We start from the raw sequence: 140290 nt of genomic DNA, 5'->3' as shown, positions 1-140290 counted from the left end.
AGAGGTCAGTCCTGGGAGTTTTAAGAAGGCCCAGTGGGAGGACCCCACATTAGCGGTAGCAAGGGGAAATATACGGGACCAGAATAGTACTCATGGCCAACCAGATAGGTCACTTGCTTACCCCTACTTCGAGGTAGAGAACGACCTAGTATATCGGGTTGATAAAAGAAAATCAGTTACAACTAAACAATTGTTGGTACCACGGACATTCCGTAACGTAGTATTACACCTCGCACATAGTCATCCATTGGGGGGACACCTAGGGGTGGAAAAGACAAAAGAAAAGGTTCTCCGAAGCTTTTATTGGCCTGGGGTTCTGGCAGAAATTACAAACTATTGTTCCTCATGCCCAGAATGTCAGATCACCGCCCCGTTCAAAGCATACCGCAGCCCATTGGTACCCCTTCCCATAATAGAGGTACCATTTGACCGGATTGCTATGGATCTAGTAGGACCCCTAATAAAGTCTGCTAGGGGACATCAGCATATATTGGTAATATTAGATTATGCTACCCGATATCCGGAGGCAGTTCCCCTACGTAGCACCTCTGCTAAAAACATAGCAAAAGAGTTAGTACTTCTGTTTTCCCGGGTCGGAATTCCTAAAGAGATCTTATCTGACCAGGGAACACCATTTATGTCCCAAGTAACAAAAGAGCTATGTAAACTCCTAAAAATCAAGCATCTCAGAACCTCAGTCTATCATCCACAAACAGATGGTTTAGTGGAAAGGTTCAATAAAACCTTAAAGAGCATGTTACGCCGGGCGGTCGATAAGGATGGGAAAAACTGGGACTGTTTGTTACCATACCTGTTATTTGCCATTAGGGAAGTTCCCCAGTCATCCACAGGCTTCTCCCCGTTTGAACTATTGTATGGCCGACATCCAAGGGGCTTACTGGATATAGCCAAAGAAACTTGGGAACACGAGGTTACCCCTTACAGAAGTGTAATAGAGCATGTTGCCCAAATGCAGGACCGCATTGCTGCAGTCCTACCCATAGTGAGGGAACACATGGAGAAAGCTCAAGAAGCACAAAGGAATACGTATAATAAGGGTGCTAGGGTCAGAATTTTTTTTCCAGGTGATAGGGTACTAGTTCTGGTTCCCACCGTGGAGAGTAAATTCCTTGCTAAATGGCATGGGCCATATGAGGTCTTGGAAAGAGTGGGAGAAGTAAATTATAGGGTAAGGCAGCCAGGTAGGAGGAAACCTGAGCAAATTTACCATATAAACCTACTCAAGCCCTGGAAAGATAGAGAGGTCTTGTTAACCCTAGTACCCCCAGGTCCGTCAGAGAATCAAGAAACTGACCCAGAGGTTAGCATAGCTGAAACACTGTCCGTGCATCAGAAACGAGAGGTCCAGAGTTTAGTGAGAAGGAACAAAGAAATCTTCTCTACACAGCCAGGTAAAACTAACGTAATTAAACATGACATAGTCTCTGAACCGGGGGTCCGAGTTAACCTTAAACCGTACCGAATCCCAGAGGCCAAGAGAGAGGCTATAAGTTTAGAGGTTAAAAAAATGCTAAAACTAGGCGTAATTGAGGAATCCCAAAGTGGGTGGAACAGCCCTATAGTTTTAGTCCCAAAGCCAGACGGTACAACAAGGTTTTGTAATGACTACCGGAAACTAAACGCGGTGTCAAAATTTGATACTTATCCTATGCCCAGGGTGGATGAACTTGTAGAGAGACTGGGCAAAGCCCGATATCTCACAACCCTAGACCTAACAAAAGGGTACTGGCAGGTTCCCCTCACAGAAAGGGCAAAAGAAAAAACAGCCTTCTCAACCCCAGACGGCCTCTTTCAATATAAGGTGCTGCCTTTTGGCTTACATGGAGCTCCCGCCACATTCCAAAGAATGATGGATAAAATTTTAAAACCACATGTTCGGTACGCTGCCGCCTACCTGGATGATGTGGTAATCCATAGTGAAGATTGGCAGTCCCACCTTCCAAAGGTCCAAGCTGTGCTCGACGCAGTTCGGTCTGCTGGACTAACTGCTAACCCCGCTAAATGCACTATTGGTCTGGAGGAGGCCAAGTATCTGGGGTATTCTATTGGTAGAGGGTTACTCAAACCACAAACACTCAAAGTAGAGGCGATACAAAATTGGCCAAGGCCAGTCACAAAAAAACAAGTAAGGACCTTTTTGGGGTTAATTGGCTACTATAGGAGGTTTATTCCCAATTTTGCAACTAAGGCAACCCCACTAACCGACCTCACAAAAGCAAGAGGACCGCTAATGGTAAAGTGGTCCCCCGAAGCCGAACAGGCCTTTAGAAGCCTGAAAGAAGCTCTCTGTGCCCAACCAGTGTTGGTCACACCTGACTTCTCCAAAGAGTTCGTAGTCCAAACCGACGCATCTGAGGTAGGGCTGGGGGCGGTACTCTCCCAGGAGTCTCAAGGGGAGGAGCACCCCATCCTTTATTTAAGTAGGAAACTAAATCCCCAGGAGAAAAATTACTCCATAGTCGAGAAAGAGTGTCTCGCAATAAAATGGGCTGTAGAGACACTCAAGTATTATCTGTTGGGGAGAAAGTTCCGATTGGTCACAGATCATGCACCCCTTACCTGGATGTGTCAAAATAGGGAGAAGAACGCTAGGGTGACCAGGTGGTTCCTAAGCCTACAGCCCTTTAAATTTTCTGTGGAACACAGGTCGGGGCACAAACATGGCAATGCCGACGGGTTGTCAAGGATGCACTCCCTAATATCCATGGTCGCTCACCCCTCGAGGTCTGAGCTGGGGGGGAGGATATGTGACAGAAACCAGGGGTTGGTAATAAACTCCATATACAGGGCTCCCAGGATACTGAACAGTTTCTGTCCTGTCTAAGCTGAACAGGGCAGCCTCGTGGTACAGGCACTCCATTCCACAGTTTGTCTGCTGCCTGTTTTCTGTCACCTGTCATGCTGATTAGAGTTCAGGTATATAAGACCTGTTTCCTGTTTCCTCTGGGCCCCGCCCAAGAGCCTGGAAGGCTGCTGAACTGCAGAGGGGTGAGAAAGCCTCTTTCCCAAATCGCTTCATTCATTCTGTTAGTTTGTCTAAAGACTGCAAAGGTACTTATTTTGTTGGTGGAAGTGGACAAGCCACTTCCAACTCTGAGTCAGGGACATCTAAGTTTAAGTTATCGCTCAGACGAGCAGCTTTTTGTTTGGCTTTGTTTTCTGTTTAAACTGTGGCAGTCTCAGTGCCTGGGACTGAATAAACCAGGCATAGCCTGTTTAAAGGAACAGTACGTGACGTCTCATCATTTAACCTACCCTAAAAGACCGTGTTCTAACAGTCCCGGACAGACGGCGGACAGTAAGCCGTTTGTCACAGTATATATAATGTGTGTATATATAATGTGTATGTGTGTGTTTGCGTGCGTGCGCGCGTGAATATATTTATCAAAGTTGCACAATGTTAATAAATTATTTATTCTCACATGTCTTTTTTTTTTTAATTTTTGAAATATTATATAATATACATACACACACACACACACACACACACACACACACACACACACACACACACACACACACACACACACACACACACACACACACACACACACACACACACACACACACACACGTTCCCCAGTGACACAAACACACAGACCACTTCAAAGTGACACACACACACACACACACAGTGATACCCGCCTCCCAAGTGCGCTTGCTGTCTCCTCTGTCAGGGCAGCAAAAAGCTCCTGGTAGCGCAAGCGTCAGCAAGCGAGAGCGAGCAGCAGCACCTAAGCGCTTACTATATCCGAGGCCTTAGGCCGCGCTTATAGTGCCGGCGATGCGACGTCGGCTGAAAACAAATACAGTGCACGCGACGGCAACAAGCGACGGAGCGACGTCGCCGTTGCGAAAATCTGAAGCCGGCAAAATTTGATTTTTCAAGGGCTGTCGCGTCATGTGACGGCCCTTGAACAAATCAAATTGCCGAAATCCCGCAACCCCGCCGCCCGGCGAAACATAACTTTCGGTGACGGGTGACGTCACCCGCCGTGTCGCCGTAGCCAACGACCTGACTATAGGCACGACCATAGCTGTTTATTAAATCCTTGCATTAGAAAGCAGTTAGAGAAGGTAGCAGGCACAATAAAAAGGACAGGCTGAAAATAGGTATGTTTATTGCAGATATATTTTATCTAACAAGCATTGGGGAGATAGAAGCATCAACAGATACCCGGCATTATTGCATATTGTCACGATAAATGAGTGTTAGGACAGGGGGGCTCATCTCCGGTCCTGAAGACACCCCAGCAGATCAGGTCTTAAGGATATCCCAGCTTCAGCACAGACTGAGACACTGATTGAGCCATCTGTGCTGAAGCAGGGACTGATTGAGCCACCTGTGCTGATGTAGGGACTGATTGAGCCACCTGTGCTGAAGCATGAGCCACCTGTGCTGAATCAGGGATATTTTTAACACCTGACCTCTTGGGGGGGCCTTGGGGACCCCTGTGTTAGGGGGTTGTCCATGGTCTATTGATTTATAGTGAATACTGTATATAGCCTGCTGGGACACTAGCCCTGTAAATGTACACAAGAGGATATGTATTTATAATCATTGACATCATACTACCCATCTTACTTGGAATATAAACAACAAAACAAACAGCGATTGCGTAACAAACATCAGCAAAGTCCTTACATTATTCTGTGCAGTTTCAATCAGCATTACACAGGGCAGTGTTTATGGAACAAAAGAAATTCCTTATCACTCTTCCTAGTAATGTAAGCAATGGCTTCTATTCAAACTGGTGGCATTGCCCATTACTGGTAACCTGCAATGAACCCTTATTTGCATTAATAGATGCTCAGGGTTGCTGCATGCTGTTCACAGATTCTGCATTTTTCTTACCCAAACAAAAATTATTGTTTTTTTTTTTCTTTTACAAATATTTGAGGCTTTGTCCTGATGCAAAACCTATGTTGCACCACAGATATTAAAGATGAATCCCAGCCTTATTACACATGGAGGTGTTTTCAGTGTCGGATAACTTCTATTATGGAACCCACCAGTTGAGACCAGAGACAGGCATTGGTCGCTAGCTTGTCAAAGCTATGTTGCCATTTATTGTGATACTGTACTTTTAAATGGATCAACACGAGAGATCTTCATAGATTACATTTTAGTGTACTAAAACCTCACAGGTCTCTTCTTCATGTGTACACATGTACCAATATGGATAATAGAATGTTAGTATTTACAGTAATTCATCCATTCTAGAAACCTGGTGTCTCCCTGACTGTTCCAATGCAACTTCTGGTCCAAGACGAAACCCCAATAAAGTATTACTGGTGTGTTCAAAGAACATCTGGCAGTCAATCCCCCCTGCTCTCTTTTTGAATGTTACTCTCTGTTAGCGAAATGCGTTGGCTGAGTGGCCATAACGTTGGTCTTTGCTATGTAAAATAACTGTTCTTTTGGATCAAATATACAACTTGGAGTGTCTGGAGATTCAGTAACATCTTCTTGTGGCCGGTCGGTGTCTTTGTTGCCTTCTCTGGAGCACCCGGTAGCCTCTTTTTATGACTTTTGGTATTGATGTTTTGTGGTATGCAGTACCTTTGTATTAGAGGGCAGCAGTAATAGAAGACATCCCAGAAGAGCCCAGACATAGACACACATGCTCTCACCCAAACCTCTCTGCTCTCACCCACGCTTCCCTGCCCTCACCCACGCCTCCCTGCTCTCACACCTCCCTGCCATCTCCTCCCATGCACATGGTGTTAACCTTCTGATTTAATCCTGACCAACTTTAAAACTTGCCCCACAAATCAAGTATCCCAATAGCCTCTGGCTATTGTTCCACACCCTCCGTCACTCCTACCACCCATTGTGACCAAGCTCTGCCATCTACAGCACTGATTCCCTCAACTGCTGTATCTGTAAGTTCCCCATCAAACCTCTTAGATTGTAAGCTCTTCGGGGAAGGGATTTCCTTTCCTATTGTCTGATTTTGCTGCGCTTAATGTATTATTATAATGCCCTGTACTGTATTCTTTGTGAAGCGCTGAGTACACTTTGGGCGCCATATAAATAAAGACATACAATACAATACATCGCACACGCATGAGCTTCCATGTCTGTGTGTGCAGAGCCTTCAGAAAATGATTATGAACATATTAGCTGCGAGCATTTGGGGTTTCAATGTTTCTAGCGAAACGAAGCATTAGCACTAAACGTGGTCATTTGTAATGTAGGGTAACATCTTTCCCCCAAAAACATGCACTGCTGTTTTAAGATAACAACTAGATAAGACGTTGTTCTTTCATGAGTTGCATTACTTTTTCCTAACATGTAAAAACAGGCGTGACCCACCTAGTTCCCCCAGTAGATATAACCTGGGTGACACACGGCCCCTTTCTCTCTACGATTCCTCCTGTGGCTACATATGAGAGTGTCCAGATTTCCTCCGAGTTTGGCCTATCAGTAGAATGCTCCTCCACCGGTTTCCTGTACATTCATGGCAAATAATAATAAAAGAAAAAAACGCTATCAATTTTTCAGCTGAAAGCTTCTTGCAACAACAATGGCTCCATTGTATCACGGGCAAAGCTGATAAAACTGCCTTCTGATCTTCATCCCACACTAGATGCATGAACGCTGCACAGCTCATTTTCCTTGCAAGGCACCCCGAGAGATTTGTAGTGGCTATTACTTCTTAGTCAATATTATTAAGGTGGTCGGCAAAGCCGTGTTGGTCCCATAAATCAGGGGGTCTCAACTCCAGTGTCCAAACTTCTCTGAGCCACCTGTGCTGAAGCTGGGATATCCTCAAAACCTGACCTGTGGGAGGGTCTTGAGGACTGCAGTTGAGAACCCCTGCCATAAAGGGTACCAGTTTCAAACCTCAGGGTCTGCAATATCTCCCCGTACCTCGGGCATCAGACTTAGATTGTAAGCTCAAACAGCCCTGGGACAAATTGTGCCTGCAACATTCTATATACAGCTGCGTACGTACATTGTCGGTGCTTTTTTCAGTGAAAAATATTGGTCGAATTTTTATTCTTATCTAAGCAGGAACAGGTTTTAAACATCATCCCCTCCGCAGGACACATCGAAGATCAAACTAAAGAGAAAGAAGTTAGGTGCAATTTTTTTTTTTGTAACAGCAGCCCCCCTTTTCAGCACCCGGGACCCCTCCCATCTTCATATAAGATTCAAAATAAGTTCCCAGGCGGGATTGCTGCTTCAGCTATTCCTCATGCTCACTAGACCCTTCCTTGCTTTGTGTGCCCATCACAGGGATACTATTGTCATGAAAGTATCAGGATGCCCACACCTGGGTAACATCTGAAGCATGATGGGATGTACCTACCGATGCTGGCGCGTTATATATAGTGAGATGTTCTGGGATAGTGTTAAATCTACTTTAGGAACTACCCTGGTGTTGACTTATCTAGTAGTTAATGTGTTGACCCTACTAGACCTCAGTCAATTTGCAATGCAAACAAGCACACACAACTAATCAAAAGGATAACAGAGCTGAATAATGGGAGCTGGGAAAACACAGCGAAATGCTCTGCCATTTCCGTATTTGATACTATAATAAAAGTGATGCAATTTAATCAAAGAGCCGTTTATAAAATGTTGAATGAAGTTCACATATTCTAACACACACTGGGAAACAAATTCAGCAAGAATCAGGGACTGCTAATCGTGTATTATCCTTTTTAGTTCCATATAGCACTGCCCGTTACATAGCAGGGCATCAGGGGACACGTTGATGTTCCCCGATATAGCAACTTGGGCTGTACCACCACCGCCCCTCTGGCTCATCCCGATCACGTGGCCTGATGGAGTCCTCCTCTTTGGTTCCTCGGCCGGCCAGATTGCGTGGCACTGTTCACTGTCTCCTAGTGAAATAATACAGAGGGTTTGGTACAGTTATCGAAGTATATTGATAACGGGTACTAGGGGCAGGGCTGTGGACAGCTTTCCCGGGGCTAAAGTCTCCACCTGGCCTCCCCTGCAAGTCCCCCCTCTTTCTCTTATACTCCCCATCTCTCTCACTCTCACGCCTCAATCCCCCCCTCCCCCCTATTTCTCACTCCACTTCTCTCACCCGCCCCCATTTTCACTCTTCCCCCTCTCTATTTTTCTCTCCCGCCTCTCAATCACCCGCTTCTCTCCCTCTATTTCCCTCTCCCTTCCCTCTCTCTGACCCGCACACCTGGAGGGGGGAGGAGTTAGCAAGTGAGGGCCCCCCAGCTCACGGAGGCCCCAGCGTCCCCAATGCAGAAGTTGGGCCCACCTTCCAGGAAGGCCGAACTTCCAGCCCCGGCTAGCCGGCCCGGCTTACTGGAGCCGCCGGGCCCAGGACCCTTGCACCCGCTCCTCCCCCCCCCCCCCCCCCCTTTGGCAACCCTGGCTACTAGGGGTATCTTTAGAATTGCTTATTTCCAAATGTAGTCTTGTATAAACAAATAGCATCAATCTTTGCTTTCAGGACAAGCCTATTGGAAACTATATTTCCACCGAAGGGACAGGAGAGTACCACTACTTGGATGTATTGTATGTCTTTATTTATATAGCGCCAAAAGTGTACTCAGCGCTTCACAAAGAATACAGTACAGGGAATTATAATAATACAATAAGTGCAGCAAAATCAGACAATAGGAAAGGAAATCCCTGCCCAGAAGAGCTTACAATCTAAGAGGTTTGATGGGGAACTTACAGAGACGGAAGGTGAGGGAATAAGTTCTGTAGGTGGCAGTGCTTGGCCACAATGGGTGGTAGGAGTGACTGAGTGTTGGACAGTAACCATGAGTGCAGGCTGTTGGGATGGTTGGATACAAGAGAAGTTTCGGCGCAACTGCGCATGCCTGAGTCAGTGAAGCTCCCGGATGTTCTTCAAACAACTTTATTGAAACAATGACACACAAGAGCTACACCGCAATCTCCCCCTCTACGCGTTTCACCCTTACAGATAGGACTTCGGCGGGTGTTGGGATGGGTGATTTGTGGGGTGAGCTTTAAGGTTAGTCACTATTAAAATGAGAGGGTTAACACTACTACTACCTTGCGAATGCACTAGAAAGCATGTTCTCATAGCGATCCAATTCGTCAGGCACGCATTTGAACGTATTTTGGGGGCTACAACACCTTGCAATGCATGCAAGCTGGAGGTCCCAGTAACACAACATCCTGCCACATCATTCCTAAAGAGCAGTGTAGAATGATCTGACCTAGCGTCCTCACATCCAAATCATCAATACAGCCGCTCTACATTCAGAGAGGCTATTCACAGCCCACTTGGAAGCCGGAGGGAGCTGCCTTAGAGTTTTAGCCTTCATTGTAGAGTGGCCATGGAAACCCGCGGCAAACATTAGATCACACATCCGGAGAGCACCGTTCAGCCAGCTTGCAAGGTTTGAATCTGGTCTTGAGCTCGCATCGTGGCAGAGTAGATTGGAGAGGTACTGGACCAAGCAAATCGTTAAAAAACAACGAATACGTTAATTGAGGGAGCATACTGTTTGTGGTTGCTTGGGTGCAGTCTGAACAAAATATACTAGAGCAGTGATATTGAGAAAGCACTTACCCATGTAACATGTTCATTATCATTTGTTTAGCATTTTTTTTTCCAGAATGTAAGATTTGTCATAATAAGAACCTAGCCGCGAATGGCATGCAACATCATGCAATCAATGTGTGTTTTAGTATAACGGATAAAAGAAGATTGATTTCTTGGCGAGACAGGCAGGTCACGTGAGCGGTTGGCCCAATGAGGGCAAACCAGCTCCGTGACGCACCTAAGCATGCCCCCCATGGCGCGTCCAACATGGACACTAAACGCACTTAACGCGGGTGACGTCACAGCCTTCGTGCGCCTCTGCGCGGGCGAAGGCTGTATGGCCTTAGCCTTTTTTGTGATGCTGTGTGCTGATCGCAGGGCCAGCCTTAGCTTTGGGCCTCCGTCACCTCCCGTCTCCTCCAGCTCCCCCCTCCAGTTGATCGGAAGTTGGATCCCGGTGCAGACAGGAGGTGGGACGAGAGGAAGCACGGGAGCCCCCCTGACCGGCAGAGAGAGGTGCGTCTGTGTGAGAGGGGTCTTACGTTTTCTGGAGCGGGATGTTTTGTGTAGCGTCATGTTGCCATGGTGACCGACATCAAATGACACTGCAACGCTGCCGGTGGAGAGCCACTCGTCAAGGTAAGTCCCTTAACTTTTTTTACTGGTGAGGGGGCCCGCTGCCAGCATGCCGCCTTGAGCCCTGCGAAGCTTAAGGCTTTGCTTTAAGGTGCTCCCGTTAGAGATCTGTAAAAATCATGAGTGTGCCTAACGAAATGGCCGCCTTCTAACTTTGTGCTGCAGTCTGTGAAATGCTGCAGCTGATATGTAACATTATATTACTATGTGCAACACATTATTGTTCTAGCTTTTAGAGTAAAATACAGTCTTCTGTTTGGAACCCAGCAACAGATCTGTTTGTGATACTTTGTTGCCAAAGGGCAGAGCTAAAAAAAAAAAAAAAAGGGTGTGTGTTAAAGCTTGTTTCAAAAGAGGTATTGGATATGACCTTCTGAAAGGATTTTTCATGTTTTGCTGCTTTAATGTTTACGGATTGTGTCCAAGCATTAAGTAGCCACAATGCTCTGTTGGTGGTTTGTGGTAACGGCTGTAATGCAGGAGGCATGAAGCCAGAACCAACATCACAGCCAGAGTATCTGTCAGCACTTTTACTGCGTCATTGTTCAGGGCCAGTGCTACTCATCGACAGTCATTTCACTGATATACACCATCGATTGTGGTGCAGAATTCTTACTATTCAACACCTGAAAACGTATGAACTCGGAAATGTGGTCAAACAAAATTTGGGCTGAGCACTCCACCATTACTGTATTACTTAGATTGTAAGCTCTCTGGGGCAGAGACCCTCCCTTTCTATTGTTACTGTCATGTCCGAAGCTCTTATTTCCATTACGTATTGTATTATTATGCCGCGTGTATTACTGCTGTGAAGCCCTATGTACATAAATGGCGCTATAAAGATAGACATACATACATTGCAGTATTAACATTGGTTTCTACCGCACTGAAGAGGTTAATGCAGGGGTTCTCAACTCCAGTCCCAACAGGTCAGGTTTTCAGCATATCCCAGCTTCCTTCAGCACAGGTGGCTCAATCAGTCCCTGGTTCAGCACAGGTGGTTCAATCAGTCCCAGCTTCAGCACAGATGGGTCAATTAGTCTTTGACTGAGCCACTGATTGAGCCACCTATGCTGAAGCAGGGATATCCTTAAAACCTCACCTGTTGGGGGGAGGGGGGGTCTTGCGAATGGTTTTGCTTCACGTAGGGACCCGAGGCATTGATGGACTCACTTCAAACCAGTAAATCAGCAAGGACTACTTCCACAAAGCTCCATAAAATTCTGGTATAACGTGAAGTAAAACACCGCAGAACGTTGGGTCCCCTGAGGTTAACGCATATCCACAAAGCTAATTATATGCAAAATCAACGTCCAAGCTACGTCTCATTAGCATAGGGTTAACGTCACACTATTGTAGCATGACGCTGTGTTATCTTCCATAACGCGACGTGATGTGAGCGAGAGAGAGAAGCGCCGGCATCTCCTGCTACCGCAAGAAGTCACGTGACGATGCGTCGCCTTGATGACATGACATCACATGGCGTTGTCACGTTAACGCAAGAGGCCATGCACGTGATGTCAACGTGGCTTCGTTGGCGGTTAGAGGCACAGTGCACCGCCATGCTCCCAGCCGACCCTGTATCACTGTACAGGTCAGAACAACACAAGCATTGGGAACAAAAGCCGTGTAGAGCTTACAGTCTAATGAGTTTAACATTCTTCGGCTGAACCTGTTTCCCTCTCCTCTATTTACTTTAACCACCTTGCTTCCAGAGGGGCAGCCAACGCATTCTGCTGCAATGCCTTTCAAGTTCACCAGGCAGCCAAGGGGATAATGGAACCAAGATCGGTAGAGAGCCCAACATTGACTATACAATGCTATTCATTAAAAAGTAAGCTATAGACCAAGAAGAGGTTTCTCCTCTTCTGACCACTCATTTGTAATGATTATAGCGTTTCATTTAATGGTGTGCGTCAGCCAGGAACCAGTTGCCTATGTGGCTCTCAGCGCTGATGGAGAAACCAATAGAGAGCCAAATTGCTTCAGACAATTGCCCCTTTCTTTCCTCGTGGGGCCTGCCAGCCAGGGTTAGTGGAGATGAATAAGATTTACATGAGCTGCAGCTCACACAAACTATCAAGGACCTTCTTTCGGGAGAATTGCAGGGGGGGATTGGCAGGGAGACAATGGCATCAATTAGCATATGCCTGTGCGCACGCAAGCCTCTTAAACGTGTGATTGAGACATGGTCGGCATGAGGAAGACAGGCCCCTAACTGTGTTCTATCCTAGCTGCCCGTCGCTGGTTTTAGCTTCCAGATGGATGGGTTTCAATGCAAGGGCCATTGGTCACTGGCTGACCGCAGACAATCCTCAGCCAGTGAGCCAATGATAGGCAGCTGCTGCAAAACCCATGAAAAGCCATCTGTACTGTTGTGCTCTGTGCCATGCGAGTGTGTCGAGTTGCGTGGGAGGAAGAGGGAGCTCTCTCTACAAAGTTTGGTTTGTGCTGAGATAATCAGCAGTCTTTTGGAGTTTAGGCAACTGAATCCTGCCTCATGGTCCACACTTCCGTGAGCTTCTTTTAAAAAGGTGCAATCCCACGTAGTCGGCCGGTTGAATTCCTTGGGGGCCTCGGAATGGGGAAGTGTTTGTCAATCAAGTGTTTTCTTTACCCTTACCTCCCCCCTGCCCCCCTGTCCTTATCAGAGAACGCAGAAGATGTGGGGAAGTGGGTACTCGGGCTGAACAACACACAGCGACATCGCACAAAAGGGCCAGAGGACACTCAAACCCTCCCAAAGTCTAGTTTTAAAAAAGATTATAGTTGGGTAAAAAATGTGACAATTACCCAGATGAGTTTCCTTAAACATGTTTCTGGGACTGGTAACTTTGGTCCTAAGAAGGATTGCCCAATTACAGGAGCAATCCAAGCAATATCCTACATGTGTTTAAAAAAAAAAAAAAGAATTAGTTCTGTAATATTAGATAATACTAATCTATATATATACACACAATCACATTCACATACTGTACACATACACACACACACACACACACACCCTGATGCAGCCGTTCCATAGTTTTACATTCCTGCCCATCACTGCTCTACTCCTCTCTCCTTGTCCTGTATCAGAAAGAGGTGAGAAACACATTGGGACTTAGCCATGGATTCTAGATTGCAAACAAAGATTCTACAGACAATGCACAATTACTAAAGCTGCCCTTTAGTACCCTAGTTTACCCGATTTCACAGGTCTGTACACTTTATAGCAGCCCTGTACTCTAGCTCCAATGCATATTTTATATTTATTTGGATACGGATTTGGATGGATTCGCGCATTAATGGCCGACATTTTATAAGAGGCCGGGGATAGATTCAAATGTATCATTCATGCACATAAATGAATCAATGGGCTGAGAGCCACATAGAATAACTTGTGTCACTGACCCATCATTGGAAAAGCTTATTGTATTGGCAGAAAGGTATCCACTGAGTGGTGGGTAGAAGTAGAATTCTCTTCTTGAAGACATGAGTTACTTTCACCTGCTCTGCCACAGGGGCAGTGCAGTGCAAGAGCTGCAGATTGCTTCCAGCTGTATGCAAAACAGCTGGTGCCTGCAAAAAAGACCTCAGCAATTAGCCCAATGAATTACTGCTGTGTTTTCTTATTCCTGAGACACATATTTCACCTGCTCTACACAAAACACTGTGAGTATGACAGACACACAATACCTGAAGTAACCATTTTTCCATTGAGTGATATTTAGGGTGACCATTCGTCCCGGTTTTGCCGGGACAGTCCCGTTTTTTTGTGTCCTGTCCCGGTTTTAAGTCCGTCCCGGTTTTGTCCCAGTTTTTGTCCCTGGTCCCGGTAGTGCGGGGCAGCGGCGGTGAGGAGAATGCGGCGGCCGGTAAGTATTTTGTATGTTTGCGTGTGAATGCTGCCGGGGGGACTGAATGAAGGAGAATTCCGTGGGCGGGACTTAGAATGCCGGCCGGCCCGCATGGGATTGGATGAATGATGATGCCGGGGGCGGGACTTAGAATGCCGGCCGGCCCACAGGGGATTGGTCCCAGGCATGTCAGAGGAAGCTGGGGGCGGGGCTTCCGCTTTGTGCAGCGCACACGTGACTGACTGCTTTCCCGCTCCTGGCTCCTCTGTGCGCAGTGAGTGTCCCCCTTCTGTCCCGGGTCCCAGCCAAGGGGGGGTAATAGGAGGTGGTAGCGGGGGTGCACCTGCCTTTGCCCCCGGCGCTCCCACCTTTTCCCCCCGGCACTCCCACCTTTGCACCCCGGCGCTCGCATCTTTGCCCCCCGGCGCTCGTACCTTTGCCCCCCGGCACTCGTACCTTTGCCCCCCGGCGCTCCCACCTTTGCCCCCCGGCGCTCCCACCTTTGCCCACCGGGAGTCGGGGGCGGGCAGTGGTGGCTGCGCGGTCGTGGGCGGTGCAGGGGCTGGCAGGGTGTATCTGTGTGTGTGTATCAGTGGGTATGTGTGTGTATCAGTGGGTGTGTGTGTATCAGTGGGTGTGTGTGTATCAGTGTGTGTGTGTGTGTGTATGTGTCAGTGTGTGTGTGTGTGTGTGTGTGTGTGTGTGTGTGTGTGTGTGTGTGTGTGTGTGTGTGTGTGTGTGTGTGTGTGTGTGTGTGTGTGTGTGTGTGTGTGTGTGTGTGTGTGTATCAGTGGGTGTGTGTGTGTGTATCAGTGGGTGTGGGTGTGTATCAGTGGGGGTGTGTGTGCATCAGTGTGTGTGAGTGTGTGTGTATCAGTGAGTGTGTGTGTATCAGTGTGTGTGTGTGTGTGTATATATCAGTGTGTGTGTGTGTGTGTGTGTGTGTGTGTGTGTGTGTGTGTGTGTGTGTGTGTGTGTATCAGTGTGTGTGTGTGTGTGTGTGTGTGTATAGAGATGTGTGTGTGTGAGTGTGTGTGTATCAGTGAGTGTGTGTGTGTGTGTGTGTGTGTGTGTGTGTGTGTGTGTGTGTGTGTGTGTGTGTGTGTGTGTGTGTGTGTGTGTGTGTGTGTGTGTGTGTGTGTGTGTGTGTGTGTGTGTGTGTGTCAGTGGGTGTGTGTGTGTATCAGTGGGTGTGTGTGTGTATCAGTGGGTGTGTGTGTGTATTATTGCATGGGCTGCAGCATGTTGGAATTCGAACCAAACCTTGGCGTTCCACACATTCTTAGTGTTGAAGTGAGAAGAGAACATGCTATATTGTAGAGAACACACAGTCACAGTCCAACAATATTTCTCTTTAGGTTAAACCATTTTAGTCATCACAACGTATGATTGCTTTCAATCATCCAGCACACGTGGGAGGAGACCTATAAGGCTTTGTACAACTCTGATGTCGGTCCTTTAAAAGGTATCACCATCTTCAACAAACCTATGCTTCTCCAGAAGAACGTATCCCTTTATGCGCAAAGAAGTGGCATCTTCAGGACACATGAATCGGTAGATTTGCCATTGCTCTGAAGTCCTGGATTTGAGTGGGAAGTTAAGGGCTACGGGAGAAACAAAAAAGTCTTTCTCCGGCTCAATCCTAGAGCACTGGCAAAGTTAATTTTAAAGCATTGGGTGTGCGGAGCGGAAGACAAAATAGACGGAGGTCTGCCTCTTCCACAAGGCCTCTTAAGCACCAACCCTGTGGTACAGGACCACATGCCATAACACACACCGTGCCCCACACATACTAGATGTCTCAAGTTAAAGAAGACTTACAAGTTGGCAACCCTATGGCATTTACCGCTCCATCCCTGGATGTGTCCAAGTGTTTAGTGTAAAAGTGTGTAAGGCGTGGTCAAGAGGTGAAGCGCGCATGCGCTCTCCACGGACCCCTATTCAATATGCTGTGAAGCAGTCTTCAGCTTGCTTGGAAACATTGAAATGCCATTCATTTAAAATGGGGCTGAAATCTTCCTGGACAATGGGAAGACAGCTTCACAGCACATTCAATAAGGACCCTTGCATGAGAGCCAAGGAGACAATGATAAGGAAAACACAGTTATTACATGAACACTACAATATTTCCAGAATAAACCTTTTAAAATATTAGTTACATTAATAGTTAAACGGGTCTGAATGTATTAAAACTACATTTGTTGCTGGTCCCAGCGACGGGTTAAACATATCACTGTTGATTGTACAGATGGTGCTGTGCCTTTAAGTGACATTACACCAACCCTTATTAAAAATAGCTTTAACTCTTAGATTTTTTTTTTTTTTAAAGGTTCACTCTTAAGTGTTTACTTCTAAGTTTTCCCACGGAGCCTTATGGCTGGAATCCAGCTTTTTTAACGTTTAATCCAGGGAAGGTGGGGCCCCCTGAGGAAATAACCCAGCAGAGTCTGATGGGGGTGAGGGGAAGGAGTCTTAGCGTGGATAAGATTAGTTTGTTCTATTTTCTGTTGTTTTATGTGATTCTATAGTATGTTAGTAAACAGTCCAATCTGAAAGGGGAAAGGAAGGTTCCGCGTCCAGAAAAATCCACAGGCAGAAACTGGAAAAATCCCCACATCTGCATAACATATTTATACCGATTTTATACATTCAAATGAGTTGTCCTAAGTTGGCACCCAGAGCTGAGGACCGGCCTTTTGAGGCTTCGTTGAACATGGAAAGAGGTCTCGCCTAGGTACCAAGAATGAGATATTTGCAGATATATGTGAGGCTGTGTTCTCCTCTATTTCACAGCCCAGAATTAAGAGCAGATGCTCAACGATTTGATTGTTTTATTTTTATTTTATAACCTTTAGAGAGCCCTGTTAAAGCTCACGTGGCTTGTGTGCTAGTGGCGTGCTAGTGGCGTACTAGTGGCCCTTATGACGTTCAGTGAATCTCACGATTGTTATTGTTTTGCTGATGTCCCAGGGAGATTGTGAGTGCCTTTTTTCAGAGAGACAAGACGCCATCCGAATGGGAGAAGAGGACCGCTTCCATTACTGACATTGGGGGACAGGTTGTAACCTCAACAAGCGATCACATGGTTTACGATGCCAGAATATCCGTGGCACTATTGCAGGTGTGGCCAACTCCAGTCCTCAAGGGCCACCAACAGGTCACGTTTTAAGGATATCCCTGCTTCAGCACTGATGGCTCAATCAGAAGCTCAGTCTTTCACTGAGTCACCTATGCTGAAGCTGGGATATCCTTGAAACCTGGTGGCTCTTGAGGACTGAGTTGGCCACCCACGTACTACAGTGACACCTCCGTCACAGTACAGGAAAGATTAAATATGGCTTCCTAATGATTTAGCCCACAAGTTGTGCCCTGCAGCTCAATGGAAGATAATGGACAACAGTTAGCAGTTAGCACATGCGGATCGAAAGCTTCTAGTAGGCGGCGCTTTCAAGGAAGAAGAGGAAGTGGAAACACTGGGGTGAGAATCACACATTTGGTGTCTAGACGCACTTGAAAAATAAACTTATTTGATGTTTGAAGTATATTCTCAGTCAGAGGAGCGAATCCCACACAAGAGGTTTTTTTTTTTTTGTTCATAATTTCTATTTTGGTACAGCTTTATAAAAGAGGTTATATAGGAACAATAAAGTAAAACAGGGGGTTCCCGGCGGTGTGTGGGAGAAATCCTACAAAGTGTTAATCCACATTGCTGCCACTTGTAATGTGGGAGAGAGTCACAGCAGCCACGATTAAAGATACAGATTATTCACTCAATAAATATATATTCTAGGGCTAAATAATCTAAACTAGAATGGAGGGGACAAGGTAGGTGTAGTAATCGGTATATTACATTCGGTAGAGATACACTGGGACACCTGTAAGTAGTTGGTGCTACAGAAAGATCAGTTAATTTTTTTTAAGGAGTAAAGAGCAAAGTAAGGCTGTAAGAACGGTGATACGCCATCAATGTGTCTATCAGACAATGGAAAACAAATCAAAGATACATATTATAGTTAATACATCTAGAAAATATTATTTTAACAGAGAAAAGAATGTGTCTAAAGCAGTGGGGGGGGGGGGGTTAAACTTTTTTGGGGTTAAGGAACCCTATCAATATTTAGTGAATTTCTGAGGAACTCCAACCCTCTCTACCAGCGTGTCAGAGATCAGATGCATTGTAAGGAACTCCAACCCTCTCTAATAGCACGTCTGAGATCAGATGCATTGTAAGGAACCCCAACCCTCTCTAATAGCGCGTCTGAGATCAGATGCATTTTAAGGAACCCCGACCCTCTCTAATAGCGTGTCTGAGATTAGATGCATTGTAAGGAACCCCAACCCTCTCTAATAGCATGTCTGAGATCAGATGCATTGTAAGGAACCCCAACCCTCTCTAATAGCGCGTCTGTGATCAGATGCATTGTAAGGAACCCCAACCCTCTCTAATAGCGCGTCTGTGATCAGATGCATTGTAAGAAACCCCAACCCTCTCTAATAGCACGTCTGAGATCAGATGCATTGTAAAGAACCCCAACCATCTCTAATAGCGCGTCTGAGATCAGATGCATTGTAAGGAACCCCAACCCTCTCTAATAGCACGTCTGAGATCAGATGCATTGTAAATTCTTCTGTATTTGGTACAATTTCAAATGACCTGACAATTGCAGAGAGCGCTTTAGGGATGCCCGGGGAGCCCAAGGATTCATAGGAACCTCTATTCAAAAACACGTCTAGAGAGCCTTCAAAAAAACGATTAGATAAGAAATAGGCATAGATTACATTTTTAAAAGCTGGTTTAGCAATTGTTAATTATTATTTACAGAATTTGAGCAACCTTTAAGTTTATCATTTAGAATCAAGGTAACCAGACCATGGTTTTTGTTTTCTTTTACGCTATATTATTTGTTTTGAACTTCTAACAAGTCTATTATATATCCGATTATCGCATAAAAGGAAGGTTTCCACATCCTGTAATTTTCTTATGCTCCTCAAGAAACCAAAGAGACAAAGTGAACAATATACAGTATTGTATACTTGTTACATAGATATTTCTTATTGTACATGTGGGACTGTTTTTACTTTGCAAGCTTTCTCCCACTCACTTGTTTAGTAAGGGAGAGTCCCATGACCTCAGATTGCTATGTTGCAGGTTGTAATAGGTGTTAAAGTGTGTCAGGGGAGCCGGGGGAGGGAACAGAGTTCATTCTGTTTGGTGGGAATGCAGCTGGAGCTCAGTTTAGCAGTTAAGGAGCCTGAGGGAACCAAAGAATGTCAATTACACACAACGGAGTAGCAGAGTGCTGGGCTATTCTGGGGTCTACTCCACCGGCCCAGTTTGTGACCACCTCTAACATTCTGCAATGTATTTCCGCTCAAGAGAAATCCAATTTCCCTTTCCCAGAAAGTGTAGCCACCTATCTGGCTCCCCCCCCCAATCCCCCCCCCCCCCAACATGAGCCATGGAACTCCAACAAGAAGCCACGTTTCAGAGAAGGGCTGGAATGCTAGAGTGGTCCTGGTTTCCCAACACTGCTTTCAGTGATTTAACAAAGTATCCGGCTGCTCCTCCTTCTCTTACCGTGTACCCCACAACAGGAGCAATCTCCCCGAGTCTCTCACAGCCGCCACCAGTCTAAGTTCTTTAAAAACTTGTATATAATGTATAACCCTGTTCACTTAATGTAACCATGTATTTGTCATCCTAACTCTATGCCCAGGACATGCTTGAGGTAACTCTCAATGTATTACTCCCTGGTAAAACGTTTTATACGTAAATAAATAATTAGCGTTCAACCGTGGAAGGACGAAGATGTTCAACCTATTAAAATGAACCACTGGATAATCGAACTGATTATTTACACTAAAAAATTCCTTTTTTTATCATAACTAATGAAGTTAGAACTATTATATTACAACCACAGCTAGTAGTATTAAAAACCAAAAGAAGGGGGGTGTGGTGAAGACACCCAACAGGCAGGACATGCCGCTCCCTCCCAAAAGCGAATAAACAGAGGGAATCCAAAGCTTAGCAACCCCTAAAGCATACCTAATAAATCGGTGGGAAGTCCATCTCGAATTACTGCGGATCCCTGCGGCGGAGGAATTCGAATTCAGCCCACGGGCCAGAGCCGGGTCCTCCGAGCTGCCTCTAGAAACGCTGCGGCGGATCAAAGATGGCCGGCGGCGCAGAGTGAGACTGATCCGGGTCAGAGTCAACGGCGGATAGCTCGGGACGTCAGCCTGTGGAGGAGTTCAAGTTCAAATAATGTTACCAATGGCTTACTAGCGATGTTTACGCCCACGATATGAATATAGTTTAGCCTCATCTTTACAATAAGCCCAAGGCCCAAAGAAGCTCTGGGGTTGGTGCTGGGGTAGACAGACCATCTGAGTCTTGGCCACTACCCCCAACCATGTCTGTGTCCTTGAAGACAAAGTTGCCCTTGTTTTTTTTTTTGTTCCCACTCACCCCAGATTTTGTCCCCAGGGGCAGGTGAGCATCAGGTCTGTCTCTCTGGAGGCGCGTCCATGCTCACTCTTTTTTCTTTCCGTTTTTTTCCGGTCCCCCCTTTTCTATTCTTTCCCTCCACCCCACCGCTGTGCCCCGTCCCTGAACAGCCTCCAGGTGATGAGTAAAATAGAGGGTCAGCAATGCAGTTGAAGATGGGCTCCCTGAGTCTGTAGCCCCTTGAGACTGGCCAGGAGTTTCCCTCATTTGTTACATTATAATACATTAAAAATGTCATTCAAGGTTGGGGTTTTTTTTTTTTGTTTCTCATAGTACAGAACTGATTTATTTAAAAAAAACACATGTAGGATATTGCTTTGTCTGCAGCTTTAAGAGCCGAGCAAAGCAGGTTATACATACATAAGATGACATCACATAGAAGGGTGGAAATAACGGAAGTGAAAACGTCCCAAGCATTAGACAAAGTAACAGTGAAAAATGATTTGAAAATAGCTAGAGGTTTCACATCTTTGGCCTCTATAAGACAAATATCACCAAGATTTAATCTCTGAAACACACGACTGTGTGCTTCACTTGCTTGCTAAGGGGCTGTGCTTTGCGATAGACCACAGTCTACAACAAATCTACACTTATTCATGAGAAGGGGCATATCTTGCAATGTTACGAAGACCAAAAGTGCAAGATTTAGTCAGTGTGCTTGCAAGACTGGGTGGATAGTAGTGTCCAAGTGAAATCCCTTTTCAACCTCATTCATTTCTGCTGCGGAGATTCCTGGGTTCCCAAGAGAGCTCTCTAGGCACTGCTCATACTTCCTGGTTCTGAAATCTCCTGCAGCACGGAGGCCAATAGGAAGCTGCGACGGTTGACGTGCCGGCTTCCTATTGGCCAGCGTGCTGTAGGAGATTTCGAACTATTTTGGTTCCCCAACACGGGATGGTACCGGAGGAACCTTTACAGATAATTATCTCAGGAACTCAGGGGTCGCGGGAGCTGAAATTAACGCGGTTCTGCTTTGGAGACACCCCCCCCCCCCTGTTTTGCACCTATGATAGTCGGATTTACAACTTGAAATATAGAAAGTTAACCATGCAGCACACAAAACACAACATATTTGTTGAAAAAAAGGGGGGGGGGGACAACTCTTAAATTCAAGCAGTTTTGTACAATCACAAGTTATTTTCTAACATATCAATAATTTAAACATAGGTATAATTGAGGAAAAAACATTTTTTGCCGCCCCAAAATTTTGCCGCCCTAGACCCAGGCCTAATGGGAATTCTGCCACTGCCTTACAGGTTGGTCTATTAAAGATATGACTGCATGTATAGAAAGTATATTTTCCCCTGAACTATATAGCAGACATAATTCGGCATTACATAGTAATACCTAACATCCATAATATATTCATTTTTAGGTGTGTGAAAATATGACCTTAGTCTTGGTGTATTTTGGATATAAAGGATGGGGCCGTTTAAAAGATGTACCCCGAAAATGTAACCATGGTGATTTTTAGACGCCTTTTTTGGTTGTGTAGACGTTATTATTGGCTTACTAATCTTTTTCCACAGACCTGTGTAAACCAGACTATTTAATAGGTTTTGTTAAAAGGCTTTTCTTAGAAAAGTCATCAATGGAGTTCCATCTTTAAGAGGCCCTACAAGACCATTTTACACCCATATCTCTGCAGAATTTAACCCTTGTAGTGCCGAACGTATTGCATGGGTACGACTGCCGCTACTTCCTCTAGCCACTCCAACCACTAGTTTTTGCCCCTTAGCTATTCTCAGAGTTAGCAACTGGTTGTGTTGCCGATCAATCTGGCAGCGTAGAGGTTAACGCAGCCGTGCCTTTGTTATTGTAAGGAGCTGTCACTTTCCGTGCTGGGGATGAATAATCAAGGTGTATGCTGACCTAGTCTCAGCTTGTACTTTATTATGCGCCTCACCTAATGAAACTTGTCACCTGACTTGCGTTTCCTTTCCCTGGTACCTGCTGGAACAGGCGAGGTGTGCATGCGTTCCTCTCTGTTTGCTGCCTTACTGCTTCGTTTTGGGTTCAACGCGTTCCTGTTTTTTCCTATCACACCTCTGCTTTTGAAGCATTCACGGAAGCGGCATCGCCATCGACCCAAACCCAAACCCCCTAAGGGTGTGAGGGATTCTATCTAGCTAAGCCCCCCTCAACCAGGATGCATAAAACCGTTGAGTAGAACCAGGCGGCTGCTTAAGCCCGACTGCATGGCTGGTACCTAGTGACCGCCATTTTTTTCATTACTGGGCAGAGACGACCCTCGCTGTAGCCAAACAGGGCCAGCCATGCAGCCGGTGCGTTCATCCGGCTACTGTCGGCAGCATCCCCGGGAGTGGCGCTGCGCATCCCCTCCCCTACCTTCCGCCTGCATTTATTTGTAGCGGTCTGACTGCCATGGACTCTCTTGATCTCTTGGGTAGATAGCCTTTGCTCTGCTGCTATTGCTGCCCCTATTATGAGTGTGAGCAAGTAGGCGGCTAAAGCTGCCCGGGATCCATATTTCTCTTACAAACCTAGAGGAATGGGTAAGGTGATAGAGGTGTCCAGTCTCTGTAGACTAGGAAGAGAAGGGCCCATAGCAGATTGCTTGGACCAATGGGAGCGCAGTGCTTTGAGCTGCTGGGCTTTGTGTTGTGCCTGATGTCATGGCTGCACCCACCCTCCATTTTGGCCATGCCCCCGCGCCTTCCATCGCTCCCTAAAGCGGTTTTAAGCTGTGCATGCGCCGTCAGGACGCCAGGCGCGCATGCAGCAGCCACCACCGGGGACTTAGCCTTAGCCGTGATTAGTTACCACTGCTTCCTTCTGAACTTCTTAACAATGCATCTCAGATTAGCCCTAGGATGCTTGTGCCTTGCTGAAAAGAAACAATTAGCATTATAAGTGGATTGTTACACAGTGTTTACATTAGTCACCGTGTATGTATCTTTTGTAGGGATCTTCAATTAGTTCTCCAAGGTGGGACAGAAAAAGCAAAGGAGAAGTGGAGCCATATTGTTTAAAGCTGCAGACCAAGCACTATCCTACATATGTTTTTTGTTGCTGTTTGTTTGTTTTTAATAAATCAGTTCTGTACTAGGAGAAATTACTTGTAGCATATTTTTTAAACAACTCTGAATGACATTATTAATGTATTATAATGTAACACGCATTTTTGTTTCTATAGCAACTATTTACAAAGTCACATCCCCTTCCTCTTCTGTAAAAGGCTCTGGCACGCCCCTTTTTGAGCCCTGCCCTCTCTCTAGCAGTGCACCAATTGTATCTAGTGACTGCCTGGTCACATGAGCTTCTGTGGCACGACAGCCATTTAGTGAACCCCCGAGAAAAATCTTCGCCGATCGATCACAGGAGAACGGATCGATCGGCAACTTAGCTAATTACTTATCATTGTGTGGATTGTGTTGATACACATATAAAACGGTGAAAAAAACAGCAGCTGGGACTGCTGCTTTAAAGCTACCAGATTTCTGAAACTCAACTGGGTCAGGTCTATCAGCAATACTGATAGAGACTGTTAGAAAATATCACCCGGGATCATTTTGGTGAAATACAGTTATTCCTGGCCTATTTCTGCTTCACTACAGAATCAGATGGGCACCTAGGGTTGCTAGGTGGCTTCACCAACAATACTGGACACAATGGTGAAAAGTGCAACAAGCTGAGACATACGGTCGAGACATACACACACATCCACACCCCTCTCATCGCTCCATGCTGTTTCCTCCTCTCCTTGGCCCCACCCCCAGGCTCCTGACACTTCCTCCTGATTGGCTGCATTACCCAGCAGCAGCCAATCAGGAGTGGGGAAGCTGTCCAGCCCCCTAGAACATCCCTGCTCTATCCCTGCTTGAGAAAATCCCGCGGCCCCCCAAGCCGGTCAGGTCACTATGTCCAGAGAGGTGATACCGGTCACATACATGTCCAGTATTACCTCTAATTTTTTACTGGACAAAGGGTCCCCAAATACAGTACCATCTGGTTCAATACTGGAAACCTTGCAACACTATGGTCACAGGTCATAGGTGGGTGCAGCCCTAAGGCAAACCAACTTGATCCTCCACTCTAGTTCCTTAAAAACAGCAATACTGCCCATATTGGATATGAATTAGTTTTTACAGGGTGGGCCAGGTACTGCACTATTCCCAGCTCTGAGGACCCCCCGGCCAGTTCACTAGTTACCCTGCGTTTCAGTTGCAGGTCTACTTCCTGGATTTTCAAAGACGGGTTACCGTAGTCACATTCAATTGGAAGCAGAAATGTCATTCGCTGCAGCTTCTTATTGGCCAGCTGGACCCGCGAGAGAGAAAAATAGCATGAGGGCAGCTTTGCAAGACCCCTTCCATCAAGTTCTGTATGAAATCAATACAAAAAAAATTAAAAGTAGGAGGGATTGCTTCTTTAAAGTGATTTTGTAGCGTGCCACCAACAGTAAAAAAAGGAGACCTCTTACTCATTATGCTCCATTGCCAGTTGCCATATACACTACTTTTACCGGTAAGTGCCTCGAGAACCAGAGGATCTCAGGAGCGGAAAATAACCCGCCCTGTTTTCCCATCCTGGCAAAAAATAGGGGAGGTTAAAAAAAACAAGAAACGAGTAGGGGGAATGGTTCCTTCAGGGAAAGGGCGAAGGGTAAAGAGGAATCCACGAGCAGTCCTCGTTTTGAAGATAAGCCGTAATTGTTCTGTTCACAGATAAATCCCATACGTTGGTGTAGTTTGCCAATTCCATTCAGGGCTTGACTTCAAAGACCCCTATACCTCTTTAAATAATAGACCCCATTTTTAGACGCTGTATAATATTATATATGTTGTAATGCAACAGAAATAGAGGGTCAATCTTGCCTATAATGGGAGGCCCGGCTCAGTGAGTAAAGATGCTGATTCTGTAAAGATCTGAGTTTGATTCAAAGGGAACCTGGTTCAATTCCCGGCGTCAGCTCCTTATTGTCTTGGGTAAGTCACTTTATCTCCCTGTGCCCCAGGCACCAAAAACATAGATTGTAAGCGCATCTGGGAAGGGACGGTGTGTGTAAAAAAACTATGTGCTGAGTACAGCTTGCAATACTCTAATTGTATGTACGTATATCTTTATTTATGTAGCGCCATTAATGTACATAGGGCTTCACATCAGTAATACACGTGACAATATAAAGAAAAACCTGGCGCCAAATAGTCAGTGGAATGTCCTGTACTCCTCAAGGGATCCGCACACTTGCTCGACAGACCATGCAAAGAAAAGAACACAAACAAACAAAAATCATAGCGCAACACTGTAGGGTAAGCAGTACTGCACTAATACACACAAACAGTTAAGAATCCTAGCGATTATTAAAATAATTATTTATTAAAAAGAACTATGCCAAGACCGACAATGGCAAATACAAGGAACCGCAGGTCATCCGGAGCACAAAAATTGGAGCCCTACTTACATACAGCAAGGTTTAAGCTCGCATGGTAGGAACAAGTCCTAGGTAGAGATGATCTCCCTGGCAGGTGATGCCACTGCTCCACTGCGGCTCAGACACCAGTCAGTCCTTACGATGGTAACCGGAACAGCTCCGGCCGTGGGGGCTGGTGTGCGGGGTCCACAGCTCTGCACCGCGTGTAGACACACGCCTCACTTCCTCCTACGGAGCAACAGGAAGTCTCTGCGCGCCCGCGCGCGATAGTGCCCGTTGCCTTAAAGGAACAGCTGGCAGGCTGAAGGGAAAGTTGGGCTCCAAGGCCAAATGTCCTTAAACGTCCAAAGTCAGTCAAATAGTGGCTGTGCCACTAGCCCTACGCGTTTCGTAGATGTCACTCTACTTCCTCAGGGGCTTTAATGTGGTGTCCTGAGGTCAGTCAGTATAATGCAGGTACCTGCATTATACTGACTGACCTCAGGACACCACATTAAAGCCCCTGAGGAAGTAGAGTGACATCTACGAAACGCGTAGGGCTAGTGGCACAGCCACTATTTGACTGACTTTGGACGTTTAAGGACATTTGGCCTTGGAGCCCAACTTTCCCTTCAGCCTGCCAGCTGTTCCTTTAAGGCAACGGGCACTATCGCGCGCGGGCGCGCAGAGACTTCCTGTTGCTCCGTAGGAGGAAGTGAGGCGTGTGTCTACACGCGGTGCAGAGCTGTGGACCCCGCACACCAGCCCCCACGGCCGGAGCTGTTCCGGTTACCATCGTAAGGACTGACTGGTGTCTGAGCCGCAGTGGAGCAGTGGCATCACCTGCCAGGGAGATCATCTCTACCTAGGACTTGTTCCTACCATGCGAGCTTAAACCTTGCTGTATGTAAGTAGGGCTCCAATTTTTGTGCTCCGGATGACCTGCGGTTCCTTGTATTTGCCATTGTCGGTCTTGGCATAGTTCTTTTTAATAAATAATTATTTTAATAATCGCTAGGATTCTTAACTGTTTGTGTGTATTAGTGCAGTACTGCTTACCCTACAGTGTTGCGCTATGATTTTTGTTTGTTTGTGTTCTTTTCTTTGCATGGTCTGTCGAGCAAGTGTGCGGATCCCTTGAGGAGTACAGGACATTCCACTGACTATTTGGCGCCAGGTTTTTCTTTATTTTGGTTTATTCTGTTAGTACTGGCAGTATCACCGGGCAGCCATCCTTTATTATAAGTTTTTTAATATCACACTGTGTATTACACTTTAGCGCTAGTTCACATTTTTTTTCTTCACCAATACACGTGACAATCATACAAATAACACATAATGGGAAGAAGCGCTTCAGACATAAAAGTGACACTCAGGAAAAGGAGTCCCTGTCCCGAAGACCTCACAATCTAATTGATAAGTAGGAAGAACGTACAGAGACAGTAGGAAGGTGTTCTGGTAAGTGTGTCTGCAGGGGGTTAAGGTGGATGTATGAGGTGTAAAGTATCAGCCACAGAGCTACTCATATGCTTCGTTAAGGAGGTGTGTTTTAAGATGGGTCTTAAAGGTGGACAGAGAGGGTGCTAGTCGGTGATTGTGATTTCCATTGAGATAAAAGTGCTATATGAAATAGTTATTTATTAATCAAATAAGCAAAAGTGCACATTTCTAAATAAATAGAATATGATACTGAAGGTTATCTTTTTTTAATTTATTTTTTTAATATAAGATAATATTTAAAGGGAGGTGTTGGCCGGGAATCAAACTAGGGTCAACTTGGAATGCATCAACTTTCACCGCGATCACAACAATGCCTCTTCCTTTTATCTGTGGCTAAGGGGGGTGTACATGAGGTTGCCAGAGGACAAACAGGCGCACACACACAGTATAGTGTTAGCGAAACATGTATTGTCACAGCAAAGATCAGTAATATATGCTTATGGGGAGTGGGGTCATCGTTAGTCACATGTTCAACATCCCTAACCACCTTACAATTCAAAAGCACTTTGCGTCACACTGTGTTGTGAAATCTGTCTCCATTACAACAGAAGACAAAAAGCCCCAGTGCTACATCTAAATTGACATATTACAGTATATAGTTAAATTCTTATCTGTTTATCTTCACATAAGCAAGGGTCTTTTAGTTACATTCTTTGGCCAAAGTATTTTAAAGCTGCAGACCAAGCAATATCCTACATGTGTGTTTTTTTTAATAAAGCAATTTTGTACTATAAGAAAATACTTGTAGCATTAAAAAAAAATCAATTCTGAATGACATTTTTAATATATTATAATGTAACAAGCCTTATTTGTTTCTATGGCAACCATTTACAAAGTCATATCCCCTTCCTCTTCTGAAACAGGCACACCCCTTTTTGAGCCCTGCCCTCTCTCTAGCAGTGCACCAATTGTATCTAGTGACTGCCTGGTCACATGATCTTCCCCACAGAACTTTGTCATATTAATATGCAAGTGCGTTCCACTGACTGCAGAATACTCCTCTGCAGCCATTTAGTGAACCCTCGTGCTGAATCTTCGCCGATCGATCACAGGAGAAAGGATCAATCAGCAACTTAGCTAATTACTTATCATTGTGCGGATTTATTGATGTCCAAATTAAAGGGGGGGGGGGGAAACAGCAGCTTGGACTGCTGCTTTAGACCGCGCTCATGGTATCGGCGTCCATAGGTGCGTGCGCACTTCCGGGACTCTTACCTGATTTCCTATTGTAGTTCCTCAAGTGCCCGCTGCCCCTAGCGGCGCGTCGACGCTGCTACATTTTGGCCCGACAAGTAAATGTGTGATTGCGGGCTGCAGTCGCGTGACGTCAGCGTCAGGTGAGCTGGTTCAGCCAATGAAGGCGAACCAGCTTTGTGACATGTTCGCCACGCCCCTGATCGCCTCCCCAATCTCCTGCAGCCTAGTGTACACATCGCTGGGGCTGCAGGAGTGCGCGTTATCGTGCGCCCGCGCCTCCACCATGAGTGCGGCCTTAAGCTTACAACCACATCACGGTACGACCCACCGGCAGGTCCTAACACTCTAATAACCTCTCGAATGGAGGGACAGCTGTCTTTAATAGACAGGTCATTCACTGGTACTATGCAAGAATTGCAATAAAAAGGTGGGATGGACGAGCTTGAAAACAGGGAAGAGGGGTCAGTAACCTCCATGTTGTTTTATCAACTGAAATTTACAAACACACACAGCCCCTGTAAGTTCAGAACCCAAACCCACCACATCATATATATTGTGTCAACAGGAGCGCTTACATGTAATGTAACAAAAGACAGAGAGTCCCAGCGCTACATCTAACTTGACATATTATATAGTCCAATACTTATCTGTATATCTGCTCATAAGGAAGGGTCCTTTAGTTACATCCTTTGGGCAAATAATGCAGCAACTTTCACCGCGATCACAACAATGCCTCTTCCTTGTATCTGTGGCTCAGGGGGGCGAACGTGAGGTTGCCAGAGGACAGACAGGCGCGCACACACACACACAGTATAGTGTTAGCGAAACATGCATTGTCACAGCAAAGATCAGTAATAGATGCTTATGGGGAGTGGGGTCATCGTTAGTCACATGTTCAACATCCCTAACCACCTTACAATTCAAAAGCACTTTGAGTCACACTGTGTTGTGAAATCTCTCTCTATTATAACAGAGCCTACACTTCTCAAGGCTGAAATCTGCTTCAATTACCACTGAGGCATCACTGGGGCCTTAGAGGAGCCTTTATTTTTTTTACCACATACATGTAAATGAGTGTCTGTTTCCTGAGCCAGCAGGCCACTCTTTGAGGCTGCTGGAATTTTTCTCACCTCTGCCTGCAAAAGTGTATTCCCCCCCCCCCCCCCCCCCCCATTGCCAGCTCCTGGAGAAGTGACAAAGCCAGGTGTGAAAAGGAGGGAGCCCGAGATTAAAGGGAAGTTATGGGGCATTTCCTGGCACGTGAATCCTGTCTGCAGTTTTTTTTTGGCTTTGAGGTTTTCTTTTCTCACAGTCTCTCTAGTGAGTTTTTTGGCTGGTTTTTTTTTTTTTTTTATGTCAGGTGGTCTTAAAATATGGGCGAATTCAAAGAAATTCCGTGTCGTGGTTTTGGTTTTATTTTATTGTTTTTTCAAACTTGTTCGAAAAATCGTCCAATTTTGTTAGGGAATTCTGCTTTTGCAAATGAGTCGGCCTTTTTTTTATAGCAGCGAAATTAAAAAAACATTTTTTTTAAACTTTTTGCATTGATAAATGTAGCTATTTTTTTTAAACTACTTTTAAACAAAAGACATGAATGGCATTCTTTTTCGAACTTGAGCCGTTTTGGGAAAGTTTAAAAATGCGAAAGAAAACTGCCGTTTTTGTGGCGAATACAAACTTTTGGAGAAAAATGGGCCCATTTCTGGACTTAACCCCTTCGCCGCCAGGGAGGCCTGCAACGCAACTGCAGAGCAAGTTGATAAACCAGACATCAAAGCAGCAGCCTGAGCCGGAAGCCATGTTTTGTATTATACTCACGTTAAACGATAGCTTCATGCCCTTTCCAAACAGTTTATTTTTTTTATTTTTTTAAATCTAAATGCTCTGTTCAGGAGTTAGAAGCGTTTGAAATATTAAGTGTCCGGGGGGTTAAAATGGAGCTCTCCACAGAGCCCAGTGCAGTCTAACGGTTACCATGGTAACCACAGAAGCTAGAGATTAAGAAAATATGTCCATAACACTACCATTTATTTATTTTATTTTAAAAAAAAGAGCAGAACATACTCAGGGAGCAAGATACTAATAGAATATGAGTTAAACTCATCCAGGTTTCTCGGGGCGGGGAGGCGATTAATGGTCCTTTATATAACATTTCCATTCTTGGTAGCATCTTTATCTTTTTAAGGCAGCCACATAAACATATGTTGCAGAGAGTAATGTGTGTACATATATGTACAGGGAGCTGGGGAAAGTCACGCAGCAGGAGCAGGAGGAAAAGCCATCCCATTGTGTGTATAGGAAGCAAGCATATACAGAGAGAAGCACTGTTATTCTTTCAGGTTATATTGAATGGCTGGGTTGTAATTCACTTTCCCAACTGTTACTTCGCTTGGAAAATCTTGTGGACAGAGCTGGATGGGACTCCCTGCGATGTGTTCTTCTAGGCATATACTGGGAGAAACAGGCTAGAGTCCTCTAGAGAGAGGGTTGAGAGGGAAGAGAGAGGGTTATGAGAGAGAGAAATGGGGGGGGGAGCGGAGGGGGGGGGAGAGAGATGAGAGGTAGGGGAGAGATGAGAGGGGGAGGAGAGGAGAGGGAAAGAAAAAAACAGGGACACAAGGTCCTGTATGAAAAATGATGAAACATATTGAATATGTATCTCTCAAGATTACTGATGGTCCCCTGAATCTATGTGAAAGACGGGGTTTTCAAGGTGCTTGAGAAAAGCATGTAGGGTAACAACATATATTTTAAAATATTGCATCTACTTTTCTATTATCCCTAGTCATTTCACTGGTGCTTTGGTTTTAAGGGGCGGCCCCATATACAATTTAACAATATTCTGAAATGTATTTGATTACACAATAGAAATAAATGTAAAAATAATACTTATGTGTCTGATTTTTAATAAGGTAGCAAAACAGTTGACTTTGGTCCTAGGTGGGACTGCAGGTATAATGGCACAAGTATGCCTAGCTCATGGACTCGCCACTGCCTTCTCTGGGGATATAATGCTGCTATTCAATCCCTAATCGTGTTTCTAGGATACCGACCTCCACCCCTTTACACACACGTATATTTATCACAGTTGTAATAGTCCACTCATGCACTGGCCTGCAGTCACATGACCTCCAAGTGACCATCTGGTGTCCTGGGAGACGCTTGGCCTTTTTCATGGCTCTGCACAAAGCCACCCCATGACCAGCTGTTAGACATTTAGACATTGAGTGGAGGCTTTTTGGGGAAAGCCCAGTAATTTATGGGTTCAATTGAAAGAGGAGAGCTGAAAAACACATTGAGACATTTGTTGATCTCTGCATTAGTGTGGACCCCATACCAACAAATGTTTGAAGACCGTCCCCTTTAGAGTCATGGTAATATCTAGAAGGGGTAATAACCCCTTTGGTGCCAGAGAGCCCTGGAATGCACTGTGGAAATTGTTGATCCATAAACAAATATGTCCAACCTACTATAAACCTATTTGTTTGCAGGAACTCATTCTGGTGAATATTTGTGTGTGTGTGTGTATGTATATATATATATATATATATAGTTTTCTTCTCTAGGGGAGAAAAGTGAGCTCTGAGAATTGTGAATGGCTGTAGGATATCCTTTTATTTTTCGTTTGTGAACTGAAACAAACACAATTCTTGTTTATTTCCTGCCCGATTGTGCCTGCAGACAGGGGGGGAGGCCTCCCCATCTTGGAAGTTTAACCACTTCGGTGTTGAGTTAATTGTCCTCTTTCCTGTTGAATTTTTTTTTTTTTTAAAGTAAACCTTTTATTTCTCTTTCAGTCTGGGATTGCACCAGTGGGGTCTGCTTCCTCTGTGCAGCCCATGGTTGATTTTACAGTCTGCTCATAAACGTATTCCGGTGTCATGTAAAGACAGCAGCCCCCAAGTCCTGGGAACCAGGAAAAGACCCCCTCCCCAAGGCCAGCAAACACGCAGAGGAAAAACATAGGCTGACATGGTTTTAGTAGCTCAAAACCCAACACTCTAACTGTATAGCCACAGTAGGAGTTATATAGCACAGTAGAATTTCACATGATGGAGTAAGCTTGCCTCGGGCTAGTATTATTTTTCATCATACTTAGAGTGTAAGCTCCACGGGGGAAGGTATCTCCTTTCCCAATGCCTGATTTATTGTATTATAATTCTCTGTGTTGTTTTGTCGCTTAACGTTGATGTGGGGGTCAGGTGCCCTAAAGTTGGGGTGTGTGGTGGGCCTTTTGCTGAATTGCAGGAAAGGGCCCAGCTGGATAAGAGGTTGAGCTCCACTTCCAGGATCACCCGGGCACCCCCTTCCGCCACTGGGGCAAGGACACGTGTCCCAGCACTCCCTCCCTCCCCCCCCCCCCAAACCCCCGCCCCCTCTCGGCGGTTGTGCAAAGATATGCCTATGGCTGTCATACCAAGTCATAACTCTTCACAAACCACTGCACGCATCACTGAGACATCTCTTTCCATTCTTACGTCTGAGAAAAGTTGGATTAAAAGTGACACAACATGTAATAAAGAAGTCAAACAATTTTAGCCCAAAGTAGAACAGAGGCCCCCGAATTTAGGAGCTGTGAACTGGTATGACAAAAAAAATCACAAGAACAATGGTCTGGTTGACCTGAAACATTATAACTTGTTAAACAGGGCATTCAAGGGCATCTGAGCAGATGTCTGCTGGTCTTATCCTGGGTTTGTTTAGCTGCTTCCTATCTCAGGGGTATACCACTGCATACAAACTGGCAACACAGGCCCATCTCCTACGCAAATAGCCTGCATACCTAGACCAGTGGTAATTCTGTATAATCCTAGTCCCGTATAGTTTGCAAGCAAATGCACAATGTCAGTGGAATACCTAATAATCTAAGTGCCCCGTGAAATGTAGCTCCACTCTACATGGCTGTTTAACTCCTAGTTTCAGTGCTATCAAAATACAATTAGCGTTTTGGAGCCAGGACTGAAAACCATCTTGCCATGGGATGAGTCACTCATACTAACTGCCAAGCCTATCCTGTACACACACCCTTCATATGTTTATCAAAAGAACCTTGCAGTATTATTCAAGCCCCACTCATTCAGAGAAAGCCACCGTAGTGGATGGTCACCGAATCGGAAAGCATATCCACCCGAATCCTGGACTTCAATCACACCAGACAAGTGGCAGATAGAATTAGATAATGAAAGAGCCACCACGTGTCAAATCTCACTCATTTGGGTCCTTGGACATCCACAGCTGTGTATCCCAAAGCTGTTAAAAGCTATAAAGGGAGCTTCTGCAACACATTTTATGGATGGGATCACACTTCCTAACCACAAACTCAAACATCCCCTCTAAATGACCTAAAATGTGAAACCCTGGAGAGTGTTAATGCAGCGTAATATCAGGGAACTCCATGTAACCCCAGCTGCAATGACTTGTAATACAAGGCTAGCAATGAAGTGGTTAAAAATGCCAGATGAGAACTATATATGTGATTTTAAGATGCCCTGTGGGTATAAGAGCAAATAAATAAGAGCCCAGTGGACACACTGCTATATGCCCTCACACAGCCCTCGGGTCAGTTGTAATCCTTCAGGCTGTGTCATTATTTTCACATGGTTGTGTTACTTTGCCTTCCAGTTGGTGTAACATGCTCCTCTGATCGGGAGCAGCGTGGCTAATGGGCCTAATGCTTCCATTTCAGTCTCGCCGCTCTTGGGAAGACTTATGCTGGGCTCATGGCGTTAAGTGGCAAGTTTTATACATTTAAGCACTCACTTTGCGGTCTTATGGCCCGTGACCTGACAATCAAGATCCTGGCATCTGCTTTTACCAGTCAACATTCTGACAAACAATGCAAGCGCAGAGCGGCAGGGAAACCCAATGTACGCCAGCAGAAGGAGGAGCGCATGTCCCAGCGGACCGACGTTGAAATGCATGTTGCAAAGAGTCGAATGTGTTGTGCAATCATGGTGGCAGACTTCAGTGCACAGAGTTCTGGGTTCAATAACTTTCTTGGTCGCTGAAAATCTTCATGTCCTTGGGGGGAAAAAAGACCCTTATTGTTCTGTGTCCAAATCAAAGCATCTTCACAGCTCAATTACTAAGCAATTTACAGTTACATTGCAAGTTAATTGGAATTTCCTTTAAGAACCTAATCCAGAGAATTCCCAAACTCTAAAAAAAAAAAAGAATAAAGTCTGAATATAACTGCAACCCATTTTATTGCAAGCTCTTGTTGACTATAAACAGAAGTTTCTTTGAATCATTTCCAGTAGAAGCCCCTCAGGCTGGAAAGATGTTGATGATGGTGCCGCCAGAACTGATTTTTGGGAACACCACTGCATGAAGGGATCATTTTACAGAGGCGGCAGCTGAATTCAACTTTATAAGGCAGTTGGAATGCATACAGAAGATGTAAAATAAAGGGATGAAAGCAACAAACATGTGAGCAAACATTAAGAGAAGGATTTTGTGGGCATGCCTCCACTGAGTTAAACGCTGCTACTGCAAAGACCTCATCCTTCCCATGGCACATACATCAAGCAAGGTACCAGGAAAGTATTCAACGTTGTTTGTATGGCTCTACCGTGGGGGGGAGGGGGAGGGGGAGGGGGGACAGAGAAGACCCTGCTCAGACTCCCAACCAATAGAAACTCACCCCCATGAGCAAGAGCCCCTGTGAATAAAAGTAGACCATATCTCAGTGGTTTCCAACCTTTTTTTGGTTAAGGAACCCTATGTAAAATTCTGAGGAACCCCAACTCTCTCTAAGGCCCGCGACATAGAGGTGTGGGGAGAGCGGAGGCGCGCTAACGCTGAGGCTCGCCTGCTTCAGTCAGCGCGATTGCACGGACTTGCAGGCGAGTCAGCGTGCGCGAAGGGAGCCGGGAGGAGGTGGTTGGAGGCGGGGCAGTGACGTCGCTGGGCCAATCGCCCACGACGCACTGACATCAATGTCACGGCGCCGCCGTCACGGCGCCATGACGTTGACGCTGCTGTGCCGTGATTGGAGGTTTTCAGCCGACAGCGCGCTGAAAAACAGCTTGGCGCTCGGCTGAAACCTCCAACTCGTCAGCACGCATGCGGACGCTCGTGTGAGCCCCCTCTCAAGGCATCCTCATTGAGGATGCAGGGGCTCAGCGCGGAGCGTCCGCACGCCTCAGCACGGCTGGTCCATCTATGGACGCAGCCTAATAGCGTGTCTGAGATCAGATGCATTGTAAGGAACCCCAACACTCTCTAATAGCGCTTCTGAGATCAGATGCATTTTAAGGAACCCCAACCCTCTCTAATAGCGTGTCTAATATCAGAAACATTGTAAATTCTTCTGTATTTGGTACAATTTTAAAATGATCTGAAAATGACAGGGAACCCTTTAGAGATGCTCGGGCAACCCAAAGGCTCCTAGGAACCCTGGTTGAAAACCACTGCCATACTGTATCTATTCAGCGCGAGTACAGAGTTGAAGAAAACGCAAGTAAGAAAAGTCAGACCTAAATGGAAACGGAATACTAGCTTTAACCCTTTAGATGCCAGAGGGTCCTGCAACACACTGGTAAAGGGTTAATGTGCAGTATGTGAATATTTATTTATTTATTTTAAGTGCAATTTACCAAAAAGGTTTTCCTGTCATTTTGTCGTGAGGATTTTGCACTCTGTGCCAAATGGCTTTTTAATGGCGTGCAAATGAATGGAAATGAAAGACGTAGGGGAGGGGGGGGGGGGATTGTACGCAACACTTGTTGCTCTCCCTCTACGCAAAGATTAAGCGTCTCGAAAAACAATTAGCGAGAACGAAATGACGCGTGCTCCTTTGGCTGTAGCATTAGCACACCACCCTTTTGTATTTGCGACAAACAGAGGGGCCAAAAGGGTTAAAATAAGAAGAAACAAATGTATCCTCATCCCCCTAATAAATAATTTTCAGAAACATTTTTTTCGTTTTTAAAGTTGCTTTTTTAGATGGGTTCATTCGTTTTTCGTATCTGGTTATCAGAGATCACTGTCTGCTCGAGGTTCTTTGGTTTGTGTCAGAAATTCTCAGAATGAAAAACAGCTGTTTTCTTGTAATCATTTTTTTGCATTAAGATGTTTTGCTGGTAAAGGTCTGAATTAGGTTGCAACCTCCTTTTTCACATTGTAGTCCAAGAAGTTAAATAATTACTTGATTTTTATGGAGTGATGAATGACGTTTTTTTAACCTTCGTTTAACCTTCAAGTGCATCGAGATTTATACATAGTCTGATTCAGGTGACCTTAACCCCTACGGTTCCATAGGTGGGTTAAATACACCATAATTGTAGGTAATCCATGGTCTGAAAGGGTTAAAAGCAATAGGGCAAGCTGTTCACCAAAACCTGGGGTAACAACAAGCCTGTTGGTCTAGTCACCCTCAGGCGCACGACTGGAAAACGTGTGATCTGGAAAAGAAAAGATACAAAAATACAAGAACGTTGTAAGTGGCGCTACAGCCGTGACAAGTACACTTACAGTATGTTAACCCAATCACTGCCAGTGAGGGCTGGCAGCAACGAGGGCTAGCCAAAGTCTTGTTTTAAAGCGACAATCCAAGCGGCAGTTTCCCCCCCACCCCTTCCCCCATTTTTGTTTGTTTTTTTTCCCCCCATTGGATTGAAGCACGAGGTCTCCAGGGCCAAGACCCATTCATTTCCGCTTCCCGAGATACCTCAGCAGGGGGTGTCGGTAGCCGATCCCCTCGGCTAGCAGGGATCACGCAATGGCCGCTTTTCCAAAGCTCCAGCGTCCTGCGGGCCAATAGGAAGCCGTGACGTCATCCGGTGTGGCTTCCTATTGGCCCGCGTGAAGCGGGAGCCATCAACTTTTAGGCCAAAGCCTTTTACTCCTACCTTCAATAAATTGGCACCCTACTTCAACTTGAACCCAGTTGAGCCTTTCACAAATGTTACCCGGACACCAAAACAAGGGTCATTTTTAAGTGAGTGAAAGAAGTCTGAAACTGCCTGCTATTGTTCCACTGAGTAAACACAAAAGGAAAATGTCCTGTTTTGGCAGAATCACTCCTGGACGGCGCATTCGATCCTTGCAGTGTTCAGAAGAATGAGCTGAAAGTACATATAAAGGATTGTGTCGACTAGGATTCTATCGGGATTTAAGGCACCAAACACCCCCAAACATGTTTTCTCTACCTCCGTAGGATTAGGGGGTTCCACAGTGCGCAGGCCTGGTTGGTGGTAAAATGGACTTGCATTGTTTTGTAGTTTCTCTTAAAAAAGGATTAAAATGGCCACGCGGCCATTTTGTACCCACCGGGCAAGTATTCTTTCTCTCTGGACAACACCTTTTTGCAGATACTAGGACAGGGAACCATGGATCATCTCTGGGATGAGAGGTTCAAATATAGGGTTGGCTTCTGCAATGCCAGTGCCGCACCAAGTACATGCAGTCCGTCGTGGGTGACCGTAGTGGGCGTGACTGTGACAGCGCTGCAGAGAGACAGAGCGGTCGCGATCGCCGGTAGTCAAAGGATTTAAACTTTTTCGGCGATCCCCGGGTGACGTCAGCGGCACGTGAGCAGTTTAGCCAATGAGGGCAAACCGCTCATGGCCACGCCTCCACCACGCTCCCCCGGTCACCCTCCTGTCTCTTGCACAAGAGTGCAAGAATCGCTATTGTGACGGCTGACGTCACGCGGTCACGTCGCCGTAGCCCTTAGTATAAGCGCAGCCTTAGGGCTCGCTCAGACAGGCTGCTACGGCAGCTTGCTAGCGTTCGCGCCCCCGCAGCGTGCTCCTGCAGCCGAGCGATCTGTGCTCAAACAGCAGGAGGCAGATCGCAGCGTTGTGGGGTGTGGCGGGGGCGTGTAACGAACGCATCACGGAGCTGGTTCGCCTTGATTGGCTGAACCAGCTCGGGTCACGCGACTGGAGCCCAAAAGTTCAATTTGGGTTGTGCCGGCAAAATGTCGCAGCGACAACGCTCCACTTTGCTGCCGGTGGTTTTCTGTTTGAAAACTCCCACCCCACAACCCAAATTTGCGACGGACGTGCGTGCGCGCGCCGCATCGCCTGCTGTCTGAGCTCAGCCTTACAGTTTGAGCTACACACTTTCAGAGGGGAGGGGGAGGATTCCTACTTATAGGTAGGAATGCTTCGGCTGTAGGTTTAGCTACCAAAACCCCCCAAAAGTGTGATGGCATTAACCCTTTAGTTTCCAGCACATTTAATTGCATGCCCCTCTGTTGAGGAAGTTGAAAAGGGGCCGGCTTTTATCTCATGGTGTATGTTCCATTGAAAGATGTGCCTTTTTTCCGGGGGGGGGAATTGCTGCCGGTCAGGCAAAGTTTTCCCGTGTGTGTGTTTTAAAAAAAATAAAAATGTAATCGGCAAATCCGGTAAAAATTCGACGAGCCTTAAAAATGAACGCGCATTAAAGCGCATTGCAAATCCGGACAGGGAAGTAAACGGCATCCGGTCAAAATTCAGATCAGGGTGACTGTTTGCGAAAAATTGTGCGATTACGCGAAATTTACGAGGGAAGCGGCAAAAAAAAACAAGTATACGGAGCACATCTGACGACGCCGGCACAACTTTAATGTTCGAATGGCTGGCGCTTTAAACTCACTGTGGGCTGGGACACCCAAATCACTTCATGGTTTGTCCAAAAGCAATCTTCACACTAAGATAGAGCCTCGCCCACGCAGAAATAAAGCTGTGTGCGCAGAAACAACACTGGCCAGGACGGTATTGTCTACGTTTGACCAGAGGGGCTTCATATCTTCCCACACTAACACCAGACTATTGTCATCGAAAGTTTGGCATATGTGGCTGCCATCAATCAAAAGCCCCTTCTGCCCTGCAGTTAGAGGTAGGAGGAGCCGCTGGGCGGCTGTGGGAAAGTGCCGGGGGTTTGGGGGACGTCGGCTAGTTCAGACATTTTGCTACAGATACATACGTTAACCCTTTTGTTGCAGGAAGCCTTGCACGGTGGGGAAAACATGATGGTACTCACTGCGAACCTTTTTGGCTTTACAACTAAGGCTGCGTCCACCGTGCCGCTGACAGCGCTTGGCGCGTTTCATTCAGTGAATGTGAATCTGCACGTCCACTTTCACATGGCGCGCGCACGCTCGTGCACGGGCACGGGCACGTACGCTCTCCCAAGCTCGCTCTGCACCAGTCAATGCACACAGCACACAGCTACACACACACAGCATACACACACACACACAAATACACACAGATAGCCCGATCCACGCCCCCCTGCGCTCATGCTTGGAGAGTTGGTGACGTCACCGCTCTCAAGCATGAGCGCTCTCTGCGGCAGCGTGGCCGCAGCCTAAGGCCGAGTCCATAGACGGACAGGCCGTGCTGAGGCGTGCGGACGCTCCGCGCTGAGCCCCTGCATCCTCAATGAGGATGCCTTGAGAGGGGGCTCACGCGAGCGTCCGCAGGCGTGCTGACGAGTTGGAGGTTTGAGCCGAGCGCCAAGCTGTTTTCAGCGCGCTGTCGGCTGAAAACCTCCAATCACAGCACAGCAGCGTCAACGTCACGGTGCCGTGACGTCGGCGCCGTGACATTGACGTTAGTGCGTCGCGGGCGATTGGCCCAGCGACGTCACTGCCCCGCCTCCAACCACCTCCCCCGGCTCCCATCGCGCACGCTGACTCGCCTGCAAGTCCGTGCAATCGCGCTGACTGAAGCAGGCGAGCCTCAGCGTTAGCGCGCCTCTGCTCCCCCCACACCTCTATGGCCCGGGCCTAAGGCTACTGTAACTATATCCTTCACAGAGTGGGGTTGGGAAGGATCGCCACTTTGGGATCACGTTTATTAGTACTAGGGCTTTAATGGGAACAAAAAGGGTGTCTTGGGAGACCAGCTATGGTTCCAGTGGGTGTCTCAGGATGGGCTCACACGGGGTATATCCAGAAAAAACTATTCTGTTCCGTTCTGCATATGAAAAGCTATTGCAAGGCGACGGGTCACTTTTCTAATTGCAGAGAACGGGAGTAGTCAGCACCCCCAGCACAGAGAACAGAACTAATCCCAGCACCCCGGTTTTACAACCAAAAATTATATTCGATCCTTATTAGACAGCTGGTAAAAAACCTATGTGCAGCTCTGTCTATACTGTATATTGATATTGGATTTACTACTAGAAAAAAGTTTATGTGCAATACAATAAGTATCCATGTTAAAAAAAAAATAATGCAATGTATTAGTTTAATTAAAAATGTCAGGTGGGCATGCCATACTTTTCAGACTGTTCTGGCACTGAAGAGGTTAATCCATTATTATTATTTTTTTTCGGGTCTCCTTTAGTAGTAATGCAGAAGCTTTAGCTGCAACTTTAGTAGATGTAGGTTTAGCACAGCGCTTTGCTAATATTTGTTTCAGTAATCTGCTGCCCTCGCTGCCCTGAGCCACAGAGAAGGCTTTGTCTGGACCGTACAGAGTTGACTGATTGTGGAATACAGATGATGTGCCAGTGGCTGTTCCCACAACTCTTCCCCACATGATTGCAGCGCCTGGCTCCTGCCTTTTTCCTGCACTGCTTTGATGTGTGATATCCTGCGCCCTGATAGTAACAGTGCTGACACTCCTTCTCTCCTTCACCAACAGAAGCTCTGGGCTCCCCTCCCTGATAAGAAACCAGGCATAGCCCAAACCCTGAGCCATATCTAACCAGTAGAGGCAACGTAACTGATCAGAGAGGCAGTGCTATTTGCACTCAACTTTGAATATCCACTGCCGAGCAGAGACTGTGCAGACGTGGTCTACTACGCATTACTTTTAGAAGAAGACAAAGGTGTCTTTTGGCTCCGTTCACTAGTCACCTATGCATTATTTTAGGAGTGGCCAACTCCAGTCCTCAAGGGCCACCAACATTTCAGGTTTTAAGAATATCCCTGCTTCAGCACAGATGGCCCAGCCTTTTGACTGAGCCACTGATTGAGCCACCTGTGCTGAAGCAGGGATATCCTTAAAAGCTGACCCGTTGGTGGCCCTTGAGGAGTGGAGTTTTCCACCCCTGCATTATTCGAACACAAATAGCTTGTATTTAATGGTATTATTTATCATTATAGTGAAAGGGAATGATGTTCTATTTTATGTTTGTTTCTCTCCCAGCTGATAAGTTGTATCTCCTTAAGCTAGACAGAACTTAAATCCCTCCTAGAACCAACGTTAACTATTTCCAGTGAGTAGTTTCAAGGGTCTCACCTGGGTAAATGATACCCTTTTTACCTAAATCTGACACTATAATTATCTTTTTAAAGTTACACTTGGGAGTGGTTTGGTTTCCTCTGGCTACCCCTTGCGTGTGATGTCACTGTGTGATGTCACTGTGTGATGTCACTGTGTGATCAGCGAGTATTTGTACAGCCAGACTCCCCCCTCCCCACGTCCATATTGGTTCTCTGATAAGGACCGGGTGTATGGGATAAAGGTTGAAAGAAAACACTTGATTTACAAACACTTCGCATTCAGACGCCCCCAAGGAAATTCAACCTCCGGCTGTGGAATTCCTCCTCCCCAGATAATGTATTGTTAGCGCATATTACGATAAAGCTTAGTTACCTGGTAACCTTTTCTTTCCCCACAATTCCTAAAGCCGATTTTAATACTCGATTGGCAACACCCGCTGACCTTTTTTTATTCCATCTCTGCCACCCTCTTTTCCACGACTTGGTATAAACACCAACATAAATATACAGAAAACAGAGTCCAATGGATCTGAACCCCATTCATTTCAGCTTTGGGGGTCTCCATGCTTCTAGAGATACTTACCTCCAAAGGGGGCGCTGAATCTCTCTGTTTTATAAATCTCCCGCGTCACGTGGGCCAATAGGAAGCCGCATTGGATGATGTCACAGCTTCCTATTGGCCCACAGGCCCAAGAGCTTCGGACAGCGGTCATTTCATGAACCCAGATAGCGAGTCAAAGCGGCTACCGGCACCACCTACAGAGGTCTGTATCTCCGGACGCAGGGGGTCCCCGGAGCTGAAATTAATAGGTTTCAGCTCCAGAAAGCCCCTGCTTCAATCCTATGTTTGAAAAAAAATGCAAAAATGTGCAACAAAAATGGCCCGCTTGGATTAACGCTTTAAATCTCCTAAAGGTTGCTAACGAGAGCCGTCCAGGAGCAGCGCTTCTGGTTCTTGGGTATAATAATTTGGACAGGTTATTCTTTGTATGTTGTTGGCACAACGCCACACATCTCTCGCAGTCGGATCAGAGCCACACATCTCTCGCAGTCGGATCAGAGCCACACATCTCTCACAGTCGGATCAGGCACATACAGGTACTCATTCTTTGTATCACATTCCAAGCTGGAAACATCAAAGTGTCCGGACGCTGGTAGAGATGCCAGGTCTTTTGACGTGGGCATGTCAGCAGCTAGGTGAGGTTTCGCTGCTTAGCTACATTCTTGTATTTCCTTTGTCAGAGTTGCAATGGCAGCTTCCTAGCTGGGGTCACCAAGCTTCTTGTTGTACTTGTATAAAGGTGTAATCCCTCGAAGGACCCGAGCGAGCTAATGACGGTGATAGATTTAATGGTTTAAATATCGGTGACTGAACAAAGCAGAAGCCTAATCATGTTACCTTCAATATTAAATGCGCTATATTTGTATATACATTATACTATGTACCGCCCCAACTCCTCCCCCCCCCCTCCCCATCTTCCTTTCTCTGCCCTCCCCCATTTTTTCGGTATCTCTTAAAACGCTCCAATAAAAGTTAATGTTAAATAGGTTTTAAATTAAAAAAGCAGAGAAGTAGAAATATTTTAAAAATGTTTGTAAAGTTATAATAATAACTTTATTTCATATAGCGCTCTTCTCCCAAGAGGAATCAAAGCGTGTCACAGTTACAGTACAGCGCGCGGTACGCAGCACATAGGAATGTTACAGACACAGTCCCTGAGCAGGTGAGCTTACCATCTATGTTTTTGGTGCCTGAGGCACAGGGGGATAAAGTGACCTGCCCAAGGTCATAAGGAGCTGACACCGGGAATTCAACCAGGCTTAGTCAGAGTCTTTAATCACTGAGCTGCTCCTCCCCCCCATTTACAGTGGGTTGTCCTTGTTTCCTCCACCCCTGTGATAATGTGATCACCTTTACTTATACCCCTCCCTGTCAGGAGAGGTAATGTACCAAGCATGCAGTAAGACAGACTTAGATAGTAAGCTCTCCGGGGCAGGGATTTCCTTTCCTATTGTCTGGTCTTATTTGCTGCACTTATTGTACTATTAGTCCCTGTACTGTATCTATTGTAAAGCGCTAAGCTCAGCTGTGGACGCTATATAAATAAAGATATACATACATAAGGCAGAAGATCAGGGATTTAAGACACCTTCTTTGCAATAATATCACACGTTGAGACGCATTTATTCACTGGAATAGGCTGTAAGGTGTCTTATGGCATAGCACCTCAACCTTGGCCCTTGGCAGACGCACTTACCAGAACACCCTCCTACTGTCTCTGTACGTTCTTCCTACTTACCAATTAGATTGTAAGCTCTTCGGAGCAGGGACTCCTTTTCCTAAATTTTACTTTTATGTCTGAAGCGCTTCTTCCCATGATCTGTTATTTGTATTGTTAGTTATTTATATGATTGTCACGTGTATTACTGCTGTGAAGAGCTATATACTTTAATGGCGCTATATAAATAAACATATAAATACATACACAGCACTGCTTAGTCAATATCTCCCTTTGCTAACCAGGGGGCCATCAACACACTGCTGTGTAATCCATTGCAGGCCCATCTAGCAGTAAATGGGTTAATCCCTTTACAACACCCAGTGTGCCAGTTTGTGCTTCAAGTGCTTTGACTCCAGAATAGGCTTCTCTCAAAACTGTCTCCAGAGGCAAAGTGAATCTTGTGATCGGGATCTAACCCCTTGAAGAATGACTTTTAAGAGCATGCTGAATCAGGCCGGGGTGACGATAGGAGAAGAAAGCTGGTGTATGTCATCTCTCGCCCCGGGGCGGTTTCCTATCATTAATAAAAAAAAAACCTTTAGCATCTGCACTATGCAAGGCACTGGACAGAAAGCATGTCCATAGTCACCCAGGCAGCCATGTTTTATTCTCAGCCAACATGGAAAGATCCATCCTGCTCACGATGAAAGCGAAAGTATGGCAGATGTAGATTTTATGAGTGGCATTTCAGCATTAAAATGCCAAACTAGCACCTCTCTGTCCATCTTTGGGGCCTCTCTTAAAACACACGTCTTTAACGAAGTATATGAGTAGCTCCGCTGGCTGATACTATGCATCTCATATGCACTGACCCCTTGCAGATGCACTTACCAGAACACCCCCCTTCCGTCTCTAAATTCTCCCTACTTACCACTTAGATTGTAAGCTCTACGGGGCAGAGACAACCTTGTCCTTTTGTTTTATGTCTGAAGCGCTAATTGCCATTATGCGTTATAATATTATATCACGTGCATTACTGCTGTGACCCGCTATGTACCTGGATGGTGCTATATAAATTTCCCAGAATCCCTTGCTGCAGTGGAAGCGCTGTATGCTAGGTGATAACGGTGAAAAGCAGGATTGCAGACCTGTCTGAGACATGTGAATGTGCTCATAAGTGATTCTTTTCATTTGCTATTTACTGTGTGTATATATATATATATATATATATATATATATAATGCGATGATAGCGCCTGCACTACTGTCTGTTCTGGGGCATACACTTGCTGGTTCTGCTGATGTCACATTGAAAAATAACACTGCACAGCATCAGCGCAATATACCACAACATTATCTGAATGGCTGGTCCAGCAAAGCTCTGGGGGGTCCATTCCCGCCCCCCCCCCCCCCCGCCTCCACCCTCTTGCATCATTGGAATTTGACCAAGTACACAAAGCTGCGATGGAAACTCAATAAACAGACAAAAGAGTCGGCAAAACGTCCCTTTTTTCCCTATGTCAGCGAGACCACATTGACATAAATTGGAAAACCCGGTTGAGGTAGGTGACCTCCAGTTGGGGTCCTATTAATACCCCGCATGCACAGGAACTGCTCTCCTTCCCGCGGCGCTTCCTGCGTCCTATTTTTATTGGGAGGATGTGGATCACTTAATGATAAGATCTAATGCTGCAAACCGTTCTGTCGTTTATTCCACCTTAACCTTTTCCTGTATTCTTGTAGTTATTTAACACGCGGGTGGGTTTTTACACTAATGGGTGCAAATCACTACATCATATTTAAGTCTGTTAAATCATGTTGCATACTAATGCTGCAATGTAAAACAATGCTGAGTATGAATAGGCAGCTCCAATTGCTTTGATCTTGATACGCATCTCCGTAGGGCAGGGGTGCGTAAACTTTCCAGTCTGCGCTCCCCCGGCCTGCTCTCCCCCCTCCCCCCCCTGCAAGCACCCCCTCCCCACCTCTCCGGCGTTCTGACGTCACGTTGCCATGGCGACGCATCTCCACAAGCCGCCGGAGATAAGGTAAGTGAGTTACGGAGCCCTTGCGCGCGCCCCCGGCATTTAATTTAAATGCTTTGGGGAAAAGCGCGGCGCCTCTGTAAGCATCGCGCAGCCCCCAAAAAATCATGCGCCCCCCAGTTTACGCACCCCTAACTTGGAGTGTTATTTACTAAGCTTATTTGGTCTTGTGCCACAAGTAATAACTTCCAGTTCCTCCAACATGTTAACCCATTTGTTGCTGGAGGCCAGCAACACACTCTAAGGCTATGCTTATAGTGATGGCGGCGGCGGCGGCGGCGGCGACACAATGACGATGGAGACGTCAGGCTACGGTGGCTGGAAAATGGCAGATGACTTCCAGCGATCGCGACCAAGCTATCGCGCCACGCTTACTAGTTTTACTTACTTGTGGGGGAGTAGCCACTTTGTCGAAGACTGTGCCACTGATTGAGCCACCTGTGCTGAAGCAGGGATATCCATAAAACCTGGCCTGTTGGTGTCCATTGAGGACTGAGTTTGAGACCCCTGGTCTACTGCTGGGCAGATGCAGTCCCTGCTGGACAAGGTCAGACAAATCTAAGCCAGGGGATTATACAATGTCTCAATGAGATTGGCGCTAATGAATGGTTCAAGGTAATCGTTTGTAAGAAAGACTATTAAACCAGGGGTGCGCAAACTGGGGGGCGGGAGATTTTTCTGGGGGGGCATGACGGTTGCAGAGGCCCAACGCTCTTCCCCAAGGGATTGCGTGAGGCCTCTGCAACTCTCAACTTACCGTGATTCAGGCGCATCGCCAAGGCAAAGCGGCATCAAATGGCGTAATATATCTAGAACAGGGGTGGCCAACTCCAGTCCAAGGGCTGCCAACAGGTCGGGCATTAAGGATATCCCTGCTTCAGCACAGGTGGGTCATTCAAACTTACTGAGCCACTGATTGAGCCATCTGTGCTGAAGCAGGGATATCCTTAAAACCTGACCTATTGGTGCCCTTGACTGGAGTTGAGCCCCCATGATCTAGAACACGGACGTAATGACCATTTTGACCAATACAGTCATAGATGAGAAGATCCATTGCTACATACAGATTACAAAATTGAGAACCCAAATGTGGGGTGGCATCTTTAACCTTTGCAGTGCCCAGCGTGCGGCTGCACCCGTCCTGTGATCGCGTCCAGATGCCGGAAACAAGCACCCACTTCTGGGCGCTCCATTTCTGTTTTCGATGAGGCTGGCCGTTCCGTCACAGTCCGATCACCGCTTAGAAAACGAGCACGTGCCCGTTACGTACCCGGTATATCATAAGGGCACGTCAAGGTCAAGTGAAATGACCTGATGTATTTCATGCAATATGTCGCTTCTTTGAGACCTACTCACCAACACACAAGTGAATGCCGCCTCATAGAAATGGAATACAATCTTCTGATGAGACAGAAAGGGGGAAATAAAACCAGCATGAAATATGAAAATGCAATAAACATTAATGATGAGAAGCCACTTGTTGGCAGATAAATAGGTTCAGAGGTCATCTGCTGTTTTCTGCCTAACAAAGCAAAGGTCCTGCAGAGTTTAGATGCAAATTAGGTTCATTTTTAAATAAAACTGTCTGGGCTCTGAAGGGTATCAGGGCTTTAGTTCCCATGCCCTAGAAGTCACCAGATTAAAACCCTCAGCTGTTTTGGAATGGGATATAAAATTCCACTTATTTTAGATGGAAGTGCTGGAATCTTTTAGCTCTGCGTAGAAATGCCTGACCACTTACTGGGCAGCTTAGCTTGGGACAGGATTTATACAGTGGTACCCATCAGTGGCATGTGGATACCACACAAACGGAAGGAAATACATGATCAATTGTTTGTATGTATCAAAGCACATTTTGCATGAAAGCTAAGAAAGTCGTTTTTATCTTTTGTCTCTAGGTGTCAATATAATAAGGTGCCTTGTTGCTGTTACAGCTGCAGCAGCAGTTATTCGAACAGATCACGGCGCCAATTTTGTGGGCTCAGCTGAACGCCACGCAGCATGAACGCGGCAATCGCACCATGCAGATATGTGAGCCATGGCACAGCACGGTTTCATAACATAAATGTCTTCGAATATGCTTCGTGCTTTTGCGAAGTGACAGTGCTCCACATGTGAGCCGATTTCACTTATTTCCGACACACGTCTAGTTGAGAATCCCATTTGCAGATCGATTACCCAGTTTAACCTCTTTTACAGCCCGACAACAGAAATAGGCCAACGAACTAGGAATGTGCCCTGGAATGTTTTCATTCTTGCAGCACTGCGGCTGGATACAATCGTGTGAAAGGTTCCAGAACACACATCCTGTGCGTCCTCACATATGGGAAATCCGGTGTTTTACCACCACGGTTGTTGGAGCGGTACTTTACAACCCGAGGGAATAACACACCGTTCTCGTAATGATCTGCCAGAGGTGTCTTTACAAACAAGCAGGTCCCCCCTCCATCTTTTCCCCACTGCACCTCTTACAAAAGACACAGCATGTGTGTACCCTAAAGCTGCGTCCAGGGTTGCAGCAGCCGTGCGGAGGCGCGCTGAGGCTGAGGGAAAGCGGGTGCTTTCCCTGGCCTTGGTTAGCACGCCGTCCGTGGGCGTGTCGGGGGGCGGGCCAGTGACGTCACGTAGCTGGTTCGCCCTCATTGGGCGAACCGCTCACGTGACCGGCCCTGCACTCCCATGAGCGCGAAATCTAAAATTTGGATAAGACCTACGTTTCAGCACGCTTGCAGGAGCGTGCGCGAGCCCCTACTAAAGCCGCTCTCATTGCGGATGCAGGGGCTCAGTGGTAAGCACCAGCGCGCCTCAGCACGGTTCAGCGCCTAAGCGCTGACCATGTCCGAGGCCTAAGAAAGGATATGTAGGGTAAAGATTAGCGTTAAGGTTAGGGGTGTCAGGGTAAGAGGTTAACGGGTTAGGGTAAGGAGTGGTGGCCAGGTATCGGAGCAGCTGATCGGCGGAGGCTAGATGCCCTGGGCCGTATTGTACAGCAGGCACAGTTTTGGAAACCTACCCATCACGTGCAGACTGTATCGTCAAAACCCCAAAGCAAGTCCAAGCCTTTTAAAAGTCAGGGAATTACATGAAGGGAGCAGTTTAAAGATTAGTCTCCAGAATCTGAGACCTGAAACCGGGCTAATGAGAGGATTAGAACATTTGCAGAAAACAAAGATTTTAGTTGTTTTATTAAAGTGATTAAATTTCTTCAACCTTCCAATTGTAAAAGAAACTTAATGAAAGTGCATCTCAGAAACTAGATTTTTGCCGTTATCAATTTTTCTCTACAGTCTCTAATTTGATGTTTATTTTTACCAATTGCTTATTTTTTTTAATTAATTGCTGTTGCAGTTTATCTGGATTACACATAGGGAATATTCTCGATGCATTTGACTGTGCCCAAAAGCTTACACCAGGAGTGGTCAACAACCATTTTTACGACCCACCAAGAGGTCAGGTTTGCAGGATGTCCCTGCTTCAGCACAGGTGGCTCAGTCATTTTGGCTGAGCAACCTGTGCTGAAGCTGGAATATCCTTAAAACCTGACATGTTGGTGGCCCTTGAGGACTGGAGTTGCCCGCCCCTGACTGATTTCATTCGAATGGACTATAAGATGCATAACATATAGGCGCCGTTAAGTAGATTTGTCACTACGTGTCAACAGACGCCAAATTCATTTGTGCCATAAAATTGGGTTTGGCACAGACGGCACACTACATCTGCTATCTGATGAATAGTGGGAACATGTGAGAACCCTAAATAAGTAGGCATGAAGAGGCCTTGTTGACGAGATAATGGATTGCTTCACAAAGCCATGCATGGAATTGTCTTGTCTGGCTGACAAATCTTCAAAGTGAGTTTCTATTTGTGCCTTTACAGCAGATACAGTGTAACTGTGTTCATTCCACAACCCAAGCGACCCTGTTTCCACACAGTGCTGGTGAGGCAGCTTGTGGTATTAGCAATGCAGCGATACCCATTTTGCACCAGGTGTGACTAAGGTCTTTCTTTTTGGTCGAGCTCCTGTGTGTTCCACCGCAGATTGCTGACCATCATGTCATTCCATTCCCGGGACCTCGTTCTTTGGGTCTCGGAATGGAAATTGGCACATAATGCCACACCTTGTATAAGTGATGGTGGGTAAAAAAAAAGTGACAAAAAAAACCTTCACTGCACAGTGTGCAGCAAATAAAAATGCCACTTGTGAGCACATTCACATGTCTCAGACAGGTCTGCAACCCTGCCTTCCCCCAGAATCCCTAGCGGCAGCGGAAGCACTGCATGCTGGGAGATAATGGGGAATGGCAGGGTTGCAGGGCTGTCTGAGACATGTGAATGTGCTCACAAGCAGTGGCGGATTTACAAGTAGGAACTTACCTTGGTGCCGCCCTCCTTCTTCTTCATCACCGCGGCGTCACTTGGTGTCGCCGTGACAACGTACCACCATGTGACATCACTTCGCCATGACGACGTACCAACATGTGACATCACTTTGTCATGGCACTGCGACGCAGAAGGAGGGGGATGGCACAGAGAAGCTATGAACTTTATAGGGGCCCCACGTTCTACCCCGGCAATCAGTGGAGAAGAGAGCGGGACTCTGTATAGGGGGGGGGGGGGGGGGAGGAAAATTCACCGCCCTATGCCTGGGCCTAATGGAAACCCGCCATTGCTCACAAGTGATATTTTTATTTTCTTTACACATTATACCCCAAAACAGGCTTCTTAAAAGCGGGACCAGCAGTTCCCTGGGGTTCTCGGGAATAATAATATATATTACCAATGGAGATGCTGCTTTAAAGCTTCTGATTGTGTCGTTGTGGGATTTCTGGCTCCAGGAAAATGTGTGAAGTATTTCCTTTCCCTGTACCCTGTAGGTTAAAGACAGATCAGATTTCCACTTTTATGAATCTATATTTCAGCGCTCTTCAGCTAGGTCTCCTGAGGGGTCTGATCAGAAAGCATGTAGGCGTACAAGGCCCACAAAGAGGATTGTAATGTCATTTTAGATACATTCAAAGACTTTTAAAGTCATTATATTGCAACATTGTGCCAGCGTGTATAACATGTATGTACCCTTCATATTTACACGTGAGTCTCAGTGTGAAAAACGGCACTTTGCTGCCTAAGCCATTAGCCTGATATTAGCAGGAGAGACAAAGGGTCACATCAAAGACCGTTGCGGGCCGCCAGTTAAGATCTGGTTTATTTTTTTAATGCCATCAGTTATTTCTCTGAAACTGCAAACTGCTGACTGGTTGGAAGCTGAAGTGTGTGATTGGGATAAAGAGGAAAGGAGGGGCTTCGTCTCCCTGCTCCTAACCTGTGACCTTGGGCAAGTTATCTTATCTCACTGTGCCTCAGGTGACACAATGTTGATGTCAAGCTCTTAGTGACAGGGCTTGTAGGGAGGACTCATAAAGCCCCGATGAGGGGTATCTGAGCTCCATTGGCATGAACTGCCATTCAAATCAATGGAGCAACATCAATTTCCCCATCGTGTCTATAACATTTTGTGTACGAAGCTGTCCGCATTTTTAAACAACATTATTAGTATTATTATTCAAATAGAAAGTAAAGGCAATTTAAATAAGTCTCATAAGCTATGTACAGTACTCACTTACTGTCTGTAATCATATCTTACGAGAGACTTCATCACCGTTGCCGGCGTGATGCCACCTCGGACACTGCGGACGTGAGCCCGGCCATGCACTTGGACATTGATGGATCCATCCGACCCAGCATTTCCCACCGGTGTTTTAATGGGACTCCTAGCAATATGTCTATTAGTGAGGTCGATAGCCTGAAATATTCCGTGACGCTTCGGCGTGCAGTCCTATCTGGGAGCAATATTATTGCCATCTTGACACAATGGATGGATAATCTCTACATACACTCGGACAACGCTGAGGCCATCGGACCAAGCGCTGCCCACCAGCGTGCAACGGGACACCCAGCTATATGTGTCATTGAATACGTTTTATTACTACTATCCTTAGACACTTACTTATGTGTACAGAGGATAAAATCTAAAGTAGGAAAACGTGTAGCACATAGCCATGTTTGGAACGATAATTTTATCTTGTACAACATGGCCCCTAACCCGTGGTAATATTATGTTCCTTGCATTTCCCTGTTGCTGTATGTAAGAAGGTTAAAGGGCTTTCGGAGTGGTCAGTTAGAGGCCAACAGCTGTGTGTTTGGGTCTTCATTCTCTAAACCAAGACAAGTAGCCACATTTAGAAGGGCATCGTTATTTTCTCTACTGGCTAAGGCTGCGTCCAGGGCTGCAGCAGCCGTGCGGAGGCGCGCTGAGGCTGAGGGAAAGCGGGTGCTTTCCCTGGCCTTGGTTAGCGCGCTGTCCGTGGGCGTGTCGGGGGGCGGGCCAGTGACGTCACGGAGCTGGTTCGCCCTCATTGGGCGAACCGCTCATGTGACCGGCCCTGCGCTCCCCTGAGCGCTTGAATCTAAAATTCTCCTAAGACCCACGCTTCCGCACCCTTGCGGGAGCGTGCGCAAGCCCCTGCTAAAGCCGCTCTCATTGCGGCTGCAGGGGCTCACTGGTAAGCACCAGCGCGCCTCAGCACGGGTCAGCGCCTAAGCGCTGACCATGCCCGAGGCCTAATATTGTAGCATTTTCAGGTGTTGACCCCTACAATCATCTCATTGCTTCAGTGGACGCATATGAGAAGATACAGACGTAGCAGCCGTTATTGCTTCAGCGGGATATAACATAAGGCGCCAGAGGAAGCAACCTCCATTCTGTATCCCAAGCTCACCCAAAGCGCCTACAATCACGCAGCGTTGCAAACCTTCCCAACTCCAACGCTGCTTCCCCTTAGAACTGTAGGATGTCATTAATCTTCTGCACCCGGTAGTTTGTCAACATTTAAGAGTTCTAATTGCTGACTGATTGGACCTCGTGCAATGGGGAGAAACTTCCAACCTCCCATTTCCTTAGCCGCAGAGAACCGCTCCCGTGGCCGTTTCTTGGTGCTGTGTGTTCCCAGACTTGCATTCCTCTTCCTATCACCAAAAACCCAGATGAAAGATGAGCTGTGACCCTATCCATGCCAAGAAGCAGGGACACGTTCCCCAAAGGGGATCCTTCTCATACCGTCACTGTCGTTATTGTTTAGATGACTTCCATGCTTCTTGAACGTACGTTTCTTTGGCTCTCTTGTGGTTTCTGTCATTTTGTTCCCCGCTCGGAGTGATGTTTCCCTGTCTCTGACCACGTGATTTATTTAAACCAGGGGTGGGCAGCTCCAGTTCTCAAGGGCCACCAACAGGTCAGGTTTTCAGGATATCCCTGCTTCAGCACAGGTGGCTCAATCAAAGACTGGGCCACTGATTGAGCCACCTGTGCAGAAGCAGAGGCTGATTAAGCCACCTGTGCTGATGCAGGGACTGATTGAGCCAGCTGTGCTGAAGCTGGGATATCCTGAAAACCTGACCTGTTGGTGGCCCTTGAGGACTGGAGTTGCCCACCCCTGATTTAAAACCTACACTGCTAGCGTTGCCTGACTCACAATGTGCCGCAATGTTCGGCTTACCTGTCCGGCCGCGAAGGGGTTAATTTACATGCACTTGTAACTTGAATAATCCCGTTGCTAGTAGCTGAGGCAGAAACCCTCCCCAGACGCCTATATAACCATATATTAGTTTCTTGCCCCCTGCTCTTCTTTTAATATTTTTCTAGTGTTGAATGATGATCTAATCTCTAGTCTGCGGTTACCATGGTAACCGTTAGTTGGCACTGAGCTCTGGGGAGAGCTCCATTTTAACCCCCCGGATACTTAATATTTCAAACACTTACATCTCCTGGAAGGAGCATCAGATTTTAAAAATGAAATGAAAAATGGCGACCAATGGGCACTGCTGTTTTAAAGGTGCACTCAGTGTGCCAAACATTTGCTAATGGTTGTGTTTGTTTGAGAAAAAAACCTTACTGAGATAACTTTCCTACTTTCACTGCAGCACAGTGTACTGTATTGCTGGCCCCTCTGGCTACAGAGGGATTCATCATGATAACAAATGTATATATACATCTCAGACGCACTTACCAGAACACCCTCCTACTGTCTCTGCAAGTTCTCCCCGCTTACCACTTAGGCTGTGAACCCGCTGCGGCCGGCGGGACGCACGGCCGCGAACCACCAGACTCTTGCCCGAGTGGTCCCTGCCCCCGCTGCCTCCTTCCGACAGGGCTGACTACGTACTGTGACGCGTCAGCCGGCCGATGCTGCAAGAATCTTGTGAATTTCGGCGTTGACGCGTCACGTGGTACGCGAGTCAGCCAATGGGGAGGAAAGGAGCTAGGTGGGAGGTGCCTTGGGCGGGGAGCAGGGAAGGAGCTGCGTGTTATTAAAGTGTGTAAGTGTGTGTGTGTGTATGTGTGTGTATGTGTGTGTGTGTGTGTGTGTGTATGTGTGTATGTGTGTGTGTATATGTATGTGTGTGGGGGGGTGGACGGCACCACGATCAGAGAAACTCCCCCCTCCCTCCCACTCCCGCCCCTCTCCGGCTCCCGGCTCCCTACAGACCGCATATCGCGGTCTGTGTCTGTCAGCGCCCACCTGTCTGCAGTGCGGGCGCGCTGACTGAGGGAGCGGGGCCTTAGCCTTTGATTGTAAGCTCTTCGGGGCAGGGACTCCTTTTCTTAATGTTACTTTTATGTCTGTAGCGCTTATTCCTATTATATCTCCTATTATAATTGTGCCCCATTGTACTGCACTTCGGAAATATGTTACAAATAAAAAATAATAATTAATAATGATGATGTCCCATGTATTACTGCTGTAAAGCACTGTGTACATGGATGGCACTGTACAAATAAAGATATACATACATAAGAGGTTGTTTGTTTGTTTTAAATGTTGACCTATAATCCAGATATCATTACAATACCAGTGATACTGCTATTGCAGCAGAGACAGGTACAGGTAGTCCTCGTTATCCAACGTTTCACTTTACAACGAATGGCATATCCAACGCTTTACAATGCAACCCTACGGGCTGTTTTTCAATGCCTGAATGCGTTATCCAACGCTCACTGCCACTGATTAACATGGGACTCGCTTTACAACGGTGTCACTATCCAACGCTACTTCCAGAACGGATTCCGTTGGCTAACCGAGGACTGTCTGTAATGCCTAATTTTGTTGAAATAGAGGAAATGCACATCTTTGTCACACATTATGCTGTCCCAGGTAGACACAACAAAATGTGACACCCGCCCGACCTCAGGGATGAACGTGAGGCGGTGCACCAGGGGAATAATATACAGAGAACATTTAGGACAATCAACCTGCACAGATAAAAAGATTGAAAATCCAAAAAAGGCCCAAATTGCATGCACTGAAATCCTTCCCAATAATGTCCATTCGATATCCGATGGAGAGTATATTAATCAACTTATATTCTATAATGTTCAGTGAAGAGTATACAGTGAAACATGAAATGATAGAGATCGTTAAGGTTGATGGGATATATGATATGCATATGTAGCCCTGCTTCCTATCACTAGCAAGCTGCTACTATGTGCTGTGTTACCTGCTGGCTCAAAGGGCCTAAGTCTCTGCCACGGAGAGCCTGGGGTGCGTGCAATATATATATCAGGTGCAGCGCCTCCACCTGCGACAGCTCCCGCCAAAGGGGGAGTGAGTCTTCGCAGGACGTATATGCAAGAATTACTCTTACACAGCCAAGTTCTAAAACCAATCTCTTTTACTGATAGATCAAACTCACGGTACATTACATGCCATGACATTCCGGTATGCAGGTACACATTATATAACACGCCACAGCGGACGTCACCATCACTTGCTCCTACGCGGACGCCAACAATAACTTGCACCTCAGCGGACGCCAACAACAATCCCCCAATCCCGCCACCGGGTGAGCCCACGCCGTGTCCAATAATACTACTCAGTTCTCCCGCTCACAACAGGCCCTATATGTGTGTATGGGTGACTGCGCAGCCACTATGTCTCGGGGGAATGGATGGTACCGTTGGTGCACTTGATGAAATACCTGCCGAGCCCTCCGGTGCTCGGAACTGCCACGATCTTCGAAAAGGGTCTCTGTGTGTCGACAACGCTCTCTCGCTCTCTATGGTCCGGGTCGCTCCCTCTCGGACTCTGGCAACTCCCAGGGGGTCTGAGCCCAGACCTCCCTCTCGACAGAATAGTCCCGGGCAAAACTAACAGTGCGGGGGCAGGAACCTTACTAAGGCGGTCCCTAGCTCAGCTTGTCTCTAAGGTGACTCAGGGCTAGCTGGGCCTGGGGCATCTGGCCTGCGCCGGGGTGGTACAACCTCCCCGCGCAGTCTCTCCATCTCCTCGTCTCTCCAATCAGCTCTGACTCCATGTGCGCGCAACCACTGCCTATATCTCTGGCAACTCCTCCGCCCATAGGCTAGACGCTCTCACCTGTCCCTCCCCGCAGGGCTGCTGGGTCAAGGGACTGCTCCTCTCCCGCCAAATGTACTCTCCTCCTTCGCGGGCTTTTGCAACTACTCTTTGCAAGCGCAACCTCCCGCTCTTTGGGGTAAATCAGGGGTCACGGCTACACATAAATAAAATATTTTTTTATTGGTACAACTCTTAGAATAAATGATCTCTGATTGCTGAAAATATTCCACATGGCAGCCCCGCAGAGTCTCTGCTACTGGCTATGGCTATATATATATATATATATATATATATATATATATATATATATATATATATATATATATATATATATATATATATATATATATACACGAACATACATATGTAGTGGTAGTTCCCAGGTAGTGCTCCAGTTGTATGTTAATACCTGTAATGCTTGTGATATAACAGGCTATCAGTCACACATGCATGTTCTCACCGTTATTACTAGTTTTCTGTCTCTGGTGCGATTACAGTGAGTAAGTGACACCCCCCCCCTTCCCCCCATTTAGGTGCCAGAATGATTCATTAAGTAGCCTACATGTATACTTAAAATTCCTTTCCTCAGGGGCTGACTGCTTTATACCCATGGCCGCCACACTTAAAGGGACACTTTGCCCATACTCCCAGTGCAATGCTGATGATGTCAGATCTCCAGGTGGACGCCTGAGTGCAATAGACACACACAAATTAAAGAATTTAGTTAACGCTTAAAAATTCTGAACTGTGTCAAACTGCAGCAACAAAAACACATAACATACAGGCCCTCATTTGTGAATATATATATAGGTATCAGTACTGTATTAGCCGAGCTTAATAATCAAAAACGAATAGACGTTACCATTCTGTGGCTAACGAAATGCTTTTATTTGTGCGAGCTTTCGAGATACACTGATCTCTTCTTTCGGCGGTGTTACAATGTATAAAGCAAGAGAGGTTTTTACTTAATAACAGGGCATCTTGGAATGTATCTGTGACTGAAGCCTATCCATCCCCCCTGTGCAGTAAGCAATTTATGACTTAAGGTGTTAAATGGTCCCTGAATGTTAGTGATGTAAGAGAGTGTGTGTGTGTGTGTGTGTGTGTGTGTGTGTGAGTGTGCATGTGTATGTATGTATGTGTGTAAATATAAAATGTATAAAGCGCCCATAGTGTATACAGTGCTTTACAAAAGGTGTGTGTGGAGTGGAGTATATACCAATGGTGTGGGTAGGTGTAGAAATGTAAGAGTGTTGCATTACTATTAATGTGTAGATACTATGTGGTCCCTATTGGTCTATAGGGATGGCATTACATAGTGTATTTGTATGTGTAAGAGACAGCTGTGTGTCCATTCATATAGCGCAGTATGTATATACATGGCCTTTAGTACTCATGGGAAGAGAGTTCTCTTGTGTCAGGGTAGTGACTCATGAAGCTGCGGTCTTGGTTTAGGCCACCGCTAAGTGTCCCGAACAGTTGCATACATTTGTATTCATGTAACCGTCTCTCTTTCGGTGTTCTAAGATTACCTTTGAGTATGGCCACCTTCAGATCGTTCATCTTCTGGCCAGAGTCAGAGAAATGTTCGCCGACTGTCTCTTGTTCCGCGTGTGATGCTGTGGCGATGCATATTCATTCTCTTGTTTAGCCCTGTCCCGTCTCACCTATGCAGTAGCAGCCCCCTGGGCATTTCATGCACATGATGAGGTACACGACATTGCTGGTCGAACAGGTGAACCTGCCTTTGATTTTGTACTCCAGATTCCTGTGTGGTATTTGTATTGTGCCCGCTGTGTGGAGCATTGCGCAGGTTTTGCATCTTGCATCCTGGCATGGTCTTGTCCCGCATACAGTTGTACTGTTGAATACTTTACTCCTCACCATCATTTTCTTGAGATTAAGAGGTGGTCTGTATGATAATAAGGGTGTTTCGGGGAAGACCTGTTGCAGTCTTGTATCTTCCTGGAGAATGGGTTGTAGTTCCCTGGCGATCTTGCGTAGGGCTTCTAGGTGTGGGTTATATGTTGTCACCAAAGGTACCCTGTCGCTTGTCTCTTTCTGTCTGTATTCAAGGAGATCACTTCTTGGTATTCTAGTAGATGCAATAAAAATAACAATAATAATATAAACTAAATAAATATGACAATAATCATAGAGTATAAACCAATGTATAGTTACAAGTCCAGTCCAGGAGAAGTATTAGCAATCCAATAGCACAAGGCTGTGCTCTGAAGCCAAAAAGCAGGAATGGGGGCTGCTGTATCCGGGAAGAATCACTTCCCAAGAAGAATCTGTATAGAAAAGAGAAGATGTGACGTCATCACACTACTTTGAGACGTGAGTTGTATGCCGAAGGGAAACCCTCCAAACCACGTGGATTGAGTGTTTGTCAGGACCGGATCTATCTGCGCCTACACTGCAGTTTAACATCGGGCACTGCTATTGTTGTCGTTGGGGTTGGAGGACACTCACAGCCCACAGCAGCAGGCTCACAAGCAGGAGTCATCTCGGACTCGGACTCACCACCCGGATCTGGAGGTTCCCCCAGCTGACGGTGGTAAACCTCAGTGGTACCGGTACAAAGATACCTGTCTATGAATTCTAATTTTAATCATCTTGTAAGTGGGCATTGTCTCCCCTCTTTTTTTATAATAAATCCTATTTTTGAAGTAATGCACTAGGGTTGTGCGCTGTTTCTTCTTTTTTCTATACATATATAAAAATGTATATATTTATTTGTTAATTATATTTATTTATAGCTGGGGAAAATACCTCCTGTGTTTGGTATACTTTTATTGAAGCATAAACCCTGGCTCTATAAACCAGCATGCATGCAGAATAAAGACAGGTCATAACAAATAGTTACTTCCACCCTACAACCACAAACATTCAGGAAATGTGCTTGGAGCATATAAGAACGATACTAGGGCAGCATAACATGCAAGAAAAATCCCATGACAAGAATCTGCCAATGCCATCAGCTGTTTACAGGAGATTGGCATTTAATGATTTAAAGCAGAAATCCCTTACAAATGCATCTAGATCAGGGGTTCTCAACCCCAGTCCTCAATACCCCTCAGTAGGTCAGGTTTTACGGATATCCTTGCTTCTGCACAGGTGGCTCACAGAAGACATGTTACCTGCGAAGAAGAGCCTGCCCCCATAGTGCGATCAGATGTTATATTTTAATAGAAATGATCTCTAGAATCATAGTGCAACAAGAGCACTGAGAAAATGTAAAAATGTAACAAGATTAAAACAAAGTATCAAATCCAGCGACAGGTAAATAGATATTGCCCTTACTATGTGTCGCTAGATCAGAGGCAATGTAGCAGGGTCTTTCAACTCATCCCCGGCGAGGGCGTCAGTATATTGATGACATATGTAACCCCTGATGAAGATGCTAAGCAACGAAATGCGTTGGGATGGACTTTTACACATTACGCAGTTGACGTAAACACTCCCCCCCGTGAGAAAGGAGGTGAAGGCGCTGCCCCAGGATTACATCTGAAACACAGCTGCGAGACACCACCGGGGACGAGTTGAAAGACACTGCTACCTTGCCTCTGATCTAGCGACACATAGTAAGGGCAATATCTATTTACCTGTCCCTGGATTTGATACTTTGTTTTAATCTTGTTACATTTTTACCTTTTCTCAGTGCTCTAGTTTGCAGTATGATTCTAGAGATCATTTCTATTAAGATATAAACTTTGATCGGAACATGCGCTTCTTCTTTTAGTTGATAGATTTCTACTCTGGATGTGGGTTTCATCCAACGAAGCAGCGGCCGACCCAGTGAACAAGTTTGGCAATCCAGTTTGTCTTAATGGACATCCATTAATATCCAAGTCACTTATTGTTTTTTTTTTTTTTTTTTTGCAACTACTATATACTTTTTGATACTCTCATCTCATCTGGACAGAAAGGCCCCATTGTTTGTCGCCATAGACTTATATACACAATTTGTATTTGTGGTGTTTGATTGGACTTTTGAAGAAAGCTCTTCATAGTTTCATTGTGTTGCTTTACCACACGTTGTAATCGTGTTATATTTGTAACACTTGCGCAACGTTATCACTGTTATAACACCTACATCACCTATTATCCATCTTTTATTTACTTCTAACTTTATTTCACGTGAACCTTTTCTATTTTCGTTCTACAGGTAGTGCAGAATTATTTGCACTTTTTTTTTTTTCTTCTGACAAACCTAGTATATCGGATAAACGAAAAACAACGGCAAACGAGGGATTTAACCACTTCAGCATAATCTCACCGCAATGTGGTCCTCCGTACAGACAGCCACAACATTTCAAGGGGGATAGGGGGTACCTAATATATCACCACTTATTCATGGTATGTTTACAACTGAAATAAAAGGAACATAATGCAGTGTTGTATTATGTTTAACACCTTCATTGTCACCATTCCAAATTTCCATCGATCAACAACACATCCTCCTAACAGCGGATCGGTACATTCTCCTGGTTCCCTCTAATTCGTTGATTGAGCTAATTTGATCATGTGGATTGCCTGGGAAGGAAGGGAGTTAAAGGAATTGGCTATTATTGTTGGCACTTAGCCAGCATGTGTATGTGTGTTTTTAGCTACAAGGCGCAGAGGTCAGAAGTGGGTGGGGAAAGGGCTTTCCAAACATAAGTCATTTCACAGGCGGGTCTCCCATTGCGCAGCCGGTGAGGAAATGTTTATAGCTCGGTTTCCAGATCCAGACGCATATACTTTCAATAGGCAACGAGGACTTTAATGAAGTGTTTATGTGACCAACAGTTCTTCCAGTTGTTTACTTCTGCTACAATCTCCTGTAATAAATGATTTTTATATAGCGTCAAATTTCTTGGTATAAGTCCCAGTCCCAAAGGGCTTACTCACCATCTATATTTTAGTGCATGAGGCACGTGGAGGTAACTTGCCACCATCGTTTCTGGTGCCAAGAAATGTTTTTATCCCCAATAAAGACAAGGCTTCTACCACCAGACCGGTCGGTGTTCTTACCTGTTTCATGCTTAACTTGTCATAATATACAGGAGTTGGGTTACCACAAGAATATGTCCCCTTGAAAGGCTGCAGGAAACTCAACAAGCATCATATTTTACATACATAGCATAATTATTGATATTTTAGCTTGGTGTTGTAAGTACATCAGCCCCATCTCTGTCACGTTACATGTACAAAATGTAGATAATTAAGGACAATTAGAACAGTCCCATGTCCCAATCTGTTTAGAGCATCTCTAGGGTTCACCCAGATATCTGTATTCACGATCTCCTTTACAGTTTGTATTGTGCTTCCTTTTCATCAACCGGATGCAGAGGAACACTCCATAAGTTCAAGTTTTCTTTTCATCAAATTGATATTGATATATATATATATATCAATATCAATTTGATGAAAAGAAAATATATATATTTCTCTAAGGATGTCTGCACACACCTCTGTGATAGGCTGAATGGCCTGTCCCTTACCCAGGGACAGCCAGTAAGGTTGCACATCCCTCCCCCTCTGTGATAGCCTAATCGGCCTGTCACTCACCCAGTGACTGCCAATGAGTCAGCACATTGGCTGTGTAACATCTTAAGTGTCACATATGAAGTGTCCGTTTAAATTGGAGGTGACGAATACAAGAACTGGACTCTGCACATCTGGCAGCGATTTCCTTTCCTTTTGTCCGACTTTGCTGCACTTCTTGCATTATTATAATTCCCTGTACTGTATTGTCCCCTCTGTGATAGACTGAGCGGCCACTCACTCTCACGGAGAGCAGTGTGCACATGGGGGAGGAAAGACAGCAAAATGAGTTTGAGGAGGAAACATGACTGCTTACACTAGCTGCACTTCCATTGGTTGCCCGTCAACCATGCGATCGCGTCGCTGCATGGGAAGACATAAAGGCTTTATGTGCCGCCCCTCCTTTGTGACGCTAAACCAAATAATGGAGACCACACAAGGTTGGAAGAAAAGGGCACAGCTTTATTTTAACACCCGCTGTTAAAATCAACCAGCCTGCCCGCCAGCCCAGCAGGATCCATGCGAAATGGGGGGGAGATCCTTGCCCAGCGGCCAGCAATTGGCCGCGCTCCCTCCCCCTGCCCATATCATGTGCATGGGGGGGAGATCCTTGCCCAGACAGCCAGCAATTGGCCCACTCCCTCCCCCCTCCCAAAAGCACTGTAAGATGGGAGGGGGAGATCCTCATTCAGCCGATGTTGGGCTGCTTCCCTCCCCCTCCCGCCCCTAGGGTCAGCTTAGGCCAAGCCCTAAAGCTGGCGCCCAGCCTTTTACCAGCGTTGATTGGGCATAGGCCGGCCCGGCCCTAAAGCCGGCGCCTCCAGCCTGCCGCGCTGTTCTAGGGGCTCCAGCTGACAGGCGGGCCCTAAAGTCCTCGCCCGTTCTCCGTCTCCTGAGCTTGACGAGGAGACAAACTGCTCCTGTGTGATACAAATCATGTTAATATAACATTCCAACAGTTTAATACAATAGCAAAACATTGGGGATGGGTGGGTGGGAATTCCGTTAGCTCTGACTCTTCCCCCAGGGACCCTCTCTTTATACCCTCTCCCCCTCCCCCTAGATGAGAGGGGACAAGCAGCCTTCCCACTCTGTGGGGGAAGGGGGGTTATCCGACCCCCCAGCTCACGCCAATCAGGACGTCGCAGCCCTTAAGGAGCCCACGACCCCATTCTGGGGCCTCTGTCTCATCAAAATTATTGTCTTCCCTTCCAGCGGTCGCGCCATTGCGCTTTGTGCGCGATCGCACACACGCCTTCTGGGGCCTGCCCCAAAGAGGCCTATACTTGGTGTGCGGCACGCACACCCTCGAGCGCGCAGCCGCGTCCACTGGGGACTCAGCTTAAGATGGGGACGAGGGGACAAGAGACAGCAAGGCATTACAGGGAGGGGTGAGACCAAAGAGTAATGTTTCATTAATGACCTTTCAGATCTCCTAGATCGGCGTATGTTATGCCGGCTACAACGAGTTAATATATGTATCTCTTCATCCTTGTCACATAGCCAATCACAGAGCAGCAAAAACAATGCAGGTGCAAACTGGAAGTAGGAAACCACAGAGATAAAGAGTGGGATGGTATCCAAGAACATCTGGTAACACACCGTTTCTGTTAACTGTATAAAGTCAAACTAAAATAAAATCTGTGTACAAGGAAAAGAAAACACAAACATTTCATGTGCTTATATGACAATACGTTGCTACATAACATCACTCAATAAATTCTGTAACCCAGGCAGTGCTGAGAAGCTGTGTAATGCGGCAGGCATAAGTTTATAGGGGACCAGGTTAAAATGTTTAAGAAGTGAAGAGAGACACTGTGCTCATTTGCATATCATTACCCAGAATTCCTGACTGCAGTGGAAGCATTGTATGCTACGCGATAATGGGGAAATAATGGCATTGCAGACCTGTCTGTGAAACATAAGTCTAAAATTCCTGTTCTTAACCCCTTTTGCTGCCAGTGTGGTCAGCAAACACCCTTTTTTTTTTTTACAAAACAGACAATAGAATAGAATAAAGAAGTGAATACAAGTGCAGCATACTTAAGTAGAAAACGGAATCCCTGTCCCAGAGATGATTGACACATGGAGTCACTGGTCAGGTATGCAACAGATGGTTGGTAGATAGAAATAAGGCAGTCTGCATTTTATTTGTCTATCCTATTGGTTAGATACGATACAGAAGTGCTAAATCTGGCAAAGAGGGTTGGAAAGTTAATTCTTTTAAAATATCCCTTACTACTCATCACTTCCCACTCTTGTTTTATTGCTTTTTCCCCCCAAAACTTGTTTTTTTCCTACAAAAATCCGATCACACCCACTTCCTCCTACACCCACATCTGACAGGACATAACTTCCTGATCTTCAGCTGGGACACACAGTTCAGGCAACATGTCTTCTGAGTTGCTATATTATGCCTCTCCTGGGAGAGCTGTCACACATCAGGAATATTGAAGCTGAATAACACACACACACACACACACACACTGCCCAGTCACAGTACTGTACCGGTCTCAAATCCAAAACCCAACAATGGGCTATGGTAGCGATATACTGAACCCGCTAGCACAGGTGTAGCCTACTCCAGACCTCAAGAGCTACCAACAGGTCAGGTTCAGCACAGGTGACTCAATCAGTGGCTCAGTTGAAGACTTGAAATACAGATTAAAGCACATTCTATCAGTTCTCTTGCTCTGAAACATGCTTCCCTTCTGTATTTTGTTGAAACTCTTGATATATTTGAACGTTTCCATCATATCCTGTCTATCTCATATAATCAGTCTAAACTATACACATTAAGGCCCATATCAATGCCCTGGGCTGGCTAGGAGCGGCATCTCCTACGACGCGGCGTCATGTGACGTTGTGCCGTGACAACGCGACACTGCAGGAGTTGCTGCTCCGGAGAAGGTAAGAGACACTTAGGCTGCGTCCCCGCTAGCGCTGAGCGGGCGGCGCTTGCGGCAGTTACTTACATATAGATATGTAAGTCCCCGCTCACGCTGTGCGAGCGCGCCAGAGCCGGGACTCGGCCTTACAGAGGCCTCACGCTCTCTCTTGGCAATCGGTTTAATTGTTGTGGGGAAGAGCGTGGGGTGAAATGAGCTGAATTCTGCCCGCACGCAGGTTAAAGGAATTCACAGCATATGGAATGCCTCTGAATTCCCAATACTTTCAAAGCTGCTACATCAGCACAAAGTTTAAAACCTGCTCCACCTGTTATGACAGGGGGGCTCAATTCCAGTCCTCAAGGCCCCCCAACAGGTCAGGTTTTAAGGATATCCCAGCTTCAGCACAGGTGGCTCCATCAGTCCCTGCTTCAGCACAGGTGGCTCAGCCACTGATTGAGCCCCCTGTGCTGAAGCAGGGACTGATTAAGCCACCTCTGCTGAAGCTGGGATATCCTTAAAACCTGACCTGTTGGGAGGAGAGTGGCTTGAGGACTGCAGCTGAGCACCCCTGTGTTATGCCATGTATCCTACTAACTTTCTTTGAAATCCATTAATTACGGCCATTCTCCAGTAGGACTTTTGTAGTGAGATTCAAGCTCGCTCCAATCACTTTGAAAAGGGCACTCAGAATATCTCAGCATTTTATTTGCCGGGTGCTACAAATGTATATTGACCGAGAAGGGAATTCCTGTAGCTCAAGGCAAAAAAGTGTCAAATTCTCTCAACGTTATTGTTTACAGTGGGCGTGAATATGTAACGTATTTGCATATCGCCATGCGGATCTGGATGGGCGAGTTGCTTTTTTTTCTTTTATCTCTAGGCAGGGATCTTGGACTTCATCTGATAAAACCCAAGTTAAACACATGTATTGTTATTTAATGACATTAGGAATCTGGGCCATTGAACCATTAATTGCTTCTGGCAATGCCACAATCCTCACAAAACACCTATTGAAAGCACCATTAATTTAGAATGTCAGGGGCTGGGGTACCTGTAATCCCTTCCAGACACGTTTTAATGGGGCCGCCCTCTTATTGTATATCACTTTATAAATTGTCTTCATTTTATTATTTTTCATCTCGGTCATCTTCATCTTTTGGTTGCAATAAAATAATAATAATAATAACTTCATATAGCGCCTTTCTCCCAATGGGACTCAAAGCACTTCACAATTACAGCATAGCGCGCAGTGCGCAGCACATAGCAACATTTACAGACACAGCCCCTGCGCAGATGCGCTTACAATCTATATTTTTGGTGTGTGAGAGAGCAGTAGAGGTGAAAGGGGTGGAGAGGAGACAGGTATGAGTAGAGCGCAGGAGACGAGCAGGGGCACAGGGAGAGATCACAGCTCATATGTAAGAAGAATCAGATAAGTGGAGAGCCTTGAATTGTATATCTCTAATTTTTTGAGTACTAAATAGGCTTCTCTATTGTAGGCGAAGTCCTATTTTACAAACATCTATTGCTCTGTTTACCTTCATGGTCCTCTCCATCAGCCTAATGTGCTCCTTTATTCTCAAACATTTGAAACCCTGAGGTTTTATCCCAGCTGGATGTATGTAGAGGACAATTGGTTAGGGAAGATGATGACCACATTGAGATGATCATGAGAAGTCAGGCATGTAGATGCATGGTATACCTCATGGTAAGACAAAAATAAAGTGGCATGATTTATTGCTCATATTTTATTGTGTTATTCATGCTGAGAAGTGTTCATCCCATTCAACATGAACAATTCTCAGGGCATTCCCATACAAATACTGCTACAGCCTTCCAGACAACAGCACAGACAATCGGGGTCTAATTTTATCTTGAGTGAACAGCTCAACCATGTGAAACTATACATTTCAGAAATCTCTTCCTACTTATAAATTACATGACATAATAGTGTTAAGCACGGGTTCAAATTGTGTTCTGGCTTTAAAGTGTATAAGGTATTCAGTAAACTGCGTTTGTGCCAATTGAGGCACTATTGCACGGAGGATCCCACTGAAGTCAAGAGTGCCCCAAACCGTAACCCCTATATCTCATTGTATGTATGTATGTCTTTATTTATACAGGTAGTCCTCGCTATCCAACGTTTCACTTTACAACGAATGGCATATGCAACGCTTTACAATGCAACCCTACGGGACGTTTTTCGACGCCGGAATGCGTTATCCAACGCTCACCGCCACTGATTAACACGGGACTCGCTTTATAACGGTTTCACTACCCAACGCTACTTCCAGAACGGATTCCGGTGGATAACCGAGGACTGCCTGTATAGCGCTATTAATGTACATAGCGCTTCACAGCACTAATACACGGGACAATCATATAGCTAACAAAATATAAATAACACATAATGAAAAGAAGTGCTTCAGACGTAAAAGTAACATTTAGGAAAAGGAGTCCCTGCTCCGAAGAGCTTACAATCTAATCTGTATACTCATTGCTACCTATTAGCACATATCTTGTGCTGAGAGCAGTGTATCAGTAATCTGCTTCTTCTAATTACTACCTTTGGAAGTTCACTTTTTTCCCATGGGAACTGTTATACTCTGTTCATACAGAATTACATCCCTCCCTCAGATTTAGCAGGTCACTTACTATCTTACACAGCCTTGAGTTGAGCTGAATTAGAAACTATTTTCCAGTCATTCCACTATCATTAGCTCTACCTGCTGGCCCTGGTTTCAGATTAATGACGGCTGTAGGGCTGAAAAGATTGAGCCAGACACGTTGTTATTGTACTTTAAGATTAATATTAGTTTACAGCTTGACAATTTGGTCCCTTCTCCAAACAAGGCTTGCAGTTGACTCCAGGAATGGCATTCTTAAGCCTGCCAGTATGTGCAAAGGATACGTTCACTTGTACAAGCAAGAAAATTACTTTCGATGCAAAAAGAGAAGAAAATGCGTCTTTCTCTGTTTCTTAATAGAATTTCTGAACTTTGATGTAAAAGAGCATGAAGAAATCCCCCACTTACATGGGAATGTATGATTTATCCGATGAATGGATGGTGTGGAGTAGAGCATGGGGCTTCTGTTGATGCTGGGAGGCATTGATAAATGACCTCAATATTATGTGCTTTAGGTGGGCAACATTTACGATGGCCGACTACATGATACTTTTTATCTATCACCTATCTTTTTAACCTTTCTGTGAATATGTGTAGATGGGTCTGTGAATATGTGTCTGTGAACATGTGTAGATGCCATGAGAAGGAGAAATGGAAGAGCCAAATTTCCTGCACCCGTTCATGTTTTCCTCCCTTTTGTTGGTCTTCCTCGTCGCTCCCCCTTTATCAGGAGTGGACAACTCCCAGTCCTCCAAGGTGATTGACTGAGCAGTGATTGAGCCACCAGTGCTGAATCAGGGATATCCTTAAAACCTGGACTCTTGGCCCTTGAAAACTGGAGATGGCCACACCCGCCATATATGTTTTGGATAGGTCCATGTTGAAGGTCTGGGATGGGCGTCCTCCCCAAGTTCCTGCAAGCGCTCTAGCACTGAGTTTTCCTGCTAAGTAGCACGCTAGGAAAAGTTAGAAATAAGTGAATAAGAGTATTTTAGGAAAACTTTGATTATGGCACAAAATCTTACTTTTTGAAATATTATACAGTATTATTTGTAAAACACTATTTGGTAAAACATTTTATAAATAAATAAATACATTTGTAAGATGGGAAGAGACCACAGAAACAAGCGATTCCAGGTTATATTTACACTACATGGATGCAGCTTACGATCCAGTTTAATTTGACACTGACACAGTCCCCAGGTCATACCCCCTGCTTTCTGTCCTGAAGTCTGTTTACCAAACACCAAATGTTACCTTTGTTTTTACTAGTGGAAAAGAATGACTTCCCACAGAGAGGAGCAGAGAAACCAGAAGGAGAACCGACTCAAGAACATCTGTTTGTTTTCCCCCTAGCACACAAAAAAAGATTGCAGCCGTGATACTGTAGGGCAGGAGTGGCCAACTCCAGTCCTCAGGGGCCCCCCGACAGGTCAGGTTTTAAGGCTATCCCTGCTGCTTCAGCACAGGTTGAAAGGTTTGTGGTCGTTGGGAAGCGCAAACATATGTGGAAACAAGAATAAATGTCTGATAGTGCAATACTGTCAAATGCAGGAGTAATTTTCTTCTTAGATTCTATACAATGAATACTCACAAATGTGAGGGAATATAGGTGCACGTAATGCTATCTATAGGTGATGGTTAATACTACCTATTACGCATTTATATCCCGGGCAACGCCGGGTCTCTCAGCTAGTACTGTATAAAGAGAACCGGACATAGTGCAGACTGTAATACTTTATATGAAGGTAAATATATGGTATATTGCACTCACATGGTATAGGCAGAATACAGGCAGTTTGATCACACGATCGACACCGGTTAACAGGTAAGTGCAATTTTTTTCCCCCCTTTTGGAATCGTTCCCTCCGTCCGACACACGCCTCACGGCTCCGTCTAAGGGATTCCGGATGTGACGTCAGCGGGATCCAAGAGTTTCCGGTCGACTGTGTGAAGCGTCACTCTACGCGTTTCACCATAGCTGGTTTCTTCCTTTTTCACTTGCTTCCTTTTTCACTTGCTTCAGCACAGGTGGCTCAATCAGTAGCTCAGTCAAAGACTAATCCACTGATTGAGCCACCTGTGCTGAAGCTGGGACTGATTGAGCCACCTGTACTGAAGCTGGCACTGATTGAGCCACCTGTGCTGAAGCAGGGATATCCTTAAAACCTGACCTGGTGGTGGCCCTTGAGGCCTGGAGTTGGCCACCCTTGCTGTAGGGGAAGATTCATCAATCATCAAACTACTATTGAACTCAAAGGGAATCAACACCGGACCGGGTGTGCTAGCCCGTACCTGCTCTTGATGAATCTTCCCCTCGGTCCCTTTATTCATGCGATAGGAAAACCAAGGACTCCTCAATCAATACTGGGTAATGTGAGAAGACACTGGGCTTAAAAACATTTTGTCCTAGATTTTGCCGATCTGGCACCAGGTAACCATGCGTGGGTTTGTATGTCTCCTGACATTGACAATGAGCCATAGTGCCAGTCAAGTGTCTGCCTCTCCATTCACCACTTGTATACAAATGTAGAATGTATGCAATGCATGTGTTACCATTTATTTAAAGCCAAGAAGGGTGGGGAGTCGTGTTGGTCCTTTCTTCCATCTAGTAACAAAGGAGGGAGAGGGAGTATGATCCCTTTTATTGGTCCAACAAGTAGTTGAGATGTTACAAGCTTTCCAACTTCTCAAGATCAGGGTTACCCGATGAAGGACCCGGGGAGGTTGGAGAGCTTGTAACATCTCAACTACTTGTTGGTCCAATAAAAGGTATCACACCCGCCTCTCCCTCCTTTGTTACTAAATTTATTTAAAGACATCAAAGCATAAAGCAGTTCTGAGATTATGCCCAGGACATACTTGAAAACGAGAAGTAACTCTCAATGTATTACTTCCTGGTAAAATATTTTATAAATAAATAAATTGGCCATGTATAATCAATGACTAAATGCTTCTTCAACTTCTAAAAGAAGAACCATAAACCAATATTGGAGCTACGCAACGCTTACAGCTGCCAATCCCCACAATTCATATATATTGCCCGGTAACCTGTTCCAAAACCTTTACCAATATGAAGAGTTTTTAGGAAGGTTATTACAATATGTTACCGGTAGCACCGAAATCGGCAAAGCAAACTTGGAAGTCTGTGCGTAAATTAGATTGAGTTAGATTTTCTCTGAAGACAAAAGACCTTTGGTATTTGGAAATGATAACAGAGATGCTCGGCACCATTATATGTTGCTGCTTGTTACTTTTCAAGGGGAAAGGAATCTTTATCCACCAACATAAACTGTAGCTTTACCATGCCCAAGGCAAATCTGTTGCTAAACCAACATTCCCACGCTGACACTCTATACAGGGTTTGGAGTGCGCCAATTTCCCTCTTAGCTGTGAAGGGGAATACTGTACATTCAAATGCTGGTTTTACTTAGCTTTCTTTCCCCTCTGATCTCCGGAGACTTTAGAAAAACAGTTGGCAGATGTGCAATGTCTGCTCCTATTTGTGCAATGTTTACACAAGTTCCCCAAATCTTCTTGTCTGCATTAATGAAAACAATGCATAGCTTACTGGTTTTATTTTTACTAGCATGTATAACAGTCTCCAGAGCTGCATGCGGATTTCTCAGGCTTCTCCATGGATGCAGAAGCCCGTGTGTACACACTTTGCCCCTGTCCTGCATCTATTGTGAAGTTGGGTATAACTTTTCCGCACCCTCCTTGGCAGAATACAAGGAGGGGGAGCCACCCACAGTGCTTTTCAGCTGCAGAGCCACCTACTCTGGCACCCCTTTGAAGCACCATATGTGGATATATTGAGCAGATAAAAGCAACAGGCCAAACATCCATAAATTGCAGGCCGCTGGATGGCAGGCAGCAAATGTCCTGCACGCCTCAGCCAAAGTGGTGTTAAGTCTGAGTCTGATCCGTGTATATCTGAATTATCAAAGGATTAATCTCTGACTCTCAGGGTCACTCATTGCCTTAATAGTGATCTTTTCTTGGCAGTCTATCTATTAGTGCCTGAGTAGGTGGCAGTGATCTAGATGAAACACTTTCTGCACTGCTCCTGTAAAGGCTTCTGCGGGAGTAGTCAGGATAAAGTTTGCTGTTGCCTATTTTCACTTAAGCAGCCCAATATTTTATATATATAAAGCAATGTGTTTACTGGCTGTGCACTTCTGTAACCCAGGCTGTGCTGAGCTGTGTAATGCGGTAGGCGTAAGCTTATAGGGGACCATGTTAAACTGGATAAGAAGTAAAAGGTGACACTGTGTGCTAATTTGCATTTCATTTCCCAGAATCCCTGGCTGCAGTGGAAGTATGGTATGCTAAAACAGGGGTGCGCAAACTTTTGCAGCTGCGCCCTCCCTGCTGCCCCCGGTGCTCGCGCCCCCCCTAACCTCAGTTCCCGGCGTCAAATGACGCCGCGGGTCACGTCACATGATCCCGCTGCGTCATTTAACACATTGCCGTCTGAATCTCGGTAAGTAATAGGTTGCAGAGGCATTTCATTTAAATGTCGTGGGGAAGAGCGCAAGGCCTCTGCAGCCACCGCGCCCCCCCCCCCCCCTGTACAAAAATCTCGTGCCCCCCTGTGCTAAGAGATAATGGGGAAAGGCAGGGTTGCAGACCTGTCTGATGCATGAATGAGCTCACAGGTTAGATTTGTATTTGATAAAGCAGCAAACCCTTCTGCTCACTGAAAGAAACATATTTCCCATTGGGAATTTCAACTGTATGTATGTATGTATGTCAGTATATTTTGATTTTTATAGCAGCAACCAGGTACGCAATGCTTTACAATTTTACAAATATTACAAAACAATTACAATATATGGAACATAATAAAACAGATGGGCATCAAGAGTTACATTGGGAGAATGGAGTCTGTGCCCCGAAGAACTTACAATCTAATCGGCATGTGGCAAGACTAACAGAAACAGGAGTAAATGTAGGTGCATTGGTAATAGTGTGTTACTGTCGTTTAGTGAATTGTGTTGATTTAGGGCTATTTCAATGCTTTGTTGAAAAAGGGAATTTTCAGATGGGTTTTGAAGGGAGATAAGAGAAGGTGCTGGGTGGACATTGAGAGGGAGGGAATAGCATGTGACAGCTGCAGTGACACGGGGAGGAGAAGAGACAGGCCTGAGCAGAGTGTACTGTACGAGTGGGGGGTACAGAAAGAGATTAAAGCTGATATAAGAAGAGACGGAAGAGTGCAGAGCCTTGAAAGAGAGAAGATTTTGGAGGTGAATACAGGCATACCCCGCATTAACGTACGCAATGGGACCAGAGCATGTATGTAAAGTGAAAATGTACTTAAAGTGAAGCACTACCTTTTTTCCACTTATCGATGCATGTACTGTACTGGATTCGTCATATACGTGCATAACTGATGTAAATAACGCATGTGTAACAGGCTCTATAGTCTCTGCGCTTGCGCACAGCTTCGGTACAGGTAGGGAGCCGGTATTGCTGTTCAGGACGTGCTGACAGGCGCATGCGCGAGCTGCTGTTTGCCTATTGGGCGATATGTCCTTACTCGCGAGTGTACTTAAAGTGAGTGTCCTTAAACCGGGGTATGCCTGCATGGGGTTTAATAGAGAGCTAACTTCGTTTTCAGGAGGAGAGAAGCAGAGACTGGTCAGGAGGAGAGGGAGGTTATCCTCCCAGGGGCAGCTTGAATGATGTAAGGGTAGAGAGCTGTCAGACAAATATGCCAATCATGAGAAGGTTTCAGTAGCCCAGATGGGAGACAATGAGGGTATGGATTGACATTGTACTAGAAGAAATAGCCACTGCTATTCACACAGGTTGCTGAGCTAATGACGAACAGGGACATTTGAATCAAACAGTCTTAGATGAATAAGAAAAGGGGGAGCTATGTTACTCTCACCCAGGGGTGCTCAACTTCAGTCCCCAAGACCTCCCCCACCCCCACCCCCAGGTTGGGTTTTAAGGATACCCCAGCATTAGCACAGGTGGCTCAGTCTTCGACTGAACCACATGTCCTGAAGCAAGGATATCCGTAAAACCTGACCTGTTGAAGGGGGGGGGTAATTGAGGACTGGAGTTGAGCCCCCTTGCTCTAACCCCTTCACTACCGGAGGGGCCAGCAGCCCAATGTTATCAAATGTAACAAACGTTATCCAAAATCAGGAAAAAAATATTGAAATGTTTCCTCTGAAACAGTGAAGAAAAATCTACGCTGTGAAAGTGCCTGTCAGCATGTGCTGAGCTGGTGCTGCTCTACCCCAGGTAAAAACCGCACGTGGAGTTCTCAATGACTCGGGGAACATGTCCGGGCAAAGACGTGCTAGCATTTGAATGCAGCTCTCGCATTGGTGCCCTTCGCTTGTTAAGATGTTTTCTTTTAAAATCGATTTTTAAAAAGACATGCAGTCAGTGTCCCACGAAGTTCCTCGGGTTACAAACGTTTCACATACCTACTGTTGTGGTGTGATAGATGTACTATTTTAACTCGTCCCTCTTGTTGTCTTGTACTGTTCCCCTGAGCGGCCGATTGGCTGATGCTCAGTTTATTAACAAACCAGCTGCTTTTTGACTGGGAGACCTGATTTTTTAAAATACGTGTCAGTCAGCAGGTAACACATATGTAGAAACATGTGGACCACAGCCTGATGCTACAGAAAACATTTTAAAGGTGTGTTCACTCTAACTAAACCCTTTAGAACGGAATCCGATTTTACGTTGGTTAACCCTTCAATGTCCTAATTGTGTACACCAGGGGTGTACATCTCCAGTCCTCAAGGGCCACCAACAGGTCAGGCAGGGATATCCGGAAAATCTGACCTGCTCGAGGAAAACATATATATTTATTTATTTATTTTATTTTATTAAATATATATATATATTAATAAAATCCTTCCTTAACTGTTGCTGTCAATTTAAATGATTTGCATTCATGAAAAACATCAGTTATAGTAAAAGCAATGATTGTGAAATAATGTGGGGCTGACAAAATGTCAGCAGCCATAAACTTCCTCTCCTTCCCTGCACAATCTTCAATCGTTATTCCTCTTGGCACTTGTAGTCAACCGAAGGGAGGCTTCATTGGATGGGAGTAGCAGAGGGCCAGGGGATTTCCATTAAATATGACACTGCAATGATTAAATAAGAAAATTACATGTTTCACTTACTGTATGTAATTTTTAGACAAATTCACCTTTTAAAAATAAAAAATCCAATCTGAGTAAATGCCCCATATGTCCTTTGCTACAATGTTCTCACATACACCCCTCCATCCTAAAATAATGATGTATTTACTTACTGCAGAGCCTGGCACAAATTTAAAGCAAATAAGAACAAATATTAACAATGAACAACAAACCTTAGCACCTAAGGGCTCCTCTGACTCCAGTGATTCAATTAAGTAAATATACCTAATAATTATCTGCCCTGTGTGCTCTTTGTAAAGTGATTTATACACTACCATTGCCCATTACCAAATAATTTGTAATGTTAACTGTTTTAGGGCTAAGGGGGCTACATTTCAATGTAATGAAACCCTAATACATGGAAACAGCAAGTAAAGCTTTATCACTCTTCCACTGGATTAACATAATTAAATAAACCCTCACATGTAACATTAGTAGAGGGGCCCTGGTGTATTTAAGCCTTCATTCAACTCAGTGAACTGTGTAACTGTGTAATATATACTCTACCTCTACCATATATAAGGGCAACTGATCAAAGGGATATTTAAAAAAAAAAGCAGATTATAGCCGTAAAAAATGGATAACATTACCTAAAGTTCAGTGTGGAAAGGGTCCCCATTTATAATGTTATTATACTCGTATATATAATGAATATACTCGTTTCATCAATTGCATTTATGGATAGTGACATCTTTTCTGTTTTTACTTCCAGAAAGGGGGGTCACCCCTCCGTTTCTATTTTTATATAACAATAAATAGAAGGGCCAGGAACCCAAGAGAATCTCCAGTGCCCCTGAAGGAATTGCAGGCCATGGTTATTTTCAGAAGACAAGCAGGTGAAGCGTTGCACTTTTTTGGGGGCTTGGCCTACCAGAATAAAACCCTTCCTAAAAGAAAATGTGTAGAGCTGTTTATTTATAGAAACGTCCCATAGTTTGCAAAAAGAAAATCTTTTTCAATCTGTGTTTGTGTGTTTTTATTTATAAGGGTCAGGGTTAAGTGTATACAGAATTCAGAGTGGAATCCGCCTCACACCCCCCAGGGTTGCCCTGAAATTTTGTTTTGTACCACACCCAACTTCTGCCTATTAACTTTATAGCTGAAGGGCTTATTGGAGACGTCGGGGGTCTTTGTTATGTATTTACAGTCCAAGAGGTGATGTGCTTTTTAAAGAGTTATTGTTGTTTTTGTGATATACTGTAGTCAGTGGTGGATTCAGCGTTTTGCCGCCTGTAAGCTGGGGGGGGGGGGGGGGTTGCCCTCCTGCCCAGCGTACGACGTCACGGCAACAGACGCCATAGCGTCATATGACGTCATTGCAGGAGGGGGCCTGCTACAGAAAAGGTGAGACACACACAAACAAATATCCTCCCCCAAAAATTGCCACTATAGCCTTCTCAGCCCTATGGGAAATCCGCTCCTGGATAACGTAGTGATATATGTAATGTTCAATACTCTCATTCACCAGAAGTCCTGCAACTGCTCTCTCCTCTCTCCCATGTCCAAAATAATATTTTATACAGTGTTTTCGGTTGAGACCTTTTAAACTAACAATTCTTTATCATTGATTTTTGTAGGTCGCAACCTTATTGTAATAGGTGTATGACATTTCAGTGTGTAATTACCACCTTTAATATTTTTCATTTACTAAGCAGTATTGGTAGCTTTGCGTTTGAGTAACCAATAGTGACCGCTTCCCCACGTCAAAAGCTAATGTGGATTTTTGCCATCTGAGATGGATGTAGGTATAGAAAACAAAAATAGGGATGTTGTCCACAGTTCCCCTGGGGTATCATACAAAATATAATAGTATGGTCATTTCAAATATTTGAGAGACTATGTTATAACAGTGAAGTCCTGTGATTGCTGGCGGGTCACTGTCAGGACACTGGTGTTGTATAGCCTCACAGTGGCTCTGGTGATGCTAAAAGGAGTATAAAGAAAGCAAAACCTTCTGGCCTCACATAAATATTCTGTGATGGGGGTTGCAGACAGGTTCAACCTCCAATCATTGACACAAACCTAACCACACACTATGGTGTTGGATGTCCAGTAGGCAGTGATTACACCATAAAGGAGAAAAGCAAGGGAGCCCCTACTGTGAACTGTTAACTCTCTAGGTCTGAAGAACCTAACCATGTTAACGCTTTCAGTGCCTTTAATGTCATTGAGGCAAGTTGTTATAAACACCTTTGTGAGCAAAACCGTTCTGTATTGTTGATTTTTTTCTCCCTCTGCCCTTTGGCTATTTTGGGCTTGGTGTTTTACCTTGAAAACCCATTTGAAAGATATGTATCCCAAATGGTGCAATTTGGACCAAACTGAGAGCATCTGCGTTCAATTGTGAGCAGACAAACGTATGAATCGTTCAAATCTTGCTTCTTGCATTTAACGCCTCTCTTTTATTATTTATTTATTTATAAAATGTGTTACCAGGAAGTAATACATTGAGTTACCTCGTTTTCAAGTTTGTCCTGGGCATAGGCGTTAAAATGACAAATAATACATGGTTACAAATAGTTACATAAGTGAACAGGGTATACATTACATACAAGACATTGCATGCATACTTAAAGATAATATATATTATGGGCGTATGTAAGTTATAGACCGGATTAAAATGTGAGACAGCTTTGGTTTTGAAAGAACTTAAACTGGTGGTGGATGTGAGAGTTTTGGGGTGCACGGTAAGAGAAGGAGGAGACGCCGGATACTTTGTTGAGCCTTGGGACCATGAACAGTCTTTTGGAGTCAGATCTCAGATAAGTGCTGCATGTGGTAGGGGTGACGAGCTTGTTCTCTTTGGAGCAGAGGACAACGCCACCTACAACTGGCAGATTTATTTGACGCAACAAGAGGAAAACTGCACCAGTTATAGAGGCAACGTTTAATCTATCTCATTATAATATTGTTCCGACTCTCTCCTTTTCTATTTCCTCCCCTAAACACTAATATGCCAAGTGGAGCAACGCCCTTCGATACATTGACACAATCACGCAATTTGCACCGGTCCAGTTTGCGACACTCCATCGATTTCCCTCATATTTTTCATGCAATCTCTGCGGAAACAGCAACAGATATGGGCAGTGATCTAAGTATGAAGTACTAAGGGCACCTACTACCAGATTTAGAAACCTAGAGTAACATTATTTCTAGATTTACCGTTTACACATATACAGTGCCACTTTCATTTTTTTTATTTGATTTATTTTGGACTCGCTGCATTGTAAGGAACCCCAACCCTCTCTAACAGCGTGTCTGAGCAGATGCATTGTAAGGAGCCACAACCCCCTCTAATAGCGCGTCTAAGATTAGATGCTTTGCAAGGAACCCCAACCCTCTCTGATAACAGTAAATAGACTGTTTAGCTATTTTATAGGCATTAATTCCCATTTAAAAAAAACAAAGAAAGAAATGGTGTCAGTGTGTATCCATCAGCAATGCAAACTTCTGCTTTATCTAAATACTAAGACAGTGATTTTTAACCTTTTTTTGGTTAAGGAACCCTATAATTATATTATGAAATTCTGAGGAACCCCCAACCGTCTCCAATAGCGCGTCTGAGATCAGATGCATTGTAAGGAACCCCAACCCTCTCTAATAGTGTGTCTGAGATCAGAAGCATTATAAGGAACCCCAACCCTCTCTAATAGCGCGTCTGAGATCAGATGCATTGTAAGGAACCCCAACCCCCTCTAATAGCGCGTCTGACATTAGATGCATTGCAAGGAACCCCAACCCTGTCTAATACCATGTCTGACATTAGATGCATTGTCATTTTTTATATATTTGGTACAATTTTTGATTGACCGGAAAATTACAGGGAACTCTTTAGGGATTCCCGGGGAACCCAGGGGTTCCTATGAACCCCTGTTGAAAATCACTGTACTAGGACATTTGAAGCATCGTAGGGTTTGTATTGAGGTGCCAACCCGGCCTCGATCCTAATGGTTATGGGGACATTTGCCATGAGGTGTCACTTGCAATCCTCTGTAGATTTTCAGGCACGTTTCCTAATAGATTCCACACGCTGAGAACCCAGACAGTTTGAAGTGAACATGTGAAAAGCTCCTTATTGTTGCTTTAAGTTCCCTCCCTTCCCCCTTCGCTTCTTTCTTTAAAAAAAAAAAAGCCATAAGACAAAAGCCACCAAAAATGCCCCAGGGAGCACACGCTGCTGCCACCGCCGCCACCCCACTGCCTGACTGGCGACTGCGCTCCACACTCCTCCATTCACATGCAAATAAAGGCAGCAGGCGATCCCTCCGCCACAAAACTTTTCAAAAGCCTTGAAGTTTGCAGAAAAGTAGTCCCTTGGCGAAGTCGAACGCATTGGTGAACAAAAATAAAAAACAACAATTTCCAGCCCCCCCCCCCAAAAAATTTACATTTAATATCAGCAAGTGAGAGAGGTGGTGTGGGGAGACGGGGTTGTGGAAAGGGGAGGGGGAGGGTGGGGGCACCTGTGGCGGAGGGATACCCTATAGCATGACAGTCCCAGCATGTCCCGAGAGCTGCGTGAGCTGTGAACATTCTACTATTCGCACTGAGTAGAACCCGAGGAGAGATACATTGTAACCAGCGCTCTGAGGATTCCACTGTCCCACCGCACAGCTCAGGCGTCTCCTGGGGGGGACTTTATACACCGCATTGGTTCAGCTACCACTCACACCCACCGCCACCGCGTTAAAGGATATCTGTACACTTTTTTTTTTGCTGTGTTTTGCTGCTGGGATTTCACACCCACGGGACCTATGTTACTTTAGTGCAGCCGATCCCCGGGTGACTGCGCTCAGAGAGCTGGAGGGATGCGTCGGGTTGTGTTAGCAGTTTTGTTGCTGTGGTCACTGGCTGTCCCAACACGAGGTATGTCTGCTGTCATCTCAGAATAATATATAAATATATATACACACACATACATACATACATATATCTCCTGGCAGGCTGGCACACTCCAAAAATAGAGCTCGTGTATACTGCTCAATGGACAGACCATGGCAGTGATGGGTAAAGGGCTTATTCTATCCCGATGAAGGTGTCAGTGTCCTGATGAAGGTGTCAGTGTAAGACCGAAACGTTGATTTTTGAAAAATAAATATTTACTTAAAAAAAAAAAAAATATGTTGGTGTAATTTTGGGTGCCTTTTATTTATTATTGCTATCCTCACCTGTCCATCATCCCTATGCGTGCACAGCAGAGGGTGTTACACACGCACAATATATATATATATATATATATATATATATATATATATATATATATATAAATAAATATCTGATATCTGCACACCACTTAATGTAATTTTAACTGAAATTATATACATCACACTGGTGACTGTTGCTGCTGCTAATGATCACCCCCCGATCTGCAGAGCACGTTGTCCTTTATAGGTGAGAAGCTACCTGTAACATAAATGACCACCTACATATTAATATCTCCCACCATAATGTCACTATTAAACACGTCAGATTGTTGCTTGGGGGAATCAATAAGGGGGGGGGGGAGAGGTAGAATACGTATGCGCTGGTGGATTTGATGGGGAAGTCACGGACACTCTGGCACTCAAGGGGTTAATAGAGATGGGATACATACAATACAGAAACTGTGTGAGGTAGTTGGGAACTTCTCAGCTACCAAAAAGATGAAACATTGAGGTGTCCTGAGTTTGGTTTGAATGTCCCTTTTTTTAAATTTTTTTTTAAATAAAAGTAAACCAAAGTTCCCCTAATCCTAAATGCTTAGCAAATCGTGTATCCGTCATTATTAAGGCAGTTCTGTAGCCCTGGATTCTGATGTTTCAGAGATCTAGATACAGTGGAAACTCCATGAGTTTGGTAAGAGATTCACTGCATCATTGTGGTTACTTGCTGAGCTGCTGTCTCCTTCTCCCTCCTTCTCTAGGGGAGGGACGTGCTTTTTTTTGAAGTCAGAACTATCTGTTGCTTGTGTGTTGTGTGTGATCTTTTTACACTGGTTACAGAATATATTTTTAAGCCATGTAACAGCCCAATAGGTTACCTTGGTGCATCTCTGCCAGGCTAAAAGAGCCATCCATTTGAAATCCTTGTTTTATTTGAAAACGGCAGTCTCCTTGTGATCTTCTGGCTGGGACAAGGAAAGGGGAACAAGACTCTTGTAAACTGCTCAGGGGGGTGTGCACTAAATATTGTCTCTGCTTTTTTTTTGTTTGTTTAAACAGCAAAATGCTTTATTTACTTGAACAGTAAATCTCATTATTCTTGGAGGGGGGGGGAAGAGTATCTACCCAAGAGAGGGTCACTGATATCTTTTAACCCTTTCGCTACCAGAGCGCCTTGGCAACGCATTGACTAGAGCAAGTGAGCCCTTACTGTATTTCTTGACCTTCAGTGTATCCTAGTGGAGGGGGGAGAGTGTCAAAGTGCCTCTTAGTGCTTTGCACCAATAGGGTTGTAAAAGTTGTTTTAGTATGAAGGGGAAGTAGTCTGATGGTTAAGACACTAGCCGGGGGGGGGGGGGGGGGGGGGGAGGGGGGTGCAACTCCAGTATGCGAGGGCCACCAACAGGTCAGGTTTTCAGGATATCCCTGCTTCAGCACAGGTGGCTCAGTCAATGACTGACCCACCTGTGCTGAAACAGGGACATCCGTTAGATCTGGCCTGTGCACTAGCCCCTACTGGTAACATTAGATTGCAAGCTCTTTGCTCCAGGGTGGTATCGGAATTCCACCCAGAATCCCTGGTATCTGCTACTGTACAACAGTCAATCTAACACCGTTCCAGGACACTGCGGCGGGATGTCCAGTTTTTGTGTCGCTGCATTGGGAGTGCTGGCATTTCAGCCGGTCGCAGCCAGAGGGAGAAGGCATGGCTGGTTTCGGTGTCTGGCTCGCCCACCCTCCCAGTCAGGTTTCCTGCGCTGTCTCCCTATGTGAAGGCGGGTGCTCTTGCAGTTCTGCTTCTCTGTGCCTGATAGTAAGAGGCGCTTGTGGCGGAGATGAGTCCCCACTGCTGTGATGTGCGGTTTCCCCGAACGGTCTTGGTTTTGGCTGAACCCTGAAAAGTCCCGCCCCCCCCTTTTTTTCCCCCTGACAGGTCCTTCACTGCATTTGCTTGACTTCTACTTGTGGTTTCAGCCTCTTCAACTCGTTCACTGCCAGAGGGAGCAATGCGTTGCAGGCCCCTCTGGCAGTGGACGGGTTAATATTATTATTTTAAAAAAAACTCTCCAAACACTTTACCCCCCCCCCAAAAAAAAGTTTGCTTTGCAATGCATAGAGTGCTCTCTGGCAGTGAAGGGGTTAACAACGATCAGCCTTCCGGGTGATCTGTGTCTCAGCTACGTCACAGACCAGGAGAAGTGCAGATTTGCACTAGATCAGGGGTCTACTTTGGGGTAACATTTTTTTTGGGGGGGGAGGGTTGGTATACAGTGAGGGATTTATTTATTTTTGCTTAAACTTGACCGGAACCTGCAATACAGAGCAATGTTATGTCTTGATTATGTCAGAAGGGGGAATTTGATATACAGACAGTCCTCGGTTAGCCAACGGAATCCGTTCTGGAAGTAGCGTTGGATAGTGACACCGTTATAAAGTGAGTCCCATGTTAATCGCTGGATAACACATTCCGGCGTCGAAAAAACGTCCCGTAGGGTTGCATTGTAAAGCGTTGGATATGCCATTCGTTGTAAAGTGAAACGTTGGATAGCGAGGACTACCTGTATTTTTACGAAATGATAATTGTTGCGTGTTAGAATAGCTATAGGGGAATCCGGCTCCTTTCTAGGATATTTTCACTCCACGTTACTTCTATTTTTAAAAAAGAGATTGGTTGCACGTTGCGATTAACTTTTTGGCGCGGGGAACATGGCAGTTCTTCAAAGATGACATTTATAGTGATCCTCTCCAGTCTAAAAGGTGTCCAGGGAAACACATTTGTACTTCTCCAAGATCTATATGGCTACAACAACTGGGAACTGTTTCAGACTTCAGTTGCAGGAAGAGAAGCCCGATTTAAAAGCTCTGTGTGCAAAGGAGGACACTTGCGAAGAACAATGATACACGCAACTTGCACCACTTATCTGCACCAATGTAATGACTGAATCGGTGCAATGATTCCTGCAATTTGATCGTAAAATATAGAGCGGTTTAAGAAAAAAAATAAAAGCAGGGCCAGATTTTATAATATATATATACAGTGGTCGACAAATCACCAAAAAATCTACTCGCCGAACAAAAAAATCTACTCGCCACCTAGTACCAAACGTGTGCTGCTTGGGCCAATAGGAGCTCGCCACGATGTTAAATCCACTCGCCCGGGGCGAGCAAATGTATAGGTTTGTCGAACACTGTATATATAGATATATATATATATATTATTTTTTTAAATATATATATTTTTTGGATTAATCACACAGGCTCCTGTTTTCATCTTCAAAGCTTACACTCTTAATTAAGGTGGTGTGGGAGGGATTAGAATGGTAACGCACATCCTTAACCGTTTCAGGGATAGACACACACTGTCATGGTGACCATCATGGGGAAAAGGCTGAGACAGGCTGTTGTCACCGTGAGAGAGACTGTTTATGCAGGCGTTCGTCCCCCTGTCTAGTTTCATGGGCTAGAGGAGATCAGGGTATCCCTGGCAGTGGAGGGGTTAAGAGAGGTGTGTTTAGATCAGGGGTGGGCAACTCCAGTCCTCAAGGCCTAGCAACAGGTCCGGTTTTCAGGATATCCCTGCTTCAGCACAGGTGGCTCAGTCTGATTGAGCCACCTGTGCTGAAGCAGGGATATCTTGAAAACCTGACCTGTTGGTGGCCCTTGAGGGCTGGTGTTGCCCACCCCTGGTTTAGAACCTGGCTGAATATGAACCTCGTTGCATTATAAAGAATGCTACCCTTCTAATCTTCTGTTTGCAAAACAGAGACCCTCCAAAAAAACATGAATACCTTATTGCTGCTTCTGATGCAACTGGCTTGATAGCAAAACACTTGTATGTTAATGATACCGTTGGTATGGAGGAGGACATTCCAAATCACCGGGGCAGACCTGACAAAGATCTATCATTTTTAAGACTACATGATATTTTTAATACATGGTTGTTTAGGAGAATTGGAGGTGCATTCCCCCCTTGAACATACTTTTTTAAGAGCCACGAAGATATTTCAGCCCCTGTACAACATATATATATATATATATATATAATGCATACAATGACGATTTTCTCCGCTCTTAGAAAATCATGGTTTTGTCTATCAATTAATTGCACATTAGTTTTCATGGAGGTTTTAAAAATGGCAAGAAAGTGCTGAATATTTTTTAAGAGTGCTTATAGAGACTCTTACAGACAAACCCTGGCTTGAGTCTACAAAAGCATTTACTAGAGGGGTAAATGATGCCCCTCGCCATGGCTTTCTTTCCACCCCTTTCCACGAGGGAGACACAGACAGCAGTGTGTTCACATAGTAGGGGGTTATTATTAAATCAATCCAAACCTCCAGGCTGCAGGTATTAAGTGACAAGGGTGGTGGAGATGGAATCCTGCCCCACAGTAAGCACTGTGCCTGGAGGTGTCTCTAACATTTCACAATGGCCAGCTCTGATTTCTCTCTTTGTTGAGAGTCAAGAATAGTCCCTGCTCTGCAGCTGTTGTGTTTTCCCATGAGTAGCCCTGGGAAGGGGGGTCGGTGGGTTGTTTGCTTGCTGCTCAATTCCCCCAGACTGGTCACCTTGGGACAGTCTGGGCTGTTTGTCCAAACTGCTTCCTTTCATTTCCCATAAGATTGAGTACGGAAGTTTCAGAGAGATGCAACAGCGGAATAAAGGGGGGACCTTTTATTAGATTTGTGTAAGCCGGGGGGGTGGGCAATTCCAGTCCTCAAGGGCCCCCAACAGGTCAGGTTTTCCGGATATCCTGCAGTCTTGGACTGAGCCACCTGGGCTGAAGCAGGGATATCCTGATAACCTGACCTGTTGGGGCCCCTCAAAGACTGGAGTTGCCCACCGCAGGTCTAAGAGATGGCTTAACAGGGAATTGGTCTTGTTCATGGGATGCTAAGAAGCAAAAATATTATTAAAAGATACAATTACAGACCGGTTTAAAACTTCTTTGCTGTCCCTTGTGACATTGAATGGATCAACACTACAGGCACTTCTAAACCGCTCCTACCTGGCGAACTAATCGACGGATCCATTGGTTTTTGAGGCACCTGGACAACTATTTTAGTAGGTTCTTCGTGGCACTTGAATGAACCAGATATAAACCAGCAGAAAATAGATGAGATTGAAAATAAATCCAATCTGCGATTTTCTGATCTGAATGGATAGTCTCATTGTGGAGATATGTTAATGCTTGAAGCCAACAAGATGTAGAATAAACGATTTTCCTCCTGGGTGCATCAGTACACCCCTTTTGGGCCATCTCATGCCGGTATGGAGTTTCCATGTTGACGTGACTTCTGTAATCCTATATATATATATATATTTGCCTTATAGCTCTTATTCTTCACATTCCTGCAGTTCCTTCATGATGTCACAGTCACCATATCACAAATGTCTGATATTCGTCCCATGCCCCGAACAGCCATGATAATGTCCAGGCAAAGGGTAACATTTTAGCTTCCCCCCCCCCCCCACTCCCTTATTCCCAAGAGCCTGCTGGTGATTTGTGATTGTAACCCAGGGTTTCTGTAAACTTTGCAGATGTCAAGTGTGATATTAATGAAGGGGCAGGGATGGGCAACCTGTAGGTCAGAGGTCAACCTAACCATTCAACTGCTGCACCAATTGGTATTGGGACTGGTTTACTTGTAAATGCATTTTTTTAATTTCAATTTTTAAAACTTTTATTTGAGGGTTAGTATATATATATATATATATATATATATATATATATATATATATGTATATATATATATATATATATATATATATATATATATATAATCATTTAATTACACAAAGGCACTAGAGCCTTCTTCCCTTGTAAGCTGAACCCAGGAAGGCTGTGCTGAGGCTCTAGGCCAGGGTTGGCTAACACCAGTCCTCAAGGGCCACCACCAAAAGGTCATGCTTTAAAGCTATCCCTGCTTCAGCACAGGTGGCTTGATCAGCATCTCAGTCATAATGACCGAGCCACCTGTGCTGAAGCAGGGATATCCCTCATACCTAGCCTGTTGGTGGCCATTGAGGACTAGAGTTGGCCACCCGTGCTCTAGGCCAATCGCATAAGATAAATCTTTCAGGTTTTAAAGCTGTGTGTAGCCCATCAAAATCCCAAACTAGGACTGGACCATGACACAGTGGTTGGCGACCAGTTAGGAAGTGTGGTCAATGTGGGTATTGTTGTAAAAATAAAACTAGCCTATTTTTGGTGATCCTTTATTTAGTCCAAGTATTACCCTCCAATCTCATTTTTCTTCCTCCCTTTTTTTTTTAATTTTATTTTAAAGGTTTACGATGTACACAGCCTGCGGAAATGTGCATGAACGGTGGAAAGTGTGACATCTTCCCCAACGGAACAGGGGTCTGCCAGTGAGTATCGTAATATTAAGGGATGGCGAATCCAGCAGCGTTTTGAGGATATGCACGCTGTAAGGTGGGATGTGACATATAGCCAGCGTGGGAAGGGGACTTGCTCCCCGTGCAGGTTTTAAATGTGGGAACTTGTATAATCGGGGATCTTCTACAAACCACTTTAATGACAGACATATTTCTTAATCTATGCTTGGGTGCTCAAGGGCCACCAACGGGCCAGGTAGTAAGGCTATCCCTGCTTCAGCACAGGTGGAATTCAAAATGACTGAGCCACCTGTGCTGAAGCAGGGATAATGCAGACGAAAAGCAGCGCACAGCAAAAATGAGGGAGTAGGGTCCAAATGATGCAAAAAGGATTTAATGGCAAGACCTATGCACAGAGGTAAACCTCCAACGCGTTTCGTGCCGAAGTACTTTATCAAGGGCCTATCTCCCTCATTTTTGCTGTGTGCGGCTTTTGTTCTTCATCTCCTGGATTCTGCTTCAGCAGTTGCACCCATTTGTTTCCAGCATCAGGAAGTGGGTGATTATCAAGTTTATTTTCACTAAAGACTGTGAGTACCTATTTGTTCCTTATTGAAGTGGGACACTCCCAACGGAACAGGGGGGTTGTGATTATAATCACTTAGCCCTGTTATCAGGGAATACCTGTCCATTGAATACCTTCATGAACATGAACTTACAATCATCTTTCATATGGTGATACTACCTTATTCACCCACTGTTCTACTGCATACTGGATATAACTCTACAATATAAAAACAAAGTCACTGTTTAATGCTTATATTGTACTTAGTATCATAATGGTATTTTGTCCAAGAAATACACCTATGCTTTCCTTTTATCCAGCTGCTGTTCAAACACCTTTCATAGATGACATAAATATATAATTCTTTGCCATTTTTGTCCTGCAAATAAATAAAGGACATCCCAAGTCCTTTCTAACTTTCTGCCCCACACCTCTGGAATGCCCTTCCCCTCAATACCCGACTAGCCCCCTCGCTATCCACCTTTAAGACCCACCTTAAGACACATCTGCTTAAAGAAGCATATGAATAGCACTGGATAATCATGGACACATGATACATAAAGCTTGGCCCCCTGCGGACGCACTTACTAGAATTCCCTCCTACTGTCTCTGTACGTTCTCCCTACCTACCAATTAGATTGTAAGCTCCTCGGAGCAGGGACTCCTTCCTTAATGTTACTTTTACAGTATGTCTGAAGCACTTATTCCCATGATCTGTTATTTATATTATTTGTTATTTATATGATATGTATTACTACTGTGAAGCGCTATGTACATTTACGGCGCTATATAAATAAAGACATACAATACAATACAATACAATACAAGTCTGCATTAGGCTTGTTTGCATCCTCCTCCGTGCATTACTCCCCGACACTTTGAGTGAGGGAGACGAGGATATCAGTTGAATTGATTCACTATTGTGTTTCTTGTGAACACTGGAAAAAGATCCAATAGAAATGGATCAGCCAAAATGATAACAGTAGATGCACTTGAGTGAAACTTCTTTTTTACATCACCCAGATATTTTTACAACCTGCTTCCCCTCCCTACCCCTAAACCCATGTCTGGTTATCCCAGGCACACCAGCAATTGAGCATACAAAGGCTAGAACCTCTTTGTGAGCCTCTAATGAATGCACAGCACTTTTTTTTTTTTTTTTACACGCAAGCCACACGGACGACGCTTGACGCGGTAAATCTTGTTTTCCTTCATTGAAAGAACGACAGCTGGGGATCGGTGGAAATTCGGCCTCTATTGTTAAAGGAGGCAGATTAACGCACTGTGTCTAATCATGTGCGGCTTCTCAGAATGCCAAATTACCCCCTTTCTTCTTGTAACCTTTCCCCCTTTCCTTAACCCTCTCATTGCTGGGGGCGGGGGGCTCCATCCAGCTCTGTTGGGTTAAAGCTGTTTCATTTAACTGTTGCCATCAAAACTGAACATCAACAGGTTTTAAATATTTGAAGACACATTTACATATGTCTCTATGTAATAATAAATAATATATGCATCTAATAGAGAGAGAGAGATGGATATAGAGAGATATGGATATGACACTTAGGATGTTGACCTAATCATTACAACAGTTGTCCATAGAAAAGAATAAAGGGAAGCAGGGGAATCCTTTTTCACAGGGCTCTCTCTGTGTTTGTAGTCTCAAGAATTCAGCCGTTCCTAGAATTAGCATGCAACAAGTGTCACTCAACTTCCTCAGCATGAAACAATTTATGGAGATACTTCTTAAATGTTTTCTCAAGTGTAAATGGAAATCCAGTTTTTTGTGCAAGTCGTTTTTCCCGCTGGAAGAAAAGGGGGTATCATTCCAGGAATACATTCCTACATTATTTTGCCCCAATTTTAATCAAGAGAAAATGTATTCAGGACTTCTTTCTCCACCCCCCACCCCCCTTGTCCCCCCAACTTCCTGCCTTCTGAGTACCTACTGCTTGAAATCTGGATAATTCTAGGTATAACAGAACCATGTTTCATGTCGGAGCGCGGAAAGGCTGTGGTTGGGGTAGCGCATCTTTCTGCTGTGCAGTTTTCGGTTGGGTGAACTTTGGCTGCGCGAGAATCGAACATTATTTCTTGGTCGTTTTGAACGAAGCGGCAGCAAAGATGACCACCAGCTGTATCCAAATGAGCAGCGTCGGGTTCATCCTAACCCGCCCTGCTGTGTGCGCTTCCTATCAAAGTATGTCAGTGGAACGAAGATAAACCATATACTGTAGATGTGGAGAACAGCCACAAACCACGAGGCTTTCTCCAGTAATCTGGAGGCAGATGGTCATCCCGTCCCAAGTGTCTTTGAATGTCAGAGCAGTTCAATTAGTTTCTCAAATGAATCCTTACTGTGTTTTACTGTGTAATGCTAACTAACCTAGTCATTTTAAGCGTAAATGATTTTCCCAAAGGGATCTCTAGAAGCCGCAAGTAAAAGTGCAATTAGCATATTGTATTCCTGTCTGTGTTTGAAGCCGGTTCTTCTGGAAGCCCAGTGACATTTAATTGCGCCCATGTTATGAGAATATAAGTTGGCTGTGCGGAGTGTATTATGATTTGGATAATATGGGGATATGTTCACGGCTGAATCATTCTACACAATAAAATGTCTAGCCTGAATGTTAAAATCCAAGTCTTCTTTAGATCATGGAAAACAAAGACTGCAAGGTCTCCAGAGGGGGGTTCTGTGTTCCCCGTTCCCCTTCTCATTCAGAGTTCTGATGTTTCCCTAATCAGAATTTGAGGTCTTCCAGAAGCTGCAGGCCTGATAGCAGTAGAGTTGCAGGAGCTTTGATGCCAAGCAGTGCTGAATGAAATGCACCATCCTGGCTAGTGGTTACATCTCCATTTCACCTGCCATTTAACCGTTTGCCCACAAAGCGTCCTGTCTGCCTTCCCACAAATCCAATTAGAAAGCCAAGTGAAATAAACACTGTAAAAGGTTTTTACAGTGAGGAACATCTCTGCATTTGTAGAGTAGTTGCTGGGGAGATATTGCTATGCGTGGTTCGACTTTCCATAGAAAAGGTAGTACGTCCATTTAGTAATGGGTATTAGTGTTTTAGGTGTGTGCATTTCGTCCACTATAATGCCTTTGGTTAAAAATATGGCATACTTAATATTATTCCAAATACAAGTCTGAAAGACGACCTTCAGACGGGACAATGACAAATGCTGTGACGTGTCATCTGTTCTACTTTCCTTAGTCGGGACATACTCCAGTGAGCAAACTGTACTGTCTGCAGCACTTACTACTAGTAGTAGCACTTTCCAATACATGGCAAGAATGTGATTATACTGGGTGTGCGCACGATGTCGGTTTCAGATTTCCATTTTCTATCCTGATCGCGTCACTGTGCAGTTCCCCAGTAGTTACAAAAAAAGTGTATTGATTCTGTAATTATTTAGTCCTGGCAAGGAGTGTTCCTATTCATCCGTTTGCTAGTTCTGTTCCTCCTAGCTGTACATTCAGTATCTGACTTCGGGTTAATTGTTACTTTACATGTGGTTTTTTATTCTTCGTAAGGAGAGTTTTTTTGTTTAGCCAATTTATTTTTGGTTCCCAAAGCCTATCTTTCCTCCTCCTTCCCCTTGTGTCCAACCCAATGCGAGAACCACGGCACAGGACACAGCCGCAGGCCCCCCACGGTAGAGCCGGTTAACCATGCACAAGAGGAAGTCCTTAACCCCCTTTGGCGCTGCGGACACTGATGGCTTTGACTTAACCGCTGAGCCAAACTTCACTCTAGCAGTGTTGGAGGGAGATGCCCTGCAATGCTTTGTCCTGGCACCGCAAGGGTTACGCATCCCCAAACAGTGTAGTTGTAGCGGATGTATTGCTGTGTCTCCAGCATGGTGTGTTATCACCCCGCATGGTATCTGGCCCTGTGGTTAATAATTGACCGAGCGAAGTCTGTCCGGAGTGACGTTCCAGCGAGAGGTGGCTCTCAGTGTGTTCCTGTATGTGGCGTACACAGCAGGTGCAGTAAGGCGTCAGCAAACGCGTGAAATTAATGGCCTGGCATTCCTGGAGTGAAATGGTGTGTTTCCCCAGCTAGCAGGTTCTCATGGCTCCTACACAAATACCTGGCATCCCCTTCCTTTCTTTTCCTACAACTCGTACATTAAAAACACAGGTCGGCTGTCTTTATGGCCGGGGGCAGTTGGTAACGGCTTGTCCCCCCTTGTGCTTTTACCACTACGGCAAACCCTAAGGCAGTCCCGAGTTTGTAAGGGAAATGGTTTGTGTGTTAATGGAAGGCGGCCATTAAAGTCCTCATGAATTTAAAGTGAGCAGTGCAGTGTTTAATGTTTCACTTTTGTACACCTCTGTGTTCCAACAGGTGTTACAAAAACACTACAACATAAATCTGTCCCTTCTGTACCAATGACTCCAGTGAAAGATTAAACCGGTAATGCCCTGGGAGGGGCAACCGTGTCCTATATTACAATGCTAATATTCCCCATTCTCAGCCATTCCTTTGAGATTGAAGTAAAATATTACCCAAGTAAAAAGTATGTCTTTAATTATGATGTATATCTACATCGTTATAAAGCAGGGTTTACAAAATAGGAACGGTGGCCATTTTAAGACCCCCCCCCCCCCCGTCTCCACCACTTTACAGTTAAAGAAAGCAACAGTTCATTCCTGCTACAAGTGTCAATACTGACACTATGGCATTGCAAAGGGGCGTTAAAGTGCAAAATAAAACCCTATAGGGGGAGGTAAGGCTGAGTTTTCACTGCCTCAGACAGACAGAGCACTGGTTGTATCTTTTGGAAATGAATGTAACCATATCTAAAATATGAGTCTTGATCTTGAACTCGTCCCATGAAATTCTTCTTGGTGTTCACTTTGTGTGAGAATTCTGCACAGACTGAAATCCCCCCAGTGTTCCTCTGTTCTAGGAGGCCACGTATATCACACAGTGTAATTGACTGCAGGCACAAAGGTTTCTGGGTATGAATATGCAGATGAGCACATGAAGCAAACTCTAGATTTGCTTTTCTTCGCAGGGACGAGTTTGGCAGTCTTGGGATGCTGCAATGTCATGCGGTTGTCAGAAGAAAGGGGAAAAAAATGTCTTTCAATGGTTGCCAAGAAGAAAACAAATATATAACTTTATCTAAACAGGGACAACCCTTTTAAGTGTCGCTACTGGTTCTCTGCCTTCTTTTTTTTTTTTTACATTTTTTTTTTATTCTATAGCACTCAAGATATGATTAAAATGTTTCTGAAATTTGGGGTACAAAAAAACAAAATGGCTGCCATGCTCCCTTGGAAATGATGGCTTAATGTAATCAATGTAAAATATGAACCCTGGTGAGAAATGTAAATAAGGCATGAAAGGGTTCAGAATATTTTTTTGCATCCATGCATTTTTATTTTGGGAGACACCGCTCCTCTGAAACCTGGACGCAGTCTTTGTAGGCCTCGCTGTCTTTGTAGGCCTCGCTGTCTTTGTAGGCCTCGCTGTCTGCAATAGGCTAAAAGTTTCTACAAGCCTGATAGTCTAACGGCAACGTAACAGACAGGCCATTCTGATTGCTGGTCCTCCCTGGGTTTCTTGGGAGCGGGAGAAAAGAATGCGACTTAACAATTTAAGTGTAAATTCCCTTCTATTGTCCGTGATCAGTCAATCGGACCAGGTTGACGCTGGCACGGCTGCTGGTACAGATACTGAATATGTCCTTTTTCATCAATCGTGATTCCTGGGGTTAAGAAGCGTGAAGGAGCAATATATCAATGTGACTACGTCTACTTTGTGTCCTCAAAACTAGATACATTAATAGGGAAAGAAACCAGTCGAAGGGTAGTTGCAGAAAGCAATACTACTTGCTTGATGTTAAACATTGATTAGTAGTTTTATTGTAGTAACAAAGCAGGGAGAGGGAGTAGGGGTTATGATAACTTTTATTGGACCAACAAGTAGTTGAGGTGTTACAAGCTTTCCAACCTCTCGGGGTTCTTCACCGGGTAACCCTGACCCCGAGAGGTTGGAAAGCTTCTAACATCTCAACTACTTGTTGGTCCAAGAAAAGGTATCACACCCCCTACTCCCTCTCCCTGCTTTGTTACTACATGGAAGAAAGGACCAACACAGCTCCCCGCCCTTATTCGCCTAGTTATGTTATCGTGAGCTGTAAATGTTCCTTTTTTTTTAATGGGATGCCTTATTTGGGAATTGTGTGCACCCATTCTGTGTTATTTTAAGTGATGTTATGGTCATATCACAATAAACTAAGTGGTCATTTGGTTTCTTGGAGATAGAGGTTCCATGGTTTATCATCCTGGGTGACCTTGTAGATAGCGTATGAAACCATTTTTGGGCTGTGACTGCTAGTCCCTGTACACTGGTACTGATAGCTCTATCACAAGTGTGTTATGAATGATGAAGCAGAGCACTTCAACTTTGTTTGTTCTGAACAGTGTGTTGATAGAAGGCTGCATTGCAGTGACCATCCTAATAAGACCATGAATATACCCGTCGCTTATATTATTTGGCATGGAGTCAGCATTGTAAGCAAGGTTATTTTTGTGCCAGATCTCACACAGTTGATTTGTTTTTTAAAGCATTATAGAGTTTTAATGTAACCGACCTATAATATTGTAGATCATTTGCATTAGATTACTCGCGGAACATGCCGCATATTGGACTGTGCTCCAAAATGGTAATATAACTGCAGTTCCCTATTCTGTAAGATCAGGGAGTACAAAGCAATGTCCGCGTTCAGTGATCTGATCCTAAAAGTGTGCGTATAAGTCTTGCGACGTTTCCCTAAGCATGCAGGACCCTACTCTTCTGGCACTCATCTCTGACTGAGCGAGCCTGTGGAATATCTTTATATGCTCTTCAATCTCTAATCTCCAAAAGCTGGCTGTGAGGGACGGTGACCGTTAAATCAAGGAAGTATATATTGTATAGTGGCGTTCTACCAGCATCGGAGTATATTCGTTGCTCAGTCTGATGGGGCTTTTGCAAAACTGGAATAAAACGGACATGCCTTTTACGCAGGTCCTTCATAATCTCAGCTCTTCCTGCGCCTGGTTGGCAGTGCCTCTTATTGAAGACTGGAGATTTACATTGCAAGTAAACAGGTTAATTAAAGTTCACTTTTTGATAAAGGCTAAAATAATCTTTTTGGAATGCACAGAAGGGCAACTTCTTCAAGCACTTGGTCCTCTTGAAGACATTTTACTGATAAGGATTTCTTCTTACGGTTGCTCTACCATTGACTTTATCAAAGAGGAGTTGCTCCTCATAAACAAACTTAAAGACCTTTTACCATGTGTTGAGCAGAGCCGGGAGACTAAGGTACAAAACAGGCATGTAATGAGATATGTAAAAATTGTTTTCTCTTGGCGACCTTATGCATTGTTCAATATTTGTTAGCCTAAGGCAATCACCTTTCATTGGCATATAATACTTATTGAAATCTGTTTTTTTTTTTTCTAGGGTTTTTTTGCGCTCTTATCAGAAGTTATAATAATAAGGATTTGCTGTAATGTTCTGGATCATTGCTTTATTCTTTCTTCTGTTTATGGCTAATTGACCTTCTCTCTTTACCCACTTTCCCATGGGTACCGGGAACCAGTTCTCATTATTAAATAGGCAACTATTCGACTTGTTTAAAATTACTGGAACAGATGCTTGAAACCACATTAAAAACTGCAGGTGAAGTTTCAGCGTAATACTATCCCTTACCTTCTGTTCTGTTTAACCCAATGAACATTCTGCCTTTCTGCTTCTTACTACAAGAGCAGAAGATGTTGTGGTTTTTAGAGGCAGGTGTCATGAGAGTTGTTCCATGGGCTCCAGTTGCGCCATTGTCACATCTGTGCAACATTCCATTCTACAATATGTGGCGCAGAGGAATTGTCAAGTCCTCCATAAACGTAAAGCACAAAAATATAGGGCTTTTAAAAAATAATTAACAAGTCATGTTAGACAAGGCAGATGTTCTGCCAACAAAAAAGCCTTTGAATATTAACTTACCCAAATGTTAGATCTTTGTCCAGTTTTTTCTTCTTCTTCAGCTCTTTAGAAATAAACTTTGTTTTATGAGGGCCTGTAGATGCAGACGGCTAATATGGACCTCCTGTGAACCTAAAGATATAGTTATATCTACTATGAGTCTTCTTTCCTAAGACCCCATCTGGCGCTGGAAAACACCTTACAGCCCATTGACTTGAATGTCCCATATGGGGTCTTCTTAAAGAAGACCATTTAGTAAATATGGGCCTTAATGTTTACTTGGATTCAAGACAACGTGCAGTGAATCACAATGTCTACACACTTCCCTTTGCACAAATTGTTTAAATAAATACAGGCAACCCACAAAATGCAGTAGATTATGACTTAATGACAACCTCGTTAAAATGTACCATAAATGCAAAGCACTTTTAATTTACATGTATAGTATGCTCCACCTACTTTATCCTTTTGTAACCTAGAGATATGAAAATTTGTTTGAACTGAATGGGCGATATGTTGTAAATGCCATTTCTGCATTCGTTTTCGCAGTGTTGACAATTCTTAAGTTTTTGCAGCAAACGTGTTCTTTTATATATATTTTTTTGTTAGGAGATAGACTGGTGGGGAACCAATGTTAGTCTTGTGTTCCGTTGTAAGACCAAAGGGCTTGGGTCATTAAACACCCGAAGTTTGGCAAACGCTGGAATTCTCAGTGACACCAGGACCAGCGACTGTGACATTGAACAGAGAGAGGGGCGGCGGTGTGAGTTTTACACTTCTGCCCGATGTCGACCACACTACTTCAGTACCGGCGCTTCCCAGCACCTGGAAGCATTTACAGCTATTCCAAAAGCTCTGGCTACACCACGGGCATTGCTGATTTTAATTTCAAAGGCAGGGAATCAATTAAAGTCATGACCCCTTTACTTTTAGTGATCCTTTCCCACGGGCTACTTTTTAATGTAGCGTATAAAGGCCATTGGCATGAAGGCTTCTCCATCCATGTCTGCAAACCATGATGTGAGCAGTGGCCAAGATGAGCAAGTTGTATGTGTAAATTTGTTTATATAATGCCAACAGTGTATGCAACGCTTTATAAAATGTCGATACAGGGTAAAGTACAACCAATGGGGGTGAATGTGACCGTTAAAAGATAACATAAGACAAAGGGAGAACATCCCCCCTCCCCCCGTAAGTGAGTTTTAGTGATTCCTCTTGTGATCTGAAGATAATGACCTATTTGACTGTGCGTTTAAAAGAACATTGGAATACATAGAGATTGAAATTACAAGATGCTGATTGGTTATTTTTATTGATGTATAAAATGTGTTACCAGGAAGTAATACATTGAGAGTTACCTTTCGTTTTCAAGTACAGGCATACCCCGCATTAACGTACGCAATGGGACCGAAGCATGTATGTAAAGTGAAAGTGTACTTAAAGTGAAGCACTACCCTTTTCCCACATATCGATGCATGTACTGTACTGCAATCATCATATACGTGCATAACTGATGTAAATAACACATTTGTAACAGGCTCTATAGTCTCCCCGCTTGCGCACAGCTTCGGTACAGGTAGGGAGCCGGTATTGCTGTTCAGGACGTGCTGACAGGTGCATGCGTGAGCTGCCCTTTTCCTATTGGGCGATATGTACTTACTCGCGAGTGTACTTAAAGTGAGTCTCCTTAAACCGGGGTGTGCCTGTATGTCCTGGGCACAGAGTTATGGTTACAAATACATAGTTACATTAAGTGAGCAGGGTTATACATTTTATACAAGACATTGTATGCACAGTTAAAGATAATATATATTAAAGGCGTATGTAACAGTTACAGACCAGATTAAAATGTGAGACGGCTTTAGTTTTGAAAGAACTTAGATTGGCGGCGACCGTGAGAGTCTCCGGTAGATTGTTCCAGTTGTGGGGTGCACGGTAAGAGGAGGAGCGGCCGGATACTTTGCTGAACCTTGGGAGCATGAACAGTCTTTTGGACTCAGATCTCAGGTGATAAGTGCTGCATGTTGTAGGGGTGAGGAGCTTGCCCAGAAAGTATTTGATCCCACTTGATTGCCTAGAGCAGGGGTGTGCAAACTGGCCCTCCCCGTAAGAATTTCCAGGGGGGGGCGCAGCGATTACAGAGGTCCTGCGCTCTTCCCCAAGGCATTTAAATTAAATGTCGGGGGAGGCGTGAGGCCTCTAACTCCCTTACCGGCTCTATGCTGGCTCTTCAGCGATACGTCGCCATGGCAACGCGCATCAAATGACGTCACATGACCCGCGGCGTCATTTGACGCCGGGTCCTTGGAGAGAGGGGGGCGCGAACGCACCGGCTGCCAGGCAGGGGGGCCGCAGCTCAGGAAGTTTGCACAACCCCTGCCCTAGAGTAAAGAAGAAGAAAAAATCTTGAGTCATAGACTGAAGTCCCCAACTTTTTCTGCATTGAAACATCATTGCATCTGGTGACACGCCTGATCATCACTGTGTTTGGGGTCTTCAGAAAGCATGTTCTACATTTTAAAATAAATAAGTAATGTTTTGGCATTTTAAAGATGGCGGCTCTTTGAGATCCCAATCAGGCATTAGGACGGCGATGCCGATAATATTGCTCTGCCTCCCCAATTCTATCTTCCTGACTTGAGAGAGAATTCTCCCCCATATCATCTTTCATCCCCTTTCTCTGCAGGTCTCTCTAGCAGCCAAAGGGTTAAAAGCAGGTGACCTGCCCAGATTCTTAGTAACAGGTTTTTATGTGTTTGCTCAGGTTTTCTGCTTTCCCTATGGGCTCATTGTCGCCTTTTTTCTTTAAGGAGGCAGATGGCAGCTCCGCGCAGAATGGGGGAAATCGCCAAACTTCTGAATTGGCTTGGGGTGAGAGGTCAGAGGAAACATCTGCCACTAAATGCGTGAATGGGACACGTTTTTGGCAGTGACGAGTGCAGCCACTACCCCCTTCCCCCCCCTGAGATGGAGATTAGCTTCACCTCTGGGAAGCTGAAATATCATTTTTGTAGGAGGGGAAATTAAAATAATTAAAATAACACGGGCGTCAGGAACTTGCAGCACCTTTTGGTGATCTGCTCAGTAATAGGACAGTTGATGGCCGTTCTCATTAATGGTCTTTTGCCAATCTCGACTGCAGGGGTGGCCAACTCCAGTCCTCAAGGGCCACAATCAGGTCAGGTTTTCAGGGTATCCCTGCTTCAGCACAGGTGGCCGTTGACAACTGAGTCACTGATTGAGCCACCTGTGCTGAATCAGGGATATCCTGAAAACCTGACCGGTTGGTGACCCTTGGGGACTGCAGTTGGCCACCCCTGGTCTAGTGGTTGTCTTCCTCAGGGGTGCGCAAACTTTTGGATCTGCCCCCCCCTCGCGTCCCCCTCACCTGGTTTGATGGCGTCAAATGACGCAGCGAGGTTGCGTGACCCCGTTGCCATGGAGACGGCCGTGTGACGTCACTTCGCATGACACCGCGGTGACATTTGACGGCCGTGTTGCCATGGCGACGCGTCACAGCAATGCGTCTGAACCCCGGTTAAGTGAGTTGCAGAGGCCTCACGCGATCCTCCGGCATTTAATTTAAATGCCTCGGGGGAAGAGCGCAGGGCTTCTGCAACTGCCCCCCTCCCCCCCCCAAAAAAAATCCTGCGTCACCCCTGGGGGGCACGCCCCTCACTTTGCGCACCGCTGGTCGGACAAATCTTGAACGAGTCCCTAAATATGCCTTTTTAGTACTTCCTTTTTCTTGGCTGGCCACCTTTTGCATGGCAGGGAGTTCTGCTCTCCTCTGGCTTCGGAGACCCCTCATTCTGCCTATTTTAAGTCAGAGGGAAAGAATGTAGCGTACGCCAGCGCTGGCCGCGCGGCGCTTAAACACACAAGGTTTCTGCTGACTGTGTATATATAGCATGTCCATGTGACATTTTGGACTATGTCACTACATTTCACAGAGGACTTCGCCGGGCAGCACCCATGCGTCGCTTGAAGAAGCCTTCCTTATTAAAACACTTCCTTATTAAAACACGGACTGTAGGATTAGTGTCTTACCTCCTGAGCATTTCCTTTTTTATATTAATTAGTTTTTTTCCCTCTCGCCTATGAGGTTACCATAGTTACCTCCAGTCTGCCTTGGAATCTGGGGTGACGGCCATTTTGATCTCCCAGACACTTAATATGTTGTTTGATTGTGTTGATACATTATACAAAATGTATTCTATCTTAGGATTTTCCTGTTTATTATGTAGTTTCCAATGGAATTGATAATCATACTCTGCTTTTTTTTTTTCCCAGTGGATAGGTCCTATATAGAAAAGGTGCCTTATAGCCATATCCCATATATGGGACTAAACCTGCTGGTAGAATATCAGTGCATTGCTTTGCTGATCTGTCCCACGAGTGAACGGGTTGGTTTCTTGCCGGGCCATAGTCTGCACGAAGGATATATTTCTTTTTATCTCTTCACTCTCAAAGGCAACTGGATAATGAACATCAAAGACAATGGGCTATTTCATAAGCAGCTGGCATGCCAAGTTACGCACCAGCATCCAAGCGCTTCTCAAAGGGGCATGAAAAGTAATACAGATGCCCTCTATTTGCAGAATGGAAACCATTTTATCTGATCGAGTTATAACAGAGCTGTATTTCTCCGGTAATCGGTCCATGGTTTGGCAGGGTAAATGGTCTAGCAGTATTAGAACTTTATGTTCTCAAAGGTCCTGCTTTTTGGAAGCTACCTTTGAAAGGGTTAACAATAGTTTACATTATCTGTATAAATATTTCTTTATAGCACAGGAGTTCTTGATGGACCAACAGAGACAATATTTTGAGACTGCAATGGCGCCTTTTTATTGCTTTTTGTCTAGTTTTAAAGAACTATAGCGGTGGTGACCATTCCTCAAGGGCCATCAACTGGCTGAATACTGAGGCACTGATTTGAGCCACCTGTGCTGAAGCAGGGATATCCTGGAAATCTGACCTGTTGGTAGCCCCTTGAGGAATGGAGTTGGCCACCGCAGGGCTATAGCAATTGGAAATAACTTCCGGGAACATTCAGCCGAAAATATGACACACAGATCTTGGAAGACTGTTTACCTTGTTGCGCCCAAACCAGTGAGTTCTATTACAAGGCATGAAAGCCGAGCAGGCACGTGAAAGACCAGCTTTAAAAATAAGGTTATCAAATGCTGTGTTTGCTAAAGTTTCCCAGTTTCCTTACAGCTCAGCCAGTGACGGTTTTCAGTGTTCTATCTAAAAACGAAATGTCCGTTTCTTGTTACCTCTCCCTATTTCACTGTGTGGCTCGGTCAAAGCAAACTGTTCTTTCTTTTCATCCCAAATCGGTCGAAATCCACACGTGGCTTCATGGTTTCTGACACGTACATGCAGTATGGGACCTTCCTTTTTAGATTGTAAGCTCTTGCTGTGTTTTGGCGCTTTAAACATCAAATGCTCATTCCCAACTGGTAATTACGAGGCTGATTCTGTATGTGGCCGTTTTCCAACAAAATTCCCTGTTGAAGTCAATAGGGAATTTAGGCCGAAGACGACCTGATCTTCGGCCGATTTGGAATAAGTACATGTGCATCTTCTTTTGTCTACTCTTTCTGTTTCAGAGGTGCTGTAAGCCCCTATATATGACTATAGGGTCAGAGGGGGAGAATACACAAGTACCTGAAAGCTTTTATGGGCTGACAACAGCAGGTACAGAGCTGTGGATTTAACACCAAACCAATGGTGGGACAGCACGGCACATTGACATGTGCTACAGAACACGCGGAGGAGATAATTGGCGGCATTTTCCTTGCACGCAACTGGTAAAGTTCTGAAAGGGGCGATGAGCAAGGGTGGACTTTCCACATGAATGCACACTTCAGCCGTCCGCAGCCAAGATGCCTTCACTGGTCCTTCGAGACCGGGGAGACGGGAACAATAGCCTCTCTCATAAGAGCAGAAGGCTTCTAAAACCCGTCCTGGTGCATTCCCTGAGTGAGAGATGCGATTCAGCCACCCAGAAGCCCAAGGCCCATTCTGTCCCCCCCGGTCCCCCCCCACCTTACTCCCAAAGTTCATTGGGTGGCAGTCACAGAGAGCAGCTGCCGTCCCTCATTAATATGCACACCTGCTCCCTCCAGGCTTTTGTGCAGCCGGCAGATGCCCTGATTAATTCCGTGCCTATTCTTCTCACTTCTTTTGGCCCGGATAATGCATTCTCATTAACATGAAATGTCTCCGATTCCGAACAAATTCTCTCACAATCTCCCCCCCTCCCGCCCCCCCCCCCGACAATTAAATCAGAAGCGGGTAAAATAGGAAGGGGAAAAAATAAATCCGTGCATGAAGTTAAAATAGCGTTTGGGGGGTTCCCCTGCCCATTCGCGTTCCCACCCCCCGCGCGTTATTTGCGAACTGCGCACATTCAAATAAACTCGCGATTTGACAGATTTTGATGCGGTCGATAGTGCAGGCGAAAAATAAGTTCAAATGTGGAAGAATGAACGGATACAATGTTACATACATTTCTTTGTAACGTGTACGACGGCCTTATTTGCTAAGTAGTGGAATTGCATAAAACACTGTCGGATGCTGTCAAACACCGTACAGGGGGACGAGCTATACGGTGCCTCTTCCTGTGCTGGAAGGTGTCATATGGCATAGCACCGTTTAGTAAATATGGGCCATAATGGGCTTTAGGTCCTAGAGACAAGTTCAGCCAGTTCTGGGTAATCTTTGACGTGATGTATTGTGTTTGTGGGCACCATTATTTAACCCTTCAGTTCCCACAGGGACAGAGCAAAGCAGTGTGTTGCACACGTATCTTGCAGCAAAGGAGTTAAGCGTGCGAGGTCTGTTTTTAAGTTGGGTTTCAGACCCACATGACCACGTTTGCAGCAGGCATCTTTCTTACCCGCCTCTTTCCCGCTGGAGCCTTGCAGGTGTACCTAGCTGTTAAGGGGTTTCTTACCTATTGTAAGCAGGCAGCAAGTTCAAAGAGTGAAATACATCCAGAGACTGCATTCACAGAGCTGGACACAGCGGCTGCACTGAGGGGTTTGTCCTGGGGAAGTGATGAGGGGCCTGTCTCTAAATAGGGATTTCAACATCAAGAACTCTCTGTTGTTCAGTTAGAACAGTGGTTTTCTACTTTTTTTTTTTGTTAAGGAACCCTGGAATTAGGTTATAAAATTCTGGGGAAACCCAATTTCCCCCTTCCCTCTCTTCTCCCCCCCCCCTTCCTTCTCTCCTTCCCCCTTTCAGCTCTCCTCCTTCCCTCTCTCCCTCTTCCCCCCCCCCCGTTTCTCCCTTCCCCCTCCTCCACTTTTCTCTCTCTCCCTCCTATTTCTCTCTTCCCCTGCCTCCTTCTTCCCCACTTTTTCTCTCCCCCTTTTCTCACTCTCCCCCTTCCCCCCATTTTCTCTCCTCCTACCCCCCACTTTTCTCTCTCCCCTCTGTCCTCTCTACCTCCCCCTTCCCTCTCTCCTCTCTATCACCCCTTCCCTCTCTCCCCCCCCCCCTTTTCTCTCTTCTCCTCCTCCCCTTTTCTCTCTCCCCCCCCCCTTCTCTCTCCCCTCTCTCTTGTCTTTCGCCACCGGGCCTGGGAAACTTGTCCCAGGTTCCCCCCCCCACCCCCGCCCTGGCGAACGCAGAGCCCCAGTTGAAAATCACGGCGCTACAAGGCTATTTATCTCGCGCTGAAGCAGATTTCCAGCTACATACATGATATACATTTTCTCTTGATGAAACATTTTTTTTCAAGTTTCATGTTTACTGCGACACGTTTTTGTCTCTTGGTTTGATTCTTTTGGGCCAGGAACTAAAGAGAGAAATGTGACCTGTTCAAGAGAGGCTCCTGATGCTGTGAATTAAATAATACTGACTAATATTAGGAAGGTGTTGATGTCCAGTGTTTTACACAGAAAACAATTTGAAGGAAATAGTGATTAAAAAAAAATAATGATGCCTGTGGTTGGGGCTTCCCCAAATTAACTGGGTCCCTCTGGCACTAATAATAACTTTATTTCATATAGCACCTTTCTCCCAATGGGAGTCAAAGCGTGTCACAGTTAGGCTGCGGTCCCAGTCACTGCCACAGCGCATGGCTCGGCGTGCGCTGTGCTATCAAGCCCCGCCCCCCCAGTCCGGCCGGTCCCAGTCCCATCTTGTCGCGCACGCCCCCGCCGGCGGTTCAGCCAATACGGGCGAACCAGCCGCGGGATGTCATGGCCACGCCCCCGCAAACCCACAGCCACGCCCCCTCCCGTCGTAAACCTTCCCTCTCCCCCCAGAGCGCAGATCGCGGTGTAGCGCTGTGCACGCCCCCCCCCCACCCCCCCCCCCCCCCCGCCAGTTGCGCGTGCCACAGTGAAGACTGGGGACTCAGCCTTACAGTATAGCGCTCGGTACGCAGCACATAGGAATGTTACAGACACAGCCCCTGCCCAGGTGAGCTTACACTCTATGGTTTTGGTGCCTGCGGCACAGGGAGGTAAAGTGACTTGCCCAAGGTCACAAGGAGCTAATACTGGGAATTGAACCAGGTTCCCCTGCTCCACACTCAATGTCATTGTTATCAGTCACCTCTCCATGTGTTACTTTTACCTGTCTTCGGGTTAAGTGCTTTCAAATCTTATTTGAAATGGGGATGAAGCTGCGACATGCAGCCAGAGGGCAAGTTGAATGGAGCTGCAACCTTTCTGAAGGAAATACAAACCCCAAAACATCGGTGCAATTATTATTATTTTTGAACAGATGGGGCAGTTGTCACTAGGACCTTCTTGATGTGCTGACAACCGAGCCTGTACCCAGATGTCTACCTTTTTCGCCTTTCTCTCCTGCCTTTTCCCATCATTGTGAGGTCATGATATGCTGCGGAAACTAATGACAGCTTTGTAAACAAGTCCCCGGGCATAACAAGTCCCCACTGTTGTTTCTTCATAAACCAATTGACTTGAACCTTTTGGCTTCTGGCAGCAGATGGTGGGCTGAGCATCCTTTTCACACTCTCTCCCTCCTTTTATTAAGAGCCTTTTTAGGGATACCATGCTGTCATGGTTTGGTCTGGCTGACCTTCCTGGTGTTCATAGCTTGGGATGGGTTAGTCTGCAAACCAATGTCTTTCAGATACAGAAATATCCAGGGGTGCATTTGTAGTGCGTAACATATATTTATCTTTTTTGAACGAATATAAAGTTCTATATATCTTACCATCCAGGCCACTTTCCTCCAATGTCCAGAAATGTTGCAAATCGTTAAGATATCGCTAAGTGGCCACATATTTTTCCATTTATAGTCTGCACGTTTTCCATGGGGAACGTGTCCCCTTGGGTTTCAATGATCTTATCAAATTGGGCATTATTCTTGGATATGAAGGCCTTGGCAAAGAGTATAACAAATGTTCACTGTTAATGTAGTTTCTCCCATCACTAGCCATCTCTTCATTTGAATGTAGAAGTGCCAGCACCATTACGGTTGTGCTGGTCCTACGAGGCCACAGAGCAAAACTACTTCTGTTATTTACAGGTTCACAGCACCACTTTCTTTGTATTTACCCCACCCTCCCTAACACCCATGATCTTCCTTACCCTCACCCCTTACTAAACCTTGCTAAAGCCTCTCCAAAACCCTCCTCATAGATCCAATTGACACCACTGTCCCCACTGTCAGACCCATCACCATACCACCGACTAGATTAAATCCAGAGACCTTACCCCCAACCCATGTCCACCAACCAAACAAGCTCTTAAATGCTCCCAACCCATAGCCCGATCCATAATGTTCCCTCCCCTGCCCACCAACCACACGCGTTTTACTAACTAATGTACAGCGCTCTGGATAAGGGCGCTATATAAATGTTATTATAAATAAATAAATAAATATTAGGAACAATTGATTTGTATTAAGAAAATTCTCCCTGTTCTCTTGTGTAAGTAATAATGTCCTCTCCAACGAGGGCTGGGAAGCCTTGTCCAAATGTTAAACTATTTCGTACTCCCTTTGACCACTTGCAGTTAATGATGGTTAACAGCCATGCGAGCTAATGCCTTCCTAGTTCTTTTATTATGGTGGCACAGAAGTAAAACTGTTTGGGCACTGCTGCCCTAGCATATGTGTCATGAATATATACAGGCATACCCTGGTTTAAGGACATTCACTTTAAGTACACTCGCAAGTAAGGACATATCGCCCAATAGGCAAACGGCAGCTCACGCATGCGCCTGTCACATCCTGAACAGCAATACCGGCTCCCTACCTGTACCGAAGCTGTGCGCAAGCGGGGACACTATAGAGCCTGTTACAAATGCGTTATTTACATCAGTTATGCACATATAGGACAATTGCAGTACTGTACATGCATCGATAAGTAGGAAAAAGGGAGTGCTTCACTTTAAGTACATTTTCATTTTACATACATGCTCCGGTCCCATTGCGTACGTTTAATGTGGGGTATGCCTGTATATAATATGGGTGTGGGTTTTACTACAGCATGTTTTTCTTGGAGCTGTTCAGGTCACAAGTAGGCTGTGCCTCATTAATTGTCTAGGAGGGAGGTTACCTCGATGTTTATTTAGTTTTTGCTCTGTTGACTTTTGGGTTTGGGAAGATTTGGAAGCAATGATCCCAATCGGTGATCCCCAAACATCATTTATTAGTCTGTCCTGCAGGGCCTGTGGAGGCATGCATACTCCTTGAGAGCTCCTTTTAATCTCTAATTTATGGCAATGCTTTGCTAAGGAAAGTGTTGGAGACAGGTGGTAATTTCTGGATATGGGATCTCTATGCAGCTTGCTTCCCCTGGGCTGCTGTGCATGGATTTCCGGGATGTTACATTTAACCGTATTAAGGGGGATTTCTTGCTTGGAACTAGGCTATGGGATCGGCATTGACAGGTATGGGTTGTTTTTTTGCACATTATTATGCAATTTTCAGTGGAGCTCCAAAGAGGGTAGCTGTCGCTTGCCCCCTATTCAATATGTTGTGAAGCCATTATCTCCTGGTTGGAGAAGATTTAAGGCCCATTTAATTGGGTGAACACTTTCCTAACAAGAAACAGCTTAACTTCACATTGCACTACGGCCGCTGTCACACGTCCTGCACACAGATATTGCTGGTTGAGCACCAGTAAGGCTGCGTCGACGCTAGCGCTGAGCGGGCGGCGCTTGCGGTGGCGACTTGCATATATAGATATATGCAAGTCCCCGCTCACGCGGCGCTCGTGCGCGGGCACACACGTTCACCCGCGATCGGCTCTTAGGTAAATAAAAAACCTATATTTACCCGCACGCTCAACTACCCGCAATCCCCCCCCCCCCCCGCGTGCGCGTACAAGCAGGACACCCGGCACTCATGCTTGGAGCGCTCTCCAAGCATGAGTGCGCTCAGCGCTAGCGGGGACTCAGCCTAATAAGGATAATGCCCGTTTCAGTTGTAAGCAAAAGAGGGTGAGGTTATGGGAGCATCTGCTGCATAGGTAGAAGTCCAACTTTTAACTGATCATTAGCTAACCTTTGACTTGCTGTGACCCCATTATATTGTTTTGAACACCGTCTCTCTCGACCAGTATCCCATGTCCCCTATAGGTGCTCCATACAAACTTGAAAGCGTCCTGCACAGGAAGCTAATTCTCACGGGATAGTGGTAAGAGGAAGTGGTTTTTAGTAAGAAGTTGCCTTATATTTAAAATTATATAAAAATAATGGTGTTTCTAATGAGCTACCAGAGACACTGATACCAACGTCATTCATTTATTTTCGTTACCAGTTTTATATGAGCGTTATTGAATTTAACTATTGATCAACTGGTGGGCGCCATCGCAACTGAATCATAGAAATGGGAGTTCCCTTCAGGAGACGTTTGTGTAGCACGGTCTTGAATACAGTTCCTCTCCCCTCCCCCCCCCCTCCAAACCCCGGTAAAATAAGAAATGAGTTCGATAAACGGCAGACGCTGTTGCTATAACATCGCTGGTCTGCTTTTTGTTTCACAGATGCAGCAATTCCTACGTGGGAGAAAGGTGCCAGTTCCCCAACCCCTGCCTCCGATCTCAGTGTATGAACTCTGGAACGTGCCAGGCACAGATCCGAGGGAACGCCGTTGATTTCATCTGCAAGTGCCCCCTGGGATTCACGGACAAGGTGTGCCTAACTCCCGTGGACAACGCTTGTGTGAACAACCCCTGCCGGAACGGAGGAACGTGTGAGCTTCTCAGTAGCCTGACTGACCACAGGTGCCGGTGCCCCCCGGGCTGGACAGGTACAGCCGGTTCTCTTAACATTTGGTTTCTGTGGGATTTGTAGACTGGATACATTAACGTGACCACTTTCACTGGGCTTAAACCTAAATCTAAGTCAGCGCGATACATTTTCGTTACATTCAAACTTTTAAACCTTTTGTGCTAAAGTGTGCCCAGTTTATTTAAAATAATAATTTTTTTTAAAAATGTAAAAAAAAACCCGGAGATCAGCCTTTCCTCTCACTGCGACTCGCATTTTGCTCGGATCCGAACCTTCGTTCCAAACTTCGACTCGTGGCGTTTGAATAACAATTTGACGTTTGTGACGTTCCGATTTCAAACCAGAGAACCTGCCCATCTTATAGAAACTACTGACAGGGATATGTTTGATAGGTTAAAAGGTGTATGTATGTATTTTTTTTTAATTTATTTTTTAGTGGATGTTCAATGTTTTAAAACCGTTTTTTAATATTCAACGTTTCCTTTATTTTTAATTACAAATGATACTCTACTAGTTTTTAATTTTCTCATAAACAATATGCAGAGAGCATGTTACTTCAATGCGTTGCCCTATTAGCCTTATGCCATGTTTATATACTATAACTTATGTTGAATGGGTGTAAAAAGTTAGTTTTTCTTCGCTTGCAATGGTTATATCGGTTCTTTTCATGTAATTGCTAGGTGAATCCTGCCAGCAGGCCGATCCATGTGCCTCCAACCCATGTGGCAATGGTGGAAAGTGTGTGCCGTTTGACGCCCAGTATGTCTGCAAGTGCCCGTCGGGTTTCCATGGTTCCACCTGCCGGCAGGACATCAATGAATGTACCCAGAACCCCTTCACCTGCAAGAATGGGGGCACGTGCACCAATGAGTTTGGATCTTATCAGTGCCAGTGCAGGAACAAGTTCACGGGAAGGAACTGTGAGGTCCCGTATGTACCCTGCAACCCCTCGCCTTGCCAGAACGGAGGGACCTGTCGCCAGACCGATGACACCTCCTATGACTGCACGTGCCTTCCAGGTACTCATCTGCTCTAGTATAGTGGTTAAAGCCCTGGAACTTTGTTATATACTGTACAGTATGTATGTATGTGTGTGAAGATGGCAATTTTGTCTTTGGAAAACCTTATTACACATCCTGACGTTGAACTCTTGAGATTGCGTACGTTGCAACAGGAAGCTTTGTGTTTATTACAATAACCGGTATTACATGAGCCTTAACCACAATAGTAGGATGTGTCCGGTCACTTTGAACTTATGCCCTTTGAAAAAGGTGTGATTATAAAAAATCAGAATACTGCTCTTTATAACATCCAGGAACACTAAATCTGCAGATTGTGTAAAAAACAAAGTTGCCTGATTATAATGTTTCTGATTTCTGCGTTTTATAGCTTTTGGTTAATACATTATCTTTGAGGTATTAATACTTGATGGCTAAAGATCCTTGCCTCTGCATCTTCTGCTAGTATGTTGACATTTGACCCTAATATTTTGTATCTAAAGAACTCTCCCGCCTAAAACCTCTCACTCACTGCCCCACACCTCTGGAATGTGCTTCCCTTCAATATCCGACTGGCACCCTCTCTCCACCTTTAGGACCCGTCTAAAAACACACGTCTTCAGCGAAGTATAAGTGCGTCTGCAAGGGGTCAGTGCATATGAGATGTATAGTAATCAGCCAGCGGAGCGCTGGCTGATTACTATACATCTCATATGCACTGACCCCTTGCAGACGCACTTACCAGAACACCCTCTTACTGTCTCTGTACGTTCTTCCTACTTACCACTTAGATTGTAAGCTCTTCAGGCAGGGACTCCCCTTCCTATTGTTACTGTACTGTCCGAAGCTCTTATTCCCATTATGTGTTATATTATTATGTCCCGTGTATCACTGCTGTGAAGCATGTAATAAATACAAATATACATACATGCATGCATGGAACAGAGGGGGCTTTTTTTAGGGATTGTAATTCACCTGTGCAGCCTCTATTTGGTATATAAATAGGCTTTTTTTTATACCATTTAATAAAACCAATAAAGCCATGCTTGAATGTGTAAAATTGGTATTTTTTTTCTCTAGTATACATTGCTCATGTGCTGTAGTTTCAATTCGTGTTCCTAAATATTTGAAACCCATGTGTAGCTTTTAGTAGTTATATATTTCTTTTGTTGGTTACGTATTAGGCAAAATATAACCCCATTTCCTTGCTGCTTTGGCAAAAGCACCGTGATGATTACATTTTTTATTTAAACACCCACTCTGTGCGCAGAAATTGGTCCCTCTTCATTTAAATGCCGAATAGCAAGATCGTGACTTGGAGCCACACAGGAAGCTTTGAGTTGTCACAAAACGGAAGCATCTCTTCCCCTTACCCAAGAGACCACGCAAAGAAAAGTGCGCTGTAAAGCATCTAGTTCTAGTAATATTAGATTCTTCCACTGACTGCTTGTATGTATCGATGTCTTTATTTATATAGCACCATTAATGTACATAGCGCTTCACAGCAGCAATACACGTGACAATCATATAAATAACAATACAAATAACAGATCATGGGAATTACTGCTTCAGACATAAAAGTAACATTTAGGAAGAGGAGTCCCTGCCCCGAAGAGCTTACAATCTAATTACTTCTACGTTGTAAGGCTGCACTGACTTTTTTCACCTTAACCCAGGGGGGGGGGCAGCTCTGTCTGCAAGGGCCACCAACAGCTCAGGGGTTCAGGATATCCCTGCGTCAGCGCAGGTGGCTCAATAATAGGACACACACAGCACACTGATTGAGCCACCTGTGCTGAAGCAGGGATATCCCGAACACCTGAGCTGTTGGTGACCCTGCAATACTGGAGTTGGGGGTTAAAATGAAGGGTACAAGATGATAGAAATTCTGTGACACTTTTGGCCCGTACTCATTAAAGGGCGCTAAGGTTTTGCATATCTTAACTCCCATTCATTTTTATAGGAGCTGAGGGTGTGCTTAATGCATTAATATAGTGAATATGGGCCTTCCAATTGCACAAGTAGAAACTGCCACCTCCTAGTGCTGGGATGCACATCCATGGCATCGTTTCCAAAGTAATTGAATCCGCAATGTGCTTTGGGGGGGTCAGGAGGTATGTTGGCAAAGAGTAAAATGTCTACGGTCAGAGGTAAGATAATGGCTCTGCGGCATCTTGTAGTGAGGACTTTACAGCCTAGTTATACTCCGATTTTGTGTGCACTTCCTCAGTCCCGTCCCATCATCATCATCGTGTCTCCCACTTCAGATCCTTGCGTCCGGGCGTGATTAAACTGGGCAAACATTAACCTTTTGCTGATACTTTGAAGCCTAACGCCACAGCAGCTCCGCGCTTTTTATGAGTTTGTCTAGCAGGTGCCGGCTGCATCACACGCCGCGCAGCCTCTTTTATCAAAACGCACGCTGGAGAAGATCAAAGACCAGCTCACTTTGAGCTGCCAAGTGTGGTTAAAGGCGTCTTCCACTGGGGAGGTGGTTCTTAACACGAACTCCGGCTTATGCGTAGGGACGGCTTGTTTGCTTGAAAGATTAGGTCTCGTTACCAGGCTGCGGGCCTGGTGGCTTCTCACTTGAGATGTTCTCTGGGCTCATACATTTTTGCTGACACACGTTTCTGGAACGGGTGTTTTTCTTACCTTGATGGTGGCTGCTGAGATGCAGTTAGATCCCGTTCCTAAGGTAAATGAACTAAGAGTTGTGTGCCAGTGCGCACACAGCGGTTAATAGAAGCACTCGCAGAAAGACTTGTTCTCTGTTGTTGCATAAATACCTGCAGGTCATATTCCACCCATGTGAGGAGCCTACAGGTAGGAGGACAACTGGCAGATCAGGTAAGTAGGCTCCCCCATCACCTGGCAGCTTAGATTAATAGGCTGGTAAACTGCACTGTATTTACAGTAAACACGTGAGTTGAACCCATAACACGGAGGGGGCGGGCAGTTACATTGTTCACCTGCAGGATTGAGAACCAGCCACTCCCATGCTGCCAGACGGACATACAAAGAAAACCCCAGCTCGCACCTTGAAGAGCCTCAATAGGTCAAAAGTTGTTTGCTGTATAAATCCTGGCTTTATCAGATAAAGGTTTTGGATACTGCGCTGCCTGAATAGGGCATGAGGGGCGCTGGGGGTTTGCAGAGTAGACGGATACAGCCGGCCATTAATAATTGCATAGAAGGTAACATAAGTTACATGGTTCTTGGTTTTTAAAGATGCATTCCCTCTTGTGTTAAGAAACTCATATATTTTATTTATTTTTTTTTTTAAATGTTTTACCAGGAAGCAATACATTGAGAGATACCTCTCGTTTTCAAGTATGTCCTGGGCACAGAGTTATGATGACAAATACATGGCTTATTGTCGAGGCACAGGGTAGCCAGTTATCTTGAGATGCAGAACGCCTGTGCTTTATAAAGAGGAAGTGTTTTAAAAACAAAAATTACATCTGTCTGGTGTCCTTTAGTGGAGCAAAGGATGGCGTGTGTGTGTGTGTGCGCGCGTGTGTGTGTGTGCGTGTGTGTGCGCGCGTGTAGTCTGTCAGCTGACGCAGAATAAAGGCATCCTTTTGTGTCTCTCTCTACTTATAAAAGCTGTGTGTGTGTGTGTGTGTGTGTGTGTGTGTGTGTGTGTGTGTGTGTGTGTGTGTGTGTGTGTGTGTGTGTGTGTGTGTGTGTGTGTGTGTGTGTGTGTGTGTGTGTGAAGCAGTAGGCGAATGTTTAATTAGTAACTTGCCACATGTTGGGCATGTGGACGAGCTCCCAGCAAGCTGTCGGGCGGCAGTATCAGAGGAATGTTTTTCTTCTTGTTATCAGAATTAGGTTTTACAACCGGTTTCAGTGCTACAATGCTACTCTGCACCTCCTTTTTATTACCAAGGAATGCCACGCCCCATCTAGAGTTCATACAGCAAATAATCCCGGCACTGGTTTATATTGCTCTCTAACAAGCTGCGTCTAATGTAACTGATTCAGGCTGAGCAGTTTGCCATCCTTTGTTTGCTGTGAAAACAGTAGGATAAATACTTTGTATTATGTATACTAAAACTTGAACACAGGTAATTTAATGGCAGCAGTTACAAATCGAGCTCCAGTAATTCAAGCATCAAGGCAGGTCCCAGGCATAGCCATGTAACCAGATCATCTGGAGGAACAAAACAGTTGCAAGAATCATTTAGGCATTAGCAAGAGCGGTGCCTAAGTAATTGGTATGCATTCTATTAACCTGTTTGGTTCACGTGAAGCCTGGAACAATATAACGTGTGAAAGGTTTTGTTCCAGCGATCAAATGGCACCAGATTTTATTACAGATAACTAGTCCTCTGCTGCCAGCAAATCATGGTGTGGCTTGCAGCCGAAGGGTTAATAATTCTGGTTGTGGAGCAACACTCTTAAGGCTACAAAGTGGTTCTTTTTCTGGTGATCCATGCATTCAGTGGAAAGTGGGGTTATCCTTCCTTCCAGGGGTGACTTTGTAACGTATGATCTTGTCTTTGCAGCAGTGACGAGGTCATTTGGTTAATATTGTTGTTGTGTTTTTTATATTTTAATAGGCTTTTCTGGTCAGAACTGCGAGGAAAACATTGACGATTGTCCAGGCAACAACTGCAGGAACGGGGGAACCTGTGTGGATGGAGTAAACACCTACAACTGCCAGTGTCCTCCTGACTGGACAGGTACATGTTAGAATGACTAGAAAGAGTGGAGCGGGAAGTGATAATGGGATGTTGTTCAGTTTAATCCCGTTCTGCTCCAGTGCCCAAATAAAACAGTGTATTTTTTATAGTTTATCAGCCTACCACATCATATACTGTACCATACACCAAGTATGCACTGCGGAAGTCAGCAGTCTGATCACAGTGTTACATATGGACTTTTTACATGGGTTTTCACCGAAGCTTTAACCTGCTGCACTGATCCTTTATATTCCTCTTACCTTCTTCGTTTTCAACTGGTTCCCAGTCATGCGAAACGAAAACAAGTTTGTGTAATGAGATGCCAAGGGCTCGAGTAAACTAAAATGTTTCCTCACTTACGGAGAGTAAAGCGTCAGCGTTTATTTTTACCAGTAGCGATATGTCCCGGGCGGCCATATTTTTTTAATGCACTTGGAAAGCTGGAGGTCAAGAAGACGAGCACATTCCCTTATTCTTCCAGTTAACACCTTTATAAATGTGCGTGCTTTATAACACATTGCAAAAAGTGACACAATGTGCTCGTTTGCATGTCATTTCCCAGAATCCCTGGCTGCAGTGGAAGCACTGTATGCTAAGCGATGATGGGGAGAGACAGGGCTGCAGACCTGTCTGAGACATGCAAATGGGATTTTTATTTACGCACACATATAGATCTCTAAACTCCTATTTATTGAGGGAACATCTCATCAGCTTGCTACATTTATTAATAAGCACTAAACTCAATAACCCTGGAACTTCCCCGTCCTCCGTCTTCCCCTCTTGCAGGTCAGTACTGTACTGAGGATGTCGATGAATGTCAGCTGATGCCAAATGCTTGTCAGAATGGCGGGACGTGCCACAATACCCATGGCGGATACAACTGCGTCTGTGTTAACGGCTGGACGGGAGAGGACTGCAGTGAGAACATTGATGACTGTGCCAATGCCGCTTGTAACAATGGTGCCACCTGCCACGATCGTGTGGCCTCTTTCTTCTGCGAGTGTCCACATGGTCGCACAGGTAAGATTATTTTCTCTTTCATCCACAGACTCCACCAATACACACAGTTTGACTACGCTGAACCACAGTCATTCCAGAATAAGTCACACTTGCCTATCATCTACATTTCTTCAGGTCCAATAAGGCTTTATACTCCATTAATAAACCCCTTTGCATCTCCCTTTACTAGTCGCTTAATAGTAGAAACAATAGTCAACTTCGCTACTGTCATTATCGGTATTAGGGTCCTTTTTATGTAATACAAATTGTAATGTAATACACAGTGAACCACAATAGTTTGCTCGCAGACGGCTTCACCAAGTAGGCCCCGATGTAATCCTCTCCCCGGGTTGCATGGTTTAATTTACCATTCAGTAGCGGGCATTCATACATGCCTTTCTGTTGGCATGTATAACAAGTAGTAATTGCAGCTCTAGTAATGTCGTGTGTGTGCTCTCACAGGGCTGCTTTGCCATCTTGATGACGCCTGCATCAGCAACCCCTGCAATGAAGGCTCCAACTGTGATACCAACCCTGTCAACGGGAAGGCCATCTGCACCTGTCCGTCCGGATATACCGGGCCAGCCTGCAATAATGACGTGGACGAGTGTTCTTTGGGTGAGCTTGGGTCTTTAGAGGTTTTAACTGTAGTAAATGAATAGGCACTGAAAACACAAGAGATGGGAGGTACAATGGCATGGAACCAAAGGGTTCTCCGTCTACTAGGCACATGTCATGGGGCAAGTTTGCTGGGAAGTTGTAATGAAAAGCAGTACCATGGGGCATAGCTGCATTCATCTTTCAAAACCCCCATGTGTCTCATTTTGTAGATCTATTTTGGAGGTCTGATGATGATGCCAAATGTAATTGGTGGCTAGGTGGTGCGTCGAGTTTAAAAGCAGATATGTGCTTTCAGGTGCCAACCCATGCGAGCATGCTGGGAGATGTATAAACACCCTGGGGTCCTTCCAGTGCCATTGTCTGCAAGGATACGCAGGACCCCGCTGTGAGATCGACGTGAATGAATGTCTCTCCAACCCATGCCAGAATGATGCCACGTGCCTGGACCAGATAGGAGAATTCCAGTGTATATGTATGCCAGGTCAGTAGCACTCGTGTTACCACCGAGGTTACGTTTTTCAACACCGGAGCTCGTGTTCTGAAGGTGTAACGTTGGCAGTCAAGATAACGTAACTACGGGTGGCAAACTTTATGCATATCAGGTCATCCACGTCGGTATTGCATGTGTGTCTGTGAACTAATATGAATCTCCCCTTGCAAACCCTGTGTTGTGTTTTAATGTTTTAGGTTATGAAGGCCTTTACTGCCAACGCAATACAGATGAGTGTGCCAGCAGCCCCTGCTTGCACAACGGCAAGTGCGTTGATAAAATCAACGAGTTCCACTGCGAGTGCCCTACAGGTAAGAAGAGAGATCAATAGCGCCTGCTCCGACTATCAGCCTTTGTACTGCAGACAAGGTTACAACTAATCCCCACCCAAAGGCAGTTTTAGATGGATGGCTTGGAGTGCAATAGGGAAATCTCTCCAAGGAGTGGAGCTAAGACTGTTGTTATGTGGGGGCTTCGGCTTTGCGAGCCACATTTTCAACATGTATTGTAGTCCGTTGGTTCTTTTATTTGCAGTGCGTCTCTGGCAGCGGCGGTCTCTTGCATTGGTTTCGTCTTATTTAAATGTATATACTGCGAAGTTTAACTGGGCGTCATTGCGAATCCAACTTTAAAAAGGAAGATTTGAATACTGACTACATGCATCCACATATCCTTCTAGCCACGGCTGATAAGCATTTAGTTGGAATGTACCCCGATCTTATCACTTATCTCCTGTATTTTACATGAAGGGAGTCTGATGATCTAGCTCCACCAATTGTCTCACTTTGTGTTTTGTACATCGGCTTTGTACAAAATTCCCTGCCTTGAAAGCGCCTCCAGCACGTCAGAGGTTAACTCAATATGCAGATTTAGAATGAAGTGCTTAAAACGTAAGGAAAATGCCATGCCAGTTATCCTAGCAATGTTTGCACAAACGAACGAGCCAGCCAGACCTTCTTTTATGAAGGGCGGCATAGCATTAGATCAGGGAAACTCCAGTCCTCAAGGGCCACCTACAGGTCAGGTTTTCAGGATATCCCTGCTTCAGCACAGGTGGCTCAATCAGTGGCTCAGTCGAAGCCTATGTACACATAACATAAAGTGAGACAATTGGTGTAAAATACCATTCGGAGATAAGTGACGAACATCTGGTTGGGCTGTACCCCTATCTTATCAGCAGTGGCTAGAAGGATACATGGACGCGTGCCGCCAGTATTCAAATCTTTCTTTTTAAGTTGGATTTGCAATGGCGCCCAGTTAAACTTCCCAGTATATATAACATTTAAATAAGACAAAACCAATGCAAGAGACCGCCGCTGCCAGAGACGTACTGTAAATAAAAGAACCAACTGACTGTGGGACTGATTGAGCCACCTGTGCTGAAGCAGGGACTTATTGAGAAGCTGGGATATCCTGACAACCTGACCTGTTGGTGGCCCTTGGGGACTGCAGTTGCCCACCCCTGCATCAGATAGTAATCTTTGGGATGCGTATATTGCGCTGGACTTCAAGCTGCAGTGCCCTGCGTATACACCCATTTTACAGGGGAACTCGTTTAGGGGCGGCAGAAGTTATCCATGTAGCTCAATTCTTTGGGAAAAGGGGGTTTAACTCTTTCCTGACCACTAAACTGAAAGAATGAGAGGAGAGACCCTGAGACTCTGGAGATTGAATGAAGTGTCAAAGCCAGAGGTTAAAGCCAGGCGGCTAATCTCTGAAAAGAAGTGTTCAAGGTCTGCAGAATGTACTCCGCTGGAGATGTAAATAAGACGTTCTGAATGCATGGCCAGGGCCTCCATTCCCTTTCATTCCCCAGTGTACGCCATAGCCATGGAAACCTGGAACACGTTCATAAAAGGCTGGGGTTTTGTCGAATAAATGGTACGCTTCAGCCCCCTTGTCCGTTTGGGCCCAGGAATACCCGATTTCATAAAGGAACCTTCCTTTTGAGAAATCGTTCACTACAGGCGTGAGTTCCACACGGTTCAATGAGAGGCAAAAACTTTACAACGCTGTCGTTTTTAGGGTGACTTTTGGCAGGGCAGCATGGTTATAAGTGCAGAGATTGGAAGGCACAGTGTGTTTTGGGAATAAGCTGATGGGTGGAGGTGTTTTAGAAATAAAGTGATGAAGGTTACATTGGCTTTTATAGCTTTAGAGTGGTTAACAGGCTACAGTAATACTAGACCAGGCCGGGTGTTTCCATGCATTGCTAGACATATATAGCTTTATTTTGGACATGGTATCCGATGCCTGTCCTTAGAAGCCTCACTGTGGTCAGGTATTGAGTTCTTCGCCCTTTTTTTATAGAAGGGGTGGGAGTGTGAGATGCAAAGTTTAGGATCCCATTGGAATACTGTATATAAAGACATTGGAATACTGCATATAAAGACATTGGGGTTTTTTTTTTTTCTCCAACGTCTGACTTGTTTTCATCTCTAGGTTTCAATGGTCACCTGTGCCAGTATGATATTGACGAGTGCGCCAGCACTCCGTGCAAGAACGGCGCCAAATGTGTGGATGGGCCGAACACCTACAGCTGTGACTGCACCGAAGGTAACGAGGCTGCGTCACTTTCTGTTGCTATTCAGTATGTTTCCATACAGAATCCTAAATCAGGCACCTGTCTGTGTCTGTTGCTTAACCGACAAGAATGACAACTTGTAACTACTTTTGGAAACTTGCTTTCTGCCGCGTACGAACCCTTTTTGTTGCCACCTTCACTGCCATGAAAGTGCAGCGCACCGCAGGCGTCTCTGTGATGGGCTGTCACTGCACAGTGTAGGAGATTTCTGCCAGCAAAACTATCCCACCGGAAAACAGTCTGTGCAAAAGCAGAGGCCTTCAGCCTCAGTGCCCCAGCAGCCGGCTTCCCGTGTACAACTCGGGGCGAAGGTGTTGCCAGGACTGGCACTTTAAAATAATACAAAAGAAAATCCCTTTGTCCGTTTTCCCTCTCTTGTGCTTTGAGCTTTTAAATACACAGACAAGAAAAGACGCGGGAAAGTGTGGGGGCAGCCTTGGAAAAAAATTGCCAGCGCCTTTTGGTTGCAGAGAGTGAAATGCAAGGAGTGGCCTCGGTGAAATGATGACATGAGTCCCAGTGGGAGACAATGCGTCTATTGTGAGCTTCTCCTGCCAGAAAGCTCACAGCTGAATAACCCTTAATCGGGCTCTTGTGAATGCCAGGGAGCGATGAAAAGCGGTTATGTGCAAGGAGCATAGTCAATGTTTCACTTTGTCCTCTTTAAATACTTTTTTGGAAGGAAGCAGAAAAGGATAAGGCTCATTTCATCTTTTCTTTATGATTAACTACTCTTGTTTCCAGAGCGGCATGTGTGATTGTGTGTCACACATTGTGTGTGTAAATATATATATATATATTATATATATATTTATTACACACACACACACACACACACACACACACACACACACACACACACACACACACACACACACACACACACACACACACACACACACACACTAGAAAGCCATACAAAGTCAATCTGACAGACTCGGTGGTGCACTGTGTTTAGGTTTACCTTAAGTGCTACTTCTTTAAGGTGGTGCAGTGCAAATGTACAGAGATGGTCATTATTACCCTCCGCAGCGTGTTCACTTTCAGATGAAGACGAGGGGGGGGGGGGTATTCCTGCCAATCTGCCACGGCTTCCTTCATGTGTTCTATGTGTATTAAGTGACAGACACCCGGCCTCCATTCTCCTCTCTTCTGCTTTGCCAGGTTTTGCTGGTCCACACTGTGAACTGGACATTGACGAATGCAACCCGGACCCGTGTCACTACGGCGACTGCAAGGACGGCATTGCCACCTTCACCTGCCTGTGCAAGCCTGGGTACACAGGTCGGCGCTGCGAGATTAATATTAATGAGTGCCACAGCATGCCGTGCCAAAACGGCGGTGATTGCCAGGACCGGGATAATGGCTACATGTGCAAGTGCCTGAAAGGAACCACAGGTAGGGGGCCTTTCCTAATTCATTTGGTTCCTTTTGTACAGGGCAGCTCTTCACTCCAATGGGAGCTTATTGTTCATGCCGGTCAATGGGACAAGCTGCTTGACATGCAGGGGGCAGTTTGCTATTCATGGGTTGTGCAAATCCCTGGACAGTTCTCGGCTGCGGGTTCGGGAGTCTGTACATATTTTATTGCCGACTTGGTCATTGTGAAGTTTGAAAGGCAGCTGAAGTCCCGGGAGGATGACTAGTGGGGAGATGTGCTGAGAATTGATAGCCCACTACATTTCTCCTGATGATCTGCAGCGAAACGCGCGGGCAGAAGCGAAACGCACATACAGATGTAGCAGGCGTCATTACTCCTGTTAACGCGATGCGTTGCTTTACAGCCGAGCATCCTGGAAATCAACAGTAGCGTGTGTGTTCTCCTGAACACTCGTTACTTACCTTGTTCCGTGTTAACTGGGGTAAGAACACCTGCTACAACTGTAAGGGGCTTATTTAAAGATATTTAGGCATGTGTACATTGTAAAGCCTCTACATGTGTGACCTTCCTGCAGTCAGCTGCATCTGCCCTTGGTGTGGGTTTGTGGAGGTCTTTTGGCTTTGTGTGTGTGTGTGTGTTAGGTTAATGTACGAGCAGCAACCAGCTCACTGGTTTCTATTGACCATTGCTTATATACAACATCCTAACACTCATTTTAATTTTGAAGGGCCAAACTGTGAAATTAACCTAGATGACTGTGCCAGTAACCCATGTGACTATGGAAAGTGCATTGACAAGATTGATAGCTACGAGTGTACCTGTGAACCAGGGTATACAGGTGAGTTAAGCTGCATAAGTAGTGGACCCTGCAGAGTATAGAGAGGCCTCCTGAAACAATGTATCATGTTCATCTTTAGGGGGGGGTGGGGTCCTGGAACCTTTCTTTAGGTCAACTTTATCTTGACGTAATCTTATTTAAAATGGTCATGGCCGAGCAGTAAACCCACGGGTCAACTTTCTGGGTGAGATTGTAGCGTGGTATTAATGGGGGCGCCTACAATTAGACATGGGATACAAGTGGGTCATACGGGGCTTGCTGAAGCAAAGCAGTTTAGCTGGAGGTTGGAGTACAATGGAGCTGAGGTTCTGCGAGGCTGGATTCCAGCGCATTGAAATGTGTAAGGTATCCGGTTGCTCTGTGTTTCATTGGGGGGAGGTTAATGCACTCCTTTGATAAAGAGGAGACCCCTTTATGTGGCCCACTGCTCACCTGCATAGTTTTATCACTCGGAGCCCCCTTCCCCAATGCCTCATTTGTCCGGTAGTCAATAGATCCTTTCTTCACATAAACGACGGTATGTAGCATTACAGGCCCAGATCAGCGTAGGATGGCAGAGTCAGTCATTTGAGATGAATTCATCGAAGAGCATCTACCTGTACATAGAGCTCTATTAAGCCCTTTCTATCTGAGGCGCCTGCAATATATTAGAGTCTGCGTTAAATCGGGCCTATGGCCCATTTATTTCTTCTTTATCGACGGCGACTGTGATGGCAGATACAATAGATATATTTAAGAAAAGTTTAGATCTCTCGTCAGATGCACTTCTTTTAACCCAGGCTGTGCTGAAAAGTTGTGCGTAACACGGCAGGCACACACTTATAGGGGTCCATGTTAAAATGAATTTGAAGCCAAATGTGACGCTGTGCTCCATTGCATGTCATTACCCCGAGTCCCTGTCTGCAGAGGAAGCGCTGTGGGCTAAGAGATAATGGGGAAAGGCAGGGTTACAGACCGGCCTGAGACATGCAAATGCACCACACGTGGTATTTTTATGTACTGACCTCTTTTTAGAGAGGGAATATACAGGGATATCCCAAATAAGTTACATAATTATATAGTAGATGAGGTTGAAAAAAGACACACGTCCATAAAGTTCAACCTACGGTCAATTTAGACGACAGATACTTTATCCTATATCCGTACTTACAGCATATTGATCCAGAGGGAGGCAAACAAAGAACACAAGTGAAATATCATCAGTGAAAGTTAACATGGAAGGATATTGATCCAGGGAGAAATATGATACTGCAGTCAGGACGGAATATTCTATTGGCTAATGTTCCATTGGGGTTTTTGTTTGCCTTCCTCTGGATCCGTATAAATATAGGATGAGTCGACTAAATAGGTTGGACCTCAATGGTTGCCTCTTCCAACCTCTTCTCATGTAACCACGTGCGTCCCTTCCCAGGGATAATGTGCAACATCAACATTGACGAATGCGCCAGCAACCCGTGTCGCAACGGAGGAACGTGCAAGGACGGCATTAGCGGCTTCACGTGCGCGTGTCCTGAAGGCTACCAGGACCACATGTGCCTCTCCGAAGTCAACGAGTGCAACAGCAACCCCTGCATCCACGGGATATGCCATGATGGAGTCAACGGGTAAATAAGAGCACGTAGACAGGACAGTGTCGTTCAGTAGTCTAATAAATATTTATTTCCTGCGGATTCCCAGAGGGCTTTCATTAGGATAAATAACATGCAGTAATGGTGTATTCTAAGACTGCTGTAGATTGTCGAATGTAAGCGTGTGTATGGACGTTCAGGCCATTTATTCCTGTCTCTTGTCCATAGGTACACATGTGACTGTGACGCGGGCTGGAGCGGCACCAACTGTGACATTAACAACAACGAGTGCGACTCCAACCCGTGCATGAACGGAGGCACCTGCAAAGACATGACCAGTGGCTATGTCTGCACCTGCACAGAAGGCTTTAGTGGTAAGTGCGCTGAGTGGCGTTAAGCTATGCACTGCTGGGGCTAACTCCAAGGGGAACTGGAAACCATGCACCTTGACTGACCTCTAAACCAGGGGTGGCCAACTGCAGTCCTCAAGGGCCACCAACAGGTCAGGTTACAAGGACATGCCTGCGTCAGCAGAGGTGGCTCAGTCTTTGATTGAGCCACTTGTGCTGAAGCAGGGATATCCTCCGGACCTGTTGGCCCTTGAGGACTGTTCTGTGTAGACCCGCGCGTCGGGGAAGAAGTCAGGTGTGTGACGGCCTCTGATATTGTTCTCCCTTTGCAGGACCGAACTGCCAGACAAATATCAACGAATGTGCTTCCAACCCATGTTTAAACCAGGGCACCTGTATCGATGATGTGGCTGGTTACAAGTGCAACTGCATGCTGCCTTATACCGGTAAGTAACTGCGCGTATAGTGCTAAAGCAGCAATACTACATTCTCCCCCCTGATTTATTTATAATGTGTAACGCTTGTGACGATGTACAATTCGACATTCTTACCCAAGCTGGCAATCGTTTGGTGCTCCTGTTATAAAGCTATAAAAATCCTGATTGTGTGCCAAGTCAGAGGTGCACAAACTGGGGGGCGCACCCCATAGGGGGCTGGGAGAATTTCTAGGGGGGTGGTTACAGAGGCCCCGCGTTCTTCCCCACGGCATTTAAATTAAATGCAGGGGGAGGCGTGAGGCCTTTGTAACTCACCTGCTGCCAGCCGGGTCTTCGGCGACGTGTCGCCAAGGCAAAGTGGCGTCAAATGACGCCACTGGGTCATGTGACGTCACACATCGTCATGGCAACGCGCATCAAATGACGTGATGGGGTCACGCGACCTCACATGACCCGCAACGTCATTTGACGCTGAGCCATTGGGAGGGGGGGGGGGCGCAAACGCTGCGGATCCCGAGAAGGGGGCCGTAGCTCAAGAAGTTTGCGCGCCCCTGTGCTAAGTAAATGGCCGCCTTTCAGTTTTAATGAATCCTTCGGTCAGTGTAACTCAGCAGCTACAATGTATCCTGATATTACAACGGTAACATTGACTATTGTTGCAGTTTGCAGCTCAAACTGCTGGGAACATTGACAACAAATTATCACAAACAGGAAAGTGTTACAAAGGTGTTGCACCGCTTGGAAAGTGTGCTAAAAACTGCGATAGAAATCTAAGAATGCTCAGCATTTTAAAACTCATTAAAAATGGCATTAAGAGGTGAATAATAAAAAAAAAAAGTTGCTATCTAATACTACAGAACTGATTTATTTAAAAAAAAAAAAAAAAAACCAGAAGATTTCACATGTTTTGCTGCTTTAAATGATAACGGGATATACCTGCGATGCAAAGCAAAAGCAGCAGTGTGTTTGGTTCAAACTTCCAGCCACAAAGAAGTGAATCTGCTGTATGTGTATATTTGTGTGTGTATGTATGTTTATATATATATATTTGTGTATATGTATGTGTATATTTGTGTATGTGTATATTTATTTGTGTCTATGTATGTTTATATATATATATTTGTGTGTATGTATATATATATATATATATATATATATATATATATATATATAAAAATAAATATATATATATATATATATATATATATATATATATATATATATATATATATAATGTGTGTATATGTATGGGAATATTTGTTGATACACACATAGATGTAGCCGCCTTTCCTTATTTGGGAGGTATGCCCGGGCATGCCCTTGCTTTTCGCTGCACGATTACCATTGAAACTGTGTGAGGCATGCCCGGGTATGTCCCGGTATCTGAGCAGGGGTGAGGAATGGAATCCGGCTACGTGTGTGTGTATACAATGTAAGGGTCTTACCATCAGTGCAACCCAACCTACTGACCCTTTCTGCATGGGTGGGCAGGTGACTATACCCTTCTGGGGTTTTTAGGGGGTTTGGAGGTTTCCCACTAAATGCTTTCACACACAGCAACCTAACGACCTTGTCGGATATCTCAAGGCCCAACTTGCCCTAATCTTCCTCGTACTGAAGCGTGAGGCTCGAATGCTGCACCCCCGGCATTTCATTGGGGACTGGGAGTGCCCACGACCATACATTGTATTTCTTCTTTACCATCTGCGCCAGCGCGGTCATGGAAACCGGAAACCGACAGAATGTGCTCGGAAGTTTTCAGACGGATTCTTGTTTTCTTTATTATTCACACTTTCATTGTTCCAGTCCCACTAAAGAGCAAGAAAATATTATGCTTGCAGAGATTTGCTCTCTCTCACCGCCCCCCGCCCCCCGCCCCCTTTCTCATTCCAACATCAACACGTTTTCCCTTTGTTTTCCAAGAAAACACATTCAGACGCTGCTCTGGGTGGAAATTCCTTTCTGGACATGTTTAGTAAAATAAAAAGATTGGGGAGGGGGGGTATCTGTTTTACGGACGCTCCAATGGAAAAAAAATGATGTATATTTAAATTAAATATATATTTAGTTACTTTTAACTCTTTTGCTGCCAGATGGGGCCTGTGGCATCTATGGCAGAGAAGTGTTTCATTTGGACAGGTTTTGGAAGGGTTGGGAATAGCTGTTGACCCCGAATCCTGCATGCTAAACTTCCTGCTTCCTCTGCCTTTTTAAAATGGCAGCGCGCACAATGGTAGGAAACTGTGCGGAATTTCCTGCCTGCCCCGGGTCGCCATGGCAACAGTGTGAGGGAAGGGGGGCGGGCGCACAAAGAGGCTCTGTGAAGCCAGCCCGGCCTACATGCACGATAAGGAATGCCGATAAGAAATGCCCTCGGTTTTATCCTCACGCGCGTGTGTAAACCGGGAAACGGGTCATTCTCTAGATTGATTTTTTTACACATGGAGTACCATGATAAAATGGAGAGTTCGAGGCCTCTTTGTCCTGTGGGTTTCACAAAAGGCCACATCTACCCGAGGAAAGGCCTTGCAAGCCTGAAACGTTGTCCTGTGCTGCTGTTTTCCAATACAATGAAGATTTTTCTGCTGATTCTTGTACTGAAGTTTTGCTGGTCCTTGTTAGGCTGAGTCCATAGAGACTGCAGCCGTGCGGAGGCGCGCGGAGGCTGAGGGAAAGCGGGTGCTTTAAAGCGCATTAGAGCGCACGCCGGGGGCGTGTCTGGGGGAGGGCCAGTGATGTCACGGAGCTGGTTCGCCCTCATTGGGCGAACCGCTCACGTGACCGGCCCTCCGCTCCCCTCAGCGCCAAAACTTAATTTGAAATGTCGCCTGCGGAAGCGTGTGGAAGCGCCCCCTAAAGCCGCCCTCATAAAGGGTGCTGGGGGTAAGACTGCTGCCTCAGCACGGGTCAGCGGCTAAGCGCTGACCATGCCCACGGCCTAAGGCAGGGGCGCTCAACTCCAGTCCTCAAGACCCCCCCAACATGTCAGGTTTTCAGTATATCCTAGCTTCAGCACAGGGGGCTCAATCAGTGGCTCAGTCTTCGACTGTGCTGATGCAGGGACTGATTGGGCCATCTGTGCTGAAGCTGGGATAGTCTTAAAACCTGGGTCTTGAGGACTGGAGTTGAGAACCCCTGTTGTAAGGAGATGTCAGACTTTGAGTGCTGTCTCTTGCATTTTATTTTTTACATAGACTCCTGCAGCCCAGCCGCCCGGCTGTTCTCCAGACGAGTACCAAATTACATTTTTGTATTGCTGTTTTTTCCCCCCACGCGATGGTCTCTTTTACACTTGTTGCTAAAAGGCCCACGGCCTTTCATGCCCGCATTCCGAGAATCGGGGATGTCAAGTCACGACCCCCCTGATACAGATCATCTTAACCGTCTCATCTCGACACAAGATGGTGCAGTCTTATTGGCGATGACCGGAGCAGTCTCACTGGGTTTCAGTGACTGGTTTATAGCAGCAGAACTCTCAATGGAGACCAGATGTTGGTCCTTGAAGTTGACACACCTGTGTGAAGGATACAAATATATTCCATTAATTTTTTTGGTCAGAGGAAATCTGTTTAAAATGTGACTGCGTGAAAAGATGTTTGGTTGCAGATTCTTGTCGTGTGTTCTTATGTTTGTTTAATGGTAGGTCGTTGTTTTTGTTCTGCAGGGGCCACGTGTGATGATCTTTTGGCTCCGTGTGCCAACAGTCCATGTAAAAATGGCGGTGATTGCCAGGAATCGGAAGACTACGAGAGCTTCTCGTGCGCGTGTCCTCTCGGGTGGCAAGGTATGCACGTCCGTTAATAAATCATGCTCTGTATCTAGATGCTCTCAGGAATATTTTTGAAAAGTTAAACAAAGTGAGTTTCACACCGATCGGTCTTGTTCAGGTGCTACTATTTACCCCCTTTCTGTTTCCCTTAAACCCCTTTAAATTAAGGTCGGAGTCATTTATTCTTTCCAAAAAGTATTGACTTGTAAAGTCAGATTAAAGAGCATTTTCATGGGAAGTCTGCTGATTTCTACAGAAAGTGTTCACTGCCAGTGTAATACTCTTCCTGTTTAATGCCTGGCCCATGGGTGGGCAACTCCACTCCTAAAGGGGCATGAACAGATCAGGTTTTAAGGATATCCCTGCTTCAACACAGGTGGCTCAGTTTTTGTCTGAGCCACCTGTGCTGAAGCAGGGATATCCTAGTAACCTGACTTGTTGGTGGCCCTTGAGGACTGGAGTTGCCCACCCCTTGCACATGTCTATGCTGGGTTTTTTTTTTGGAGGGGGGGCATTAGTTTTTTTTGGAATTGGAACTGCTTCTATACAGTTTGTACAAGCCACAATATGATTATTCTCTCTTTACCAAGGACAAACATGTGAGATCGATATCAACGAGTGCGTCAAAAGCCCCTGCCGGAACAGCGCCACGTGTCTGAACACCAACGGGAGCTACCGGTGTAACTGCAAAGCTGGTTATACTGGGCGGAACTGCGAGATGGATGTGGATGACTGTCACCCAAGTGAGTGTCTGGTGCCCGGGTGTACAAATGACCTTGTATCTTATTTTAAAGTGTCATTGTTTGGTCTTCGTGGGAGGTGGGTTAGTGACCCATGCAGTGGTCGCATTTTGTCTTCATAGCACAGTTAGTCCTGCATGCTTGGTAGCACACATACTTCTGCATTGTTTTATTCCTGTACAGTCTCGGCAGCTATGTAGGCATTGTAGAAAGACGAACAGTAAAAGTATGACCAGTGTCTCAGGAATGTGTCATTCCCAATGGGACCTTTGCCTAAGCCATATTCGCGCTGCTTTTCTTTAGATCCTTGCCACAATGGAAGGTCCTGCTCTGATGGCATCAACTCTTTCTTCTGCGACTGCCTGGCCGGATTCCGTGGGCCAAAGTGCGAAGAAGATATCAATGAATGTTCCAGCAACCCATGCAAGAATGGGGCCAACTGCACCGACTGCGTGAACAGCTACACCTGCACCTGTCCCTCGGGATTTAGTGGCATTCACTGTGAAAATAATACCCCCGACTGCACAGAAAGGTATGCTTAACATCAATACTTCAATACCATAGTTCCATATACACTCATGTAGGTTTATCTCCGCCTTATGTAGTCACTTTATCTGTAGATCACCTGCAGTCCCTCCTAATGCCTCGTTGGTGCATTACAATCTTCTGGTTACTTCGGCACAGAAGGGCACCTTGGTTATGCCAACCCTTTCCCCCCTTTCCTATCCAGTGGACCGTGTTCACAAGAGCACGGTTAACTATTTACGCTGGTTAACTGGACATGGTTCATGGAGCATAGTGCTATTTCCCCTTGTATCATGGGTAATTTGCTTCATTTTAAATACTCAAATGTGGTTCCATCTTTCCAGCTCTTGTTTAAATGGCGGGACCTGCGTGGATGGGATCAACACCTTCACTTGCCTGTGTCCACCAGGCTTCACCGGAAGCTACTGCCAGCATGACATCAACGAATGTGACTCCAAGCCGTGTCTAAACGGCGGCACATGCCAGGACAGCTTCGGGACGTACAAGTGTGCCTGTCCCCAGGGATACACCGGACTGAACTGCCAGGTACATGCAGCACAGTAACCTCAGTGTCCCGGTGGTCATATGTAAGGAAGGGACTTCAAGGTCGACGAATGTCATTTACAACATCTATGAAGAGGCCTTACTGGTTAATCCGCGCCCATTAATGGTGCTCGTCAGTCTTCTATATTGGGTGGTCATGTCTCTGGAATAAAAGAGAGTAAACGTCTCGTGTTGAATTGTTTCCCCAGAACCTGGTGCGCTGGTGCGATTCCTCTCCGTGTAAGAACGGCGGAAAGTGCTGGCAGACCAACAACTTGTACCGCTGCGAGTGCAACAGCGGCTGGACGGGCTTGTACTGCGACGTTCCCAGCGTCTCCTGTGAGGTCGCGGCTAAACAGCAAGGTAACTTCCACCTCTTCCAAGAGCCTTCGTTTATAGCCTTCGCTATACACCGAATTGGCAACAAAGGGGGCTTACCTACACAATCCTGTTGTACTGTTCTACTATTTACACTGTACCGTTGCATACATGTAGAAATAACAAAGCAATATGTTATCTGCGTCTATGTTAATATTCGTGTTTGTATGTCATGTTAGTGATTATTAGACGATCTCCTAAACTTGCTGACCTCTTTCATGCTGTGTTTTGCAGGTGTGGACACAGCGCACCTGTGCAGGAACTCTGGGATCTGTAGGGACACTGGTAACACTCACTCCTGCAGCTGCCAGGCGGGTTATACCGGCAGCTACTGTGAAGAACAAGTGGACGAATGTTCGCCAAACCCTTGTCAGAATGGAGCCACGTGCACGGATTATCTGGGAGGCTACTCTTGTCAGGTAGATCTGCTGTTGATGATTCAAGGGAGCCTTTTGCCACAGTGGCAAGTCAAAGTGTGCTATAAAGGCAGCTGTGAAACTGCTAGAAACCGTTACGGATAATAACCAGAACAATTTAACATAAATCAAACAGCATAACGTTTGTGATGTGGAATTTAAGACTAACTAGGGAAAAAACGCTTATGTGCATAGGAGGAAGGGGGGGGAAAGTAGATGTGTATTTTACTCTCAGGCTGCTTTCCATTGGCTAAGCATCACCTGATAAGTCTTCTCTGTTACCCTCAGTGTGTAGCTGGCTATCACGGGGTTAACTGTTCAGAAGAGATCAATGAGTGCCTCTCCCATCCATGCCAGAACAGAGGAACCTGCATTGATCTCATCAACACCTACAAGTGCTCCTGTCCCAGAGGAACTCAAGGTAAGACCGGGTGAACAATATTTTAACATTGTACAATGTATTTGAAACGGTACACCCCTGTATACGATGTACATACATGACTGGATGGAGACACTGTTTTAGTTTATAATCTTGTTACTAGCCGTTGTCCGGATGTATGAGTGAATTCTACCCCAGCCCATAATAAACCTTCTGCTTTGGAGAGTGGTAAAATGATCAGTTCTGGCAGGGATGTGACCACGTTTGGGCATTGGTTTACCTCGTTGACATTGCTGACCTTCATGTTCCAGGTGTGCACTGTGAAATCAATGTGGACGACTGCACTCCGTTCTACGACGCGCTCACCTTTGAGCCCAAGTGCTTTAACAACGGCAAATGCATAGACCGGGTGGGTGGCTACAACTGCATCTGCCCGCCAGGCTTTGTGGGCGAGCGTTGCGAGGGCGATGTGAACGAGTGCCTGTCCAACCCGTGCGATGCCCGCGGGATCCAGAACTGCATCCAACTGGTGAACGATTACCGGTGTGAATGCAGGCAGGGCTTCACAGGTAAGGCGGGCTTCGGCGCGTCCCGCCCAGCGCTGCATGGTTAACATGGCCGGCACCACAGGGCGCTCACGCTGCTCCTCATTTTCCAGGGAGGCGCTGTGACTCCGTGGTGGACAGCTGCAAGGGGAAGCCATGCAAAAACGGTGGGACTTGTGCAGTTGCCAGCAATACCGAGCGGGGCTTTATCTGCACGTGTCCTCCCGTGAGTATATGTGTATTTTATTTCAGTTCTTCAGCATTGATTGCATGTGGATGTCTGCGTTGAGTGCCTATAAAAACCACTTCCAGATGTGTTTCCTTCACATGAGAATTGTTATCTGGTTACACTGGAAAAATCCATATGGCTTATAAGTGGTGGAGGATAACAGATAATTACTAGACTCTTGCAGTAGCTTATTACTGTTACAAATGTGTAACATATCACCCAACCAGTTGCCTCTACTTTGGGAACTCCTGTTGCTCTGAATGGGGATGTCCAATTAGTCAGAAAAGTGCATGCAAAACTGAATAATGTATTGGTATTGTATGTCTTTATTTATATAGCGCCATAAATGTACATAGCGCTTCACAGTAGTAATACATGTTGTAATCATATAAATAACAAATAATATAAATAACAGGTCATGGGAATAAGCGCTTCAGACATAAAAGTAACATTAAGGCAGAGGAGTCCCTGCTCAGAGGAGCTTACAATCTAATTGGTAGGTAGGGGAACATATAGAGACAGTAGGAGGGAATTCTAGTAAGTGCGTCTGCAGGGGGCCAAGCTTTATGTATCCTGTGTCCAGGATTATCCACAGTGCTATTCATATGCTTCTTTAAGCAAGTGTGTCTTAAGGTGGGTCTTAAAGGTGGATAGAGAGGGTGCTTGTCGGGTACTGAGGGGAAGGGCATTCCAGAGGTGTGGGGCAGTCAGTGAGAAAGGTTTAAGGCAGGAGAGGGCTTTAGATACAAAGGGGGTAGAAAGAAGACATCCTTGAGCAGAACGCAAGAGTCAGGATGGGGCATAGCGAGAAATTAGGGCTGAGATGTAAGGAGGCAGAAGAATGTAAAGTTTTAAAAGTGAGGAGGAGAATTGAGTGTGAGATGCGGGATTTGATCGGAAGCCAGGGGAGGGATTTCAGGAGGGGAGACGCGGAGACAGATTTAGGAAAGAGTAGTGATTCTGGCAGCAGCGTTTAGGATAGATTGTAGGGGAGACAGGTGAGAGGCAGGAAGGCCGGATAGCAGGAGGTTACAGTAATCGAGACGGGAGAGAATGAGGATAATGTCCTAAAGTGTGTGTGTGTGTCTGTCTCTGTGTCTCAAATAGATTACTAGAATGAATAAACCTGGAAGTGGTAATTACTGATTGAATTGGTGCTTTGCAGGGTTTTGATGGAGCCACTTGTGAATATGACTCGCGCGCGTGCGGGAACCTGCGTTGCCAGAATAGCGGCACCTGCATATCCGTGCAGAAGAGTTCCAAATGTGTATGTATGGAGGGCTTTACTGGGCCGGTGTGCCAGTACCCCGTCAGCAGCCCTTGCAATTCGAACCCGTGTTACAACGGGGGGACCTGCAAATTCGTCCCCGAGGAACCTTTCTTCCAGTGCATTTGCCCCAGAAACTTCAACGGCCTCTTCTGCCACATCTTGGATTTTGGCTTCCCCGGAGGGGTGGGGCAGGACATCATCCCGCCCAAGATCGAAGAGCGCTGCGAGATCCGGGAGTGCGAGGAGCAGGCCGGCAACAAGATCTGCAACACCAACTGCAACAACCACGCCTGCGACTGGGACGGAGGAGACTGCTCCCTCAACTTCAACGACCCCTGGAAAAACTGCACTCAGTCACTGCAGTGCTGGAAGTACTTCAACGACGGCAAATGTGACTCCCAGTGCAACAATGCGGGCTGCCTATATGATGGGTTCGACTGCCAGAAGGTGGAAGTTCAGTGCAAGTAAGTTTAACCTCTAGAGTGCGCTATTGACATATTTGTTACGACGGGGGCTCTGATGACGCTCCCCCCACTTCCATCTCCTGCATCTGCTCACCGGTTATGTCACGTGATTCCTCCAGGAGTGATCACATGACGCGAAAGTGCCAGCAGTCCTGTCACTCGCACTGTAAAAGGGTTAAAGCAAAGCGAATCATCAGATGTTAAAGCGTCAGTCTGGCGTACAGTCCATACACGGGTCTGTACACTTTTAAACCTTCATTGCGGTGCTGTTCCGCTAGTTTTCCGTTTATTCTGGACATCTATATTTGCAGGACTTCTTTACAATGTCGGCCCTCAACTGATGTTTCATTCGGTCCTCAATAATAAGCCCGTAATGTGATAAAAGCGGTAAATACCATATATCGCAATGAGTCACTCAGGCCTAAATTAGAAGGCTGTTGAACACATCTTCAATTGCGAAGCAACCATTTAAAATATTGTAAGGACAGCGTTACGTGGCTGAGTACTTTCTGATATATGTTGCCTAGTGGCTGTAAAAATGCATTTGTGGGAGCTAGACAAGGTACATGTATCAGTTAACCCCATAGCTGCCAGTGCGGCCTGCATTGCTTTTGGCACCGATCGGGTTAATCTGAGGGCTGCATTGATGGATCTGTGATTGACAAAAATACGCAAACACCATAGAATAGCTGCAGCATTGGTCCTTTGATTCCCAGCCAACATTGTGTTTACCTTCCATTGTTCAACAGAATCCGAGACATTACCTAGTGCTTCCACTGGGAAGTCAATGATTGAACAGGCTTATGAGAGATTTCAAAGTACACTTGCATTCCAAAACCATTTCTTGTGCACCTGTTCTAGTTTTTCTTTTTAATGTTAGAGTTCTTTTTTTTATATCTAATTTCCAAGTCATCTGTTAATTGGCATGAGCACCATGGGAGACGTCATCAACAATAGACTTCAGATGGTCGTATTGATTTGTATTTAGCAAACCACCAACGGTTTACTTGAGTATTTGGGTGGGTGCTTGTCCAACAATGAAGTGTTGAAGGTGTGGTACAACTGACCAGTACTAATCTGTGTCTTATTCCTTGTATATTTAGTCCTCTGTATGACCAGTACTGCAAGGACCACTTTCAAGATGGTCACTGTGACCAAGGCTGTAACAACGCAGAGTGTGAGTGGGACGGTCTGGACTGCGCCAACAACATGCCAGAGAAACTGGCCGAGGGCACCTTGGTGCTGGTCGTCCTGACGCCCCCGGAGAAGCTGAAGAACAACTCGGTCAACTTCCTGCGGGAGCTGAGCCGCGTGCTCCACACCAACGTGGTGTTCAAGAAGGACAGCAAAGGAGAATACATGATCTTCCCTTACTACGGCAACAACGAGGAGCTGAAGAAGCACCACATCAAAAGGTCAACAGAAGATTGGTCTGAGGGGCCCACCGCCATCTTCAACCGAGTAACAAAGTCTTTAATACCAGGACGGCATCGCAGAGAGCTGGACCAGATGGAAGTGAGGGGGTAAGTGAAACATTCCAGCATATGCTCTTCCATAGAAGATTTGATGCCCAAGCAACCATATGCCATACATTTGCATCTTGTCTGCAAGCTTTGACGGGATTCCAATTCACCCGAACATGGTACACTGTAGCGAAGACGCATCTTGCTTATTTATTAATCATTTTGTTCTTTCTTATCAGTGTTAAAAAAAAAAAATCTACGTTGAGCGTTTTTAGCGTGTCGTTTTACATTGAATCTACATCTTTATCACACAGGACAATAGTGCACTTGGAAATAGACAATCGGCAGTGTTTCCAGTCTTCTTCGCAATGCTTCAACAGTGCCACAGACGTGGCTGCTTTCCTTGGCGCCTTGGCCTCTCTTGGGAACCTTGATATCCCGTACAAAATTGAAGCCGTGAAAAGTAAGTGCTTTCCTGTAGCATCTCCCTGCCATGGGCAAGCAGTGAGTTCTCCCTCTACGGTTGTCCTGTCCCTTTATGAGGGTTTGATAACCTTGATCTTTTTCTCTTATTTAACTCGACTACGTAAATAAAAAAAGGGCTTTCTTTTTCCTTCGCTGGATTTATATCCCAATCATTAACGCCAAAAATAAATAAATAAAGAGACGGAGAGAGTGAAATTGATCAATAGCCTACACGAGGTGTTGGAAATTGTATCTTCAAAATCCCCCTAAATCCTCTGTCTTAGCAGCTCAATGAAAGCGCGAGGATTTGAAGTTTATTAATCCTTTTCCTTAAAGGAGTAAACTAAAGCCGTCTCTGGGTACTGCCGACTTGTGCAGGAGAGAATTTAAGGGTATTTTGCAATTCTGATTAATAGTGTAAAATGACCTTATTTTTGGAATGATTTTTTTTTCTCCTAAAGATTACTCTCGCTGGCGTATTTTGTTTTTTATATTAACTAATTTCTCTTCATTTCCATTCTGTGGCTGGTTTGAAATGCAGCCTTAATGTCGGCGTTACTGAGTGTGTTCTGCTCTTCTTCAGGCGAGACGGTGAATCCCACCAAGGGCTCCCAGCTCTACCCTATGCTGGGCGGTATCATTGTTGTGGTCGTGCTGCTGTTTGCTCTAGCGGGAGTCATCGTGAGTAAGAAGCGGCGGCGAGAGCAGGGGCAGCTCTGGTTGCCCGAGGGCTACAACGTGAAAGAGTCGAGCAAGAAGAAGCGACGGGAGCCCCTCGGAGAGGATTCCGTGGGCTTAAAGTAAGTGATCACTTATTCTGCATGTTACAGGGGGGTGGCAGTCTATGTTCTTACAATGAATATGCATTGAGTCATTCCATGAGCGGCAAAACCTTTTTAACCACAGTGCATGGTTCTATTTGAATCCTAAATTGAAGAGTTACTGTTTTTTAGGTTTAAGTACAACCGCTTTGTATTTCATAGATTCATAAAATACTTCTATCTAATAATAAGTCTGGTAGATTGAGTTTATTTCACAAGGAAATGGTACACCTTTTGAAGCGATGTGTTGATATGCTTTGCCCGTAGATAATAACAGTATAGTGTTAGAGTGTGTATCTAATGCAGTCTTCTTTCATTAAAGACCCCTGAAAAATGCCACCGACTGCTCGTTGATGGATGACAACCAAAATGAGTGGGGAGACGAGGAGACCATGGAAAGCAAAAGGTTTAGGGTAAGCCAGAAATGTTTATTTTTAATTATTCTATTACTTTACAACACAGAGGCAGAAATCATTCCTGTTGTTTGGATGTAAAAGTCACCTCGCGGAGTCATTTCCAACTTTGCTGCTCTTACAAAATAAGCTAGTGACGTTGGATTGTAGGAATATACGGGGATGTAGAGGTTTAGTAAGTTGGTCCAGAACGGGGCGATACTTGTAAGGAAACGACGTATAAGTTTTTAGTTTGTTGGTCGCCTGAGCAATGGGCCTTCAAGGCCATGAGTACTGGTGCTTACGGCACTGAAGAGGTTAAAGCCACCTTGCCGTATTTGCCCTAGCCTGACGTGCCCCCCACCCTCTCCCCTCTCTCTCTAGTTTGAAGATAACGTGATGCTGCCCGATCTTGATGATCAAACGGACCACAGGCAGTGGACCCAGCAGCACCTGGACGCGGCCGACCTCCGCATTCCATCCATGGCCCCCACCCCACCGCAGGGAGAGATCGACGTAGACAGCATGGACGTCAACGTACGCGGCCCCGGTATGCGGTAGTCCTTCTTTGTCACGTCCCATTGTGTAATCGTGTCTGCAGGCCCTACAGTTTCTCTGCCCATACCGTTTCCAGGGGTATCATGTGTGGCAGTTCGATACCATTAGAACAGTGGGATGGAAGATCTTGTTAGGCATTCTTTTGTTACCCCTACATTTAAAACCGGTCTATATGCCAATAATAAAGAACATGAGTTCATGTTGGCTTCTTAGAAAGGAAACAAAAGAATGATGACTTTTCTATCGCATTATATTAGTGTTTTGGCTTGTGACTGGTAAATAGGCCTCTCTCTTGGGGTTCGGTTATCCTTCGACTGCAGAATGTGGTTTGCACTCCTTTTGAGATGGCATCACGAGCTAACTGCGCCTTCCTTTTTGCCCCCTGGCAGACGGCTTCACCCCACTCATGATCGCAGCTTGCAGCGGCGGAGGACTGGAGACTGGAAACAGCGAAGAGGAAGAGGATGCCTCCGCAAACATGATCTCTGACTTCATCGTCCAAGGCGCCAACCTTCACAACCAGACCGACCGGACAGGAGAGACGGCGCTGCACTTGGCAGCGAGATACGCCCGCGCCGATGCAGCCAAACGCCTGCTGGAGTCTAGCGCAGATTCCAACGTCCAGGACAACATGGGGCGAACGCCCCTCCATGCCGCCGTTGCAGCTGACGCACAAGGTGTATTCCAGGTACGGTTATCTGTTTGATTTGCTGCATGTTCTGGAGAGTCGATCCCGCACCCAGTGCAGATTTGTCAGCAGATCATCAAAATATATTACCTTCCATATGGTTGTAATCAGCAGATGCTAGTCTTGTGTTCAGACTTTTTGTTTGGTTTTGTCCATTTATGGTGATGAGCTCAAAGGGTTAAGTTACTAAAACGAATCCATTGGCTGATAGTCATGAAGCCGTGGTGTGAGAAATAGTGGTACCTGCCATGCAGTGTCCCCCATCACAGGTTAATGATCCCCAGCCATTGTTTTAGACATTGTTCTGATGTTTCTGTCTTCGTCTTTCCATTGGGACAGATTCTCATTAGGAACAGAGCGACCGATCTGGATGCCCGCATGTACGATGGCACCACCCCACTGATCCTGGCAGCTCGCTTGGCAGTGGAAGGCATGGTGGAAGAACTGATCAACTGTCATGCAGACGTGAACGCAGTGGACGAGCTAGGTACAAAATACCACCCCCGCCATTATCATATGAGCAGTGTGCGCCATTCTTGGAATGATTTTAAGGCCACAATTACAAATGCGGCGTGCCCGTGATGCCACACGCGCACGTGCGAAACATGCACTGGGCTGGAGGCGATCGGGAGGCGTGGCGGACGCGTCACAAGGCTGGTTCGCCCTCATTGGCTGAGCCGCTCACGTGATTGCGACCGTCGCGCGGAAAAAAAAACAAATCCGTTTGTATTTTCAAAAATCGCTCGCGCTGTCGCTCTGCAGCGCTTCCGTGCACTATGGACGGCCTCATTGAGGAACACACATTTGTACTCGGCGCGCGATGTCTCGAGCACGTGGCCACTATAATCGCGGCCTAATGCTGTCGTGTTTGTGTCCCCAGGTAAATCTGCCCTGCACTGGGCAGCAGCGGTGAATAATGTTGACGCTGCAGCGGTGCTGCTGAAGAATGGGGCCAACAAGGATATGCAGGATAACAAGGTAACAACGGTTTCGCCTAATATTGCATTCTGACTATCACATCATCTACAGTTGAAGAGATCAGGAGTCTCGTCAGTATTTATATGTGCATGGATGCAGATATCTATTACTTTAATATGCAGATCAATTAGTTTCAATGCAGCATATTAATATATTGTCACCATTCATGTATCTCACAAATATTACATATGGGCTGTACCTGCCAACGTTTCAGTCCTCCCGGGAAACTTAACATGGCGTGCTACCATTTTCCTTCCATTTTGACTGTTCTTGCCTGGTAGTTTTGCAGTAAACGCACTTTTATGCTTTATTTTTTGACCAGTAGCAATTATTATCTAATCATTTTGTGTTTAGAGGATTACAGTCAATTTCTGTATTTAAAAAAATAAATAAATTAACATTGGTTACTGTATGCATTTGCAGGAGGAGACGCCTCTGTTCCTGGCAGCTAGAGAAGGCAGCTTTGAAACAGCCAAAGTCCTTCTGGATCACTATGCAAATCGGGACATCACGGATCACATGGATAGGCTTCCCCGTGACATTGCACAAGAACGCATGCACCATGACATTGTCCGGTTGCTGGATGACTACAACCTGGTGAGGAGTCCACAGCTGCACAACGGTCCCATGGGAGGACAGACTTTATCGCCTCCTATCTGCTCCCCTAATGGTTACATGGGAAATATGAAGCCTTCCGTACAGGGGAAGAAAGCACGCAAGCCGAGTGTGAAGGGTCTTGGTTGCAAAGATTCCAAAGACCTCAAAACGAGGAGGAAAAAGTCTCAAGATGGGAAAGGTGGGCTTCTGGATTCAGGTAGCTCTGGCGTGTTGTCCCCAGTTGACTCCCTGGAATCGCCTCATGGGTACATGTCAGATGTGGCATCCCCACCGTTGATGACCTCCCCATTTCAACAGTCTCCTTCAATGCCTCTGAACCATCTTACAAGCATGCCAGATGCTCACATAAGCATGAACCATCTCAACATGACGGCAAAGCAAGAAATGACCATGGGAGGCTCCAACAGAATGGCGTTTGACTCCATGACGCCCCGTCTCACTCATCTTTCTGTATCTAGTCCCAATGCTGTATTGAACAATGGATCTATGCAGTTCACAATAGGAGGAGCTGCAGCTATGAATGGGCAGTGTGATTGGTTAACCAGGTTGCAGAATGGGATGGTCCAAAACCAATATAACCCAATGAGAAGTAACGTCCAGCAAGGTAGCCATCAGCAAGCTCAAGCTCTTCAGCATGGCATGATGGCGTCTCTGCATAACGGTTTGCCAACAACAACTTTATCCCAGATGATGACCTATCAGGCTATGCCTAACACAAGGCTTGCCACCCAGCCTCATCTAATGCAGGCACAGCAAATCCAACAAATGCAGCAGCAACAGCAGAATTTGCAGCTGCAACAGCAAAGCATGCAGCAGCAGCAGCAGCACCACAATCCAAGCTCCACCGCCAACAGTCACATTGGCCAACCATTCTGCAGCAATGATTTGGGTCAGTCGGACATGCAACAAATGACCAGCAACAGCATCCATACTATTATGCCTCAGGACACCCAGATCCTGGCTGCTTCTCTACCCACCACCCTCACGCAGTCTATGACAACCGCGCAGTTTTTAACTCCCCCATCTCAACACAGTTATTCTTCCCCCATGGACAATACCCCCAGCCACCAGCTTCAGGTGCCAGACCACCCCTTCTTGACCCCATCCCCAGAATCTCCCGACCAGTGGTCCAGCTCTTCACCTCATTCCAATATGTCTGATTGGTCAGAGGGTATATCGAGCCCCCCTACGAGTATGCAATCACAAATGGGTCACATTCCAGAAGCTTTCAAGTGACTGACCCGTGCTAGAGACAAAAACGAATGATACATTTGCTTTAGCGAACGTAAGGCCGTGGCGTTGGCTGAAGGATATTTTTTTATACTGTTTTATACAAATGAGAGAATTGAACATTTGATATTTTTTTTTTCTTAGTATTTATTTATGTACTTTTACTTGGACATAAAACCCTGCCCTTTTTATTTATACGTTCTGTTTCCATTTTGTATTAGAACATTTGAAACCTGCTCTTTTTAGGATATGACCTTGTTATTGCCTTAAGAGAAAAGAAAAAAAAAGATTTAAAGGGTCGATTTTTTTAATGATCAAAGTTTATCACAAAGTTTCTGAATATTGAAAATGGCAATTTATTTATTGATTTTGCTCCTGCTAATACCCCAGTAACAAACCGTGTGTAAAAACATTGAATACACCCCCGAACAAGATGGAAATGTGCTGTACATGAAATGTAAAAACGAGTTTGGGCATTATATTCTATATAATGTCCTCTTGGCCAGTCCAACGTCACATTTTATAGCACTATGAATCGTTGTGTCATTCTTCAGTATTTATAGTAGTTTTTGTTTCTTGAACTAGAAAGTATTTCTCTTTTGTTAAAACACTCATTGCTTACTCAAACTTGGACTTCACATTAAAAAAAAAAAGAAGAAGAAAATCCTGCCTCACTTATGCTGCCAAAAGAAGAACTGATCACCGGATCCTTTCCAACCTCCGCACAGAGGAGGAGATATGTGGTGAGGTGCTGAAAAGGCGTTTCAATATGAATGTTACAGACCTGTCTTTGTAAATAGTTAACCAGAAAATACTACTTTTGTAACAGTGAGATTTGTGCGTCAGAGCAAGACGCCGAACTTGTAAATGCAGGGGTTCTCCAACCCCTCCAACAGATCAGGTTGTGAGGATATCCCTGCTTCAGCACAGGCGGCTCAATCAAAAATGGAGCCACTGACTGAGCCACCTGTGCTGAAGCAGGGATATCCAGAGAACCTTAGGGGGGATCTTGAGGACTGGAGTTGAGAACCCCTGTTGTAATAGGATATCCGTCACCCTGTTATTTTTCTCTTTGCTCTTTGACAATTGTACATTTTTGGGGGGGGGTTATCCTGGGTGTCTAAATGATTTGGCATCAGTTCTTGGCTCCCGTGAGCTTCCAAGTCCCATGCGTTGGAAAGAGCGCTTCAGTTAGAGAACCGCAAGCATGTGATGTCTGGTACAAGCCTGGGGCAGAATATTTTCTACGTGTGTAAATATACAAAGTGGATTTTGTTTCAAAAATCTACGCGTACGTCCTGATTATTTCACGCATCAGGATATGACCTTCCGAGCAGATGGATGCTCGTGTGAATGAATTAGTTGGTAAGACTTTAATTTAAAAAAACGAAAATTGTGAACCGCTTCCTACCCTTCCCGGAGGGGTTCTGAACAAAATGCAAATGTATTTTTATTTTTTAAATAACCGAAGTGTCTGGGAGTTCCTATATTCACACCTCTAATATCCGATAAGCATCAGACAGGGTCATTCTTCATGCCATGTTGTACAAACAACTGTAGATTATGTAGTCTTGAAAAAAAAATCGGTTCTGTAATAAATGTATTTACCTGCAAAGTTGTAGTTTGCAAAAAACAATGTATTTTTTTGTTTGTTTAACTGCTTTGTAAACTGATGGTTTTTTTTGTTATAATAAAAATGATGCGAAATATTATCTGCAGTATCCTAAACCAGATGTTTCCTTATTACCCAGCAAAACCGTTACTTGAAATGATTCGACTGGAACAGATTTCATTAACGGAGCAATCCGAGCGTTTTATTTTCATTGTTTTACACCTGATTAAAGCAGACTTCTCCGGAGCTGAGCCACGTTCATTTCAGCTTCTGGGACCCCCTGCTTCGCCGGATACCGACCTACAAAAGGGTGGTGCCGGCAT

At 45.4% G+C, this 140290-nt stretch overlaps 1 protein-coding gene across 2 annotated transcripts; it reads left to right on the top strand.

Moving 5' to 3' along the window:
* Nucleotides 1–79177: 79177 nt before the first annotated feature.
* Nucleotides 79178–140067, top strand: NOTCH1 (notch receptor 1). Of its 2 annotated transcripts, XM_075578901.1 has the most exons (34): nucleotides 79178–79536; nucleotides 86102–86183; nucleotides 106681–106946; nucleotides 107608–107946; nucleotides 112494–112616; nucleotides 113403–113636; nucleotides 114078–114233; nucleotides 114532–114717; nucleotides 114924–115037; nucleotides 117169–117282; nucleotides 118475–118708; nucleotides 119419–119529; nucleotides 120941–121133; nucleotides 121326–121471; nucleotides 121780–121893; nucleotides 125549–125668; nucleotides 126244–126396; nucleotides 126697–126925; nucleotides 127263–127464; nucleotides 127671–127824; nucleotides 128074–128258; nucleotides 128544–128676; nucleotides 128946–129203; nucleotides 129293–129405; nucleotides 130574–131142; nucleotides 132246–132665; nucleotides 132920–133068; nucleotides 133654–133870; nucleotides 134214–134304; nucleotides 134668–134833; nucleotides 135231–135529; nucleotides 135869–136016; nucleotides 136410–136507; nucleotides 136931–140067. In XM_075578901.1, exons 1-34 carry the CDS (start codon nucleotides 79479–79481, stop codon nucleotides 138359–138361), a joined length of 7605 nt encoding a protein of 2534 aa, XP_075435016.1. In that variant the 5' UTR covers nucleotides 79178–79478; the 3' UTR covers nucleotides 138362–140067. The 2 variants fall into 2 exon arrangements, with proteins under 2 accessions (XP_075435016.1, XP_075435017.1); XM_075578902.1 differs by lacking the exons at nucleotides 79178–79536; nucleotides 86102–86183 and adding an exon at nucleotides 86219–86247.
* The last annotated feature ends 223 nt before the right edge of the window (nucleotides 140068–140290 follow it).

This window comes from Ascaphus truei, chromosome 21 (genome assembly GCF_040206685.1).
Source record: "Ascaphus truei isolate aAscTru1 chromosome 21, aAscTru1.hap1, whole genome shotgun sequence".
Classification (NCBI taxonomy): Eukaryota; Metazoa; Chordata; class Amphibia; order Anura; family Ascaphidae; genus Ascaphus; species Ascaphus truei.
The sequence above is the reverse complement of the archived record's forward strand: the minus strand, read 5'-3'. Positions and strand labels throughout refer to the sequence as shown.

What these genes read in the sequence shown, in the direction of transcription:
- NOTCH1 (XM_075578901.1), top strand. Translation starts at nt 79,479, where the DNA reads ATGCGTCGGGTTGTGTTAGCAGTTTTGTTGCTGTGGTCACTGGCTGTC. An exon ending in CCACTGCGAGTGCCCTACAG is followed by an intron (nt 115,038 to 117,168) that starts GTAAGAAGAGAG and finishes TTTCATCTCTAG; the next exon opens with GTTTCAATGGTCACCTGTGC. An exon ending in TGGAAAGCAAAAGGTTTAGG is followed by an intron (nt 134,305 to 134,667) that starts GTAAGCCAGAAA and finishes CTCTCTCTCTAG; the next exon opens with TTTGAAGATAACGTGATGCT.